At 41.3% G+C, this 144,179-nt stretch overlaps 1 protein-coding gene across 1 annotated transcript; it reads right to left on the reverse strand.

Moving 5' to 3' along the window:
• Positions 1-61,501: 61,501 nt before the first annotated feature.
• Positions 61,502-111,528, reverse strand: PLPPR4 (phospholipid phosphatase related 4). The gene is made up of 7 exons (XM_050960945.1): positions 110,902-111,528; positions 92,977-93,162; positions 80,858-80,987; positions 77,153-77,348; positions 71,676-71,733; positions 69,805-69,978; positions 61,502-66,237 (listed from the first exon to the last, which is right to left on the reverse strand). The coding sequence occupies exons 1-7, from the start codon at positions 110,977-110,979 to the stop codon at positions 64,900-64,902; spliced, it is 2,160 nt and encodes a 719-aa protein (XP_050816902.1). The 5' UTR covers positions 110,980-111,528; the 3' UTR covers positions 61,502-64,899.
• Positions 111,529-144,179: the final 32,651 nt, after the last annotated feature.

Here is a 144,179-nt window from a genome sequence, read left to right on the forward strand (position 1 = left end):
AGAGTAATTGTGCTCTCAATTAGACATACAGTATTTAATTTTCCTTGTTTCATTCTCTAAGTGGATTAGAATTTTATGATTATTTTAGTGTTCTAACCAACCGCAGCACATGTCTAGTTTAAAAGGTGATTTATAGTTTATTATCTATTTAGAAAGTGTGGCTGCTGCTGAAAATAAATAATAATAGTTAGTGTTTGGAAGGACAATCTCTTCCATGCTGTGGACACTTGTCATGACTGGGATTTAAGGTATGATGTAGCACAGGTGAGCTATCATGTGCTTCTAACACATTTAAGTCCAGTCTAGAAAAGGCACACTACCTTTTAACAAGACCAGGCCTTGCCTAGACTAGACTAGACTTCTAAAATCTATTAGCAAGTGATAGATAACCTGTGCTACACCACCCATTAAATCCTCATTTAGTCTAGGCTTTTGGCCTGAATCCACTTCCAGCTATATGTTTCACACAAATATCTAACTCCCTTGGGCTTGAGGCTGATCTCATTTGAATAGGTTTATACTGGTGTAACTTTGATTTCAGAGCATTTACTCTTGACTTAAACGGGGGCCAATGAAAGCAGAATAAGGCCATTCGTGTCAGTGAAAGGCAAGAACCTAGCTATTGACCTGCTCCTGTTCCTCTTGTGGGCAATAGTGAAATTCTCATTGACTTCAGTGGGAGCAGAATCAGGCCCTGTCTTTGGATTACCCTGACTATACACTGAATTAAAATAGGAGGGAAAACTGGTTCTTCACTTTCCCCAAGGCATTTTTCTAAAAGGAAGGACTGCCTTGATGAGGCATTTCAACCAGCTCTACCAAAGTCATGTCCCTCTTAGCAAATTCTAGGCTCAGGTGCTGCAATGCCTGATGAACATCCATCACCCCAGGAGGAGGAGTGCTTTAATGGCTCTTAAAGTCATAGTGGGGAATTTTCACACTAGTCAGCAACAAAAGGTAAATGGATGAAAACAAGACTGGATCTAATGTTCATGCTGCTTTAGGCAAACAGGGAAAATTCATGCTTGCACACATGTGCCTCAGTATGATTCTTCTCTAGATTTTATAATCCTGCCAGCCTTCACAGATGATTGTTTAAAACAATTTTACGTTACTCTGATACCTCACTTTGGGCTTCCTCAGCAGTCAACAGTGACAAAAGCTTCCAAGAAAAATAAACAAAAAGCACATTTTAAAACAGCGTTTTTCACAATGTAAAAATAATTTATATTTTCATGTTAAAAGCTGAAATGTCTCAAGGTGTGTTCTCCTTTGTGACTGTCTATTATTTATATCATAGTAGTGCCTATCACATCCAATCAGGCTCTCCGCTCCATTGTGCTAGGCAAACACAGAAGATGACCTTGGCTTAGGAGATCTTGATCACCCGAAGAATTTCCAACAGTAGATCCTGATATACAGGTCACATTAAATAACTTAACTTTTTTCGGTATAGTTCTATCTGAAACATCATAATATATTCTGTAGCAATGTTGTCTTTTCCCATAAAAATTCATTGCCCCGAGAGGCTTACTAACACAGAACTTTGGCTTTTCAGGAAATTTGCCCAGAAATATCAACTGAAAGCTGGTGATGATTCTGTATATAGAAATCTAAGCTGTCTCTTCCACATATGTACATAGAAAAAGAGGGAGCTAAGTGAGGTAGAACTGTTGCACCCAGCTCCAGGATCTCTGGCTTTTACACTGCAGATCTTTTATAGCCAAGTCACTGAAGGGATATTCTAGGACAGCACTTAGCTGAGTAGGCCCTCTTATCCTAATTTTAGCATGTACATTCCCTGATCTAGCACTCCCATCTCTTGCTCAGATTAATTGGACCCTTTATGGCAATAATCTGCATAAGGCTCTGCCTGGATCAGAATACAAGCCCACATCAGCACCACTTTAGTAACATTAAACTGTGACTATCTTTATTAAACAGCATGGGGAATTTTACTGCTGAAATCTGTGAGGCCTAAGTCTTGTATATAGCTGCTGTGGACCCTAACTTTTCCTTTACAGGCAATGGAGCTATTGTAGAACTGATAAATGAAATTGTTTTCAATTGTTCACTTTATTAATGTAACTTCTGTTCACCATTCACTACACTTGCCTATACTGTAACTTCTGTTCCATATTGTAATTCAAACCCCATTTTAAAACACTCACTCCATTTTGTAAAAGCTTCCTCCAACCTTCATTTTTGCAAATCCTGCTGTAATCTTATTAGTTTAGTTTAGATGTGTGAATGAGGTATGTATGAATGATGGAATCAACCTCCAGCCCCAGCCTGTCCTGATGAGATAAAGTTCAAATACCAACGGCTGAAGACCTAGACAACAGCCCTAAACAAAGTAAGAAGCATCCACCCTAAAAAGAAAAGGACAACAGAAGGAAGATCAAAGCCAGGTCCAAGGCTGAAAGTCACACCTGCAATTGATGGGTGATCAATCTAAACCCAGAGGCAGCGTGACACAGCAAGACCTATAGACTTTGAATCCAAACTAAAAGCGTATAAAAAAGAAGGGTGAGATGAGAGACTCTGGGTAACATTCTGCTGCCAACATGGAAGAACATCGGTGCCTGCCCAACAGAGATCCAGCTCAGCCTTGTGCCCAGCTTTCCTGGCCAGTTAGCTGCCACAAGCTACGAACCCAAGCTGCAAAATCAAGCCATGAACTTAAGCTATCTTCAGGACTGGTAACTATGCAGCAGCTGCAGAACACCTGATGAATGCAGGGGTGTGTGTGTGTGAATGTGTGTGTGTGTGTGTATAGGTATTAGGTATAATGTGAATGTGTGTGTGTGTGTGTGTATAGGTAATAGGTACAAAGTGTGTATAAGAATTAAGATATTAGTTATTAGTCGTAAATTGTTATCATAATAAATGTGGCATCTTTGCCTTGTCCCCTTTTAATAAGATCCTGCTGGTTTTTACTGGTCTAATATAATTGGTACAACACTATTTGACTGAGCAAGGATTACTCTCAGGCACTTGCAGATGCATAGTGAATTCAAATGACATAGTCATGAAGTCAGCATGATCTGTCACATGGCTGGCCCTATGAATGTCACTTATTTGATATGTCCCAGTGCACTGACAGCAAAGACTGATATTATTGCTAAAAGCATTGATATTTTTATTTTTTATTTCCGTTTATGTGGAGGATATGATCGCTTTCCCTCTAAAATCATATAGCAATAGGGACTTTAAAATGTTTCCCATGTTAGCCCCTTTCTTATCTGCCTGGCTGCAATATTATATTAACTGGTGCGTGTGTGTGTGTGTGTGTGTGTGTGTTTATTCCTGTCAGCTTAGTGGTAGCACTTCAAGCAGGGGATAAGGGCTCATGAAAAGTGCAGGATTTATAGATTCATCTCCTGAAATACTCAAAACAATTAATTACACATTAGTTCTGGGACAACAAGGCCTCTACCACTTCTCTTCTCTCTTCCCCCTGAGTGTACCACCACCTCCATCTCTCTTCCTTTGTAATAGGCTCTTCCAGTTACCACTATATGTCCATTGTTCTGCAGAATGTTACACTGGAGCAGTGTGGAGGCATAAGAACATAATAAGAACATAAGAACGGCCGTACTGGGTCAGACCAAAGGTCCATCTAGCCCAGTATCTGTCTACTGACAGTGGCCAATGCCAGGTGCCCCAGAGGGAGTGAAGCTACCAGGCAATGATCAAGTGATCTCTCTCCTGCCATCCATCTCCATCCTCTGAACAGAGGCTAGGGACACCATTCTTTACCCTTCCTGGCTAATAGCCATTTATTGACTTAGCCACCATGAATTTATCCAGTTCCCTTTTAAACATTGTTATAGTCCCAGCCTTCACAACCTCCTCAGGTAAGGAGTTCCACAAGTTGACTGTGCGCTGTGTGAAGAAGAACTTCCTTTTATTTGTTTTAAACCTGCTATCTATTAATTTCATTTGGTGACCCCTAGTTCTTGTATTATGGGAATAAGTAAATAACTTTTCCTTATCCACTTTCTCCACATCACTCATGATTTTATATACCTCTATCATATCCCTCCCTTAGTCTCCTCTTTTCCAAGCTGAAGAGGCCTAGCCTCTTTAATCTTTCCTCATATGGGACCCTCTCCAAATCCCTAATCATTTTAGTTGCCCTTTTCTGAACCTTTTCCAGTGCTAGAATATCTTTTTTGAGGTGAGGAGACCACATCTGTACACAGTATTCGAGATGTGGGCGTACCATGGATTTATATAAGGGCAATAATGTATTCTCAGTCTTATTCTCTATCCCCTTTTTAATGATTCCTAACATCCTGTTTGCTTTTTTGACTGCCTCTGCACACTGCGTGGACATCTTCAGAGAACTAGCCAAGATGACTCCAAGACCTTTTTCCTGACTCGTTGTAGCTAAATTAGGCCCAATCATATTGTATGTATAGTTGGGGTTATTTTTTCCAATGTGCATTACTTTACATTTATCCACATTAAATTTCATTTGCCATTTTGTTGCCCAATCACTTAGATTTGTGAGATCTTTTTGAAGTTCTTCACAATCTGCTTTGGTCTTAACTATCTTGAGCAGTTTAGTATCATTTGCAAACATTGCCACCTCACTGTTTACCCGTTTCTCCAGATCATTTATGAATAAATTGAATAGAATTGGTCCTAGGACTGACCCCTGGGGAACACCGCTAGTTAGCCCTCTCCATTCTGAGAATTTACCATTAATTCCTACCCTTTGTTCCCTGTCTTTTAACCAGTTCTCAATCCATGAAAGGACCTTCCCTTTTATCCCATGACAGCTTAATTTACGTAAGAGCCTTTGGTGAGGGACCTTGTCAAAGGCTTTCTGGAAATCTAAGTACACTATGTCCACTGGATCCCCCTTGTCCACATGTTTGTTGACCCCTTCAAAGAACTCTAATAGATTAGTAAAACATGATTTCCCTTTACAGAAACCATGTTGACTATTGCTCAACAGTTTGTTTTTCTATGTGTCTGACAATTTTATTCTTAACTATTGTTTCGACTAATTTGCCCGGTACCGACGTTAGACTTACCGGTCTGTAATTGCTGGTATCACCTCTGGAGCCCTTTTTAAATATTGGCGTTACATTAGCTAACTTCCAGTCATTGGGTACCGAAGCCAATTTAAAGGACAGGTTACAAACCTTAGTTAATAGTTCTGCAACTTCACATTTGAGTTCTTTCAGAACTCTTGGGTGAATGCCATCTGGTCCCAGTGACTTGTTAATGTTGAGTTTATCAATTAATTCCAAAACCTCCTCTAATGACACTTCAATCTGTGACAGATCCTCAGATTTGTCACCTACAAAAGCCCAGCTGAGGTTTGGGAATCTCCCTAACATCCTCAGCCGTGAAGACTGAAGCAAAGAATCCATTAAGTTTCTCCGCAATGACTTTATCATCTTTAAGCGCTCCTTTTGTATTTTGATCGTCAAGGGGCCCCACTGGTTGTTTAGCAGGCTTCCTGCTTCTGATGTACTTAAAAAACATTTTGTTATTACCTTTGGAGTTTTTGGCTAGCCTTTCTTCAAATTCCTCTTTGGCTTTTCTTATTACACTCTTGCACTTAAGCTGGCAGTGTTTGTGCTCCTTTCTATTTGCCTCACTAGGATTTGACTTCCACTTTTTAAAGGAAGTCTTTTTATCTCTCACTGCTTCTTTTATATGGTTGTTAAGCCACGGTGGCTCTTTTTTAGTTCTTTTACTGTGTTTCTTAATTTGGGGTATACATTAAAGTTGGGCCTCTATTATGGTGCCTTTAAAAAGGGCCCATGCAACTTGCAGGGATTTCACTTTAGTCGCTGTATCTTTTAACTTTTGTTTAACTAACCCCCTCATGTTTGTATGGTTCCCTCTTTTGAAATTAAATGCCACAGTGTTGGGCTGTTGAGGTGTTCTTCCTCCCACAGGAATGTTGAATGCTATTGTATTATGGTCACTATTTCCAAGCGGTCCTGCTATAGTTACCTCTTGGACCAGCTCCTGCGCTCCACTCAGGATTAAATCTAGAGTTGCCTCTCCCCTTGTGGGTTCCCGTACCAGCTGCTCCATGAAGCAGTCATTTAAAGTATCGAGAAATTTTATCTCTGCATTTTGTCCTGAAGTGAAATGTTCCCAGTCAATATGGGGATAATTGAAATCCCCCACTATTATTGGGTTCTTAATTTTGATAGCCTCTCTGATTTCCCTTAGTATTTCATCATCACTATTACTGTCCTGGTCAGGGGCAGGGGCGGCTCCAGGCACCAACGCACCACGCGCGTGCCTGGGGTGGCAAGCCTTGGGGGGCAGTCTGCCGGTCACCATGAGCATGCCGCTGAATCCATGTTACCAGAGGACCTCCCACAGGTGCGCCGCCGAAAGCCACCTGACTGCCACACTTGGGGCGGCAAAATACATAGAGCTGCCTCTGTGTGGAGGCCCAATCTTAGACATGTCTGTAGACTGGATGTGAAATGTTAATCACAGCCTAGAAATGCAGCACAGTCCTCACTAATCTATTTGAAACCATCTGTCATAAGACTTCAATATGCCATATCACATTTTTTTCCTCCCTGAGGCATCTGCCAACTTGTTTTTAATCTACAAAAATAATGGTGATCATGCTTCTGTCATTTGTGTTCTGTTGGTTCTTATTTAGTAAGATCAGTTCCATTTTAAAAGCCCCAATTTGGAGTCTTTTTATAGGGGAGTGGTGGTAAAATGTTCTTCCGCCGCTGAGAACTTTTCTGGTAACACCTTGGCACAGAATGTTCTGAATAGCAATATATTTATACATTATACTAAGCCATTCTCCTCAGGAGACACTCTTTTAAAAAAAATAGTGGCCCATATGCTCCCTTGTTATGAAAAAACACATGGATAAGAGCAAAAATTCAGTCTAGGAGGCTGCAGGGATACAGGGTGGGTATAAGAGTCGAGTGAAGGGGTAGGAATGCACAGAGATCTGGGCCATCCATCCTTCAGTGGATCCCAGAGACAGAAAGAGACTTAGAGGTTGAGACACTGAGCATTGTGGCACTGAACTTTTAGGTCCATGTAAAATCACAGAAACAACACTGCAATCCACAAAGCCTGAGTTAGGAGCCTCAGCTCCTACATAATGAAGGTGGTGGAGAAGGGGGGGATAGGCACCTTAAAATGTGATCCACAAAGCCAGCATGCTAGTGGGACTCATCTAAACTAGCCAATGGGGGATGGTGGTAAGAGGCATGTGTCTTAAGCCCTACTCCTTTCACAGGAATAGATGCTGAAGTCCAGGCTTCACGGAGGAGCCTGTCTCTGCTAGTGTTTTATGAAGTGGTGGAGATCAGGTGCTCTTCTGCCTAACTCTCAGGTAGTGCCGAATCCAGTAGTCCTGTACAGAGGCCACCTAGATCTATACAAAAGGAGGAAGTGGCCTTTCCTTATCTTTAGCCCTGTGGTTAGAGCATTCAGCCAGGATGTAGGACATTACTTGTTCAAGTCCCCGCTCTGCCTGATAAGGAGAAGGGATTTGAACACAGATCAGCTACCTCTCTGCTAAATGCTTGAGCCGTTACACTGTGGAGTCACTCAACCTTTTTCTCTGGCTCAATTAATAGTTAATTATTTAACTGAGGTGAAACAATTGCAGTAGGAGAGATTGGGAAGGCCCACATCAGAATATTCCATAGCCTGGTGCTTAGGGCACTCACCTGAGAGGTGGCAGATCCCTGTTCAACTTGTCCTCAGGCAGAGGAGGGACTTGAACAAGTGGTTTCTCACATCCTGGGTGAATTTGAGTGTAAGGTCCCATTTCTGCCTGGTTTATGTGGAGTTAGGTGACCTCTGAGTAGGCCTACCAGTTCAGGCCCCGTATGTGAAAGTGGCAGAAGAGAGTCTATCTTCCCTCTGCTTCATGGATTGCTCTGGCAGAGATAAAAGCCCCGGTGCCTAGCAGGCAATAGTGCACATGTTCAGAGGTGGAAACTTAGGCACTTCTGGAGCTTTAACTGCAAAAAATTAGTTAGGTGCCTGGTGGGAGTTTGGTGGGAGTTTTGTGAATTGCAATTATCAAACCAAAGTTCAACTTTGTCACCTGAATCTGGGGAGTTAGGTGGCAAAGTACCTTTGTAGATCCAGGCTCAAGAAATGAGGCCTGAGCCACTCACAGGTGTGCAGTGGCTCTCAGGATTGGGCCCAGTGGAGTTGAGGTCATTCATCATCTTTCACAATTGTTTACCTACTTATTTTCTATTGTATTGAGGAATAAACCTGGAATCATTCTCTGTAGCATCTCCACTAAATTGCAGGGCAGCCTGTGGTGGGGTGGGATAGCAAGTGGGGCCATTTGCCCCAGGCCCCCATGAGAATATAGTATTGCAACTTTTTTTTCATGGAAGGGACCCCCAAAATTGTTTTGCCCCAGGCCCCCTGAATCCTCTGGATGGCCCTGAAAAAGTATACCAATACAGACTAAACACCAGACCCACAGATGGCATGCTTTGGTGTGTCTTCTCTTTTGTAATTTGATGTAATGAATAAGCAACTCAATATGATGATAACATATGTAGTAATAGAGTAATAGAAAAAACTACCAAGATGGTGGTTTAAGTTCTTTATTGTTGGTAGTGATTAAATTCAGTAGAAAATCATTACATCTGCCTGAATGAGGCAAATTTAAGTATTTTGAAATTCTTTTCATATTCTGCTGAATATTCAGATTCCACATAAATCTCTCTGTACAATTACTGAAAGGAAACTCTACTACCATCCCTCCCACATACTAAAGTAAAAGGAATTAGTTAAGTTATCCAGAAGGGGTAGCTTATTAAAGTGTGGTGTGTGTGTGAGGTGTTTTTTTGGTGCTTTGAAGACACTCCATGGTAAGAGAACGATCCCTTCAGGTAGAGTCTTAATGCCCCACTGAAAAATATTCTCATGAACAGGCAGCTTTGTTTTTGCTGTATGTCTTCAGCACAATAGGTCTGTCTCATACTGTAGAAAAATCTCTTCTGGAGACAGAAGGAAAAATATAGCATTACCACCAATGTTTTCCCCAAATTTCAATTCATGTGAGTTCAGCAATAATTTTTTCTTCCTTGCTTGCTTTTTTGATTACAAACATCTTGAGTCAGAGCTGGTCAGAACCTGATCTCCCATTCCACTAGATATTCTGAAATGTCATAGTTTTTATTCTATATCAGAAGGAAAAATTGAAATTTTTCATGGAATTCTGAAATTTCATTTTGGAAAAATTGAATAACTTTATTGAATAGTTTCATTTCTAGGAAGTTGAAACTGTTCCTTTTCAGCTTTATCAACTTGACTTTTATATTATAAAATAATAGTAGTTCTTTCTTTTATATTCTATTTTTATACACTAATAACTTGGTTTTGAAATCAGCTTTCTAATTGTTAAATTATATTCTAATTTATAATTTTTAGTTTGATAATTGGTGTTCTAATTGGTTTTGTAATTGGTATTGTAGTTTAAATAGTATTCTAGTTTGTCACTTGTAATAGTTCTACCTGATAATTGGTTTGATAATTGATTAGGAAAATTGTTAATTTCCTATTGCAATATCATTTATTTTTATATTTTCCCATTATGCCAAATACATGTCATATTATGAATTGGACACTTTAACTTTTGTATTATATTATAAATTTTGATAAAGATGAAACAAAACAATTTGACTTTATTAAAGTAAAACCTCTTGATAATTTTTCATCAAAAATTGATGAAATTATACATGTCCATGGAACATTTATTTTTGTCAAATCAGCACTTTCTAAAGGAAAAACATTCTGTTGGAAAAATTTTGACCTGCCCTAACAGGGATTTATTTCCTAATTGCCTCGTGTGAGGCTATGCATGCGCATACACACGTTATTTACCACATTTGAGTCATTTGGTACAAAGGGCCTATAATCAGATCTGTAGCTTGGTATGACCCATCAGATCAGCAGCACCCTGCTAGGTGTGAGAAAAGCAAATGATTTGCAATTGCTGATGCACTGGCTGAGACTGAACAGTGAAGTCTTGGGAGGTTGTCTGACAGAGATTACTGAAGGCTTTTACCCCCAGAAAGACCCCACAAAAGATTTTACCCTGTGGGAATCTATTCCAAAGATCGCAATCAAGACTTTTGCTTTCCATTGCACTATATTGTCTCTCCCACTATTTTATTTCACTTAAATAAAACAATTTACAAAAAATGTAGGGCAGATAGTTGCTATGCAGCTGGTAAGTGGCTTCATCTTCTGTCTTTATTACCCAAACAAAAGTGGAATGACTATCTGACTATACACCGTTAATGTGACTAAGAATTCAGGGGTCAGTTTTGTATAGTGCATCTCCATTTTTATTTTGGTAACTTAGGCAGAAATACATTTTCTGAAATTTAATGGGCATGTTATGCTTAATATATGAATGTAATGTGTACATTCCAAATTTGGTAAAAGCTCTGAAACAGGCATCCTCACTGAAATATTCAGGAGAGGCTTGACAGATGTGCACTTTCGTTGTCTAGCCTTTACCATGAAGTAATTCTACAGAGAGAGACAACATATAAAATAACAGACACTTCATTATAACACCTCTTTTCAGCTATTGCATTACTCCTGTTTCACTAGAGCTTGTTTCACAGCAGCTTATGCAGAACAGTTATATGTAAACTCTTACTCTTGTCTTTGCCCAGCAAACCCTTACACACATGAACCAGAAACAATGTATTTTTTCTGCAGCTTATTGTGGTGATGATGATGAGAGGTCATTTTATTTGTTTTTATATTAGTTGTTTTATTGCCTCTTTATCGTTATCTGGTATTTTTAACTACTAGTTTGTTCCTTGACCATCTTGGTGGACTGTGAAGATGCTGTGTAAATCATAATATTGTTCTTTATGTATTGTAAACTAACGCATCTTACACAACCTATAGCAAAAAAGTCTTTAAAGACAAGAGCACCCAGGAGCTAAGGTTAGAGTGGGCTGACCTATATTCCAACACCTTATTTGCATTGTTGGAACTTAAGTCACACTTTATAATATAGGACCTTTAGTTGTGTCACAATCCCACTGTGTTTATTCAACTTCCTCTGATTTCAGTGGGCTTTAGATCTGTCTCTAAATGACAGATATTTACAGTGGACATAGAGTGTATTTAGTATACTTATAAGATTCTACTAATATTTGTATTTAGTAGGACACCAAAGCAGTGTGAAGGAAATAGTGTATATGTTACATGACATGTAAATTCAGGTTATATGAATTAATGGTAATTACATATGGAAAAGAAAAATGTCTGATTTTACTGTATCTGTAATGTAACTAAACTGTAAGTATAGTATCTTATAATGAAGTGTGACCTACTGTATAATATAATAGGGCTAGCAGATTTGTCCAAAGCAATTTAGTTGCGACCATTGATATATTTCCCTCATGTTCCTGCATTCCCCATGAATGTGGCATATCAGCACGTAAAGTAGCATTTAAATCAAATAAAATGTAGAGGATTTATCTTCAGGAGCTCTGACTATAAACGCTTTTATGTCCTAAGTTTTATAACAAGTTCACATTTTATGGATGGAATCCAAACACTATTGGATCCCAACACAATTACATTGCCTTGGAGAATTAGAAAGATGAGTGTTGAAAACGTGGTATGGGCAAGGTTACATTTATCTGTGTGCTCTGGTAATGTTCTATCACAGCTCCCTTTGAGTTGCAGTTCTGAAAAGAACTTAGTTGCCATTAACTACTGAACTGGATAAAAATACAGCAGTGCTGCTCTTCATAGCTTTGTCAAATGGAGTGAGTGGGGAGGAAATGGATTCTGGGAACTGAACTTGCAGCAAATAAAATATTAATGAACTGGAAAAGCAAAACCAGGGATTCTACCCTGTAAGAAATGGCTAATCCTGTTTGCTCAAAATAGCTTATAACATTATAGATGCATAATTTAATTTGACAAATCTCTTTTTAAAATTAAATTCCAAATACCTGATTCTTGGTTTGGCTATCTTCTGACTCCTGGCATTCTCTGATTATGTGGTGGCTAGTTGTATTGGAAATCTGTGATGAATAACTATCTTTTTTCTCTCCCTTATATTTTTCACAAATTCAAATAATGTCTAGTACATGTTCCCACAGTTGGATGAATTGCTACTTATTGCCCTCATCATTATGCACATGCTCCAACTCCCATTGATTCAGGCCTTCCAAATGATAACATTATATATCCATCAAATGTTGGTCTTATTCTTTATTTGTATATCAGATGCTACTTTTTCAGCATAACTTTTACTCTGTGAACCTCTGTTCTTTTTATCACTCAAAAACTTCAGTAACATTCTAATGAAAAATTAAACACCAAATAATGGCATCACTGAGTTTAGTAAATTAGCAGTAGGAATGAATTTTTCCTAGTGGTTTTCACTATGAACATATATCACCTAGATTTTTTCCTACATTTCCCCCCTCAAGGCTCATTTTTAAACTGTTATTGTTCTTAGATGAAACTGTTCATCCCTGTTACTATTTCTTTGTGGGAAATTTAAATAAAGCAATGGCTTAATGCACTAGACTTTTATCTTTGAGGACAAGGGGCTAAATTTATCCCTGACTGTAAATGCTACTGAAGTCAATGGGATTACACTGGGGACTAATTTGAAGCAGACATCCTATTAAAAACATTTTTGGTCATTCCTGTCTAATTTTTAATGGACATAGTTATTCTAACAGGTATCTTAGCCATATTGAGAAATAACAGAAGTCTTAGACCTGCAGAGTTCTGGACTGAAAGGGAACAATTTTGCAGGAGGCGTATTGATAAAATGTATATGGAAATAGATAATGACTTTAACTGTATTATGCCTGACTAATACAAACAATGTCAATGTGTCTCCATGACATACCATCAGCACTAAAGTGCATCCAATACATTTCATGATCTTCTAAAACATCCAGAATGAATGGTGAAAATAACACCAAAATAAAGGATGAACAAGTAGTGATCAGGAGGAACATATGTGACCATATTTTCAAATATGGATACAGACAGACACCCACTAAGGGCATGGCTACACATGCAGATGTAGAGAGCTTTGAGTTAAACTAGCCTTTGTAGAGCGAAGTAGGGAGAGCACTGCCATCTGTCCACACTGACAGCTGCAAGAGCATTGGCATGGCCACATTAGCAGCTCTTGCAACGGCCACAGTGAGCAGTGCATTGTGGTAGTTATCCCAGCATGCAAGTGGCTGCAACTTGCTTTTCAAATGCCGGGGGGAGCTGGAGTGTGACAGGGAGTGTGTTGTGTGTATGTGGGGGGAGAGAGAGTGGTGTTTTGGGGAGCTGAGAGCATGTCAGTATACTGTCTTGTAAGTTCAGAACCCCCTCGCCCCTGCCTCTCTGTCTCTCACACACAGCATTCCACAGTAATGGCTTTCTTTGTCTCGTAGCAGATAAGCATGCTGGCTATCAGAAACAGAGCTTTGACAGGGCGTATCTGCATTCCTGCAGCAATTCCAAAACAATGACAAGAATGGCCACTTGACTTAAGGGAATTATGGGACGTTTCTGGAGGCTGATCAGAATGCAGTCACGCAACATCTCATTCACACTGATGCCAGGGCATTTCAGCCGAGGTGCACCAAGCATTAATCTTCTCATGGTGGTGGACTACCAGGAGCGCTCCAGCTGCAGAGTCCAGGTGCTCTAAGTGCCTTGCCATTGTGGACAGGTTGTGAGTTAGGGCACCCGGGGCTGCTTTAATTTTTTTTTCAGGTTCTTTTGTTCACATATTTGACAATTTGGCCCACAATAGACAAGGACAGTTCAGCATTCCTTGTCTATAGTGGACCCCAAAGCCCCCACCATTGCATTCACTTCTGAGGTGGGAAGCAGAGGTAGGAGATGCCCCAAGTCCCAAAACTCAGGCCTACTGCTGGGCATATGTTCCTTCCAATGTATTTTTATTTTTAACTGAAGCTTTCCTGCTAATCTTCAGCTGCCTGCAATTATATCGCTATCATCTTTTCCTTTTTAACATGTGTCTGACGAAATGGGTGTTCACCCATGCAAGCTCATGCTCCAATATGTCTTAGTTTATAAGGTGCCACAGGACTCTTTGCTGCTTTTACAGATCCAGTCTCATTTTAAACTGTGTCTTCTTTATTTTTTAAAAGATACATGCTAAACCTGAAAGCAGGAGGAAAGGAAAACATCTGCTGCAGAAAAATATATTCTGAATGGCAGCTTTTGCACAGTTTACAAATACTGTGGGGTTTCCACTTGTATAACACCTTCTGCGTGGCACATTGACAAGTGCAGCAGCACCCAGTATGGGAATCTATTTTGATGGGGTGAGAGGGAAAGGAAATAACTATGGATAGGGAAAAACTGCTCTTCAATTAAATGGCCTAGATCCTAAGAGACATGGAAGCTCCTTACACCTGAACAGGCCAAGGACATCAAGCCAGTGCAGAAGAGGGCAGCTCTGAGAGGTTGGGCCCTGTGGACCAGTTCAACAGTGCTTGGAATTCAGGCAAATGACCTTCTTCACCCTCCATTTCAGTTCTGGCCCCTCTGTGTCACCTATGGTGGTTTACTACAGTCCCAAGAATTCAGTCAACTCTATGCAACAGCTGCAGGGGGAAAGGCATTGTAGGATTATGGGGCAAATTATGATATAATCTAGATTTAAAGGGATCTAGTCAGATTAAAAATCCATAGGCTTAATCCTGAAAAACTTTGTTCAGTTTTCACTCAGGAAAACTCTCCTGAACAATTCAAGCTGAGTGAAAACTAGATTAAGGTTCTTAGTAACTGGCCTCATATTTCTATAAACTAAATTTCCCTGCCTATTTTTTACAAATCAAATTTAGTATTTTGAAATGGAAGGGCTTTAAAACTCAAATATGTTTTTTGCTATTTAAACTGTTTTATTCTCTGATTTATCTTTCTTTTTGTGTGTTTTTCCCACCTGTTCACAAAACCCCGAAGACCAAACATAGTCCCACCACCTAGCTTTAATCTAACTATATCTATCTGCTAGGTTTTTCCAAATAGCTCCAGGGAGTGGTATGTAAAGAGAAACAACACAGGGAAATGTTAACATAAAAGTTTTTAGAAATGGATGATGGGGCTGGGAAAAGAATGCTATGGGGTCGATCTGACCTAAAAGAATCCTACTTGCCACTAGAACATTTCCTAGGTTTCCCATCTAATTGCTAGCTAATATTTGTGTTCCAAAAAGCTGCCTGCCAAATGCATTGGATATGGAATAGAAATTTCCTTCCTATCTGCCATACACGTAGCCTGTTTGTTGTTATCTCTGTCAGCTTTTCTCTAATGCTTGTGCATTTTACACACCAACGAAAGGGAAGCCCTTTAGATTGTGTGTTGTGGATAAAATATTCCATAGCCAAATGACCTGTTGGAAACTAAACAATTCTTTTTTCATGGTAATTTTTCCCTCTACACAGATTATGCTATTTATGGATATTGTATTAACTCAGTGGTGCGCTAGCAGGATACAATGATTTTGTACACTACTGAAGCAAGGTTGAGCAATTTTGAGTAAAAGTCATGCTATTTAGAGCTGGGTTGTCCCTTTCAATGAAAATTTTAGAGATTTCAAGAAAATTTCCTGTCCCAAAGTGGGATGAAATGTCAATATTCAAACTTTGGCATATAAAAAATCTGAAAAAATTGAAATGTTTCTCTTATCAAAATTTTGACTTTTTTTTTATTTTGACGTTTTAAAATTTTTTTTACTATACATTACCTTAAATTTAGAAATGAAATGTTGTTTTGACCCCCCCAATAGAAACATCCCATTTTTATATTGTCTACAATTTCTGAAACTTTTTTCAAAATGGGAAATTAAATTAAACTGCCTCTTTCTTTAAAAAAATTATTCAGTTTTGACTAATCTGCATTTTTTTTAATGGAAAAATATTCCATTGAAGAATTTCTGACCAGTTCTAATGCTGTTAATTCCTACATTCACTTTGGCATCCATTTCTGACTTTCTCAAACATATTTATATTTCCTTAATGCAATTATTGTAAAAAGACTATTTAGTACATGTGGTATATTTTAAATTATTTTGGTGTATCCAGAAGACTTTATTGCACTCTACAAATGCAGCCAGTGGCCATATTCAGGGATATGCTTCCATGAGAGAACTTTTATACGGGGGCTAACCTGAGTTATTTTGTGACAAACTATGCCCAGCCTGTTGAATGGGACCTACACCTACTATAAAAATACTAGTGGGTGAGATTTACAAAGCAATCAGGCCAGATTGTGAATCACTTATTAACAATGGAGAGCAGCTACTCACATGAGAAATCCCATTAGTGCTACTGATGCTACTCATGTGAGTAACTGCTTTTCAAAGCAGTGGGTAATGAGACTTCCTACAAATCGTAATCAGTACACTCCTTCAATTTTTTTTGTCATGCTTCTGTGGCTTGATGCCTGTTCAACCAATTCAGTCCCCAGTTCAGATAACAGCATTGTGTTCTGACAACAGCTTCAAGTCAACTGGTTCAGGCTTTCTACTGTGATCATTCCAACTCTCCTGGTTCCTCTATTTGCTGCCTACTAACAAGCATAAATGCTTGGCCTCTAGTGATGGCAACAGAATGACCTCATTCAGCATGGGCAAAGAGTCTTTTGATATCTATGTGAGAGAGAGGATCTTCTCACTGCTGGCTGGCAGGAAGCCAAGTGTCATGAAGGTACAGTCTTAAGAGACTCTAAGTTTGAAAATATCAAATTAATACTGACCACAGACTAAAAGATCCCAGACTGGCCAAGGTAAGATTTTCCTCTAAATTGAATTATTTGAGTATATTGCTGGCTCAAAGCATGAGCTTGACTAAGATTTATAGGCATGGGGGGTGGGGGGGAAGCCAGCCTCTGAATGGATTAGATACCAAATTGTTCTGTGACCACCAACTGTGGGTCAGAATCAGTTCCTCAGGATTAAAAATTTACATGAGAGAGGGTTTTATAATCCTTACAGAAAGATATTTAAAGATTAAAAGTGAGTTTTGATTAGCATAAATCCTCCAATGTCTGCTCCTGGCCTCCAGAACTGCCCCATAGGAGTCCTCCTGGTACATACAGAGTAAAAGGATTCTGTTGGCTCAGCTGAGCTTGATGGGTCAGCCCACCATATAAAGGAAGTCTGGTGACCTGGGGCTACCCGGGCCGCTGAACATTCTCATTATCAGCATAACTATGTCAAAGTGAAGTGGCAAAGCCTGTGATGACTGGGTCTTACACAACATTCTATTTTGGCAAATGCTTTTTCTGTCTGATAAGTTCAAGTAGTTTCCTTTCCAGAGAGTTGGCTAGTTTTTAGTAGTATGGGCTAAGGTCCAACATTTTCAAAACTGGATGCTTAAACTTAGGCATCTAACTCCAAATTTAGCCACCTAAATAAATGGCCTAATTCTTACCCACTACTCCCCTTAATATCAATGAGAGTTGCAAGTATGCAGTGCCTCTAAAAATCAGGCCACTTTTTTAGGTATGATATACTGGCTCCATTAAGTCAGTGGTAAAAATCCCATTGATTGTATGGGACCAAGATTTCATTAGGCATTTAAATATGAAATAGGAAGGGGAAACATTGAAAGTCAGTGGTAGTTGCCTAATTTCCACTGGTATCTTTGAAAATCTCCCCCTCAGAGGCTAACTTTAGACATCTAAATTTGAAAATTTTAGGTTGGTATTTTTTATTATTTGAAAAGAAATATGATAATTAAAAACATAAAACTGTATTTAGTACTAGCTAGTGTTTCTCTACAGATTTCTGATGTTAGGCACAATGCTACATTTGTTTATAAAATAATATTCATGAAACCTGTATACTGAGAAGGGCCCTCTCCATGTCAGATACTATATACTGGACTCAGATAGGTGCTCTAAATTCACAGCCATGGGGAATTACAGAAAATGAAGAATCTCAGAGTAATGTATCACACTGGAATTTGAACCCATCAAAATCCTCAGTAGTTATTATTAAAATCATGCTTTCCTTTAAAGTGGATATTAAATGCTGACATATGACACAAGCACAAAAAAGGAAGCATTTGATAACCATTGCAAAGAGCCTCTGAGTTTATAACTTTAAAATGTATAACAAAAATCCTTCACCCTTCTTTTCCTGTTACTCACCTCTGTTGCAAAAGTATATTGACATTTGTGCCTTTTTGGTACTTGTAACTATATTTGAGAACAAAGCATAAGAATTCTAACACTTGTTGCTGGCATGAATAACAATGCTGGGGCTAGATTTTTTTGATCTGTTCAGTCTATTCAAGGTTCCATCCCCTTACTATCACCTTTCATTTATACTATTTATGATCTTATGTTCCGATAGGAAAGAGTATGTTATTGCTTCTGTTCATACTGGAGCTGTGACAGAATACCGCTGCACGCTTCTGTGTCCTTGGTAGAATCTGGAATTAGCCATCCAGTGTTTTGTAAGGAGCTAGGAATAGTAGGATAAAGTCAAAGAGATGGAGAATTCTTCCAGGTATGGTCCCTCCTCTATTCTGAAAAATGCCTCGCCCTGCCCAAGGGCCTGGGCTTACATACTGTGTTTGCTCAGCCCCTTGCTGAAGGAGCTGAGCCTGAACTGCTATTGCCCCGCCCTGCTCCAGGGCCGGGCCTAGAGACTCTGTGTTTGCTCAGCCCCTTTGCTGAAGGAGCTGAGCCCGGCCTGCTTATTGCCCTGCCCTGCCCAAGGGCCGGAGCTTAGATACTGTGTTTGCTCAGCCCCTTGCGGAAGGGGTTGATCCCAACGGCATATCACCCCGCCCTGACTCAGGGCCCGGGCTCCTAGAGACCATTTGTTCGCCCAGCCCCTGCTGAAGGGCCTGAGCACCGACTGCTTACTGCCCGCCCTGCCTCAGGGCCGGGCCTATAGACGCCGTGCTTAGCTGGCCCCTGCTGATGGGCCGGGACGCTGCCTTGTTTAAAGACCATTTGTTTCCTCAGCTCCCGCTGAGGGGTCTAGGCCCTGGTCAGATTGCTGCCTGTAGGGAGGCGCCCTGGCTCCCCGCAGCGCCTGAGAGGGACGAACCGCAGCCCTGGACTCTTACACTAATGAAGAATAAAACAGGATATTGTACATGGACCATTACAGTTCGGACTCACTCTAGCTTGGTGCAACCACCCAGATCTGTCTGCATAGATCTCACTGCAAAATCAGGGCCCAAATATGTGATATTTTGTAAGGTCTTTGTATGTGTACAGGGCTCTGACTGGGATTTTGGGCACTACTGTAATACAAATATAAGCAATTGCCACTTGTTTGTGTTCCCTACAACATAATGTCCTGAACAGTTAAGAAAAATGAAGAATATGAGTATCTTAGATTTGTAATCTATGATGAATTTTTCTTAGATTACCTATTAAATTAAGATTTCCCATATTATACACTATGTATTGTGTATATATGCCACACATGGGAAAATAGCATATGTAGAAAAGTGTAATCCATGTCTATACAGACTGACCCATAAGTCTTCTGGAGAAGATCACAAATGCACATTATGTCCATAAGTGTTTGTGTTTTGCATTTGGATCTTTGAATTAGCTGAAAGATGTGCGATAACTAATGTCCTCAGACAGCTCCACATTGGCTATATGAAGTCAATAGAGCTATGCCAGTGCACACCAGCTGAGACTCTGGCACTGTCTATGTCTGCACTGCAATGAGACGCCTGCAGCTGGCCCATGCCAACCAAATCAGGCTCGGGGGGTTTGGGCTGCAGGGCTCTTTCACTGTTGTGTAAATTTCCAGGTTTAGGCTGCAGCCTGATCTCTGGGACTCTCCCACCTTGCCATGTCCTAGAGCCCAGGCTCCAGCTCTAGCTCAGAAGCCTACACTGCGTTGAAACAGCCCCGCAGACCGAGGCCTGTGAGCCTAAGTCAGCTAACACTGGCCAGCCATGGGTTTTTCATGGAAGTTTAGAAGCACCCTTGGAAGATGGCAGCATCCTGGTGCAGCTATAGTTTAGCAAAAATGTTACTGTTTAACACTCGGGCAAAGAGATTGTAAGACACCTGTGTGCTCCCTCAATCCTGGGGTCCATCCAGTTCATAGCATAATTTGGAGCAGTGTTCAGGCTGCTCTAATCTGCACTAGCGGTGGAAAGTGGAAGGACATGGTATAAGAGCCACTGCAATGGCTTTATAGCACCAAGGGACTTCCATATGCAGAGAAAATCTCCATTATCTGCCTCCGCAGCCTCCATTATCTTCCCAGCAGCTTTGTGCCACCCAAACCCACTAAAGAATTGGGGCCCAAGGACTTTAATAGGCAATCATTTAGATTGAAAAGGATGTTCTTTTTTATATAGGATATGCTTCTCAGATTATCAGGATGACTTTATACAGTTTCTGCAGCCATAAAAGATTCACAATTCATACTTTTATTGGAACATAATGTGGAAAATATTTTATACTTTAAATCTGACAACTTGATTCATGTGTATTGGAACAAACAGTCAAGGCTGCTACAACAAACCAGCCTAATGCAACATTACATGAGCCCTGTTAACTACCATGGTTACAGAGGAAGGGAAGAAAAAACCTTTGCAGGCTCCTAAAAGCAGAAGCAAATGTGCCTTTTCATTGGCTTGCAGACCTTCCAAATGAATTCCAGGGCATATGCACATTGCAAGAATACTGTTGTTAACCAGTTTTCTCTTTAAAAAAAGAATTTCTTAGATAATTATGATTCCTTATATATGTAGAAGAAATGCTAACAGCACCAAAGGCTTTTTAAATTTATTTTAGGCTGTGTCACTTTGCAGGAGATGGATGGATGAATAACTGACTGCCACATTGCAGTTGATAGGCACCTGCTCTCACAAAGCTGTCAGGCTTGTGTTTTTAGTATTATGATAACAGCAGGCTTTCCTGGAAACAATGGGTGTACTTTCAGCAGAAGTCAGAAGATCAGATATTTAGAAGCCCCTAGCTGAACAAAGCTCAAGGTTCAAATGGCACATTAAAAACACCACCAACAGAAACAACCCAGTGGATGTAAAATACTACCAGCTCTGAACAACAACCTGTTACACTCACTTAGCCCTGGTGTAAGTGATTACCCACAGTGCAGGGCCACAAGGTGTGTGGGGACCTCAAGTTCTTCAACGTTAAAATATTTCCTGCTGAATGTAATAAAATATGTTCTCCAGTATCTTCGACATGTAGCTACCCAGTGCAAAGGAAAGTTTGTGATTTTTTTTTTGCTTTATTTATTGCGGGGGAGGGGGCGATAACCTTGTGTATCAGACAGCTTACAAAACATTTTATATGCAGAAAAACATTTGTTGTGGCGCAGCTGGGCCATGGAGTTTTTATTCGAGGGGGGAGGGGAGCCTCAGAAAGAAAAAGGTTGAGAATCCCTGTCTTAGGGTATATCTTCAATGCATAGTTAACCCTGGCTCTTACCTGTGTGTTAGCTTAACTCCCCCATCCCTCTACTCACATAACTCTCTGACTTGGGTTTGGAGATGTTTCAGGCCCAAGCTAGCTGACCCAGCGGGAAGTGTGGCTTAGAGCTGGAACCTACCCACTTTGCAGTGAGGATGCAAACTTAAGCTGGATAAAGTCTGGATAAGTATCACAAGTTCTAAGTGTCAGTTTAAACTGAATTGAACCTCCAGACCTTGACCTTCCCTGCATTTATTTTATTCAGAATATTACCAAGCTTTGACGGGAATCACATTTTGTTTGAGGTTAATATTTACTTGATTGCCCACAGTGCTCATCTCATGGTCTCTAGTTAGCAATTTTGGGTTATAAAGAAAAGAATAGGGGTTTTGTGCAGCAGCACACAGTGAAGATGCACTAGCTACATCATTATATTTAATGGAGGGTGAGTACTTGAATTATAAACCCATTTTTTCAAGGGTTTACAATTGGACTGCAAACCTTTACAGGAAGAATACTAGCAGCCTTGTACACTAACGTTCTAGCACAAATCTGTATGCCCTCACCTCTCAGAAAAGAAGTCAAATTGTGGCTTCCCTTGAAGGGATGGATTAGAGAGAGGAAATGGTGCAGGGGGGTTATTCCTCCCCAGTTAGCCAGTGTAGCCATGCAGGAGGTAAATATGATATGGCAAACATTCCCGAGAGTGAGGAAAATGGACTGTTAGTACTGCTGATTCCACAGTGGGTGTGACCTGACATGCTATGGGCATGTGTACAGGGCCGGCTCTACCATTTTTGCTGCCCCAAGCACACACCAAAAAACAAACAAAAAAAAATGCTGCACAGACTGTGCCGCCCCAAGAATGGACGGAATGCCTCATGCACGTAGTTCCTCTGCTGGTGCCTGGAGCCGGCCCTGTATGTGTAGGATCCATTCTCTCCTACATTCTAGGGCAGAGTGCGCACTGCATCTGAGCATACGCCATTCAGCACCCCTCAAAGTCCTGGCGCTGATCATCTCCTTAATTATTTACACAAGTACAACTTCATTGACTTTGGATTATTTACACTGGTTTGAGTGGAAAATCAGGCCCATTATGCCTACCTCTGCCCTAAACCGACCTAATGGGCCTTCTCAGTCTCTCACATCTGTATAGACCCCCAGATCAGCAAATGATTTAAGCCCATGCTTTTGTTACTCCCTATCCCACATGCCTAAATTCTATTGAAATGTTGAGTAAGGAAGAATTGCTGGATTGGGCCTAAATCAAGAGTAAACCAATTGGCATCAATGGTGTAATGGGCATAAAACTGATGCTCGTGAGAGCAGAATCAGGCCCAGCTCATCAGCCGGCTACCAACTGGTTATTTTACCTCCTTCTTCCAGCCCTTTGTATTCTCTGGCTTCACTAGCATTGTGCTTCTACTGTACCATTCATAAATGGCTTCAATGAAAAGGTCATTTTTTCTCCATCACATGGGATTTTTGTTTTTGACAATCTGAAAAATGAAAAATTTAAAAATTCAATCAAAACAAGAAGTGAGTTGAAACCCAAATCTGCCATGAAGAGTAAAGTCTTTCCATGAATGTATTTTTATAAGGATGTTTATTACAGATAACAGATGCCAGAATACATGATGGAGTGGAATGGCTTCCATTCCATTCTGTCAGCTATATCTATATTTTCAAATTACCTAAACGGATATTTAAAGAATCCAATCTGGTCTATTGGATGAAGTCCTCTCTAATCATTATGGTGACACATCACATGTATTTTTTAAAAAATGCTGTCTAGTTTCTTTGAATCTCAATAGAGGTTTAGTTTTGTTCTGATAGGAAGTAGCATGTGTGATTTTTTTTTTAAAAAAAATGCCTAATTTATATTTTAATCTCCTCAATTTTCCAAATAAATGACTGCCCGTATTTTTTTTCAACTCTGTAATTCATTGTACGGTGTCACATTTTTCTGGTACAAATATGTTTGTAATATGATGATGCAGCTTCATGGGAGACATGAAGTAGGGCTTTTTAATGACTAGTGTTTCCCATGGTGCACTTTGGAATCTTCCTTCAGTAACATCTGAAAGTAGAAGTCTCATCTGACACTAGAAAATGGAATATGGCATGAATATTTTGGCGGAATCATAAATCTGTCAGCTAGTGGAAACAGAAGTGATAATGCATTTTTGAACCACTAAGAGCAGTGCACAATCAGTGTCAGCTTTGATCATTTTTATTCCTAGTGCCTATCTTTTTAGCTCTTTGCAAAGGCTTTAATTGAAGAGGAACATGCTGCCGGTAACATGGTTCATCAAAGACATTTAGCACAAAATATCTAGTTGGTTTGATTGTTTTTAAATTTGCATAAGGGAAAATATGAAAACAAACAAAAAAAACCCCATACTTTGTCAGCTTTGTCTGTGGGGAGGTGTTTAAAGACAGACAGATGTTTCATGCAGCCTTAATGAGGTAGTGGCAGCCACAATTTTCACAGAACAAACAAGCAGGGACATAAGAGTAGCACTGCTGTACTTTTCAAAGAGGAAAGTTTTCAGTATCCAGATGTGGATTAGGTAGGAACTCCTAAGAAATTCCATGGCAGTTATGCTTACATGGCTTCTGGTCAGAGATGCATGCACATATCCTGACTTAGCCAGGTACTTAAGCGCATGCCTTACCTTAAGCATGTGATGAACCTCACTGATTTCAAGAGGGACTACTCGTGTTTAAATGCCTTACTGCAAGGGTTCTCAACTTTTTCTTTCTGAGCCCCACACCCCTCCACACACATGCAATAAAACCCTATGGCCCAGCTGTGCCACAACAAATATTTTTCTACATTTAAAGCCTGGCCTGGCATTAAGGGGTAGCAAGCAGAGCAATTGCTCAGGGCCCCCTACCACAGGTGGCATCATGGAGCTAAGTTGCTCAGGCTACAGCTTCAGCCCTGGGTTGTGTGGCTCAGGGCGCCAGGCTGCAGTCCCTTGCAGAGGGGCTTTGGCTTTCTGCCCTGGGCCCTAGAGACTCTAATGCCAGCTATGCTTGGCATCCCCCCTGAAACCTGCTCACAGCCTCCCTGGAGGCCCCAAACCCCTGGTTGAGAATTGCTGCCCTACTGAATTGGGGTCTGACTGAAGCATGAAAACTCTACTTCAGAGCCCTCAGAAGTATATAGAGCCTAATCCAAAGTGCATTGAAGTCAAATGAAAGACTCCCATTGACTTCAACAGGTTTTGGATCAGACCTATACTGTATAGATCAGTCTCCTGAGAAGAGAGTGCTTGCTGTTGCATGGCACATGATTTTCATTAAAATTCTAAATACAGCTATGCATCCCATCACCTATTTATGCATTAGTGCTCGGTCCAATAGTCCTCACTCATGTAAATCATTTCATTGGCTTCAATGAGGCCACTCATGCGAGTAAGGTAGCAGGATCGGGCCTTGAATCAATACAAAGAAGAAAAGATGAGGGAAAAAACAGTTAAAACCTTATAATTAAATCAAGACAAATATCTTGGTAATTGCAGGTTTGGACTCTTCTAAAACAGATGCTTCTGGCTGTGTGCAGGTTTTGGGATGTGCACCTATGTTTACAGGTATGAGGCCAAATATCTCTCTTCATTTGTGACCTATAATGTCAGATGCAAAGTACCTTAAAAGAAATAAACTACTGTGTTACAAAATTTGTCTCCCCAGTGTTGTTTACCTATAGCCTGATCCAAAGCAAAGATTTCCATTGACTTCAATGGGCTTCGGCACAACCCCATATAATGCATTTCAGTCTTTCTGCAAGTAAATCACGTAAAACTTGGCTCTCGATACATGCACTTAAAAGCCCAAATGCGATGGTTCTGCAATGCAGGCTGAGGAGAGCCTATGCAGGGTCCTCTGGCCTCCCCTCTATGTTCCCCAGGAGCTGGATTGTGGACAGGACTGGAGTCATGGTGAGAATGTGTTCATCTAGCTCATGCATTCCATAGTCCTCTGCTCTTAGACCCCGTGCACAGGGAGTGCTCTGGTTGCTCCTTCTCTTCATTCCCTGGTATGGTGCGTAAAGCCTAGCTGTACAGGCAGCCTGGCTATCTGGGTCTGAGGATTCCATTCCTCACCTCTAAAACTTCTTGCATGAAGCAAATTTCACTTACACAGTTTTGCTCCATGTAACACGATTTGGCCCTTTATGAACAGAATCCACAGGAATCACTTAATCTTTGACCAGGGCAAAGCAGATGATTAATGCAATTAAAATCTAAGGAGTATAAAACTAGCCGTAACTAGAAATTTTTTATACAGGCACGCTCACATTTTTTTGTTATTTTGTGTATAGACTTTTCTTTACCACCACACGACATTCTACAGTAGAACAGCAGTAGAATTTTTTATTTCTTCTCTACTTCTTCCCTTGAACCTGCATTGTGCCCTATTACAGTTCACACAAACACAAACATTGTTAGTCTCAGAGAATTAATGATGTATGGAGAGAAAGAACGGCACTTGTTTGTGGTGCATCCAAAACCCGGTGCCATGCAACCGTGCTGTAGATGGCATAAAGGACTGAATACTAACATTTTTACTGGAATAAGGTCTGCATAAATAGACTAGGTAGGGATGATGATGAATAAAAGGAAGAGATGGTACATGAATTTAAAGTAATGGTAATTATGAAATGCCCATTTAAAGGCAGGTTGATACAATCGTATATGAATGCAGCAAAGCCTACATTACATCATACTCGGATTTCTTCAAAGTACTGATAAAGAAACATATCTATGTACCTTTGTAGGAGGATTAAAAAAAAAAGCTAATATACTATCCTTTTTAACTCATATAATCTTCTTGATGGCATAATTCCTTCAAACACCAGGTGGATGAGCAGCTGTCTATTCATCCATAGCACTGCTGCTGATGCTGTGCCTTCTTTCAAGGGGCATTTTTCTAAAGACCATGGGTGGCTCTAGGCACCATCAAAGCAAGCACGTGCTTAGGGCAGTCCATTTGCAGGGGCGGCAGCCGCAGGGTTCCAGCCTGGGAGCTAAGAACCAACAGGGTGCCCTGGGAGCTGTAGTTCCTTGGTTAGCTCCCTGCTATAGAGCCAGCCCTGGAGCAGGAAAAGAACTACATTTCCCAGCATTCCCTTGGCTGCTATCAACAGGAAAAGGAGGGGGAGGGAGTATGGTAGCTGAAACCTCATGCTGCAGCTTGCTGTGAATGGAGAGCTCACAGCTAGAGCGAGGTGGCACTGTGAATGGGGAACAAGTGTGCCCAAGGAGTAGAAGGCTTTGGTCCAGATATCCCCTTCAGAAGACATCCCCAGACTGGATTAGGGATACTGGTATGACCTCACCTTGCAGCCCCCAAAGAAGGAATTGGGTGGACTAAATGGACAGTGCCCCTCTCTATCTGAATCCTAGCAAGGGAGGTATGTGGATCCCACTAGAATTTAAAATGAAAAGTAAGGGATGGGAGACTCTACTAAAGGACTTTGGCAGCTTCAGATACAGTACCAGGCATGTAGGAGGATTTTCACATCTGAGCCATGGAAGCAGAAATTGACTTTTCTTTTCCAGATTTAGCTAATATTCAGAAAAGGAATCTAGCACCTGCCTTCCAGATTTGAACACCTCAAAATTCACCTCAAAATTCAGGAGTGCTCAAGCTCAGTCTGGGCAGCTGTTACTTCATTTCTCCCAAATCAAATATACTGATCCACTGTAACTTGCTGTAGAAAAAGTAGGATAACATTGAGCAAGAAATGCTTCCCAGTGGTTATTAGGACTGGAATTGTTATTTTCAACTGCCATTGCCTTTTTTTAAAAAAAGTTGTATTTGTTTAAAAGGAAGACAGTGATATTGCATTGACAAATTCCCCATAGAAACAAAGAGTGGAACAAAAGAATAATAAAGGCACCTCAACTTCTCCTCATTTATGGAGGACAGTCTTATGATATGCATCCAGATATCCTCCAGTCACACAAGCTGAAAATTGTTCCACTTTACTGCAGTTCTGTAACCATATGGGAACCAATCCTGTCTGTGTTTTGTGCACATCCAAAATTCCTGCTGAATGACCCACCTTGGGAGCAAGTTACTAATGACCAGGGCTGCGGCGGAAGGAGGGTGCAGGTGTGTAGGGGGGAGAGCCCAGGACTGGGGTGGGGGCAGCCAAATTTTTTTGCCTGGGGCAGCAAAAAACCTAGAGCTGGTCCTGCTAAAGACAGTTACTACCTTTTTTTTTTTTTTTTTTTTTTTGCAGAAGATTGACTCGTTTAGAAGCCGGTTCTTTTAGTTTGTCCATTTTGCTAACATTCTGTAAGTATTTCCCATAATCAAGCTAACTTGCCAGCAAGAACAGGACTGATCAGTTACATATTATATGTTGACTTTGATCCCAAATGGAAGTTTGTGTCTCCCAAGTTCAATAGGTGTTCTCTTTCCATTACACTGCACTTGGATATAAAGAAAGCAGAGAATAAAAGTTATGCCTTCTGGGAATTTCTTTCCTTTCCCTTCCCTGCTCTTCCTTAGAAATGTGCTAATTACACGATAGCAGAAAAAAAAAACATTTTCCAAAATGATTAAAACCCGGACAGTTGCTGACACTTGAATAAATTAACTTAGTCAGCAACTGGCCTTACCTTGCCTTCCATAGAAGTTGAAACTTTTAGTAGAGTTGAAAGTCACTCAGGTTGGGTCCATGCTGAACGAGTTACAGCATTTTTCATGACACCACTTGCTCCACAAGAGGTTTTAATTAAGTAATAAGACTCCGATAATCATTTAGGAGTGTTGGCTCGTGCACATCTTGGCCATATAGTGAAGTTTTGATGTGAAGTTGAGCGTACCTCAAACACTTCTAAGATGTGTATATTAATCATTACGGGGTAAACCTGAGGTCTTTTATTCTGTTTTTATTTTTAGTATCTGAGTACTCATCAGGGTGACAGTAGAATGAATCCCTGAGCAGATGTTTGTTGTTTGGAATTGGCATGGCCTCCTATTTGTGAGAAATTGCAAGAGGTTTCAAGCTATGTGGTGAATCTGTTGTACCCTTCACATTTTTGCTGTGCCCAATTGCATGGTATCAGAGTGCCTAAGTAATTATATTGCCAGCTAACTGGTTCAGACTCTTACACTCCAGGATTATTTATACTAATTGAATATCTCATACATAACAGAAGAATGCACATCAATTAAACATATGTAATCAAATATCCACAAAATATCAAAAATGTGCATTTTTCTTCAATATTCCCTTAGATATTTGTAGAATCATAGAATATCAGGGTTGGAAGGGACCTCAGGAGATCATCTAGTCCAACCCACTGCTCAGTGCAGGACCAATCACCAACTAAATAATAATAATTTATTCTTGTCCCCATTACCATCTGTACTATGGGATTTATCAAGACTATTATCTCCTTTGCCTAGAATACAAGAAGTCATCTTTAAGCAATCATCTGCCAATGTTAATATCTTACCCGACCACTATGGCCACTATGGCTATCTCTAGGACCTTCATTATCTGTCTCTGCATCCCTTAAGCATTCCATTACAACTACTGTCACAACAAGCATCCCAAGATGACATTCACAACCAATGCTCTATTACCACTATCTGCATTTCCCAGGCCCATCCTCAAAACAAATCCTCAACATCCGCTCAGTACCTCACCCTTCCCCAAGGCTATCACCATTCTCAAAGATGTCACACCTTGCCTGACCTTCCCACCAAGGAAGATGCAAATATGTTTCCTAGATGAGCAGGAAGGTATGATTCTCCATTGTCTTGCATTTTATAGAGTCATTCACACCTGTGCAAAATGGGTGTAAAATGCTACCATTCTGATCTGATACTGGTTTACATCCATTCTGGTTAAACCTTCCAACATAGGAGAAAAGTACGTCCACCATAAGTGGACCTGTGCTGTTCCTTCAAAGCCCCAGGCACAGGGAATGTGCTGGGGGACATGTGGGAGCAGAAGGAGGAGACTCTATAACCCTGAGTCATACAAAAATATAGGCTACTCCAATCTGGCAAGCCTGTAATAGGTAGCTCATGTAAAGCAACTGTAAACTAGAGCAGCTTTCAGGGTTGCTCTAATTTGCTCCATCCCCAAATCAAGATAATACAAAGGTGATTTAAAGCCACCTTTGCCTCCTTACCCTTGGGCTGCATATTCTATGATATTAAATAAAAATGCAACAGGCATGCTATGTAAATATTAAAGATAACATCTGATTATTTAGGTCAAATTGTGATGTACCTTGTTATTCTGGCATCCATGCCAACTCCCGATGCAGTTTTAATTAAGCTGCTTGAAAAAGCTAACATATGTCCTTTTTTTACAGCTCTCACTTGCTATAAATGCTCCTCATATTTGAGAGAGCTAAGATTATCTTTTTATGCTAAAGGTTCAATCTGTTCTTCATTTTTATAAGTTTGTAACTTAGATGATGATGATTTTCTATTCCAGGAAATAACACCATCTGAATTATATATATATATATATGTATGTATGTACTGTGCTACAAAGTATCATAGTGCATTCAGATGCCTTTAGATCAAATCTTGTTACTATATTCTTTGTATCTCAGCAATGTCTGTATGCTTTTTGTTAATGTAAAGTATTAGCAATAGTGTATGTGGTGGGGGTGGGTTACAGTTTGCTTATTAAGTAAACAGATGAGAATAGGATTAGGAGAAGTGGCGGACGTGACTACTAAAATATATGTGCCCTCATTATTTTGGCTATTTTTTGTATTGTATTAAATCTTCAGTATATTAGTTGCACATATTTATTACAGTATTGTATAGGAAATATAAACTCCAGCACTTCAGCTGTTCTTTCACCTTCGTGCAAATGCTTACTGTCTCGGCAGAACTTCAGAAAATAATTATCAACAATCCAAGAGAAAATAAACAAAATATCAGTGGATGGAAATAATTGACTCAATTCAGCAGTTAAATTTGAATTTTATGAATTGGTACAAGATACACAAAGTGTGCCCACAAGTGTGAATACTACATTTTGTATTGTTGCTACATTATTTATCTGTGTGAGATGGGAATCAAGGTCTATTGGTTAGAAATCTGGACTGGCAATTAGGATGAAGTTTAAGGCTTGGTCTATGCTACATTCTTACTTGGGTATAACTACATTGCTCACGGGTATGACAAATCCATATCCCTGAGTGATGTAGTTATCCCAGTCTTAATGCCCTGTCAGGAGTGTGCAGAGAAATAATAATGTGGCCACTTTTTGAGGGCCACTTTCTGTGCCTCCTGTGGCCTGAGGAGCTGGTCCCCTCGTCCATGTGGCCAGAGTTGCTGACTCTACCCCTGTGGCTGTACGAGTTCTCTCTCCCCTCCTCCTCCTACTCCAGAGGAGTTCTGTGCCTCAGCCCTGCTGATTGGGGGGGAGAGAGGTAGTCTGTGCCCTTGCTTGCTCCCTGTGCATGCCCCTGCCCTCTGTGTAGACAGTGCTATGTTGGCGGGAGCGCTGCTTCTGTTGACATAGCTACCGCCACTTGAGGAGGTGGAGTTAAGTAGACAGGAGCGCTCTCTCTCATTGCCTTAGAGCACCTTCACCAAATGTGCTACTGCAGCGTAGCTGCATCAGTACAGCTGTGCCAAAGTAAATCTGTAGTATAGACCTGCCCCTAGCCTCTGCTCTGCCAGGGACTTTCTTTGTGACTTTGGGAACTTCATCATCTGTGTACGTCAGGTGTCTGTAATGTATATATTATGCTACTGTATATATCTCAAGGGGGGTAGTGAGAATTAATGTTCATAATGTGCCTTTGATCCTTGGATAAAGTGTTCTTTAGAAGTGCAATTATTGCAATAAGTTTAAAATAAATGGAGAGATTGGTGAATGCATACTAAAGACAACTGAAAAGCAAGACCCCTTCATTATCATTGGGTGAAAGAATACACATACATGCTTATCCATACGTGCAGCCCAGAACTCATGACTTTGAACAACTCTGAACTAAAGGAGATGCTCTTTTAGGGCATTAAATAGAATGAATTTATGGAAACTAGGGATGTAAATAGAGTTTAAAAATAGTAACTATGTAACATATTAAAATTTTATCGGTTAAACGGTTAACTGTTGAGTTCACATAGAGGGGGAACTAGGGTGCGCGAGGTATTGTAGCACCCCCACATTTTATGTGGGGCTCCGCTGCTGGCCCCACGCCCCCCAGCAGTCCAAGAATGCCTCTGGCACCAAGCGATAAGTCATTCTGTGTGTGTCTGTTTTTAAATAGTTCTGACAAAAACATTATTACAGTGTGGATGTACAGCTAAGCCATGGTAAGACAACCAACTATTCCATGCAATCAGCTGTCTTTAAAATAATTTCTATAGTTAGAACCTCATTTAGTAAAACTCTTAAGCACATGCCTAAATGTAAGCATGTGGTTAAGTCTCAGTACAGACTCACCAATCCATCATAACCAACATGAGGAAAACGTTGCACAGTTCATTGCCTGTGTAAAGTTTTAAAATGAGTATTTAATCAATAGCCTATTGATTATATATAAATCATATACTGAATATCTAAAGGGTTTTTTTTAAACTGCTTTCATTTATATATTTGGCTTTCAACAGACCACCAGCCTAGAAAACCCTGCTTCTCTGCACCACTACTGTGAGAATCTGAAAGTAACAAAATCTTATTGGCTAATAAATCTGATCTAGAAGATAATGATGAAGAGGGAGATTAGAATGATATGAACAAACAGTAATTGTCCAGGAACTGTGAAATGAAAGAAAAGAATCAGTGCAATGAGGAGATAAGGATGATATTAATGATGAAAGTGGCTTGCTGGATAATAAAAAGGAATTATCTGGACATAAAGTGACAGATGGGAAGAATATATTCATGGAATAAAATGACAATGTTATAGTAATAAAGCCTTCAGAAGAGTTGAAGCCACTAAACTGCACAATAGTGAACCTACGTAACTGTATGATCATTTCATTACAGTTGTCCTCCTTCCCCTCCACTTCCTTGCTGTCATTCATTGCTCTCACTTTTTTTTACCTCTTGTTCCAAATTCTGATCTCATTTTAGCTCTGTTTTAAGACCACTGTAACTCTATTAACTTCAATGGCTGGAATCTTGATTTATATCCAAAGTAAGGCCCAATTCAGCAAGCGACTTAACCACATGCCAGACTTTGTGACTGTGTTTCAGGGAAGTCAATGGGACTATTCATGTGCATAAAGTTAAGCAACAGGTTTAAGCACTTTGCCTTGATTCAGCAGTATGAGAGGAGAATTGTCAGGGCCTGATCCTGTGTCCACTGAAGCTGGTGGAAAGGCTTTCATTGACATCAGTTGCCATTGAATTAGACTCTAAGGGCTCGTCTACCTAAGTTGGAAATTATACCTCCAGCTCCAGTCTAGACTTATCCCTGCTAGCTCTTCTCCAGCCAGTGCACTAAAATTTAGAAGTATAGCTGTAGAGCACTTGAGTATGTGCCTATGTTCTCAGATGGGATTATACATGGGGCAGCAGCTCCTCCCAATTCTTGCACTATTGCAGCTACACTTCTATTTTTAGTGTGCTAGCTCAGTCAAAGCGACTGCATATACATCTACACAAGCTGAAGATCCTTCCTCCAGCTCCTGAAGAGACATATCCTTAATGAACAAAAATAATATAGAGGTATAAGGTGAGATCTTACAAGAAACGGACTGCCCTCAACACCTAGTGATCCTTCTCTTTCAGTAGCACACTACATAAAATAACTCTGGTTCATCTTTAGACTAAGATGAAGGATATCTGTGTAATTTGACTAATGAACAGGACACGAAGTATGTGTATATAACAAATGAAATAATAAAGTTCGTTTGCCAATCCCCCCTATTTTCAATTTATTTCAGATGACCACACGGCACAACATTTCCTTGGAATTGGCAACCCCTAATTGCACATCAGAACATGCACATCAGCACCTTCCAGCCTGTCCTAAGTGCCAGAAAATGCACTGTCCTGTATTATTCATTTCAATATGTTGCACACGACTATACATTTAGCTTAGCACTGTTCATGGATGCAAAACCTATGATCCCTCAAGGTGCCTTGAAACCTACTATAGAGCAGTCTTCCTTTTGCATTAGCTTATTGTTTTTAGTTATATTATGAGATTTTTATTTTTTAGTTGGCTTGTTTGTTTTGTTTTTAGACAACACTCTTACTTCTCAGTAACTAAGACAACAGCCTGACTGATCAAACTTTGAAGACCTGACCTACATCCAGCCTTTATTTTCCTCTGTAAGAGTGGGTCACAGAAGTAGGGCACATTAGGCAGCAGTTTCAGGGGGGAGCAATGTTTTTGAGTTGCTCACAGTGCCACGTCACTTGGAGTTCATTTATAGAAGGAATCGAGGACAGCAGCAAGAGACCTGCCTCAAAGCTGGATATTCAGCCTTAATTAATTCACAAGAACAGATAAGGAGCTGCATTTTAAACTAATGATCTGATTCTGAGCCTCCTGACACCACTACAACAATCTGTATTGTGTAACAAATCTCAGAGGAAGCCTAGTTTATTAGTATTCAGTGTTAACCTTTGCTTTAAGTACATATCTGAATCATCACAAATTGTCATTTCAGGCTCTTGTAAGTGGAACCACAGTCACTTTGACAAATATATTTCCCTCCAAACTGAGGAATAAAAGAGTGCAATGTTCAAACTTTCATCCAGTTCAGAATGTCTCTTCTCTGAAGCTGAATAGACATTCACAATGACCGTTTCTTTTAGGTACCAGTAAAGTCGGACAAAACTGGATCCTGTCAGGGGCTGAGCACCTTCTATCCATTTTGGCTTCAGAGGGTGTTGAAAGTGCTCAGCACTGTTCAGAGCAAAGCCCCTATGGGTCACTGCGAATAGATCAGTCACCTGATGAATTTTGCTCTTTTCCTGCTCACAGAATCCCTAACAGCTGATTGCTTGGATGTATTTGGTCCTCAACAATAGCCAACTATTACTTTTTTGCTACTTGTGTCTTGTTTTAACACTGTGGATTGATGGCAGACATTTCTTTGAGTGTTTGCCGTTCCAGCTGTCTCTTACTTTTGATTGACAAAATAAATGTCTTGTTTCTCTTCCATGGTTGGATAAATGGGCAAACAATTCCAAAGTGAATATTTGCATATGCAGATTGAAATATGGGTATCTGTAAAAACTATTGCAGTTAAATTAATAAAAATACTCTACTAACAGTCAATAAAAATGTTTTAAAAGGTGGTAAAATATAATGCTGGACTGTGTAGATTATGACAGTTTTTACTGATTAATTTTGTATGAACTAGAGTAACTAAACAGCAGATGCAGAAAGACTGTTGCCAATGCATTATGCAAATCTATCCACAAGTTTATAAATGCTGGGGCCTTTGGGGCATCAACTTGAGAAGGTCTAAGCCACAATGACAGTGTTCAACACATGATTAATAATAATTAATTAATAAAAGTCTCACAAGATTTTGAAGTTGAAATGGAAGTTTGGGCCCTGTGTCTAAAATGTGTGTGAAAGGAATAATATTTAAAAATCCCTGATTACACCTAGATTGTGAACCTTTGGAACAGATCCAAGAAAATGTAATCCAATATGATTCCAGGGAAAACAAAGCTCACAAAGCTGCTGACATCATTTTACTTTTATGACTGAGTCTATTAACCTCATACAAGTATTATGGAGTCATTGGACGTATTGCACCAATTGTAACAGAACTCTAGTGGAGCTACTTTTGATTACATTGATAAGTGAAATTAAATTTGACCAGTGTCATATGATTTTTTTCTGCACACACAGCATTTATTTGCAAGGTGACAGACTGATCATGCCCAGGTTAAAGCAATGGAGATACATGTTACTTATTTTTCATATTTATTATAGTGGTACCTTAGGAACAACCAAAAGTGGGGACCCATTGTGCTAAGCGCTGTACAAACACCAAGTACTAGATAGTCCCTACCTCAAGGAGCTTGCAGTATACGTAGACAAGACAGACACAGGTTGCAGGGAAAGGGTAGAACACACAAGCAGAGTGAACAGTTTGATAGTAGCAAACATCACTTTAGTTCCATGACTTTTTTGGGGGAGGAGGTGAGTGGGTTATTAGTTAAGAGGAGATAAACTAAATGGAAAGGAAAGGGAAAGGAGATGCTGAAGGGAAGAAGGGTCAGACTGTGAGGGAGGAGGAGGGAGAGCGGTGGAACCAACTGCCACTCTGCATGTAGTATATTATATGCAAATATATTATATGTAAGATCATTTGAACTAAGATTTCTTATGTATTTCTTCCTACTGAGACCTACTGTAAGCTTACTCTTGATTACCTAAAAGTGATGTCAAGTGCAGTATTCCATCAGAAATGAGAACTTTTTGGTGTAGTATCTTGGACAGATAAATGACTAAAGTTCAAAAGCTATCTGTTAAGGTTTTTCATTAGTAGTTGGAAGTGTAGTCTGGTTAAAGCTATGGAATTGGAAAGGCAAAAATCTCTTTCATTGGGGGCCCTTCTGTTTGCAGGCTCTGCATAAAGCCAGGAAGAAGTTAAATCATGGGTCTCAAAAAGCAAGTGGCTTCCAGAGAGAAAGACTTGTGGGAATATGAGGGGAGGGGGGTCACACATTCTCTTCTTTGGCAATTATAACTGAATAAAGTGTACATTCCCCTAGGCCACCCATAGGAAACTTGGGAGAAACTGTGAATTAACAAATAATGGTGACCTTCAAGCAGCTGATGAAACAGTAGACTATGAGAGTGTGTGGGAAAACTTTTAATGTCTGTGGATGTGGTGTTTTGTTAATAACGATTGGAAGATAAGTGAGATTTTCAAATGTGCCTAAGTACTTTGAATTTCAAGGCGTCTAAGTCACTTATTTGCTTTTGAAAATCTTACCACACTTCTTGGGGGTCATATAGTTTCCTTTGGTTTGAAGTATGTGGAGTGAATGGAAAAAGCAAGAAATCTGCTACAAGGACTCCAGATCTGGGCTCAGGGTAAGGATTTGAGCTGCATTGGCATCATCCAGCTTGTCTGTCAGCCGTATGGTATTTATTAAGAAAGGATTCTATGTGCTTAGGCTTCTGCAAATTTAGGATGGTGGGGGGACAGAGGAGTTGTCATTTGGGGAGAGCTGTGGAAAGGACATTCTGCATGGCCACAAGTTGTGAAAATTTCTGCAGGAGTTAGTCATAACATAATGATCATTAACTCCAGTGTTGTCCACCCCACGCTGGCACAGACATGCTGCCATGGGTATGGGTAGGGTACAACAAAGGATCGACAAATGATCATCTGTGAATTATGAATCAAGTCTGAATTTCCAAGAGTAAGCATTTTCTTTTGAAACACCTTTCTTTGGTATAAGTGAAATGACTCAGCCAAGAAGGAAAACAGTTCCTATTTTAATATTATAATTTGATTTTAGGATCCCATTATGGTAATCGATAAACCTAGACCAATTAAGGATGATATGTTTTTGTTTTGTAACTATGATGAGACCAAGTTTTTTTGTTATCTAAATTATATAAAAATGAGGATCTATCCATGGAAAAAGAATCCGCAGAAGAATTAGAGGAGCGAAACCCACATGAATAAGATTCATGGTGCCATTTTAGTTTTAGCAGTAGTTGTTTATTATTAACAGTCTTTGGATACTTAGAGCTCAGATGCTAAGTTGTTAGGATAATGATTATCATTTTTCCTGTACAAGTCAGGGTCAAAGGAAAAGATTTAGTAATTGTTATTCTTTGTAAGGATCTATTTATCTATATATATCTGATATCAAGAATTTTTTTTAAAACAGCCTGTGCGGTCTAATGGCATATTTTGTAAATTCTGCAAAATTAAAAATAAAATGGAAAAAATGAAGCTCCCTTCCATTATTATTGTCCTTTCCAGGAGGGGGTGTAAAGATGTTTAATAATATTTATTTAATAGATATTTATATCACTGTCACCTCAGAGGCCCCCAGCAGGATCAGGGACCCATTGTGCAAACAGAAGTAGACATACCCTTGGCCCCATACAGTTTACAATCTAATCTGATCCTGCCACTGGATCCTCATGCACAGACCACCACATCTATGTGGAGCTCCACTGAAACGTAATGATACTCTGAATAGGCACAAAGGTTCACCTGTGGAGATTCAACTGCAGGATCACAGCCCCAGGGTCCAACTCTCCAAACCAGGGGAGGGCAAACTACGGCCCACGGGCTGGATCCAGTCAGGGCTTTCAATCTGGCCTGTGGGATTGCCAGCCCCATGGCGCAGGCTCCCTGGCCCCGTGCTGCTCCTGGAAGTGGCCAGCACCATGTCCCTGTGGCCCCTGGGGCTGGGGGGAGCAGAGGGGAACCATGGCCAATGGGAGCTTCAGGGGTGATACTCGCAGGCGAAGGCAGTATGCGGCGGAGTCATCTGCCCCACCCTATACTCACCCCTGCCAGGAGCCACTGTCAGACATGCTAGCCACTTCTGGGAGCAGCACAGGGCCAGAGCAGGCAGGAAGCCAGCCTTAGCCCCTGCTGCATGCCGCTGCCACCCCAGAGCTGCTTGAGGTAAGTTGTGCCGGACCGGAGCCTGCACCCCAAACCCCTGCTTTGAGCCCTCTGCCATACCCTCCTGCACCTCAATCCTCTGCCTTGAGCCCCCTGCTGCACCCTTCCTGCACCCTAACCCCTTGCCCTGAGCCCCTTTCTGCACACCACTCCCCCCCACACAAAATCCCTCCCACACCCCAAACTCCTGCCCCAGCCCCACATTCATGAGAGGGCCAAAGTGTGCCCCTATATACCTGTGAAAAACCCCTGGACTTTTTTGGGGTTGTTTAGGTGTAATTAAGGATGCATTCAGTGGTTTAGCAGAAAGTACTGGGTTACTCAAATGGCATTTTCTTTCCAAAATGCAGTAGGAAGCAAATTTAAGGAGCTTGTACTTCAGACAAGCTCAGTAAAGAGCGTCAGTTTATTTTCTACTAGCATTTATAATTTTGATATTGACTATAGCTTTATATGTCTCTTGTTAGAGTGATTAGGGGCCAATCTCTGTAGACATTTTAGTTTTTTATATCTGTAGTAGCCTGTTGAAGTAAAATAGCAATTTTAGAACAAATGCTACATTGGTTGCTAGTCTAGATTAATGTTTGTGTTAAGGTTACAGAGAAGGAATGAAAGACAATTATGTTTTCAAAAGCTTTGACTGGATCTCTGCCATTGTAGATAATGACCCTGTATGTATGTTAAGAAGTTTTCTAAATTAAATTATCTTTTGTCAATGAGTAATTCTGATTTTCAGTAAAATACAAAAGCTAATCTTAACCTGAAACTGTAGAAGATGTAAAATGTGTATGTGCAGGCAGTTTAGTGGGCTATGCTTGAGCTTCATTTTTAAGTTTGTTTTATCGTGCTGAATGTATATATGTGCAGTCAGTACGAAATAAGAATCTTAGAACCTTTCTCTGAAAATTTCCTAAATTTTGCATGTTTAAATTTTTACCTATAACATTCTTTGGCCCAGTCCACATTAGTTTTTCACCATGACTTTGTACCTGGTTAGAGACATGGTCCCTGTAGCTAGTTACAAATAGTGTGGTTCAATTTTTGTCCATGTCTCACCTTATCTGCCATTACAACTATTTGTGCCTCAAAACCTATCCTGCCTTCTGGGAAAATGTTAGCAGCTAGCCTATAGTGCCTCAGATACTTTCACCAGCAGCTGAGAAAGTAATGCAATATGAGGTGTCCTGCTCCACAGAGAACTTTGAGGAAGGAGTATTGGCCAAATCAGTTATACAAATACGGTCAAGATATTTGTCTGCACTGCAAATTATAGAAAACCAAAAAATGGTTACAGGAAGAAGACAGCAAAATACTGATCTTACATGGCCTCTGACTGGAACAAAATGTGATTACCTAACCACAGTTCCTAACCAAATTTTAATCCCATTGTGTGTGGACACTTACACATAACTCGTCTTGTGGACTTCAATAAAATTAAGCTTGTTCATTAATATTTGGAGCATCAGCCCCTTGGTTAAAATTTTAATATAGATAGGACCTTTTGCAGTTGTACATGAAAAGGAAAATGATGCAGGAACCTTAACTAAAAGCTACATCCTGTTTAGTTTGTGGATGTACCACTGAGCACTAGTGTTCTACTGCCCTTGTTCAGTTCTGATGGACAAGATAGATGGCCTTGGAAATTCATTCAATGTGACTGTTCCCATTTTTCACATCCTGCCTCTCCACTGGCACTATGGAGCAATAATTTAGCTATTGGACAGATACAAACCCTGTTGAGTATTTCCACAGCTGCTTCACAGTCTGTTGGAGAGGATTACTTCCTCTATTTCTCATGAGCATGAGATCACTGCCCAGTGCAGTTACTGAGGCTAGGTGCTGATCTGAAGATTTGGTCCTAGTATCCCATTAATGAACGAGTGAAAAATGGAAGCAGACTTGCAATTTTCTTTACTTACATATTCGCAGATCACTTGCCAAGATATTTGGACCCAGAACTTAAAGATTTCCAACCAGTAGTCCAATTTTACAGCAACTAAATTCTCACACATTGAAGGGCAAGAATCTATTCTCAATAACGACCAGAATAAATCAGTTGTAACTCCATTGACTTGATGTGTAAGTGCTGAATTTGGCACTAAAATACTTTCCTCACACTTTCTCCATTTTGTACATTTAAAAGCTCTAAGTCCTATCTTGGAAATGACATCTTGTTAAATTTGCTTCTCCATCTGCTAGTATTTGCATGGCAATCTACATAATACAAAAATACCATTGATGTTAGCTTTTCGCAAAAAGCTGTGGTGTCTTATTAGTAAGGCTGGCCAGAACACAGGAATTCTGTTCTACAAAAGAGTCAAGCTTTTGACGTTCCACATCAAACGAAAACTTAGACCTTCCAAAATTGTTGGTATTCATTGCACTGGAGAGAGAGACACTGATTCTATAACTAGGTGCTTAGGGCACTCCCCTGCGAGTAGAAGACAGTTTCAAGCCCTGACAGAATGTGGTTATTCTAGGCTGGAGTGCTCTTGCATCAAAACCAATATATTTCTGTAAAAGGCTTTGATTTTGATGAATTAGTATTTTCTGACAAAAATATTTGTCGAAAATTTTCCAACCACTTCTACTGGTCTATTATTCATACCGCCCATATAGCATTAATGTAAACAGCTACAGCTGGAGATTCAATAGCAATGTCAAAATATTATTGCTGAAAGCTACAGTAACGAATAACAAAATCTATCTTAAGTCACAATACCAAATGCGCTACATCTCTGAAGCACTTTTGCTGTTAACAAATAATACATTATTTTAGTCCAGACCTAGTAGCTTGATAATATAGAACACTGGCTATAATATGAATCAGAGTCTCTGGAACATCTTTCTTCATTTAGACTTGAGTCTTCTTTCATAGACTCCAGTTGGCTTTGGATCAGTCCCTATGTCCTGTTGCTAGTTTTTTGTTCAATTTCTTGGTAATAATTATTTTTGGTAGCATTTCTCTCTTCAGAGATCTGGCATGAAGGGCTCTTTGTGGATATTTTAATGATCATAATTTTTTTTAAAGTGTGATTTACGGGGCAAAGGAAAGTATGGCTAAATGATTTCACAGATGTGTGAATACTTCAAGAATATGAATTTTTGATATGTTAAAATCTTTACTATTATTTTTAAAAATTAAATTTCATGGCCAGCCCAGAAGATTTTTCCAGGTGCAGATTGTGCATCCATGTATTTTACATTAGAATTTAATCCCAGGTTCTTAAACTTCTTAACAAATAATTACCCTTTCTCACACTATATATTTGCCATTCAAATTTCTCAGGGCCCTGGTAGTGTAGTAATAGATATCTAGCAGACCCCAATTTGTCTGCAGCACAGGGATTCTAAAGATAAATGCTCTCAGAGAGAAAGAAAAATGTTTCTCTTTTCATCTTCTCCACTATTCCCGCCTCACCTCCAGAAGCATCTTCAGGGGAGCTGAAGTAAAGCTGCTGTGAAAATGATCTGCTCCCATTTCTAGTCTTCATTTAATGACATAATTTGTATGGCTATCTGAGTACCTCACTTGTGAATGTCTGCAGTACCTACAAGGAGCGAGACTAGTTGAAACTCAGAGCTATGAGTCTCCAGCAGTCGTTACATAATAGGATTATAATAAGAGGCTGCAGCAGCCCTCTCTTCCCTTTCTCATAGTTGTTATCTACTTGAGTACAAGCCTATTTGAAGCTGGCACAAAGGCTCTGGCTAAAGAAGCGGTTTAGTAACTGATAAGAGAAGTTTAATTTTTCATCTATGGATTACAAAATTAATTGTGGTATATTAAACTCTGCCTTTCAGCTGAAAGACTGGCCAGACTCATTGATAAAAGCAATACTGGAGAAACTGCATTAAATGTAGTGGAAATGAAATGGGGGAAGGAAAAAAGACAATAGTCTGTTGGCATGAGCACAGTTCAATGCAATGATGCCACTGAGGATTAGAAAGATGTAAACCTCTGTTGTTACAGCCTTCAGTATTTATTCAGGGTGGTTTGGATTTAGGTCAGCATTTGTCCTTTAATGGATCAAAGGTATGATAACATCTTTCCACCAAACTGCATAGAAAAGATGATTTGCCAGATTTTAGAGGCAGATGAATAATTATTTATCCTCTTATGAAGGCTTCTGTATATAGTATTTGCCAAGTATTTCATTCTCCTTGTGCTCTGTCACATTATATGTGTGTGTGGTATCCTTGAATGTGGGTAGGGTGGTTGTTATATCTTTTTATATGCAATAATTGTCACAGTTAGGGATGCGGAATTAAAAAGCTCTTAGAGCCTGAACTAAAGATCTAGTGTTGGCTAAAATGTTCCTTGCTTACAAGCAGATGATTCTATTTTCAGGCAATTCTGAAAGCAAGAGTTTATGTAAATGGGAGAAAGGAGCCCTCATTTTCCTTGCTTCCAGGGAAATGCTAGGAGAATTGCTAGCTTTTCCTTCGTACTGGAGGGATCACTCACTTATGTTGTGAGGTGCCCCATTTTCAGGATTTCTAAAAATCTTTGCTAAAGAACTCATCTGATTTGCTCCTTTTATTTTGTATCTGGGAATGAAGATGGTCTGGGCCTAGTGTGATCAACGTTAGAGAGACCCAGGAGGATATGATGGTTGTGTCTGCAGGACATTGATATGGATTGGTCAGTACAATGCTATCAGTATCTGCTGAGATCCTGAGAGGAATCCAGAAGTGGTGGGTAGCCACAGCCAGTTTCAGAGTTGCCATATCTTGGGAGCAGAGCAAATTGGAGCTCTGTCAGCACAGCAACTCAGACCTAGCTGAGTGTCTTCAACCAGAACTAACCTGCTATCCTAAGCCTGGTGTAAGAGAGTTTTTCCATTGGAGTTGGTGGGAATGAATGACCTAGTTCCTTTTTAAAATGCTTGGCTATATATTAGCCTCTATGATAAGTTGTAGACGCATGAATCTAAGTCATATTATTATTTATCTACTGAGCAATCACTAGCTTCTTCCTTCTGCAAATCACAAACACACAAGAAGACTGGCCCCTGCCCTGAGTATTTTACAATCTAAAGTAGATAAAAACAAAATAAAAGGGAAGGCATGCAAATATAAGCAGGGCCTACTGAGGGGTTTTGTGGGAAATGAGGGGAGAGGACAAAAGGACTTGCTTTAGGGTTCTGCCATGTTTGATACAGTATAAGCTTCAGAAAAACAGCTACACTCTGGCTGTTGATCTACAGAACTCAAGTATACTAGGTTTCAGCTTTGCTAAATGGGTTTAGAGGAAAGCGAGCAGAAGAGAGGGAAGTTTATGTAGTGGCTGGCTCAGGAAGCCATGAGGCATACTCCGTTATGGTCTGCCAATCACCTTGGTGTATAAGAACCGAACATCAATTACAAAGACAGCATAAAAACTCCCCAAAGTTATGATTTTTTCCTTCTTTCAGTTTCCAAGGTGAGTGATTGTTACTGGATTTATTTTAGTAATGGGGGTCTATCACCCACAAATATTTAGATAAAAAAGATATGAAAAATGAGCACAGATTGAATCATTCTAACTGAGAAGGAGAAGAGAGTGAGAGAAAAAGGACAAGCATTGAAGTGAGAAGAGTAGTAGAAAAAGCAGGAAGAAGATTTACGGCAGCATCTGCAGGAAAGAGATTGTTAAAGAAAATTAGATTAGCGAGAAAAGAATATAGGTACTAATAAGGTTATAAAAAGAGAAACAATAGGTAATAGGATAAAGTGGTATGTGTCATGCTTTAGCCACCAAGCAGGTGAGAGTGAGACGAATACTCAAGAGTATGGGAGAAATCATCACTGTCGCTCTCAAACTAACACTTCAACCTCCAAAGTTCAGGAAGTTGGTTTCACAGTTGACAACTCAGTTGTGAAATGGGTACAACTTATTATTGGCAAGATTGTCACTCATACTCTGTCTATGCAGGGGATTAAGAGGACATGAGTTGCTACCATAATATTCTACATGAGCTAATCACATTGTTGATCAGTATGAACATGAGTGCGAGAGCAGCTGCAGATCCCCAGCTCCTGGGGATGGGGAAGCATGGGCAAAGAATGGGTGGAGTCTTGACTTCACCTATTTACCAGCTGAGCTGGTGTGGAGTGGGAAATAATCTGTGCTAGGTATAGGGCTGGGCAGGTTACTTTTCCCCAGAGCAAAGAGTAAATTGTGATTCCCGGCTGAGTCCAAATATTCCAAAGGTTAATGTAAGTGATTATGCATCTGCTTTCCAGCTCCAAACAGTATCAGCCATTCATTGCTGAGTCTCTGTTTGTAGAAAACAAACACAGGCAATCTGAATTAAGACAATAATGGCACAAATCAATATCTATTAATTGCTGTCTTGGAAATTTCTAAGAAAAAACAACTTTGGCTAGGGCAAAGGGATTGTATAACTGTATTGTTTCCTTGCATCTGTGTAGTAAGGCATAAGAAATAATAGTGTGGATAGAATGGAAGAATCCAACAACTTTGAAGGAGGACACTGATAGGCCTTGGATACAGAAAACAGGGTTTGTTTCGGTGAACTCCATGCAAGGAACATACCTCTTGGGGGTGTTCAGGTAGAGAAGGTGAAGCACAGTGAATCAGAAAACAGGCAGGAACTGCAAACGTTTTCATTTCAGTTTTTAATCCATTTTTGGGCCAGCAGGAATGCATGGTATATTGTACAACTATTATTATTTATTTGTATTGTATCATGCCTACAAGCCCCAATCAGACCAGAGCTCCATTGTGCTAGGCACTTTACAAACATCGTTTAAAGGGAGATCCTGTCCTAAAAAGCTTGTAATCAAAGTTCTGGAAAGTTATTTGCAGGCATAAAGGTTTGCAGAATCAATGCCTAAATTAAGACAAGATGTACCAAACAGGTGCAACAAACAACAGTGGAAATGAGACAGGCAAGGAGAGGGTAACAGTGATAGATTTAGATGGTTACTCAGCATTGCAGTACACAGCAGAATTTTTCTTCTTCAAATATAAATAAAAAACAAACTGATGATATCAAATAATTCCTGCTGTCTACCTGAATGTAGCCTACTAAATTGGGCCTTTCTTAGCATGAAACAAAGATGTTTTGATTCCTGCAGTAGTTTAGCATAAATTTAATTATGCCAGTTCCAGCAAGATGACTGTTCTGTACCCATTGGCCCACCATAAAAATCTCTGATCCAGTTCACTGATTTATGCTCACAACAGAGGAGAAAATAGAAAAACAGTAGGAGATTTATCTGCTTCACTCTGATCACTGAATAGCAAGCAGCCTCTTCCGCTGGAACTGTCAAAATTGTTTGGAAGTTTTTTTAAAAAACTTTTAGAAATATTTCTATGCATTTTATGCATGTGTATGTTGTACTATTTTGATATATCATGTTTTGATTGCTTGCATGGACATATATTGTTGGCAGAAGGAGCAACAAGACACAATTGCTTATCCAGTCAGTGAAGCAGAACGTATATTATCTGCAACAGCACTATCCAGTGACTTCCAATAATTTTACATATATCAGTCTTTTTAAAATATACCAAATGAACACCGGAGAACTGATGTTTAGTTAAGTTAGGTTAGTTTAGTTCAAATCTGGAATTAGAGCCTTAAACACCCGCTTCATGACACTAGTTGTTAGAGAGTTTGAGAGCGAGGAACAACTGGATACCTTCTCAATGTCCAGTGTTGTCAATAAAGAATTCTGTTCATTACAACTGAGTCCTGCATCTTTATGCCACAAGAGGCCTTACGTACCTTTTCAAATTGATACAGATGCTGATGTTAAAAGAAGTACTGTATGTTGCAGACTTTCTATCTTAGATTCTTATATTGGTACCCATCACTTTAGTTTGTTCCACACACTTCTCAAAAGCTCAAAAACAACTGTTGTGATCTGTCTCTCATTTAACATTTTCTACCCTCATCTCCCCCAGATCTTATTGGTAGCTAGGACCAATTCCATGAAGACATTGAAAAATCAAGACAGTGACCTTGAACTGGATTGTGTATTCAATGGAACGCCAGTGCAGAGAACAGTGGTTTGTGTTGATGTGTTCTGTGACGGACTCAGCCAGAAGGCTATAAGAGGATAGTGGAAAGCAGGTATATCAGCCTCAGAATGAGCAGGTCCCTGTTCCCTGGATAGCCAACAAGGGCTCCTCCAGGCCAGTCAAGACACCTGATGCCAATGTAACCAGTTAAGGTCGTTAGGCTAATGCCGGCACCTGACCTCAGTTAACTGACAAAGGGTCAGCTAAGGCTGCTATGCCAATGGAGACAGCTGGAACCAATTAAGGCCTCACTTATACTGCTTTAAAAGCTCTCTTTTCCAGTCCTCTCTCTCGAGAGGAGCCCAGGTGAAAGGAGCTGAAGGAGAGGAAGCTTTACTGAACCCCCAGGTAAGGGTGAAGCTTGGAAAAGGGGGCCATGGGGAAGTGGCCCAGGGAATCAAAGCAGCATCAGTGGAGGAGGGAAGCCGCCAACAGCTGCTACCATTAGGGTCCCTGGGCTGGAACCCAGAGTAGAGTGTGGGCCAGGTTCCCCCCTTTCCCCCACTATGATCTACAGAGATCCCTTGGAGAGGGGAAACAGCCTTTGGTCCAGGCAGGAGACCAAACTGTGCCTACGGAGCTCTAAAGAGCAACAGAAACTGTAGCTATTCCACCTTCCCATCTCCCATACCGGCCTGTGATGAAAGTAGCTCAATAAGCTGTAACCTTTGCTGCCATACTGGGAAAGGGAGGTCATACTAAGGGCCCTAGTGAGCTTCTGAGGCCACTGTATCCACCAGGAAGCACAGGACCCACCAATACAGGCTCAGAGCTTTGTCACAGTTCCCAGTGACCTGTCTTGCTGAGCATGTGGGCTGTCATGTTCTAAACAAGCTGGAGGTTTTATAGGGTATTTAACTTCGTAATAGATATTGAGAATTGCAATAGTCAATCTGAGACCCTAGGCACCCCTGTGTTCATACCCTCACACTACTACAAATGATATTTGTACAAAAGATGCCTTGTGAGGTATCATTTGAAAAAACTAATAGCTCACTGATCAGTAATATCATTGTGGAATGTATGTGACAATGCTGTGCGTGGAATTATGAATACTCACTGTTATTAAGCCTTAAAGTCTGTGACTAGAAGATGTTTAAACCAATTATGTCGGGGGAGTTGATAAATAGGTTTTCTCTGGACAAAGGAAAGAGTGCAACACCTCAAACCAGGTGCAGACAAATGTAATAGGCTCTTGATTTGTATCAAAGATTGCAGGAATAAAACATTTATTTTCTAAAATTGCAGCAGGAAGTATCACATAGGAGCACATCAGGGGACACATTAATTAAAATAGAGTCAACAACCAGGAGGCGACAGCAAACTGAACCTCAGGGAATCAATTTGGCTCTGGAAAAAGAGGCAGACTTTGAGATCTAATGACACACAGAAAGACTAAGTAATCTTTTACCCGAGAAGACTCAGAAAAGTGCCTTGGATTCTATGGGGATCCTGGCTAAGAGATAGCCAGCTATTACTGGAAAAGGAAGATTGGTGAGGAAACTACCTTGAAAAAAGACTGTGGCTGTTAAGTTAGGTCTTAGCCCTCAAAAGTGTATTTACACTTTTGTTTGTAAACCTTTCTATCTTTATTCCTTCCACTTGGTATCACTTAACCCATGTCCTTTTGTTAATAAATGTGTTTTTATTTTTACTATAAACCAACTCAGTGCTGTTAGGTGCATTTATCCCAATTAATAAGCTGTAACAGTGACTTTAAAACAGAAGCAAACTTAATATCTGCTGTAAATGTACAGTGATAAGTGCTGTGCATTGTAGAGACACATCTCAGAGGCGGTTGGGGTCTGGAGTTTACTCACTGTTGCTGGCTAGGCAAGGGTGAGACTTGTGGACTCTCAATGAATTTGCTGGTAAGGAAGACAGACTGGTGTAGCAGGGACCTGACACCATCTAATCTCCATCAACTCTCACTCTTGCTGAGGCAGAGAGGTAACACCATGGTTCACAGCTCTGGGTATCCCCAGAAGTGCATTATACAAGCTTAGATGTTAAAAAGAATGGAGCGCAGTGGCTAAATTTGAGCATACCTATGACAGTTTTATATGGTAGCAGAAGGGTTAATTCACTCTCTGGCAAATTAATTTCGTATAAAGCAAAGATAACCACTGGTAATTGGATGCTGCTGATTGAATGCTCAAGGAGAAATTGTGTTTAAAATATATAATATATATATAGGCTTTTTCTTTAATAGACAGTTACATATACAGTGATTTTTGAATTAGTTGCATATTTTAAAAGCATATATGTAGGTCAGTTTATTTTACCTCTTGGATAAAAAAGCATGGGTTGAAGGTTGTTGATTTATTCTAAATATGATGGATCTGAGAGATTCGTATCCAAAGATTTCTACTTGCAGAAAATGCACTGTATTTTGGCACAAGAAATATGTAAACACTAAATACCTGAACTTCTGAATTATTAGCTTAATGTAATTGTACCTTCTAAAGTGGAAAGATGGAAGGTCCTTTCAATAATGCAGTAGACAGTTACTGCAGTTTATATAAGGTGATATGGTCAGCTCATGCTTCTAAATATAAAACAGCATTAATGCGTAACCTGCTGGCATTCTATACTATTAAGCAACGTCAAGTGAAATCTATGCAGAGTGAATTTAAATTAAACCTCTCATTTTGGTTTCACTGAAAAGAACAAAACTGAATAATTTTCTAACACACTGTCCCCTCTGCATTTAAAATTCCTCCAGAAACTGGTAAAACTCAGTGAAGCTTAATCCTTGATTAGATGGCTGGTAACATTTTTACATGTTTTCCTATTTAGGAAGTATAGTGAATGTCATGTACATAACCTAAATACTTTCATTAGAAATTATTCATATAACAGACATATTCCTACTTGTAAATGATTATATCACTAATTATATTTGAAGTCATAAAATCCTTTCAGGAAGCAAGAATCTGGTAAATTCACAATTCAGTATGTCTACCCCAAGCTTTCTTTTCAATGTACATACTCCAAACTTTCTTTAGAATTTAGGACTATATTGTGCCATCAATTTTTAAGCTGAATTTCTCGTCGACTTTATTGTGGAATTCTGCCTAAAGGGACACTTTCAACCTGAAAATAACATTTCCATCTGAAAATTTTGCTATTTGTGTTTCAAGAAGCCTTTAAGGCACTGACTCTTCAATGACTTATGGGTTTGCTTAAACTTTATTTGTGTGACTAGTTTTTTTATTTCAGTGGCAGTAATCATATGCGGAAAGTGAAGCAAGTTCATAAGTAAGTTTGTTAAAACTGAAAAGGCTTAGAAACCCCGTCCTCCCAATTTTTCAGGTTGTTTACTGTGTTCAATTTACAGCATTTTGAATATAATTAGTTCCACTGTTTGTTGACAGTCAATTGCAATTCTTGCCTCATACACTATCATAATGACATCACTCTCATGCACTCTTCTGGGGGGAACTTGTAGGCACATTTTGCTCCAGGACCTACAAGAGGGCATTTACCAGTAGCAGCAGCAAAAAAGCAGAAGACTGTAGTGATAACAGGCAAATATAAGTAAAGGGAGGTCTGAGAAGGTGGAGTGGGCATAAACATACTCGTAGATCTGCCTCTCCTGAATCTTAGCATGGGAGGAGATAATCATTATAAAATGTTTTAAAAGAATATTTTAAAAAATCAGGGAATGCTACAGAAAGGATATGCTCAAATAGGCATTCTTTATTAATTAGTTAATTTGAAAAAGAATCAAGTTGTCTATGTCCCTTTAAAAACTGATTGTTTTCTTTTTGATGTTGTAATTCTTAATTTTCTTGTTTCCCTATGAACTTTGACCATTTTCAGGGTTTGTTGTTGTCTTTGCAAGAACGAGAAGAAGGATCCCAACTTATAACAACTCCAGCATTAAGCAAACAGGCATATCTTTATATGACTGTATAATATTCATGTGCTTCAAAAAATTGTAGACAGCAGTCACCAAAACCAAAAAATATGCAACAAATAATACTTCTCTAGGCTACATTAAATGTAATAATGCTACAACTTTGAATATATTTATACTTTTCACTCAATAAAAGTAAAAGGGTAGACGTAGGGCTTGTCTTCACTATTGGGTAAGTTGATCTAAGTTACACTACTCTAGCTACATGAATAACATAGCTGGAGTCAATGTAGCTTAGGTCGACTTACCCTGGTGGTTTCACTGCATGTACTGCATTGATGGGAGATGCTCTCTGGTTGACTCCCCTTATTCTTCTCGGAGAAGTGGAATATTGGGGTTGACCGGAGAGCACTCTGCCATCGATTTAGAGCGTCTTCACTAGACCCGCTACATTGATCCCTGCTGCATCAATTGCAGCAGTGTTGATCTCCCCATAGTGAAGACTAGACCTTAGTGTAGCTATATCCACTAGTAATTTATGGTAGCTGTAAAATAATATGGTTAAAAAATTACAGTACATTGAATTGTACTGTAATTGAATGGGGGAGAGGGATAGCTCAGTGGTTTGAGCATTGGCCTGCTACACCCAGGGTTGTGAGTTCAATCTTTGAGGGGGCCATTTAGAGATCTGGGGAAAAACAACAATAAAATAAAATTGGGGATTGATCCTGCTTTGAGCAGGGGATTGGACTAGATGACCTCCTGAGGACCAGCCCTGAGATTCTATGAAATATTTCCCCAAATTTGTTTACTTTGATGCAAACACTGGGCTGTACATACAATGGGCCATTGAGTACCCCAGGAATACATCAATTTGTTTAGTCTTTCATGTAAAGTAGTAGGGAATGATCCACCTTCCACTGAAGTCAATGTGACTATTTCCATTGTTTGTTTGTTTTAATGGAAGGCAGATTGGTTTAATAAAGTGTCTTAGGTAAGTCACAAGAGATGAGTGATTATGTGAGGCAAAGATGAAATTTGTGAGTCAAATTTTGTGTGTATGTGCGAGAGAGAGAGAATGGAACAACTCTTTTCCACCTCACTCTTGTTCCTGACTACTGCAAAGTAATGCTTATATATTCTTTATTAAATAAGACCCCATGTATATTTTACTGGTGATCAAAAAGATAAGTGCTTTCCCATATCCATTTTAGCATGCAAGTTCATTCTTGCTTTACAATAGGTTCATGCCAGTAAGAGTCTCCAAAGAAAATCATTCTATCCTCCTCTATTTGTCTACAAATGCACCAAGACTTGCAAATAAAATACCTATCTCCTTGAATTCATATGTGACTTTCAGGCATTCCCTCCCTGTTAGTGCAGAAGAATGATTAAAAATGGAAAAGATGCTTTATAAATGGCTAAGCAGACAACTGGCATAGTTACCATAGAAACAAAGTACAGTGGTGGGAATCAACTGGTAACCAGAGAACTTTGGCTCAGGAGACAAAAGCATAAAAAATTAAAACAAGAAATTTTTTCTATTTCACGGTGGTGGTGGGACCCCAGAAATAGACCACTCAGCACCCTTCTGTATATACCTGAAGAATGAGACCAGTATTTGCCTATATAGGCTTAGAGGGTCATGTTGTCTCTGCTGAAATTTTCCCCTTCTTTCCCCTGCTATTCTCCTCCTCCACTCCGAGTTGTGCTGATCCCTGGCAATACATAAGTTTAGGGTGTGCAGGAATCCCAGACTCTTCTGTGGAGGATAAAACAAGTCCCACTTAGTTTTTTGAGGGGAAAAATCAAAAAAAGCAATCCTGTAAACACAGTTTTCCAGATCCCACTGCTTTTGTGTGAGGCATTTCCTGACTGGGGAAGCATCCCTCCATTTTTAATCCTTTCCTCCTCTGATAAGAAAGTGACACCATGTATTTCCCAATCCATTTGTAATGCTGCAAAGGAACAAGAGTTCTTGGTTCTCTATGTGAGTTTGGCTATGTTTTTGTATCTTTGCATTTTGTAAAATCCAATAAAGGTTTTTAAACAGAGAAAAGAACAATATTTACTTTTTTTTAAAAGTGTACAATTAGATGTTAATGAGAATAGAACGAGCTCACCCACTGACTTCACACTGTTATGGTTTTCTTAAAGTTTGACATTATTATACTAATGACTAAATTTGTTCATCTGTCTTGAATCAAGGCATACTCCTCAACTCAAGATGAAAAAATGGAATCTCCAGTGTTTGGGTGCCAGACTGTTTGCCGTTCTCTAATCTGTCAGAGGGGTCAAACCAGGGTCCTAACAGCCCTGAGGTTGAGGAGGAATGTTGTATTCTAGGGCCCTGCACAGGGCTCAGCACTGGTGCAGAGATGAATCACGACTATAGGGGCTTCAGCTGCCTGTTTTTTACATGAGAAAAAATATTGTTGACGTCAATGGAAGATTTTCTTGCATTAAGACTATGGAATAAGGGCATTATTCTGTGTTTCACATAGTCCCCACATAAGCAAAACTCTATTACCTTCAGTATAAGTTTTGTCTGTGTAAGAACTGCAGGATTAACCCTATAGTCGTATTTTTATTTCATTGGAAACTTAAAGAATTTACACACAAGATTTAATTGTCTTAATGTTTATTTAAAGCTTTGTTATTTCATTTCATATTGAGTTTTCAATAGATTACATTTTGTTATCCCTAGTATGAAGTAGGTACAACTTCCTTAAATTATAAGTAACTGTTACATGTCAGTTTAAGATTTTAAAATCAAAATTCTCATTGAATGAGAGGTGCTAGGTATAAGAGGCTGCTGAGCTGTATTTGTCTAAAATGAAGTAATGGTTCTGTACATCTATCAGGTTTCTCCATTAGGCTCCATTTGTTTCCATGGCAACAGATCTCTTTTCCATCACTCTAGCAACAGGTTACTGTTTGTACCAGCAAACCATTGAGATATTCATAACTTGCATACTAATTTTCTGCTATTACGGTTTAACACTCACCATCTTTGCTAACAAATCCACTTTTTAATATCTGATCATGCAATGGGATCTGCTAACATGGTCAATGGGATTCTGAAAGGATCAGTCTTAATAGATTTCTTTGTAAGATCAGGGCATCAGTCATTGCCTGACTGTTATCAAAGAAAAATTGTTTGTATTTAAACAGAGAGACAGAACAAGCCATACAGTAATTCTGAGTTAAGCACTCCTCCGGGTGTGGGCAAGATGTAAATAGAAGACACGGACTATCCAAGAACCAGAATTGCATTTATCAGCACCATCACACAGTCTGAAGTGTTATAATACTATAATTAGAGTGATTTTTAAAAAATATATATATACATTTTAAAATAATTGTTTTAAAAATGATTTCAAAGAACCAACATATAAAATAGCCCTTTTAACATAGGTTTTAAAATATTATTTTACTTGTGCATCCCTTCTGTATCCTCAGTCAGTACAGCATGTTCTGCTGCATTTGCTTATATAATGATTTTTTACATTTTCTATTAATATCAATGCAGTTCAATCTTTCAGGTTATTTATATGGTGCAGGGCTTTGTTTAACAAATCAGCTTGGTGTGGACATTTCTGCAATGGATTTCAAAACAAGACACTAGATTCGAATGTGTAAAAGAATGTATGTGTATAACACCCATCCAGTTTACGAGAGAGACCATTTTTGGGTGCCAAGCCTGGAAAGAACTCCATCCAGGTGGCTCCTTGTTCCCATGTATCACGCCTTGCACAGTTGGGGCATTAAATTTTAAGGTCTTCAAGGCAGGAACTGTGTCTTTTCTGTGCCTCCCACAAAGGGGCTTGATCCTCATTGAGGTCTAAAGATTTAATACTGCTAACAGAAAACCAAATAAGATTCCAGGGGGAATTTAGAAAGACAGGATATAATTACTGCAAGATAATTTTGGCCATGTCACCAAAATTAGTTCCTTTATGAAAATGGTCATGAATTTTCTATTTACCACCATTTATCAGAACCTTTTTTTTCTATACCTCACCTGAAAGGCAGTACCACCATATTTTGTTCTTTTCAGGGGAACACTAATTCAGTACTAACTATGGCCCAATCTATGCCTGTTGAAGCCAATGGCAAACCTCCCTCAAGTGGGACTAAAATCAGGCCTTGTGGGAAAAGCACCACATATTGAATCACCCAGACCATTTTCCACAGCATTTAGTGCTGTCCCCATCCAAATTGCAAACTGGCTTGATTCTGCTTACCTTATTAGTGTGTAGAGCTCACAATCCAAGCTGGGATGTCTGCATTAATTAAACACAGTATTTGTTTCACTGTTGTTTAAAGGCAAATTTAGCAGTTATCCTGAGTTATAGGGAAGTACAATGCAAATGTACATATAAAAACTCCAGTAGCTTTTCACTGTAAGCATCCATCTCATTTTGTCAGTCTCCTGTTAATCTCAAGTCAAATTAATTAACACTCTTTCATAATTGGCACTTACATGTTTTAAATCTTCTACTGACTTATTTGTTCTTGTTTTTATTTCACTTGTTAGATTAAAAGCAATTTCTCATCTGTGTCCAAGCCTTCCACTGTCAAAGCTCTGAGGTTATGTAAACGAGGCATATTGTTTATCTTAGTCTTGGATTCATGTGATTCCCTTTTTTCCTTTGCTTATTTTTCAATGAGTGTTATGAGCATTGTCAGAGGAATTAAGAAAAATCTGAACATATTAATTATCTGTTCACGAGGCTTGTTAAATCTCGCTATAAATTTACTAAAAATTATCATTTTGGTTTTTGCTACAGGTGCTTAATCTTTTCTCTAGGAAAGCACTTAACTTTTCTCATAGGTTCCTTTGAAAATCCTAGCTTTACATGTTTCTTTTCTTATTTATGTCATGAACTGTCTGTTTATTAAATCTTTTACTATCTGTGCATCAAAAAGACCAATAGAAACAAAGGGAATTATAAGTTCCCATACACAGTGATAATGTTACAGTAGAAATGAGGGGCCATTTAAAAGTACCTGTTCCCTTAGTATCTGCACATATTATCCCTTTCAGCCAAGTGTTGTATTAAACTCAGTGTATCAGCTGTAAAATTAGGCTCACCAAACAGATTGTGGTGTTTTTACCTCTTAGTTCCTGTAACAAAGTGGCTTGTCCAGGGACTAGAAAGCATGGTGCTAAGCCAACCCTAATTATTTTAGGGAAATCAGGTGAGCTCCTGTTATGCTACACTATATATCAGGAGTAGGCAACCTATAACAGGTGTGCCAAAGGCGGCACACCAGCTGATTTTCAGTGGCACTCACACTACCTGGGTCCTGGCCACTGGTCTAGGGGGCTCTGCATTTTAATTTTAAATGAAGCTTCTTAAACATTTTAAAAACCTCATTTACTTTACATACAACAACAGTTTAGTTATATATTACAGACTTATAAAAACAGACCTTCTAAAAACGTTAAAATGTATTACTGGCACGCAAAACCTTAAATTAGAGTGAATAAATGAAGACTTGGCACGCCAATTCTGCAAGGTTGCCGACCCCTGCTATATATAAAGGCAGGAAGCTGTAGGTAAGGGAGGAAGCTGAGGAGAATGAGCTATGCTTGGAGATACCACAGGAAGTAAGAAGGCTGCTGCAGGGCCTTGATTCAATAGGGGTAAAGCTGAAGCAAAGAGTAGGAGAAAGCTTTCCAGCTAGGGAGGCCTGGGAGAGATCTCTGCCAAGCAGGATGAGACTATAAAGGCCAACTGGGCTGAAAAATGTGTGAGTATGCATATTGTTTTTGGGGGGCGTTAATCAGAAGAAAAACATTGAACTGGGCTTGAGGCCAAGAGGGTTGAAGTGTAACAGAGGACTGAATAAAGTGGCCCCCTAAGATGGGATATTTTTTGAACTACCTGTGGAAAATGAGTTCTTAAAGGGTCCTGAAGAGGGGGAAAACAGAGGCAACATGCTGTAGGGCATCCTCAAGCCATGAGAGGCATTTGATTGTACAAAAGTCTCATTGATCATTGGAGCACCTTGTTGACAGATGTGGGATTATCCCCTTCTCTTTTATTTACTTTCTGAATTATACAGATCTGATCATTGAAGTACTACAGGCAGTAGATCCAATTATCACTGCTGATAAAGCAGGACAATTAAACCTGGCATCTGAACCATGGCAGCTTACAGGAACTGAGCCTATTGAATGATCAATGCATGTAACAGTCCCATTATTGGCTTTCAACAACATGAGCATTCAGATACTACTTCCTACCAGAAACGCAGCCAGAAGCTATGCAAATAGGGAGAAAACCTAGGGATGTTTGTAGCAGTAGACGGAAACCTACATGTTGGAATGATCTAATTATTTGAAAACTCTCCTCTCTGTTGGGACAAAGAGGATGATCCATTAGATAACATTGGTGAGTAAAAATACAAGCGAGGATAGCCACTGATGCCTTCAGTAGGTCCTAGCTACTCTTATTGATGTGCTAGGGAATAGAACTTTCAGCCACTGATAACATCTCTGCATATTTAAAGCACAGCTGGCATGTTGCAGAGCAAAACATAGCTGAGAGTGATCGCATGGTCCAGGCTGGAATTCCATGCAGGCTTGAGATGCAAAAACTCATGAGTTCTAGTCCCAGTACTGCAAATGCAGTATGTGATTGTGGGCAAGTCACATAACTCAGCCTGATGGAATACCAGAAATATATATATGTTGAATAATTTGTTTGACAAATATAGCTGATATTCATTGAAAAAGGATAATAATATTACTAGCAATAGAGCTGGTTGGATATCCCCAAAATATTACCTCGCTACATTATTAGATGGAAAAATGGCTCTACTTGCTTAATTAAATATTTGTCTATTATGACTCGGTGATCTCTACACAAGTTTTCTTTGCGTGTCAGCATCCCCATGTGCAATATGCAGATAAATATTTTTTCCTACCTCACGGGGCATAGTGACTTCTAACAATTAATTAATGTTGTCACAGTGCTTTGCAAATATATAAGAGCTAGAGGGTGACATGCCAATGTAGGAAATAGGCTGTCTGTGTTGCATTAGAGGAGATTGTGCCAGGTTTTCAAACAACTTATAAAACCCTGCCATTTTAAGTAGAGGAATTTTCCATTTTATTCATGCCACTGCAATCTTGATAACCCTAATGTATTGTAAACTTGTATGTACCTGAATTTATTGCCATTCTAGGATACTTCACATCTTTACGAAAACATCATCTACCCATACTGGTATGTGGTCCACTATTTTACAAATGAAAGCACCAACAACCAATTATTGGCAGATAAAGCACATGCTAACAGTGGATGTTGTCAAGAAGTCTTTTCAGCTGTGCTCTGTATATGCTTGTGCTGCTAGAGAAGGAAGTGTTTAACATGAATGTGTGGTATGAGCTATTGTTGAGCTGTTATTTATTGCAGTAAAATTATATCTTTAAGGCCAAAAGACTGCTGCTGTCTTCTGCAGCCAAGCAGAAAGCCAAAGGGGAGGGGGAGAAGAGAAAAAAATACAAAAAAATCCTACAGGATAAAAGAAAACTATTTGTTTTTAGTACTCATTGTGCTGTCATTTTCTCCCTAGAGAAACAGTAAACTAATCTATTGCCCTCGAATGTGTAACATTATCTTCTTTGCAATGATCATTGATTTAGATTTCTAAATACCTGAAGAGTGGTGAAGCAAAACAGATTTTATAACTACCAAGCTGAATGCTCTTCACATCCCTGTCAGTTCTTTCTCTACCTCCACACCAGTTACAAGAACAGGGAAAAAAAACCCAACACCTATTGGATCCAATACACACACGCTAATTTCAGCTCTGAATGCTTTGATGTGATGAGAATGGTGCTTTCAATTATGTTGTATTTAGAAAGGGCAGATATTTGACAGGTTTCAGATTCTTCTTAATGTTCATGCCACTTGAAGCTGTAATGTGGTTTGGAAACAGCTGGATGACAGTAGCACTAGTTGACAGTGGATAATCCTTGGTTTCTCTTGGAAATCAGAAATACAGAAAACTATTACCTCAATCCTAAACTGGCCCGAAGCCACCTTTTGTGCCCACCCCTCTCCCACTTAGAGAAATGTTAAACTTTTTCCTTTCTATCACAGGCCTAATCAGAAGCATTATTTCTATACAAGTTAGGATACTGTAGGATTAATTGGCTGTATGAAAACTTTAAATGCAATTTTTTCTTGTCAGATACAAAGTAATTGCATTTATGTGCACAGCCATGATTCCAAAGGTTATTTATTGTTGGATAATTTGCAGGGATTAGGTATGGGTCCCAGATATTTTGTCCCTCTGCTATGTCAATCAGTGTTTCATCCCATATAAAACTTCCAATGTGAATACTCATGCATGAGTTTAAGGTTCACTCTCTGCAGTACTCAAGTGCCATGAGCTTAATTTCTTTGGGGTCTCAAATGCCCTCAGAAAATGAACACAAAAGAGGTTTGAACATGGGTGGAGTGAGTTGATTATTCAATTCAAGGAAATAATTGCAGAAAAAACTGTTTTATTTGTCGAGCTCTAGTAAGTGGGTACAAGTAAACCAATTGGGGGCAAAGTAAGAATGACTTTGAATAATTTTGGATCCATGTGTATAAGCATTTCCTTCCCCATTACTTCCACTTGTTCTTTCTGTCCCATTTCCTCTTTATCTCCCACTGTAGACTGTCACCTACTGCTCAAATACTTGGGTATCATTCCTACTTCAGACTCCACCACATTCAGGCCCAGAGAAGTCCGTGGGAGCTTCTCCATTGACTTTGATGGGTTCAAATCAGGTCCTCAATCTTTCACTTCCCATTAACTCCATACATTCAGTGCTACAACTGCCTGACATCCCCACCTCAGGTCCAATCTGAGTTTTTCCAAAGCTGCTCCTTTTATCTTACTGTTTTAGATTCATAAGGCCCAGCTGATCTGGTTGAGTTCTAAACTACTTCTCTCTCCCCAATTCCTGGCATCTGAGGGCCTCCTTTTTCCTATAGCATACTGGAGATCAATGCTTTATTAAAGCCACAAAGTATGCAAGGTTCCTATTCTCTCATGCTTTCACAACGTGGCTCACAGATGGAGGAATGGATTTCTTTTATGAGAGGCATAACTGAATGTGTTAATGAGCATCTGACAAAGTGAGTATTCATCTATTATACTCCAATACTTCTGTTAGTCTATAAAGTGCCAAAGGACTCTGTTGCTGAGCAGCTAAAGTGCTTGAAGAATTTACCATAGGACAGGTGAAAGTCTACTGGACTAAGGATGTTTATATAGAACAGCTGAAGGTTAGACACAATACTTCCCTAAATGTAAACTAGTTATTTTGACTCCACTCTTTAAAGCATGAGCTGAAGGCAATAGTGGGTAATGTACCTGTGTGTATGCACATATGGGTTGGGGTGGAAAGCTGTCATATTTTCCTTGTCTATGTATGGTTTTAAGCCACTTGTTAATGCTTGAGTTTTGATGCCTGATTCATGCTGAGCTATAGGATTTGTTAGATATCTTATCTATACTTTTGTCAACCTTGAATTTACTCAGAACCTCAAGCTATTTATGAATCCTTGGTTGTAAAGGCTTTTAAAATATTCCTGCCAAATCAGATGTGCAGTTATGTCACATAAAAGGTCTTTAGATTTATAGTTAAGTGATAACAGTACAATCTGGCCTCATCTGACTTCTCAATTCCAGGACCTCTGTGGCTTGCTTTAAATCCAGAACAAAATATGTTTAATAGATTCACTTTATTCACTCATGCCTGCAGATGCCTTGAACAGACCTCTTGGCATATTTAATTTGAGGCAATCAATGGTTTCTGTATTAAAAACCAGACACAGGAATAATTTATGAAAGATTGACTTCTGAGCCAAGTATGTAGACTCAGTAAAACTGGAAATGTAGAGAAAGACATACTGGACCCAATTCTCCATGGCCCTGCACCTCATGTAGTTATTTTCACCAGTGCAAAGTGGACATAACTATTCTGATTCACCAGTGTTTTATGAATTACACCCACTTTGCGTTGGTGTTAAGGACTACAAGAGATGCAGGGCAATGGAGAGTCTCGTTCTCTGGCTACATATTAGCTACATATTAACAGACCCTTAGTACTCAGAGGTCTAGTCACCTTAAGATGCAGCACCTGCAAATACCACCTCCATAGCCTTTTGCTTTTGTTTAATTCCCTGGCCTTTGGCATCCACACATACACACTTGCATAGAGCTGTAATGTCTCAGCTTGGCCTGGTGGTAACATACATGAGATAGGCACAGTGAATGATAATGTAAACTCAACTGAATTCACTTAGGGTCAGCACTTAAAAACCTTATCTGATACCCAATAACCACAGCGTAGGAGACCTGGGCCACTATTCCTTCCAAGACTACAAAACCTAAAGGCACGTCCATGCAGTTTAAAACACTAACATACTTTTGCATAGTCTATGCTATGTACTTTATTTAATGGTAACATTGTCCCTCATCTTTGTTTAGTGTGTGTGTGAAATATAAAAATGACTCCATCTCATGCATTAATTTTCCTTTCTTTTCCTTCCTGGTTTCATTAAACTTTTTCTTACCTAGAATAGGACATGGGCTATCTTCTCCTGGGTTTTCTTCAGCCATCACAGTTTTTCTTAAGCTCGCTCTCTCTGTGTTTCCTGTCTTTGCCTTCTTCTTTCCCATCCCAATAATCTCTTTCTACACCACACTTCTCTTTTCTAATTTACCTGATGAATCTATCTCTGCCTCTCTCAATCATCCACACACTTTCTAACTGCTGATTTTGTCTCTGCCCTGCCTTTGTTACATGTTTCTCTAGGAAAATGCTTAACTTCGCTGGTACTGGTAGAAGAGGAATTCTCATCTGCTGCTTTGCTTCTACCCTCCCCGTTTTTCTTTTCCTTCCATTGTACATACATTGTAAGTCCTGTCTTTCTGATTAGCTCTTCACAAGAAGTTAATTTTCTTATGTTCCACAACAATTAATTTTTGACATTTCTCAGTTTCCTTCTATGCCAACTTGACCCCCTCTCCTCGCCATTTCTGCATTCTGAGCATGATTGTGTGGGTAAAATTCAGCCTCTAAAATTGCATGACAAGAAGCGGATAAACCCCTTTGCTTTTTACTGGTGAGAACAAATGAAAAACTGCACTGTCCCCTTTTGTGGAAATGGTATGTCCAATCGAAAGCACAATGATATCAAAGGCTATTTTTCCATTGACTTTAACAGGCTTAGGACCAGGCCCTTCATGTCTAGTTTCACTGGCTTCACATTTTCATGTGGATTTTTTCACATAGATCTAAGACTTTCTGTCCTTAAGAAGTCTCTTATGCCTTCCTGTATATCTTAGATGGCATGGCTCATGGCTGGGATTAGCTGCCAGTGCTGCCAGATTTTACATTTCTTAAGCTACACATTAATGATTAAAAAAAAAGAAGGGGCCAGGAGCGGGGAAGGAGAGGGGAAATGGGAACTCGACTTCTATTGTGGTACAGATGAAATGACTGAACTTCAATGAGGAATTTAATCTTTATTTTTATGATAGCACAATAAACTCACACAGTAGCATTGATCTGTACTTATTTAACAAAATACATTCTAGCAATTTACAAATTTTTCCATTTGAAAACACTGCATAACAGTTTATTAAACACAATATTTTATATATAGAATTTTCATTGAAAAACATATTTAATTTTATATTTCCAGTATTTTTTTCTCAGTAAAGCACGGCCTAATAAAGAAATTGGTTCCCCCTTTTGCAAGTAAGAAAAATTAGAACACTAAGAAGATGCCACTTGTCAATTTATTTCATCCATTTTAAATTAAGGTATTAGTGGAATGTAAACACAGGCTAATTTTACAAAAGGCTCCTTATCAGATATACATGCAGATGTCTGAGTTCCAATGTATATCTTATTACATTTGTTTTCTAATGTAATATAATTTGATAAGCCATTATTAAAAAGAGTCGCCTTTGGCACTTTGAGTAAAAAAAGAATACCGTTTATCAATATTATGTAAAGAACAGAATTTCAGTGATTACACAAGTGCTTTAAAATCTTTTGTTAAGAAATAGGAAACCTTGATAGGAAAAATATCACACTGCACTTGAAATAATGCAGCAAATTTTAGAGTAGTAAAAGCAACATATGCTAGATGCCCATAAATGGCCCAACTAAAACCAAGGAATAAAGAGCAACCACTCCCACCAGAAACCCTATCATTTCCAAAACAGTTATATTGCCGGACAGCATATTGTATAATTCTTGGTTTATTGCCAGTATTTCCAGTTGCAGTTTTCCATTTCTTTTTTCAGGTTCATCTACTTATGTCCGCCCTCTTGAATTTATAGGCCAGCAATGACTGTCATTAAAGCTAATCCAACCTGCTCAATTGTGTACCCAAACTAAGCTAAAGCCAACAATTTTTTATTCAAGACAATCCATGTGTTTGCAATCACTAGGAAATGTGTAATAAAGGTTTGATATTAAATACCAAGGACTGAATACTCAATTTTATATATATATATAGAGAGAAACAAAAACGAAACAAAACAAACCTTGTGAATATTATAATCTGAAAATGCATATTCTAAAAATTACTTTTCTTTTCTCACCTTTCCCTAGTTTCTGTGGTTACGTTCACCAGCTACAGTGCCCAATAGTAACACTCACCATTAGTAGCAGGACATTTCCTTAAACATGATCTGCAGAATTCAGCCTTGGAATCTCAGAGGTGGGGCAGTGGCATCTTTGTTCAGACTGGCAGGGAAAACAGATACTGGCTCCATTAAGGGTCTCCCTGCCCCCTTCCTTCAGGGAGTTAGGGAAGGGAGAAGTATCACCTGAGATGGTGGGATGGCCAGCAGGGCTCAGGTCAATCATTGGTCCCTGTGCACTGGAATGGGCAGGGCTGTGGGAAGAGGGTATCTAAGCCTGGGCCTTTGGCTGGAATCGCCTTTCATGCCTCCAACCCCTGGGATTAGAGTAGGTCCTGGGATTGTTTGGTCAGCTGTGAGCATTGCACTAGACACCTTATTTGGGACTAGGATCTTTTCCCTTACTGCCAGACTGGGTTTTTTTGCCTCCTCCACAGCAGCTCAGTGACCTGGTGGAGTAGGTTCAAGCTGTTGCAATTTAGCAGGTGGCAAGTGTCCAGTACAGGTACTCGTTCCATAGGGACACAGCTCCCTCATGAACCAGAACTGGAAGTTGACTTAGGGGGTGCCTTCCCCTAAAGCTGCTCAGGAGGAATGGGGCTAAGGCTCCTAATGTCTGGTTCAGCAGGAAGACAACCCCATATCATCAGCCCTTTAGCCCTCTTATGGGGGCTCCCATTGGGGTCCTGAGAGTTGGGGGACTGATCCACTAGGCGGAAATAATTAAGGAAGGAATAAGGACCTGAACTGTACAAGGTATTGTCTGGTAGTTCCCAGATGAACTAAATTAATAAAGTTGCAGCCTAATTACACCAAATCCCTTGCATCTTGTCTGTCCTCTGTATGTCCAGGACAAAGCCATTTTAGTTCCCTTTAGAGTCTAGTTTAGCAATTCCTGGCAACACAGATTCCAAGAAGGCAAATTATTTCCTCATATTATAAAAGCATTATAAGAAGGATCACACCATTAGGAGTTCATCCATATTCTCTCCAGTGCCAGGACACAGCCCTCTTGATTCCTAACTAGAAAAAATGCCATGTTTAAGGAGGCTCTTATTGAGTCTGTCCCAGGGCCCCTGAGGCACTCTGCAACACTCATGATTTGATTCTGCATACTAAGACATTCCACATTTAAAGCAAAGCATTATAAATAAGGATCCACTATGATAAGAGTGAAGCTTATGGTCGTTTTGTGCTAAGCTAAGCAAGTGAAGTGAGTACATCCAAGTGTGAGCTAAAAGGCTTATTAATCAATAGCTAGGGACTGATCAGGCAGTAGCAATTTCAGTTTTCATGGCTCACCTTCTTTTACAGCAAATTTCTTTGCAGTTATCAGTGTCAAGCATTATCTAGTTAAAAATTAATAGAAAAAGATAAGGTCTGCAGAGAGACAAAATGAGCACTTGTAAAAATGCTAAATCTGTATTATTTTATGTACTTTAAAAGATCCCTTTTAAAACAATACTTAAAACAGTTCTACAAGTTGGCCCACTAAGAAGAAGCCTCTTCATTAGTAGCACCTGTACTTAAAACAAAAGTTGAGCAGCAGCAGCAGCAAAACTATTCAAACTAGATAATTATTCCACTCTAATGGAACGTCATCCACATATTTTTTGTTGCTGTAAACATTATTTCAAAGTACTACACAAAATCTTTGCAATCTTTTCGTGTGGCAAATCCACTATAACAAAGCTGTAAATATTTCCTACTCTACATGAATGCAGCCAGCATCGTCATAATATTAGCAATATTACGTTTAAGTAACTGCACATCAATATGTCATGTGTCGGAGTTTAACGGGTATGTAAATTTTCAAAATATGTAAAGTTATAATCAGCACCATCCTGTATTAAAGTTTTGGTGCAAAATCTGCAAAGGTGAATATACAACACTGATACAGCCTTTACTGTGAAAAATTCCTTTGTCCTCAGACATAAATATAAATAAAATAAAAAAGTTGGCACATTCAGGAAATAAAGTGTCTGTGTTCAAGACCATCATTTTCATTGATATCATCACCCTCAGAGAAATGTTTTTAGTCTGGTGAAACAAGTTGTAAGAAAACTCTTCACATTAGGTTCTTGCATTGTGCTTCCCCCCTCCCTTAATCGCATGAAACCCACAAGCTCATGCACATCATACATCAGCAATGTTCAACAATAGTCAGGCCGATGGTCAGTAAATTTGGCACATCAAGAATATTTCTGAATCCACTCAAAAAGAAATAGAGCCCAAGCTTTATCAAAATGTGTTAATTCTTGGTAATATGGATCAGGTGACATGTCTCCGTTCATTCTTTGTAAGCTCTTGTGGGGGATGTTCCTTTATAGAAGATGTTTCTGGTGTTCTCTGGGCTGCTCCCTCTTTCAGGGATTAAAATAATGTTACCTTTTCTTCGAAGTGTGGAGTCACGGCTTGAAGAGATGGACAGAGTTTCTGAGCCAATCTCACTTCCCTCCACTGGTGTGACTCTTATAGTGGTAATCCCATGATGGTGATGCTCACTGTTATCTATGTTACTTCTTTTCCTGTCACCAGACCCATAACTGTCTTTCAAGGATTCACAGCTCTCAGAGTCTCTATTGAGATCATTTAGCTCATAAATTTGACGAAGGCTACCTTTCTCAGGAGCTTTCCATTTCCAAGATCCACTCCCTTCACCTTCTGATGGCACCTGAATTATGGGTCTGTTATTTTCTGGATGGGCCTCAACTCTTACAATACCGCTGGGTTCATGATCTGTCAAGGTTTTATATCGGATGGCTCCAGTACAGGTGACTGTGCTGCCCTCTGAATTCTTAGGACTGCTCTGAAGCACTCCTTGCTGCTTTGACATGGCTATTACTTGCATGATTCTTGGCTGACTGTTGCTTCTACATGCAACGCTTTTCTCTGCAGCTTTCAGCCATTTGGCCCTAGCTGAACTACTTTTGGGAGATGTGTTTATATTTTCCTGGGTCTCTTCAGGAATATGGACTAGCTGTGAAGAACCAGGACGTGACTGAATAGAAACTCTTGGCCCGCCAGAAAGACTAGCATTATTACAACCTGGAATGCTGCCAGGCTGAATTTTCAGGTACTGATTGCTTGGGCCATGATGATCACCATTAACACCCACTCTGGATGGCTCAGAGCTTGATCTCATTTCAATAGCCCTTGGTGGTGAATGGCCGGTTTCAGTCTCTATTACTTGCAAAGACAATTTTCGACTTTCATTCTTATTCTTCCATTGAGAAAGAAGTTGCTTGGAACGGGCAGAATCCATTGATGCATGAATTGTTGCGTTTCGTCTAGCTGGATCTTCCAGTGATGGCGTGTTGACTCTTGGCAAAGTGTTGCTGAAAGTAACCATATTTTCCTTTCCCATGGGGCTTCGTGGAGTTATAATCTCTACATCAGCATTTGCTCTCTTGAGGTTAGTCAGGGATCCAGAATCTCTATGGTTTCGATTCAGAATACTCTCAGAATGGTGAGAGGAACGCCCGTCACTATGGCCACCATTTTTACCTGGTAAAATTCTGTTGGCATCTTGACTAAGGTCTGTCAAAGATCTTAATGGTTCTCTTTGCAGATTCTGGTGAAATACATTCTCTTCACTTGGTAGGAAGTTCCCCACAGCATACAGACCCTGACATTTGGATAGAAGCATTAGACAATTATGGAAAAACAAATATTTTCAGACACTTTAATTATACTTTCATGGCTTTAAATAAACAGAAAACGCATAATATTAATACAGCTAAATGGACAAGATTTGTTCAGTTTGCTTTCTTTCCATTACTACTTAGCACCAATACAAATCTTATTCATTGTTCCAATTTTTGCCCTCAGTCCTGTACATGCAGGTATATATAAAGTGGTAAGATTGTGATCCTTGGTTACACCCAGGTAGTCTAAGAGAATATCTGTGAAAAGTGAAGGATTATTTCCCCCCTCCTACAAAGCAGCAGATATAGTACAAGGGAGAGTGTTTGTTTTGTTTTTAAAATAATGTTTTCACAATTCCTGGCCTTTGCTTAAGTAATGTTTACAGCTCCACAACTGTCTGCTCTGATTTACTGAACCTTGTTCCAGCCTGATTAGTTCTCTGCTCAATGGTTCTGCCCTTTCTACTGCATAATGACCATGTAATACAATATCTACATGATAGAACAATTTATCAGCTTTGAAACAATTGGCTTCCAAGGTATCCAGAACTTCAGCAAGGTTTAGCTTCATGACGTTTAATCCATTCAGTGGGCCAGTTTGTAAAACAATATTATTAAATATTCTCTCACTAGAATTTCTTTAAAACAGTCCAAATACTTGAGCTAATCACTCAGGTTAATTCTTTGCGCTACTTCCAGATCTGTTTGTAATTACTCAGTATTAACTTCCCCTCCTACCCCTCCCCATTGATTTTTACTTTTCTGGGCAGATTTGCTGGCTGCAGGGTATTTAGAACCACGAGTCTCTGAACAGTCTATCTGCACGCTGAGTCAAGAACATGCTTGAGTGTGTGTTTCAAACATAGGAACAATTCAATTTTTTTGTGAATGTTGTAAATCTTTACATGCACTTGTCATTTTAGGTGGCATTCAGTAGTAAATAAAACAGTTCCGGATCAGGTTGCAATACACAGGAACTGACCATTTTCATATACAGTGTGATTTCAATAGTCTATTCATGTTGGTGTTCCTTCTACCACTCTAAAAGCTACTGCCTCTCTAATATCATCCTCTGGTGAGGGCATTGCATACAGCAGAGGTTCTCAAACTTTTGTACTGGTGATCCCTTTCATACAGCAAGCCTCGGAGTGTGACCCTCCTTATAAATTAAAAACACTTTAAAAATATTTAATGCTATTATAAATGTTGGAGGTGAAGCAGGGTTTGGGGTGGAGGCTGACAGCTCGCAACCCCCCATGTAATAACCTCGCAACCCCCTGAGGAGTCACAACCCCCAGTTTGAGAACCCCTGGCATACAGCCTGTACAGTCATGTGATTATCACAGGGGTCGGCAACCTTTCAGAAGTGGTGTGCCAAGTCTTCATTTATTCACTCTAATTTAAGGTTTTGCGTGCCAGTAATACATTAACGTCTTTAGAAGGTCTCTTTCTGTAAGTCTATAATATATAACTAAACACTTGTATGTAAAGTAAATAAGGTTTTTAAAATGTTTAAGAAGCTTCATTTAAAATTAAATTAAAATGCAGAGCCCCCTGGAGTGGTGACCAGTTCCTGGACAGTGTGAGTGCCACTGAAAATCAGCTCACGTGCCGCATTTGGCACACATGCCATAGGTTGCCTACCCCTGGATTATCATGTGACTGAACATCATCTATTTTAATATTATATTGAAAAGAATTTCTGACTCATTTTGGTTCATAACTGGATGCAGGGAAACATCTTCTCCTCACCCACACAGAACCCAGGCAAATTGCTGTCACTAGAATTCCTTGAGCACTGGGGAGGCTAGGGGGTAGCTAGCCTGGCAGCGTTCTCCAGACAGGGGTGGTCTAGTTTTTCTGCTGCCCCAAGCATGACAGTCAGGCAACCTTTAGTGGCTTGCCTGCGGGAGGTCCCTGGTCCCGTGGATTTGGCAGCTTGCCTGCGGGAGGTCCCCGGTCCCGCGGATTTGGCGGCTTGCCTGAGTGAGGTCTGCTCGTCCCGCGGCTTCGGCATACCCAGGGCCGAATTGCTACCAAATCTGCAGGACCAGCTGACCTCCCGCAGGTGCGCCGCTGAAGGCAGCCTGACTGCCGCCCTCGCAGGGACTGGTAGGGCGCCACCCACGGCTTGCCGCCCCAGGCACGCACTTGGAGCGCTGGTGCCAGGAGCCGCTGCTGTCTGCAGACTTAAGAAGACATAAACCAGTCAGACTAGGGATGTGTCCAGAGCCTCACTTCCTAGCACACACAACACCAAGCACTGGAGGTTATGTTTGTTATGCTTTTCACCAATGGGATGTAAGGAGAGCTAAGCCCTTCTTGAATCCTTCCAGCTGCTTCTACCCTGTACATGTGGAGGGCCTCAGAGGATCCCTGCTCAGGCAGCACAGTTCTGCACAACCTCCCCCACATGTTCCAATGATGTACAAGGGTACTACATTGCCCTTAGTTTGTTACCAACTTGGCAATTTATTGTACCTTGTGACGGACTCAGGCCAGAAGGCTATAAGAGGGTAGTGGAAGGCAGGTATATCAGCCTCAGAATGAGCAGGTCCCTGTTCCCTGGATAGTCAAACAGGGCTACTCCAGGCCAATCAAGACACCTGATGCTAATTTAGTCAGTTAAGGCTGGTAGGCTAATGGAGACAGCTGGAACCAATTAAGGTCCCACTTATACTGCTTTAAAAGCTCTCCTTGCCAGTTCTTTCTCTCGAGAGGAGCCCAGGTGAAAAGAGCTGGAGGAGAGGAAGCTTTCTGAACCCTGAGGTAAGGGTGAAGCTTGGAAAAGGGAAGCACGGGGAAGTAGCTCAGGAAATCAAAGCAATGTCAGTGGAGGAGGGAAGTCAGGGAAGGAGGGAGGACCCCCAGCTGCTATCATTAGGGTCCCTGGGCTGGAACCCGGACTAGAAGGCGGGCCCAAGTTCCCCGCTTCCTCCCTCTGCATGATCTACAGAGATCCCTTTGAAAGGAGAAACAGACTGTGGAGCAGGCAGGAGACCAAACAGTGCCTATGGAGCTCTAAGGAGCAACAGAGACGGTGGCTATTCCACCCTCCCACCTCCCATACTGGCCTGTGATTAAAATAGCTCAATAGCTGTAACCTTTGCTGCCATACTGGGAAAGGGAGGTCATATTGAGGGCCTTAGCGAGCTTCTTAGGCCACTGTATCCACCAGGAAGTGTGGGACCCACCAATACAGGCATGGAGCTTTGTCATACTTCTTATGGGGAAACTGCTGCTTGTGAATAAATTATGCCTAGAAATGGGGATTGGTGTTGGACACTGAGAAATTATGTTTCTTTCATGGGTGGAGAAAAGAGAAAGTGATGTTGGCACATCTGTTGTGCTGCAGCCTGCTGCATGAGGGCAGCCTAGGTGGGGTGTCATCCCTATGACAGGCATCCATTTCAAATGGAGAGACCTGCTTCCTGTTCCCCCTTTATCAGTTTATCTCCAGAAATGACACTTATGTAGAATTTGTTAGACCACTGCAATCTGAATGACTTTTTTTTCCAAAACTTAGAACACATTCATGCTGTATTTACCAAATAGAGAGCAATTCCTCCTCCTATTAGAAAACCACAATAGACATCAACTGGATGGCTCTTGTACTGGGTGATTCGAGTCAGGCCACATATAATTCCACAGATGATAAATGCAAAGACGAGAAGAGGCTTCAGGAGTTTGGAGGAGTCAGTTAAAGTGGAATTGAAGTACATCTTGAAAAGAGAAGAAAAAGTGATTTATGAAATTTCAGATTGACCTAAGAGGACATGACTTTATTTCATGTACCGTTTCTTCAACTGAATACAAAGGAATGCCTGGTATATTCTTATTGCATCAGTTTTGTTGATTTTATTTTTAATTCTTGGTAAAACCCATTCAACTGCTATAGAAAAATCTTTAGTCACAATGGGACCACTTCTGAAGTCCTTATTCCTTTCCTAAGCCAAACTCTCACTGAAGACAGTGCAACTCAGACCTGAGTAAGGATTTGGTGTGTTGCAAATATAACTAGCTGAGAAGCTAGTGCTTCTGTAACATAGGAATTGTCCTACCAGATGAGACCCATCGTCCAGCTAATACAGTGTTTCTGAGAGCAGTTAGTACCAGATACTTTAGAGCAGTGTTTCTCAGCCACTGGGTCATGATCCCTGGGTGTATGTCACAAAAAGCAATCACGATGTGCTGAAAATGTTGTTATAATCAAAGCAAAGAAAATCTTGCTCCTCCACTTCCCTTAACTTTCATGGTCAAGTATTGTCTGTTGAATATGTAACCATGCACACAATTAAATTACGTAGACTTATCATGGTTAGCCTTAATTTATTTTTTACTCTTATTAGGATAGTAAGTGTACAGGGATGGTGAAATGTTTTGACTTTGAATAAGGAATCACTAACCTAAAAAGGTTGAGAAACACTGGTTTAGAGGAAGGTGCAAGAGATCCCACAGTAGGCAGATGTGGGGTAATCATTCCCTACCCCCACCCCCAGGAAGGTTTAAATTTAATCAGTAATGGTGGTGGTCGCTTATTTATTTGCATTGCAAAAGTGCTTAGAAGCCCCAGTTATGAATCAGGACCCCATTGTGCTAGGCACTGTACAAACACAGAACAAAAAGATAGTCTGCAGTAGTTGGTTTAAGCCCAGAAACATAAGGTTTCACATTGCTTCCAATCCTCTGTGAGCATTAACTTTAGATAGTTTTCTTGTTCACATAAACAGACACTTGCTCTTTGAATCTTGCTAAGTTCCTAGCCTCTGACCTGTGCTCCTCCTAGATTTTAAAAAGTAAACATTCGACAAAGGCACAATTAACTATAAATTAGCCAGTCAATCCTATTGGTAAATATCAGTGGAGCTATTCACATCGAACAAACACATTCCTGACGTAAACTCACTGAAGTCAATGCAGCAATATCTAGGGAGAATTTGTCCCTTAGAGTCTAGAGTTTGGATGCAGTGTTTGAAGTAAGATGGGAGGAAGAAAGGAGGCAGGATATGTTGAGCATTATTCATGGCAAACTAAAATATCACTTTATAAAACAAGTATCATATTTTGTATGTGAGTAGTATGAAGCATTAAATATGTTTTAATGTTACACTCCACTATAGAGGATATTGTTGCTAGATAACAAACTGTGCGGCACTACTGTGTCCCTACTGTACCTTTTATAGTAATATTTGTAATTTCATTTTGCTGTCTGGCTCGGAGGATAAGAGCTTATTTATTTCCTTACTACGTTACAATCTAAGTCACCCATGAAAGCTCATGCTCCAAAATGTCTGTTAGTCTATAAGGTGCCACAGGATTCTTTGCTGCAGTCTAAATCAAGTCACTTTACACTAGACTATAAATGATATTCTGACTTTTCTCTAGTACAAATGAATAATGAACAGAGTTGATTACTTACCGAAATATATACAGCTGCAAAGGCTGCCAGAGTAGCATGTTGAGAAGGGAATGATTTTCTGCCAAAGAAGGACACTCAAATTATGCTTCTCAGTTCAAATATACTCTGCTACTGCTCATTTAAAAAACACATGGGGTGGTACAATTTTTTTTACTTTACAAATCACAAGCAAATAATTTCTCTTTTATATTTTTTTCTAAGTCCCTATTCAGTATTCTGGGGAAAGGATCAGCTAAGAACTGAGTTAATAAAATAATCACATTTTGTTTTAAATATTCAACATAAGTCATTTTCTGATATTAAAAAAAACTAATTAGATGCACGGAACTCTAATATATTTGATTTTTTTAAAATGGGCAAATATATATAATTACATTTCTGGATATTTTTTCATGATGGGTTCAATCCTGCAAAAGTCTGTTCATATGAGTCATGTAATTAATTATTCCATTGACTTCAGAGGGCCTTCCTTTTTGACTAAGACCTAATAGTAGGTGTTTGGATGATTGGGCCCAAAGAACTTAGTCCTGAGAGGTGCTGAGCACCAGCAATGACCATGTTGCGGATACGAGGCACCTCTCAGGATCAGAGCCCGAATAGATAAGCTCAAAAATCTCATTTAAAAAAAAAATCTCACAGTAAACAGATTGGGATTTCTTTAATACTTTCTTTAAGTGACTAGTGACTGGAATGATTATTAAGGGAGGACTGCTACACATTATCTACCTTATTTTTTTCTTTTCTGTCAATATAGTTACTTCTGATAGAGGGGAAAAAGTGAATAATTTGTTTGAGGAACATTGTTTAGCCATCTATAGAGCTAGTCAAATAATGGAGTTTTATTATTTGTGAATAATTTATTCATCAGCAATATTACTCTACATCTAGTCAAATAATATTTGTAAATAATTAATTACATTATATATATCTCCATAATCTTAATCAATGAAGTTTTTGGCTCAGATGCACAGCACAGGTCAGGAAGCACTCTGCTTCTCCAAATGTTGGGCCATCTGAATGCCATTCCTGGGGGCTGCTCTAATTTGTGACTGCTGCCAACGTGCTGTTATAGTAACTGGGGGTTGCTGGGGCATGAGAGAGTTGTGGTCACACCCTGTTTTCCCTAGCTGTGCCCCCCATACAGGCAGTCAGGACGGTGATTAGAATAGAAGTTGCTACAGTGTCTCTACACCAACCAAGGATCACCCTAAGCAGAAGAGCTCCTCTGATGCCAGGATCCACGGGCTGAATAGTACAAAGTTGCCTTGCTGTATATGAGAAATGGGGGCCCATAAGTAAGACTGATACTATGGAAACCAGAAAGTTTCCTGAAATGTTGTAGGTGGTCTGGAGGAACAGGGTGAAGGCTTGATTTCTGCAGTGCTCTGACATCCCCCTAAATGTCTTCCTCTGACTGCATGGAGATCCGGCATCCTCTCTGTGCTTTCTTTCTCCTCCTTCCTCCCCATGTTACTGTTGTGAAAAGGAGGGAATAACAATGGAGCTTTCTTGTCTTAGAGAGGCAGGCTTATTGAACCTTCATTTGCTCTGTCTCCTGGTTCCTCAGATTCAGTTCCCAGTAGTTCCTGACATGACAGGGTCATGTATGGCAAAGGAACCTGGAGAAGGCATTTCAGGATAAAGTAATCCAGCCCCTCCACCCAACAGCTAAAGGAGCAGACCAGCAGGACAAAAAAATATTAGAAGATTCCTTGAAGATGTCAAGATTGTGGGGGGACTCCTGATTTTTGGCCTGATTCTGCAACTTGCTGGGGGTCCTCAGCTCCAAGTGATGACAGAGTTGAGTGCTCTCAGCACATTGCAGGATTAGGTCCCAAATAAGGAGCTATAATGAGGATGAAAGTTACAATGTGCAGCTTAGCTTCTATTATTTTGGAGCATTCGCAGCCAGGACCATAACAGCCATAGCTAAATAAAATTGTCACATCAGATATTCTGGCTCTTGACATTTGCCCTTTATGGTGGCATTTCAATCCCTTATTTTCTCTGAAAAGAAGAATAAAAAAGTCACAAGGGCATGAAAGGAAAAAAAAATACAGGGCTAGATTAATTTAAAAAAAAAAAAGTCTGTTGGACAGCTAGAGTTCTCAACCAGAATCCTAGTTAAAGGTCTGTGGAAGATGAACAGAATGACTTTGGACAGCTAGAGTTCTCAACCAGAATCCTAGTTAAGGGTCTGTGGAAGATGAACAGAATGACTTTGAACCTTTACAAAGCACTATAAATAGAAAATATATGTCAATTTGCTGTCATAAATATGCACCCCTTAGAATGTTATAGCAATGCTAAGAAGCCTTTGTCTACAGTATGTCCTGGTGAATTAAAGAATTGGTCCTCCTTTGAGAGGAATTCTGCATTTTACTTTGTCGTCTCTAAATAATTCTATGTACATGAACTCTGTGGGCCAAATTCAGAACTAGTGTGAATGCAACTCCACTGATCTGAACTTTGTGTCTAACAATTCCTCAGTTTTGCCTCTGGCTAAATAGAAATGTATGAATTACTCATTAGTAAGGTCAGAGATCTAGATCTTTGACTCCTTTGTAAATTCTCAGAGCTTTTCACAAGGAATATATGTGAATATTAAGAGTGGCATGGGGAAGAGAGACAAAAATCTTCCCTCCCCAGGACATGGAGCCTCTATAGGCTATGGTAGAAGCCACTCAGCTTCTCCTCCAATTTGGGTGAATGAAACCATATATTTGTGGTCTCCACATCTTTGACAAAGAGTCAGCTGTGCCAATGAACAGAAACAGCGGCCTGAGCACAGCACTGGATCCAGCTCTATGAACTTTGACAATGTTCAGATCTGGATTTTAATTTTATGACTTTGATGTGTAACTGTCATTGTGTTATGATTTATTTTCTGTTTACTGAAACTTTTAGTTTCTTTGCATTCTGTGAAAGTGCAGGCTGTTACAGTGACATACGTACAAAGCTCCTCCAGGGAGACTTTACTTTTGTTCTTTCTTGTTTTATCTTTTAATTTTAAAATGAAAAAAAATTGGCTGAAAATGTATGGCTCTTCTTTGTGTATGGAAAGCATGACATCTAGTATTAATGTGGTAGATACATTCAGGGTTCTGAAAGAAAACTTACTCTGAGAACAAGAAATAAGCTACCACTCAAAGGTATGAAATATAAACATGGGGTATAAAACTAAGGAAGCTATAAGAGGAAAAATAGTTCATATAACATGCAGAGTGTAAGAACACACAATGCAAAGGGGATAAAGAGGATTATGAAACAAAACTGTGAGGGTATAAAACTGATTAAGAAAACTAGAACTAACAAAAGGAGACAGAACTCGCCTATCATATGAATAAAATCATGGAAAGACACTTTGACTATAAACAGGGGAAGAGATTGATGAGGAAAGCCACTGGACCACTAATTGATAAGAGAAAATTTATTTTCTCTATCAGCTGAATAATTACACAAATTCTTCTCTTTACTGTTCACAGGGGAGTCTGGAGGCTAGTTACCACAAATGGAAACAAAGTTTCTGGTGTATTATAAATTGAAAATGAAGGCCATTAGCAATCACCCAAAACAAGACTTGTATAAGTTAAAATCACTAAAGTCAGATTAATCTCCAAGGTTGGAGAGATTACACCATAAAACCTCAAAAGGGATGACTGAAGAGTCTGTTGGACCAATAATAGATATCTGATCACTCACGCATGAGTGGAGAAGGACTTGAAGGAAGCAAAAATAATAATTAAGGAGAAGCCAGAAAATTGTAGGTCATCAAATGCAATCTCAGTGTCAGGAATAACATAGAGATATTAATATGAGATGAGATAACATTTCTGAAGAAATATGAGTTGATTAAAATTGGCCACTGGCTTCATAAACTATTCATCTGATGTGACAAATGTGATTGATGTTTTAGAGGTGATGACATGCAAAGTGAGGGGTGAAGTACTCTTCTGAAATTTCTAAAAGGCATTTGACACGGTGGACTAATAAGTGCAGCAAACACAGAACAGTAGATGCCCTACTTGAAAGGATAAAGAAATTACTTGGAGCTTGATCCTGCAAGGGTGGACCCATATGGAGCCCCACTGAACTCAGTGGGATTTCATGCAGATGCATGGTATTACCTGCTCCAGTCACCTTGCAGAATCAGAGCCTAGGTGAGAGTAAAGGCTCATGGGGAGGAAATAACAGAGTGACGAATTTGTTGGAGCCAGTGCCCAGACCAAGCAGCTCCTCCAGCGTGGCTGTATTACCCCCAGCCCTGCTCACTGGGGTGGGCACCAGGCTCACCGGCAGTTGTCCCTGGTCACACTAGTGTGTGCAAGCAGCTCACACGCTGCTATATTCCTATTCTATAATTTTGTGGGATCTCTTTTAGATAGCTATGTGTAAATTAGGAAACCATAATATAGAACATGCAAAGGAGTGCAACATGAATGATAAATAAGAAAGGAGAGTTAACCTAGTGTGGGAGAGCTAGGAAAAACTGGTGGTGTGTTCAATGGAGGTAAAGAGTTTTAAGAGATGTGACTGCATTTTTCAAGAGCCTAACAAGTATAATTAGGGTAGTATAGATAATTCAAGATAGTTTCTTGAATTAAATGTCAAATAATAAGACTCATGGTGAGGACCAGGTGCATCAGAGCAATAGGATATAGAGCCCCCGATCTCTAGCAGTGACTGTTTTACCATCTGATGACTGCTGGCCTGTCTAAAATACGTTTGCGGTCTCTAAGTTCCCAGTGGTGTCCAGCATACATAAACTACTACAAATAGCGTTAACTTCCATGGTTGTAGGCCATCTCAAAGGAAGTGATCTCCCTGAGTGACCTGGGAGAATGAACTATCCTCTTGTCCCTAGACAGGTCAGGATTGAGGCTCATATTGGTTAGGGAGTGTGGAGAAGTTTGCAATGCTGCAATCTTTTCTTAAATAAGGGACTTCAGTCTCAATGTCTGTCAATGTCCTGACTTTAAACAAGCAGAAAATGCACAAAAAAGTAATAATGAACAAAAATGTAGTGGACTTCATGAACTAAGGTATAAGGAGACCTAAGGTAATGTGGGTATTTAGGCACGATCTTTCCCTACTCAGCATGTAGAACTTATGAAGACCCTATCAAGAGTAACAGTAGAAGCAACCCGTGTTGAAAAATGAATTAGACACTGTGCCTACTTGAAAGAGAAGAAAATTGTTAGTTAATAGTGGATACCACCACACTGTTAGGCACCCGAGTCTGAATACTCTTCAAAGTCTCCCTTAGGCCTTAGATATGTCGACAGTAAACTTAACTAAAGATCAACTTATTCCCTGAGTTTTGTTATAAAAACTGTCAAACCTCACGCAGACTTGATGATAGTTACTGATTAAGTCCGGTGGGTGGGACTGATAATTAAAAATAAGACTGAATACCTACATCCTTTAAAACCAAGTATGTGAGGAAAGATTATTACACAATGAAAGATGGAACTAACCTTCCACCATTGATGATTATGGGATCAGACCCTGAACAAATGTCTTCCACAATATAAGAATTTTCTGAGCAGGATACATTTAGGGATGTGTAGTTAGGTTTGCATACAGTCAGGAAATATGGTGTCTGATACCCTGTTGACAGCTGTATGATGTCAGTAATGAGGGCAGTAGAACAAAGGCCAAAGACATGAACACCTAGAAAGTAAAACAAACCAGCTGGTTAAACTTAGTTAAGATCATTGAATCAAATTCACAGCAACATAAGTAACCACAGCGCCATTGCATTCAGTGGTATTAAGCTTGCTTATGCCAGGGTTTAGGTAGGATTTAAGTGCAGTATTATTTAGTCTGTAAGCTTTTGGGGGCAAGGTCTGTCTTTTTTGTTCCGTGTTTGTACTATGCCTAATAACATCCTAGCCCATTATTGGGGTTCTTAGGCATCTGATAATAATAATGATAATAATTAATAATAAGCCTTTTGTCGGCCCTCTGTGCAGGGGTAAATTTGGCTTATCAGCTGTAATAAATTGTACAATGTTCCAGTATCAGATTGGAAAATATATATGATGTTATGAATATAAGAAATGGAGATTCTGTACTTTGGAAAATGTACTCTACACAGATTTCTTTTTTTCTCTCCCAATTTTTTGTCTTTAACTTTAATAACCAACCATCTTGTTACAAGGATTTTTAATAAATCTATCAAACTGAGGTACCGCATAACTGGAAAATATCAAACCTAGTACCTATATTTAAGAAAGAGGGGAAAAGTGATCTAGGTAACTACAGTCCCATTAGTCTGACCTCAATAGTATGCAAGGTTTTAGAACAAATATTAAAGTAAAGAATAATGAAAGACATTGACATAAACTGAAAATGGGATAAAATGCAACACAGGTTTATCCAAAGTTGGTTGTGTCACACAGACCCGATCTTTCTTTAAGCGAACTGATCTTTCATACTAGGAAAATGTGGTAGATCTAATCTATCTGAACTTCAGTAAAGCATTTGATACAGTTCAATTTGGGAAATTATTATCTTACCTGGATAAAATGGGGATTATTACAAGAATTATGAGGTGTGTAAGGAACTGGCTAAAGGAGACACAACAACTGGTTGTGCTAAAAGAAAAACTATTGGGCTAGAGGAAGGATACCAATGAAATTCCTCAAGGATCTGTCTCTGGACCAATCTTATTTAATATTTTCAATAATTCATTAATCTGTTTATACACTGAACTGGCAGTAGAGGAAATGGAAGTGATGACAGTGCAAGCTTTCTCACACTGCCCCAAGGATGGGCTACTCTCTAGAAATGAGAATATGCATGTTCATTCAATACTTGTTCATTCTCATGAGACGACAGTCTGTGGTGCCAAATAAAGCCAACTGGGATGTGTGGAGTTCTTTTGTTTTTCAGTATGGACATCTGTCTATTAGTAAGGGATCTGAGAGCACCATCCCACAGACCAACAAACACCAGTCCGATGATAATGACTTTTGGGCATTGCAGACCTTGTCTGTGTCCATGCAGTGATTTAACCCTTGAATCACAGTGTCACTCTTTTTCATTACATTACAACAAACTAACATGTTTAAACTGCTCTTCCTGTTAAGAGTTTATCTATTGAAAAATGAAGTCTTCCTCCAAATGTTCTCTTTTTGTTACTGACTAATAACACTAGTATCTTGAATGCCAAATTCCTGAGACTGAATATACATAGTTCAAGTAAATGTGGTTGCTTTACGATGCATTTTTTCCTGCTTTGGATGAGTTTTAGATTTTTTTCCCTGATCAACTTGTACTGTTGAAAGTAGGTTTTTTTTGCATTGGAGAACTGGAAGAAGGCTGAAGATATTGCTTTATCTTGAGATGATTAAATAAGACACATAAAAGAAAGATCAGATTCAGGGAATAAATTAAGGGTGAAATCCACACACCTCCAAAGCTTGGTTTGTATGGAGTTGCAGAGGGACCCCCTTAGGTGGGATAGAGCAGGATATGGAGCAATTTTGCAGCCCTCCTTGGTGGTTATTCTAGCCTTGCCAGAGCCTCCATCCCTGCTGCTCTTATGTGAGGGTTTCTGGCCACTGAATCTGTGCTGTATATGGGTCCAGTAACCTCTTCCTTTTCCCACTCTACGCTTTCCTCCATTCCAGCATATCTGGAGCTGTGGTGAAGCCCTCCTCTGCTCACAAAACATTGCCCTCCTGCGCATCTGCTCTGCCCATGCAGGTTTATGCAGCACAGAAGACTGTGTTTTGAGCCTTTCACCCATAGGTGCACTTCATTCTACATGAAGGGCAAAGAATAACTTGTCAGTTCAAATCTAGTAATTAAAAACAAAAGAAAACACCTAATTGCCATCTCATGAATAGCTTACGTGAAATGAATGTGTCAGCCTTCATCCATTTTCCAGGAGATAAGGGGTAGATTCATAGAGATATTTAGGCATTGAACCTGCAGATATAGGCAACTAAGTTCCATTTGTAAGTGCCATTGCAATTCACAAAACTCCCGCTCAGCTGCCACCTAACACTGTAGGTGCCCAAACTCAGTACCTAAGTGTTTGCAGTTAAAATTTCCTAGGCACCTATGTTTCTGTTTCTGAGTATGCGCACCACTGTCTCACTCTGTATCTAGATGCCTATCTCCACCGCAGAGTGATTCACAAACCAGTGGAAGATAGGTGCTCTTCCACATAACTTGTGTGGAGACACAATCTGGTAAGCATATACAAGGCCACCTACCTCCACACAAAGCAGCCAAGGAAGAGGCTCTCCTTTATAACCTTTAGCCCAGTGGTTGGCGTACTTACCTGAGATATGGAAGCCCACTGGTTCAAGCCTTCCCTCTTCCTGATTAGGAGATGGGATTTGAACAGGCACCTACCACCTCTCAGGAGAGTGCTTTAACCACTGGGCTACAGGTTATTGTGCTGGGACAGTAGGGGAGGTCTCTCATCTCTGCTATTGAAGTTGCTCCACTTTAATAAAATAACTGAATAATTAAATATTATTTGGGCCAGAGAGTTAGAATGATGCTATGGCCTAGTGGTTAGGCCCCTCACCTGAGAGGTAGCATATTTCTGTTTAGATCCATTCTTCTCATCAGGCAGAAGGGGGACTTGAACTGTTGATCCCCTACATTCCACATGAGTACTCTAACCATTGGGCATAAGGGAGGTCTCCTATATCACCTATGTCCTTTTGTGAATCCAGCCTGAGAGACCCACCCCATCCACACATGGAATATCAATTCCACTGATGTTTTCTGATTGGGCTATCAGCTCATCAGCTTTCTATTGTGTTGCTCATGATAGTGATTCTTGTTATACGGGAAAAAGCATTCAAAATAAAACAAAACCCATACATCTTAACAATTAAATGGACTTTGAAAGGAGATAGGGGGTTGGTGGGATAACGATAAGCCAAATTATTGATTTAGCAACACTGATGATAATTCAATGGATGAAAGTGAAAAATGGACAACAGATGTGTTACATTATTGAATGTGCGTTTTTACTTTGCAATACCATTCGACAGCTTCTCTTGCACTTTTTTTTTTGGGCAGGATGAGAGCTGTGCCAATAACTGCCCTTTACTGTCCTAAAAGGCTAATTTAAAGAATAAAAAAACCTGTGTAATTAAAATAAAAAATATGTCACAAAAGGCATTTTTTGGTAACTAACACCCAAAACCCACCAACAAATCTGACAGCTCTTCTAAGGAAAGAGTTGAAGTTGCAGCCTCCCGCATTAATATTGGCCTCGGCTCCAATCCCATTTCTTCTTTTAGACAGGCAACAGTAGAGAATTCCTTCTCCTACCATTATCTGCAATGACAAAGGAGGTATTCATGGCATCGGTAGCAGTTATGCAGCAGTTAGTGACTGGATTTTAAGGGTTGAAATATACTTATAATAGAACAAATAGCATTCACAGAAGTGGACTCACTTTTAAAGAATTTCATCAATATGCAATTTCCCCTAAGTGAGGGCAGGCAAGAGGATGGCATTGACATTAAATATAAATGACATAAGCTCTTTAGGGCAAGGACCATCTTTTCATTGTGTGTGTGCGTACAGTGTCTAGTGCCTGGAACACTGGCCCTGCTTGGGGCCTCTAAGTGGCACGATAATATAAAAACTAATAATTAGAAAATGCTGCATTGTAAATGGTGAAAAACCATAGAACTCCCATAGCATTTCTGGGGTGGATTTAGCACTCAGCCTTTGGCTGCCTGCCTGGCAATCCCTGGCAGCCTAAAATTCCATGACAGCTTGTTCTTCGCTATTGTGTAATGGGCTTGGTTTTTAACCAGATCCACTGCAGAGACTGGGGTTCTGTCCAGATAGCCATGTAAATTAAGAAAGTGAGAGAAATGGCAAGGCTACTGAGGAGTTAGAGTTGCGCTAGGAAGGAGAGAGTAGCAGTGCAGATGAGTGGCTGCTTCACTCCACCCTGGTGGCCTCAGGGCAACCCTGCCTGTATGCAACCCCTCATCTCAGTTTCCCAAATAAAATCCACACTGGGTTTCCAGTCCAATCACAACAGCCTTCCTTAGGGACTGATTTATTAATTAAAGTTCAAAACTAAATACAAAAGTCTTCTTTCCAGCCAGGTACAGCCCAACTCCCCTGGTCTGGGCAGAGTCCTTCCTGTGTTGGCAGGCTACTCCCAGTCCTTCCTAGCTGTACCAATTCCTCTAGTCTCAGGGTCTTCCATGCAGGAGCCTCTCTCACTCACTGCAATCTCACTAGGGCTTGCAGAGTTTATAGGAAAATCCCTGATTCCCCTCATGTGGGGTCATTCTGTAATCAGGGTTGGCTTGCCCAGGGCAAGTCACCCTGTCACAAGGAGGAAAGTGTGATGTTGCTCTATGGAAGCCATGGCCATGATCCTAAATTCCAGACACTCAGATTTATTTGATGTTTCTACTAAAATTCTCAACAGTGAAATAGTTATGTCAGCAATGCTGACTAGAGCTGGGTGAATAAGTGATTTTTTTGATTTGCTGACAATTTTGAAAAATCTTTAAAAAAATCATTTTGGGTCAAAACTTTTGGAGAATTGAAAAGAAAAAAATGTGTTGGGGAATGTCAAATGAAACATTTTGTTCAACCTGAAACTAAATATTTTGTTTCACTTTCAAGGGTATTTTAAACATTTTTATATATTTTTTAATGAAATGGAAAAAAAATTCAAAACAAAAATAATTTCAAATTGAAAACTGAAATATTTCCTTCAGAAAATGTTGAAACAAAATGCTTAGACTCTTTCTTTGTTTTTTTACATAAACAATTTGGCAGAACAGACACATTTCTGCTAAATGTTTTAGTGTCAATGAATCTGCATTTTTCACCAAAAACTTTTGGTGGAAAAATTTTGTCCGGCTCTTATGTTGGTATGTATATTGTTGTTAGACTTCAGAGTTAAGACTGCACTGATGTGAATGGGCAGCTGAGACCTCAGAACAGATTGATTGTTTATCTGCAGATTCGATAAAACAGCACTGTGTAAGGTGTGATTCAAAAGATTTGCAATTCAGCTGAATGCTAGAAACTTAAAACATAAAATAAAATTAAGACTTAAACTATGCAGGACCTGATGGAACCATCAAACAAGTGCTGACGCATTGCACTATCTCAGCAAAAACCCCTGTGTATGCGGGAGAGGAATTAAATAGGACAGCAGTTTCTGGACAATCAACCCCCTGCTGACCACACATTTGGTCTTAATTGAGTTTCTTTTTTTCCCCTAGAGCAAAATAAATGCGGTGATAATTGCGTCAGTATATGGGAAAGTCAATGGTAGAGGAGATGTAGAGAATTTTATTAGCTAAGAGTTAATTTCACAGGGTCTATAACATTATTATCCATCTCAGTATCGCCATTATAATGCTAAGTCTTTGTCCAGGAGCAAGCAATGGGATTTTAAATTAAAAATTTTACAGAATCTTAAATAGCTTTTGGCAAGCATCAGGGGATATTTGGCATGGGGAAAAAATCTGGAAAGATAGACCATCTTATGTTATAGAAGGGAAACCAGGGAAACAAAGCGGACAACATGGGGTAGTAGATTCAGCTGATCATGCTGCTGTCTTTCTTGAGAACTGGATTAATCATGTTAGAGATTAGGGCTGGCAAATTCAGCAGATTGTGAATTTGCTCTCCTTCTTAGGCAATCTACAGGACAAAAGCTTGGCCCCAGGCAAAGCCAAAAGTTGTGCCATTTTACTAAATATTTCTAGGACTTTTTATTTTATTTTATTTTACCTAACTGGACTGAGAAGGGAACAATATAAGGCTGCTCTCTATTCTTTCTGCTTTGGTACTGTCAATCAAACTTGCAAACTATCTGATAAACTATATGATCTAACATTCTGTTACTCTGTGACAAAGCAGATTGCTCACTTTGTGCAACCTAACAGTCTTTAGCTGTCTAACATACATTGACAAGCTAAATCAACCACACCATATGAATTTTGTATGCTTTATAGTGCTTTTATTTTCCTTATAAGAGGAACAAATATTAGAGGTCAGATTCAAAGCCCATTGAAGTGAATGGGGGTCAGGTTGTCACTCCAGCAAATGCTGGAGATGCAGGACCCATTCTGAGAGTTTAATAGATATGTTTCAGAGTGGTCTTGTCATTGGGAGTTACTGGAAAAAAATCGTGTGTGTGTGTGTGTGTGTGTGTGTGTGTGTGTGTATGTGTGTGTGTGTGTGTGTGTACACACAGCTGCAGTCTGTGGCGGTGACTCCACGCAGGGCAACAAGCCCAGTCCAGGATTCAACATGACTCCTGGGAGCAGGCAGGGTGCCCTACACCTGTGAGCCCCATTGACACCGGAAACATTGCAGGCAGCAAGGGATCTAAGGTCCCCTCTGGTGCTGCCCATGCCCTGAGATCCACCAAGTACAGTCATTTTAGGAGGAACCTCAGGGCTGCAAATAAGTCCAGTTAAAAACTGCTACTGTTTTATGGAACTGACAGTGAGCAAAAACGAATGTAGTTTAAATGGAATGACACAGATTCTCCTAAAATAATAGTTTGGGAAAATAAGTTACCGGATGATACTGTGGTAAAGGGTATGGCTACACTTACAGTTGTACAGCGCTGGGAGTTACAGCTGTCTTCATACAGCTGTGTAGGGAAAGCGCTGCAGTGTGGCGACATTTGCAGCATTTGCAGCGCTGTTGGGAGTGGTGCATTGTGGGCAGCTATCCCAGTGTTCAAGTGGCTGCAACGTGCTTTTCAAAACAGGGGGGTGGGGTGGAGTGTGACAGGGAGCGTGGGGGAGACAGAGAGAGTGGATTTTTGGAGCTGAGGCCATGTCTACATCTAAAATTTTGCAGCGCTGGTTGTTAAAGCTGTATTAGTACAGCTGTATAGGGCCAGCGCTGCAGAGTGGCCACACTTACAGCAACCAGCGCTGCAAGTGGTGTTAGATGTGGCCACACTGCAGCGCTGTTGGGCGGCTTCAAGGGAGGTTCGGGGAACGCGAGAGCAAACCGCGGCGAAGCTGGTCTCCTTTCCCGGTTTGCTCTCTCGTTCCCCGAACCCCCGAACAAGCAGGTCTCCTTCCCTGCGGTTTGCTGGGTGGTTCGGGGAACGCGAGAGCAAACCCGGGAAAGGAGACCAGCTTCGCCGCGGTTTGCTCTCGCGTTCCCCGAACCCCGAGCAAGCAGGTCTCCTTCCCTGCGGTTTGCAGGGTGGTTCCGGGAAACGCGAGAGCAAACCGCGGCGAAGCTGGTCTCCTTTCCCGGTTTGCTCTCGCGTTCCCGGAACCACCCAGCAAACCTCAGGGAAGGAGACCTGCTTGCTCGGGGTTCGGGGAACGCGAGAGCAAACCGCGGCGAAGCTGGTCTCCTTTCCCGGTTTGCTCTCGCGTTCCTGGAACCACCCAGCAAACCGCAGGGAAGGAGACCTGCTTGCTCGGGGTTCGGGGAACGCGAGAGCAAACCGCGGCGAAGCTGGTCTCCTTTCCCGGTTTGCTCTCGCGTTCCCGGAACCACCCAGCAAACCTCAGGGAAGGAGACCTGCTTGCTCGGGGTTCGGGGAACGCGAGAGCAAACCGGGGAAGGAGACCAGCTTGATTACCAGAGGCTTCCTCAGGTATGCTGGGATACCTGCTTATTCCACGGAGGTCAAGAAAAGCGCTGGTAAGTGTCTATATTTTATTACCAGCGCTGGATCACCAGCGCTGGATCCTCTACACCCGAGACAAAACGGGAGTACGGCCAGCGCTGCAAACAGGGAGTTGCAGCGCTGGTGGTGCCCTGCAGATGTGTACACCTCCTAAGTTGCAGCGCTGTAACTCCCTCACCAGCGCTGCAACTTTCTGATGTAGACAAGCCCTGACACTGTTCTCAGCTCCCTGCCTTGCAAGTTCTAAGGACTGGAAGACACACAGCACCTACCTTGAATCATTTTAAAAGTTTTGACCCCTTCCCCCACCCCTCTCTTATTCACTAAATGCAAATTATGCACTCCTAAATAGCCTGCAGACCACATAAGCAGCTGCTCAACACGGACTTCCCCCTCCCCCTCTGCCGTGTGAGCGTGCCTTTTCTCTCTTCAAGCAAACAGCTGTGAACATTCCAAAGCAATTCCCCTGCCTGCCTCCGCTCGCTCAGCAAACAGGAGCTGTGTTTGTTTTTTAAATAAGCAGTTCAGGGGAGCTCGGAGTTCAGCCATTCTTCCGGTTTGTTGTGAGCAGGCATTCTGAGATACCTCCTAATACCCTGGAGGCCAATAACAGCGCTTTTGGTGGCCACACTTGATGAGCAGCGCTGCATCACCAGCGCTGCAATTGTTACACCCCAAGCAGACCAGGTGTACAGCCAGCGCTGCAGCCAGGGAGTTGCAGTGCTGGATGTGCCTTGCAGGTGTGGACAGTCACTAAGTTGCAGCACTGTAAACCCACCACCAGCGCTGCAACTCTCCAGTGTAGCCAAGCCCAAAGACTATTTACTCTAAAGCAGTGGTTCTCAAACTAGGGACACCACTTGTTCAGGGAAAGCCAATGGGGGCTGGAGGAAGCTGCGGGGGCCGAGGGACGTGCCTGCCGCCCTTCCTGTAGCCAGGGCTGGCTCCAGGCATCAGCAGACGAAGCACGTGCCTGGGGTGGCATGTGCTAAGGGGCAGCATTCCATCTATTCTTGGGGCAGCACAGTCCAAGTGGCTTTTATATATTTAATTTATTTATTGCTTCAGCAGGCTGAGCGGCTTTTTTTCTTTGCTTTGGCAGTTTGGGCAGTTTTTTTTTTTTTTTGCTTGGTGCAGCAAAAATGGTAGAGCTGGCCCTGTGTGCAGCCCCCATTGGCTAGTGGGAGATGCGATTGGCTGAACCTGCGGATGCAGCAAGTAAACAAACCAGCCCGGCCCGCCAGGGGCTTTCCCTGAACAAGCGGCGGCCCTAGTTTGAGAACCACTGCGCTAAAGGAAATAGAGTAAAACATACTCTAAACATGGGATAAAGCAAGTGAATATCTCACCAGATAACATAGACAAACTGATTCCTGTTCTTACTGTTTTTACCTTCCTAGGCCTCTGGGTAGGGATTGAGGTTGGGGTTTCAGAAGGGATTTGTTTTCCTCTCCCTTTTCCTTTTTGTTAGCCATGATCTTTAAAAATTATTAAATATTGTATCATCATGATTTTGTATATGAGGGGTTTTTTACATGATATTGAGTTCCTGTTGCTCCCATAATATAGTAAATTATGTACAGACATCTTAGGCTTCTGGAAATTGTATGTTACTTTATTGGAATTCCTGGTATGGTTCTCGGTGCTTCGCTTTATATATTGCATCTTTTGTATGAATTATGATTCCTCAGAAAATTAATGAAAATGTAAATACAAAATACTTAACTGTGCAACCTGAATTTTGCATAAGTATATTCTTTGTGCATCTGACTTCCTAGGATCTTTATTTAAAGGAAAGAATCAAAAAATGAAGAAACGTAAGTCCCTAGTTCCATAATTCACAGGCACCAATGAGTAACAGCCAACTGGTGAGTACCATTGCCATTAGTTTCTGTTATTAATGCAAGCTAAGTACGCATTTTGGTACAAGGAAATGTACTGGTGTATGTCCTTATCAGTATGCATGAATTAAGGCATTCTGAGAGCTTGCTGATAATTAATTAAACTTTGAAGCTTCTGGACTTATTTTCTTCAAATTTGGCTCAGTATTTAAGTCTCAAAAAGATTTTAAAAAATACTCAGACAATTATAGACAAGCCAAGTTTGGAGAAAATGGCTTCAGGAGTTTCAACATTATGAACGTTTAAAGTCAGCAAGATAGTTTTAAAAAACGCACAATGAACTAGCTGTGATGCATGTACAATGCACCTTTCTTTTATTCCGTAATCCTACTTGATTTACACATCTATTTGACTTGAGGCATGAGTAGTATCACTGACTCACTGGGACTACTCACGTGCATAAAATAATCTCACGTGTAAATCTTTGCAAGACCAGGGCTTAAGTATGCACTTGTTGATGACAACATTTTCTACTGCAAAGTATCATGCAATTTTAAAATAATCATAACTGGCAAATCAAAACCATCTTTTTTTAAAGCAAGAAAATGCACTAGTCATCAGTGAGGATTATTTTCAAAGTAGATTTTAATTTTCAGCCTTTTTTGCATTTCGCCCTGTCTAAAACAGCATTGTGATTAGAATTGTTTAAAATGGGAACGTGTTTTTTTTTGTTTTTGTTTTTTGCATTCTCACTGAACTGAAGCCTAGTCCAAGGGATTTTGCTCAGACTTAGGTTTTGTCTACAAAAACACATAGTTCGCAGCAAGCTCTGGTGTAAATCTAAGTGTCCATGTGGACCCAGCTGCTATGCAGCAAAAATTTTCTAGTGCAGTGTAGATTTCACCCCAGGTTCTTGTGATCTAAGTGTTGTACAAATGAGCTCTTAGAAAACATATTTTTCAGGCATATATAAAGTATTGAAAAATTCCATCCAACGGGTGGCTGAGTAAATTATGAGCATATAAAATCAAGGGTTTAAAATAGGAACTGTTTTGCAATCGTAGAGCATTCCAGTTGACTGGTACATAGAATCACAGAAATGTGGGACTGGAAGGGATGTCACTAGATCATCTAGCTCAATCCATAGCCCCAGGGCCGGCTCTAGGTTTTTTGCTGCCTCAAGCAAAAACATTTTTGGCTGCCCTCCACAGCCCCACCCCAGCGCTCAGCTCTCCCCCCACCGACACCCCCTGCTACCCTAACCCTGGGCTCTCCCCCCCACCCCACCTGCACCCCCTGCCGCCTCAGCTCTGGGCTCCCCTCCACCAGTGCTGACTGCGCCCGCACCCCCCTCACCTCCAGCTGGTCCGGCACTGGCAGGGTCAGGGTAAGCAGTGAGGCTCCTGGGCCGTGCCTCAGCCCAGGGTCCCTGCAGCCGGGGCTCCTGCCTCCAGGAGTGGCTGGGACCCGGGAGGGCAGAGCGGGGGGACTGCCCGGCAAAGAGCTGAAGAGCCGGGGCAGAGAAGCCCCAGAAGGAGTGAAGCCCCAGAGAGTGGGATACAGGCCCTGCATGGCAGCACCCCGGGCACCAGTCCCCTCTATGGCCCTGCTGCTGCTCCTGGCTGCTCTGCTGCAGTCCCTGGGTGGTTCAAGCCACTTCTGTCATAAACAGATAGTTAAGGGTTAATGTCTCTTTTACCTGTAAAGGGTTAACAAACAGGGAACCAAAAACACCTGACCAGAGGACCAATCAGGAAACAAGATACTTTCAAATCTCTGTGGAGGGAAGCCTTTGTGTGTGTTTTTTGGGTTTTGCTTTGTTCTCTCTGAGTCCTGAAAGGGACTAGACGTGCAACCAGGTTTCTTGCCAATCTCCCTGCTACAGTCTCTTATATATTCAGAATAGTGAGTATTAAGTAGAAAGGCAGTAATAGTCTTTTGATTGTTTTCTGTATTTGCAAATGTGTAGTTTGCTGGCAGTATTTTAAATTGTATTTTGCTGGGGGGCGGGGCTTCTTTCTACTGTTTATAAGCTGAAAGACCCTGTAACTTTTACCATCTAAATTACAGAGACAACTTTTTACTTTTTTCTTTCTTTTTATTAAAAGTTTTGCTTTTTAAGACCTGTTTGATTTTTTCCCTTTGTTGAGGCTCAAGGGAATTGAGTCTGTACTCACCAGGGAATTGGTAAGAGAAGGGAGGGAGGAAAGGGGGAATCCCTTTGTTTAGATTCACGGAGCTTAAATCTGTCTGTCTCTCCAGGATAACCCAGGGAGGGAACGCCTGGAGGGGAAGAGAAGGGGGGGAAACAAACCTGATTTCTCTGTGTTGTGATTCAAGAAGTTTGAATCACAGTAATCTTCCAGGGTAACCCAGGGAGGGGAAGTCTGGGAGAGGCAACGGTGAGGGAAAGGGTTTACTTTCCTTGTGTTAAGATCCAGAGGGTCTGGGTCTTGGGGGTCCCCGGGCAAGGTTTTGGGGGGGACCTGAGTGTACCAGGCACTGGAATTCCTAGTTGGTGGCAGCGTATCAGATCTAAGCAAGTAATTAAGCTTAGAGGAATTCATGCTGGTACCCAAATTTTTTGGACTCTAAGGTTCAGACTGGGGAAATATACCATGACAACTTCGCCCAGCCCCAGCTGTGGCACTGGGGGGCAGCTGCTCTGCGGCACCTACAGGCGTCTCTGTGCGCCCTGTGGGGCAGCCCCCAGCCCAAGTGTCCCCACTCAGAGCCCACCCAGCCATAAGGTGCAGGCACTGCTCCCCAACGCGAACTGCAGTGGCCCCAGGGCACTCCCCGTGCAGGATGTGCTGCTGCTGCCAGGGCTGGCTCTAGGCTTTTGCTGCCCCAACCAAAAAAAAAAAAGAGATGGCCGGAATGCTGCCCCTGAAAATGTGCCGCCCCAAGCACATGCTTGGCTTGCTGGTGCCTGGAGCCGGCCCTGCCTGGTCCAGAGCCATTACTCAATAAGTCCTATGGATCTAGTATCAAAAAAGACATTGAAAACTCCTAATCTAGCATGGTTCTTCCATTCAGGCTAGAAATGCTCCCAGAATAGAGATTACCTCCATTGAAAGTGTCTGTTAATAGTCAGCTTTGGTGTAAATCCACTGAAATCATTAAAGTTCAGTGCACTTATGCCAAGACTGCATCCATCTCATAGTCCTTGAGCCTGTATGACTTCAGTATGACTCCTGCAGTTGTTCCCTGTAGATGCCAGTGTGAAAATCCATTCTGACAGAATTAAAATGAAAAAACAATGTAGTTACTCAGCCAATCTGTTTTCCAGGGGCAAACTTTCTGGATCCAGTTTAGGCAGCAGTGAATAAGCCCAAGATGGCCACATAAACAGCAACATTGCCAATCTCTTGTTTTTATCACAAGTGCCATGATATTTCATATTTTCTTAAAGCCCCTGCTGCTGAAACCATATTATTTACATGAGACCTATAAAAAGAAACCATTTAAAAAAAAGCCCTCATGATTTTTAAGTCAATCACAAGACTTTTGGGGTTCCACTCATGATTTTGAAATGCTTGGGCTGGCAATACTGAAATTAGGTATGCACTGACGTGAATGATCCTGAGGAGGAATTCTTCGGTGAGATGGAAGAGACTATGGGCAAGAGAGGAGCAGCTGTTTAAGTATGATAAAGAATGTTGGTGAGCTTCCAACCAGTTTATGAACATGGTTGTACTTAGCAAAGTTCTCCCAGTGCATATACAGGGCCCAAAGGCCACTTTCAAGGAAATGTGCCATTCATTGAGTTGCACATTCAAAAAGGCAGGATATCTGAACAGAAGTAGTGACACAGATGTTAACCAGAGTGCCATATCTCTGTTTAAAAACTCATAGGGTGAAATCCTGCCTTCACTGAACTCCATGGGAGATTGGGCATTGACTTCAATGGGGGCAGGATTTCACCCCTTCTCTGCATTTCTATATATGTAGGGTCGCATTTTAGAGTTTTCACAATTTTAGATTCTCTGATAAAGCACAAAGGAATGAATTAATCCCTGGTTAAACTCAATGCAGTTAGGAATAGGGATGAATTTGTCAGTTGGCCTGCCTGTCCTTGTGTACCAGAGGTAGCTATAGCGTTGTGGTATCTAAGTGCATAGTTAAATGAGCAAATGAGTGCCCCAGTAAAGCAGTATAGATAGCACTCTAAGTGTACATAAAAATAAAGTCTTTACATTTCATTTTAGCTTCACATCGTAATTCCAGCAGGGTTATTATACTAGTAAAGATCAGACATTTTATTTCATTTACTATACAAAAGGGGTTGAATTGCTCATACACTGATATTTAAGTGCTGTATTTGGAAGATTCTGTTCTGTTAACAATTTGTTCTCCCTTTGGATGAGCCATTGAACTAATTTCTTTCTTGCCCGTCCTATAGCTTACAAGTTAGATACTCCAGAGCAGTTTTGGAAAGAATAATAAATAACCACAGAGTCATGATCAATATTAGATCACTGAAGAAACCTGGCTGTTATATCTAAAACTGCATGTGAGCCACTGCTGAGTGTAACCTGGCATCTCCATTTGCCAAAAAAATCCTGCTCTAGTGATCTCGCTCATTAACAAGACTATGAAAGGTCCTGTGCAAACACTATTTCATTCAGTATAATATATAGAACAGTGATTTATATAGGGTGATGTTCACAAAGGGACAGAAGATCCATGCACGCCCTCTAACGTTCATGCCCATAGCAAGGAGGGCCTGGGTGGAACTCCACAGTCTCTCCTGTGGGCTACAGATGGAATTATCTTTATGCTAGTTTTAATTAGGCCAGTGTTAAGGAGTTGTTTGATTGGCCAGTGGGTAGTCAGCAGGATCTCAGTTTGTGCAAATGAATGGTCAAAAACCACTGTGGAGGAGGCTGGGAAATGCACTGAATGAACAACCTTACACAGCCTACTTTTCATCCCAGGTGGTAAAAGGTGAATTCTATCCCTCCCACCCATCTTTGTTCTCTGCACAAAATCAAGTTGCTCAATAAGGGGTGAATCTCAACCATAATTGACTGGTGTGCTACTAGGAGTCATTTTAAGACAGTGTTAAGGTTGTTTGTTTTTTTTCCCCAAACTTTCTGCTGTTCCCAGCCTACACACAAATGTACTGGGCTCCATTTTGTTGTCTTTATACCCAGACAACTACAGTGAGTATTCACTTGGAATTGCAGATTGCTTGACAGTAACTCAGAGCAAAATTTGGCTCTGGCTCTGTAACCACAGAAATATTTACTTGACAAAAATGCTAGCACAAGTGAAAAGGTATTTGAACTCTGAGTAAAAGAGAACAAAATTAATTTGCATTTAAGAGTGTCCTCCATGATAGCCTTTGCCTGACTATGCATTCCGATCGGCATCTCAATATAAACAGTTAAGAAGGAAACTTTATTTACTCTCAGCCTTTTAAGATACTTTAACATTTCGTGTGTGTGTGTGTGTGTGAGAGAGAGAGAGAGAGAGATTCCATTGTTAATTTCAATACAGTGAATGTTTTATTCTTATTTCATAACTGTACTACTACGGATTAATGGGTAGAATTTTCAAAATTGCCCAAGTGACTTGGGGACCCTAAACCCTATTAAAAGTCAATAAGAGATTTTAAAAAAAAACCACTTTTTCTGTTGTAAAGTTTGGGGGCCCTATTAACACTTGTTATAGAAAGATAAAAATTGCATATTAAAACCTAACAATCAGATCATCAGCTCATGTAATTCAGTGAGGTCAATGGAGCCATGTTGCTTTACAACAACTGAAGATCTGCTCCTAAATCTTTTTTAAGGGGAGGCAGGTGAACATTCCCATAACTTACCGTGATTGCAGGTCCAGCAAAAGTCAAACTAAGCAACATCAGGAAGGGAACAGCCTCTTGTGTAGGTTCAATGTATGGCATACTCAGACTCCTGTCATAACAGCTGAATCCAGAGTGAACTGGCTTGAAGACATCAGTAAGTTCAAGAAAATAGAGACTAACAACAGAAGATGCCAGTATGGGCAACTGGGAAGGAAGGAAGGAAAAACAATTCATTGTTATTTCTTTGTAATAATAAAGCTAAACATTCAAATGACCCTATAATATTTTTGCAAAAGCAATAACCTGCAGCCCACGCCACTTCTCGCAGTGCCCATTGGCCGGGAACGGCGAACCGTGGTCACCGGGAGCTGTGGTGGCCATGCCTGTGAACAGTCAATGTAAACAAACTGTCTTGTGGCTCACTAGCGGGTCACAGGTTTCCCACCACTGCCTTAGTCAATTGAGCTGGTCAAACTATTTGTTGGAATCTTATTTCCCAAACAATTTAGCCTTTTCATCTGCGAGACATTCCTGAACAGACTCTGATTTTTCAAAAGTAGGCTCCAACCCTGCAACATAGGGAATTCAGGATGATCTCTTCACATGTGTGGACCCCCAAGGATTACTACATACAGGTGCAGTGGTCAACTCGTTACAGGATTGGGGCCTCATTTCCTATTTATAATTGTTTGTCAAAAAGATTATACTAATATATGCCAACATATGGGTTGTTAATGAAGTCTGACTGTCTGCTATTTATAGTGAATGATTGTGCAGCTAAATCACATGGTATTGTTTCTGTTTCTTGCCTGAATGATGTAGTCATCAAAAGTTTAAAACACCCTTGTTCTTTTACATACGTTTTATAAGCTGTTCAATCAGACCAGACTTTACATTTGCTCCAGAAGTACACCAACATCCACTTTTTATCCTACTCAATGATTTGCTGTTTATCATTGCCTTTTGTTTAGGGTACTTCAAAGAGTTTTCAATTCACATGACAGTGTATATACCCCAGTCAATTTGAGTTCAATTTCTAAGGAAGATTTAGTGAGAAATTGTATCCAATGCTTTTCTTTTATATATACACAGAGAGAGAGAGAATTGCCTTCACCTATTCATTATGGGTGAAGGCTTTTTTCTATTAAAAAAAAACAATTAACTTTGCCTGGCAGGATTTACTCCTGTAGAAAACACAGATGATTATGGGTCATGGTTCCTTTATCTAGATGTTTAGTGATTTTATTCTTTAGAGATTAGTTCCATTAATTCATTAATGACAAAAGTTAGACTTAAGGGGGAAACTTCACCCAGGCTCTCCATGAGCTTCTGAAAGCACCGGTTATATCAGAGGGCCCTCTTTGGCAGACAGTGTACCAGGGAAGCTGTGGGAATGACAAGCAGGCAAAAGCACCTTTCCACGAGGGTGCATGAAAGGGCCAGTACAGTCCACAAAGTGTCCAGTGGTGGGTGAGGGACACAGCTTGGCTGGGGCACAGCAGCTTATGATGACTTACTGCAGTGCATCCCCTTGTTTGTCAGTTTCCATTGATGAGGTCCTCACTGAGTGCTGAATAGAACTTAAATCTGCATTTACCCAGCATCACCCAGTGAGAAGGGCCACAGCAGAAGCACGCTGCCTGCCCTCCCTTAGGCTGAAACCCCTTGGGATGTAATGAACCTGGCTGACACAGGGAGCTGATATATCCTGAGACAGTGAAGGTAAATATGACTGATGGAACAGTAATTGCTAGCATTACTCTTCCTTCTTATTTTGAAGATGGCTGTTGCGTTTGCTTTTTCTCCACTTCTTAATATAGCTAAAAATACAAACTTACAAGGTCCACATAGACTTGCATATACCTACAGCATCATAAAGTGAAGATATTTCATAACACCAAACATGAATTATTCTATTTCCCTTGCAGGAAATAGTCTTCTATGCCAACACATCACACTGAGAAAATGTACAGTTTTCCTTCAGAACTTAATGTTCCACTGGATTATGCTGCTTTTGAAATCTTCCTTGCACATTTCATAAAAACAGATAAAATCAAAATGATACATTCTACTTATTTCCATTCTATAGTAATATGGAGTGAAGACTGGGAGTACAAGGTATGTCAGGTGACAAGATAATGAATGATAATGTTTGTAAAGGGCAGTGGGAAACTGGCTGGATCCATTAATTGGCCATTTCCAAACTTTAAAATGTGTTTTTTAGTCCAGGTTTTTAAAAAAGAAAATGTAATTTTAGGTGTAGGGTGGTTGTTAGCTGGACTCCACTGAAACAGGGTTTATAATGCGGCTTGATTTTTGAAAATAGCAGCTTTGCTTTGAAGTGCTACACAGTACAAAGAGCTGCAGAGTTTAGCTTGTCTTCAAAAATATTGCTATGAAAAATGCGCTGAAGGTAGTCTAAGGAATATCTTGTTCTCAGTGGTCGCGCTGATTGTGTTGTAATTTCATTTTTTAGGCTGATTGTGATTGCATAGGAAAGGAATGTGAATTGACATCCTGAGGAAGAGTGGGATTCCCAAGAGTGTCTTGAAAATAACACAAGAAATCCATTAGATTTACTTAAATAAAGAATAAATGCATCCAGATTGAATTTTGTTATTTATCCCATCATTGGAAGTAGCAGTTTTTTAGTTAGATGAATTGTTTAATTCTCATCTCACACTGGGCACTCCAGAGAGCTCCCTTTGTTTTCAGTGGCAGCCTGCATTTGTAGTAACTCAGTATGATTGCATGGATATTCAGGAACAAGGAGCTTTCACTCTGTTTTCTCCCCTAGCAGCTGTAAGGAACAGTCACAGTCCCTGTGCTCAGGGGATTATTCAGACTGCTTCTGGGTGCACAAATATCTCCAGATGCGGTGGGAGGAGGAAGGCTTATGTATCCCCTTATCCTCCTCAACGCACTCACCAAGAGCTGTGCAGGTAGGATCCACTCCTGTGTGACCTGGAGCAAATCACATAGTCTTTTTGTGCCTCAGCTTGGGGGAGGTTGGGAGAGGTCCATTCAATGGAATGGTACAGCGTACATGTTGTCCCCAACCACTGGAAAACTCAGAGAGGGAGAGTGGCACAATCCTACCTTAGCTCCACCGGGCCACTGCAGCTCTGCACCAATCCATTGGGGCTAAATACCAACACCTATGCCCACACACACTGTGATTTCACTGACACCACACATCATTGTTTAGGCAATTGTAAAATCTGACACCAAAATCATTATTTAATTTGCATTACAGTGGTATCTAGGGGCATCAACCAAGATCAGGGCTGCATTGTGCTAGGTGCTGTACAAATCACATAATTAGAGACAGTGGCCTCCAAGAGCTAAATCAACAAGGTAGGCAAAGGAATAATTATCCTACCTCTTGCAGATGGGGAGCTGAGGCACAAAGAGATTATGTGATTTGCTCCAGGTCACACTGGAGTAGACTCAGATTTCTTGAGTTTTAGGGCAGTATGTTACCCACAAGTCCTTATTTCCTATCTGACTGTTTCCTACTTATATAATTGCATTTATATAGTGAGATTCAGCTATTATTAAATATGTAATATTTTATATAGTGATGTAGTATAATGAGTTAATGTACATACAGAACATTTTCCAAGGGATCGGCATTCTGCATATGCTAACTGCAGTTTTATTATTGCTAATTACAAAATCCAGGAAACACCCACATTTAACGGTGATGCTTAGGAATCCCAACAAAAGATAGGACTCCATTGTGTTTTCACTTTTAGGATTACCATATTCTTTTGGAACAAAACCACCCCCACCCAGGGCCGGCTTTAGGCCGATTCAGCCGATTCCCCGGAATCAGGCCCTGCGCCTAAGAGGGCCCCGCGCCTTAAGCGCTTTTTAAATATTTTTTACTTACCCCGGCTGCGGTCTGCTCCAGGGTCTTCCATGGCCCTGCTCCCCTGATCAAAGCGCCGGTGGGAGCGCGGCTGCCCCGCAACCCTGCTCTCCCGGCAGGAGCCCCGGCCGGAGCGTGGCAAGCCACCCCGCAACCCCGCTCTCCCAGCCGGAGCCGGAGCATGGCAAGCCGCTCCGCGGCCACGGCTGGAACCCCAGCCGGAGTGCAAGCCCTACCCTGCAGCCCTGCTCTCCTGGCTGGAGCTCTGGGCCCTTTAAATAGCCCCCAAAGCCCTGGGATAGCAGGGGGCTCCGGAGGCTATTTAAAGGGCCGGGGCTCCATCTGCCTCTGCCACCCCGTCCTTTAAATAGCCACCGGAGCCCCCCCGCCCCCATGTATTCTCCAGGGCTACCGCGGCTATTTAAAAGGTCCGGGGGGGGGGTAGAAGCAGGGGAGCCCCAGGCCCTTTAAATAACCCCCAGAGCCCTGGGATAGCGGGAGCCTTGGAGGCTACTTAAAGGGCGGGGGCACCAGCTGCCTCTGCTGCACCCCCTGCCCTGCCTGCACCAGCCCTGCCCCCCCTGCCTGCAGCCAGCTCTGCATCCCGTGTCCTGCCTGCAGCTAGACCCTACCTCCAGTCAGCCCCTGCCCTGCCTCCAACCAGCCTCATGTCCACTGCTGCCCTGTAGCTCCCAGGTCAGTAACCCTGCACACCTGCTTCAATGAGGGGGGCAGGGAGCAGCTGGGACCCACACATGTGCACACCCGCAGGGAGTGGCAGGGACCCACACATGTGCACACCCGCAGGGAGTGGCAGGGACCCACACATGTGAAATGGTGGTCATTAATAAGCAATCAACAGCATATATGATGCAATGTACATAATATATAATTGTATTATTTATATAGTTATGGAAAGTAAATAATACATGGAAGAAATAAAAGGCTTTTTCTTTACACTTTTTTTTTTTTAGTCATCCCTGCCAGGGCCCCGCCGAGAATGTTTGAATTGGGCCCCGCACTTCCTAAAGCTGCCCCCACCCCCCAAAAGAAAACAATAACTTTAAAGGCCTAATAACCCCTATGATACTTCCTCAGCAATACTAACAAATACAGTATATTGCAAACTGTCTATAAAAGTATGTCAGGTCCCATAGGATGTCTTGTTCTCATATCTTTTTTATCAACCTAAATATAAAATGCATCTTCAAAAAGGCAAAGACAATATAAGTATTTGTTCAGTATTCTAAATAATTCTAACTGGCTGTTCAAAAATATGAATATTTATTGAGTATTCTGCTTAGGGTAGCATTAGCAGTGTAATTAGAGACATTAGCTTTTCACACCCTGAACAAGTCAGACATAATTAGATGGTAATAATGTGCATTGTTTTAATTACAAAATAGAAATTATTTTTCTTATTTCTAATTGAAATCAAAAAAGTAAACCCAAAGACCTAGGCTAAAGAGTCTTCATATTCTGACATGCTCAGTCGATTAAGAAATTTCTGACTTTTAACCTCCGCTCTGGATTATAATTTATCCCTGAAAATAGAATATCTGATCCAAACCTAGTGAAATCAATGGAAAGTTCCAATTGGTTTCAAAGGACATTGTATCAGGATCATAATCAGCCCAGTTAGGAAAAGAGCTGGTTACAAAACTTAAAATGTTGCCCATTTTTTGTCAGATTTTCATGAAAAAGAAACAACATCCTCTCCCCACTCTAGTTTAGAGGCTTTCTTAAGCCAAAGAGTTGTATTATTCATTACTATGATGATTATTATTTATATTGCAGGGGACCTAGCCCTATAATGCCATTCCCCAAAAAGCTTAACAAGAGATTAACATATATACAAATATTTTCAGGAGAAGAATAAAGACCAAATGCACCTTTGTGTTGCATGGTGTAGTCAAAGAAAAGGAGCTCTAATTAGCAAGACCCAAACCTTGCAGAAGGGGTCCCAGATCTGGTGGAAGCCCCTCCAAGAGATTTTTGAACTCATACATTGTTTTGAGTGCATGGGACGGGGGAAAGCCAGGCACCAGCAACTCTGTACTGTGGCCATACTCAAAGAGTAGTTATCAATGGTTTGCGTCAAACTGGGGTGGGGAATGTCTAGTCCCACAGGGATCGGTCCTGGATCTGGTACTAATCAACATGTTCATTAATGATTTAGAGCAGGGGTCTCAAAGTCCCAGCCTGTGGGCCATGTGTGGCCTCAGAACCAGGACCGGCGCTAGGAGTTTGAGCTCCCTAGGCGCACGGCAATTTCGCCGCCCTGCGCGCTGGTCCCGCGGCTCCGGTGGAGCTGCCGCAGTGGTGCCTGCGGAAGGTCTGGTGCTCCGCGGCTCCGGTGGAGCTGCCGCAGTCGTGCCTGCAGGCGGTCCACCGGAGCTGCGCGAGCAGCCGACCGTCCGCAGGCACAACTGCGGCAGCTCCACCGGAGCCACCTGCTACCCCCTCCGGCAAAACAGTGCCCACCAATTATTCTGGCGCCCTAGGCGATTGCCTAGGCTGCCTAAATGGTAGCGCCAGCCCTGCTCAGAACCTCCCCACTGCAGCCGATGGAGGAGAGACACATGCTGACAGCAATGTTGGCTGCAGGCACCGCCCCCCCACAGCTCCCATTGGCTGGGGGAGAGGGACAGCGATACCATCACTAGTTGCTGGGCAGAGTCAACCATGGAGGGAGCATCATTAGTTGCCAGGCAGTCAGCCATGGAGGCAGTATCACTTTTTTCCACAATGAATATAAACAAGTCAAAATACCAAACACAACTATCTGATGCACACCTTGCTGCAATCCTGAAAGTTACAACTTCTCAGTCACTGAGGCCAAACATCAACAAAGTGACAGAACTGAAGCATTGCCAGATGATAACCCATGCTGTCCAGCCCTCAGAAAAAAAAAAGCAAGGTTAACCTTCCCCTTGGAGAATTTTCCAAATCAAAGCCTCATTTTCTCTGCAAGTGATGTTTGCTCTGAGTCACTAGCAAGCAAATATTGACCATTTCATAAAATGACACTGTCAAGACCTTTAGGACCAAAATATGTTTTCTTAAACAAAAGGAACAACACAAATAAAAAACTTATTCCCAGTTGGAAAAGCCTTTTATTCTGCCAAAGAAAATGCAGTCTGGTTCCCCCAGTATGGCAGTATTTTGCTGATTCTCAGGGAACACAAAAATCATAAATTCCCTGACTAAAAAACTAAACACCCTGATGGTCAACTCTGGTTCATGTCTTTACAACAACTCACCTAGCAAAGACTTCACACTGATCTTCACCTGCATGAAATAGTAAACCCTGTGGGCTCAGCTGGTGTAAAGGGGCACAGCTCCATTGGCTTCAGTGCAGTAGCTGCACAGACCCCAGCAGAAAGTTGATCCTCTATGTATCGATAATACTTTGTATGATGCATCTAAGCAATCTTTGTGCTTCTTCATAACATGCTGTACTCTACACCTGTTATTTATAACCTATGACTCTCTTCATGATTGTAAAGTATTTGATATTATCTTATTTATTATATTGTTGTTGTGCTGGAGCGTGTGTGTGGCTGCCGGCAGGCATGTCTTAGATCTATAGGCTATGAAGTTGGTGGATGTGTTAGCTGCCTTCTGTCGAGGCTAAATGAGGGAGCAGTTAGCCTCTTCATTTCACAGAAGAAACCATCAAAGACAATGCCTGAGTAAAAGCTGAGCCATGTGGCCGGAGGGGTTTGCCTGTAGCCTGACTGCAAATGCAGGGGCTGGGGCACTGATTTGATTGCAGCTATCTGAGGCCAGGTTTACATATAAACTTACATCGGTATAAATTTCTTAGGGATGTAAAAAATCCACATCCCTGAGCCATGCAGTTATACTGACCTAACCCCTGGTGCAGAGAACGCTATGTTGATAGGAGAGCTTCTCCCATTGACATGGCTACCACTTTTCATGGACACGGATTAACTACACTGATGGGAGAAGCTCTGCCATCAGCATAGTAATAGCTTCACTGAAGTGCTACAGCTGTGCTACTGCAGAGTTTTAAGTGTAAACCTGCCCTGAGTGTGTGAAAAGAATGGGAAAGTGAGCAGATAGCAAGAGGAACCATGTGAGCATTGCCCTAGGAGGAAGCCAGCAGAGAGCTTTCCTTTGTGCAGAGTACAGGCTGGAAAAGACAGGCTTTGAAATTATGAGCAAAGAAACTGCCTCCTCTGCCTCCTGTTTTTCCTTCCTACTGTGATCAGGGAAACAGGACTGTGGGTACATTCTACACAAAGAAACAAGTTTGCACCAAAGAAATATCTGACTAGTAGGACCAATCCAGCAAGGCCCTGAATGCTGGCTAACTGATTAGGCCAAAGGACAATGCTGTTTATTAATTTATTTAATACCATATATTGCAGCATCACGAGAGGCCACAACAATGTGCTAGGCTCTGAAAATATTTAGTTATTTGTATTTATCACAGGTCTAGGAGCCCCAGTCATGAACCAGAACCCCATTGTGCTAGGTGCTGTACAAACACAGAACAGACAGATGGCCACAGCGCTGGTGAGTTTATAATCTAAATGACAAGACATAACAGATGGGTGAGACAGACAAATAAGCAAACCAGGGGGGATTTGGGTAGACTGGGTAACAAACAAACTAGTCAGTAGTAGTGATCACAGTGTTCCACATGCCTAGCTGTAATGAGGTTGCAGTTTGTGCTTTATGGAATACAGGAGGACGGAGTTGGAGGAGGGCAATCCTCTTTTATCCTATCAAGTTCCAATAGGGAGACATCACCCTGGTGTCCAAGTGCCTTCCAGTGATGCAATAAGCAAAGTGAGTAGCATCTTTCATGTCTGATTCCTTTTTCATTCTTCTCCCTAGGATGAAAATGAAATACAATATTCTCCCCTCCACCCCAATCATTTATGAATGATGTGCCGTGTGATTTTATTGTGAAGACTAGAGCTGAAATCTTGGCTCCATTGAACTCAATGGCAAAACTCCCACTGGCCTCAGTGGGGCCATGATTTCACCCTAGGTTTCTACTATACTTCTAAATATACCTGAATATGTATGTTAAAAACATTACACAACCTGAGATGAAAAAAAGGATGTCTATGAAAACATTGCAGACTGTATGTGTGTTGATTCTAGTACAGTATTTACATTTGGTGTCTCAAGATTTGTGGGGTTTTATTTGTTAGTTATTGTTTTATGCCCATTGTGAATGACACACAGTGAAGGCAGATATGTTGTATACTTTTTAAAATACCCTGTGAATACAATGTAACAACCGTCTTTAATACTTGTATGCATGAGTGCTTGCTTGCAGATATGGGGCCTGATTCTGAACTCACACAGTGAGAGCAGTATCCATTCCTCAGAATACATTAACAATGACAGCTTTGATTATAAGCTGTCATTTTAAATCATACATAGGGATGTCTCCTCCCAAACTGAGAATGCCTCGTTGGGGCGGAGGGTGGATGGGAGAAGACACATGACCTCTGACTGATATAAGAGCTGCAGCTGTCACAAATTACTGGTGATTCTACTCCCATTTAAAACCAGCGGAAGTTTTATTACTGAGTTAGGCCCTGACCATGCAACATTATTTCATGTGAGCTCAGGGATCCACCCACATGGATTTTATTGCAAGATTGGCTCTTAATGGGAGCAGGATCATACTTTTTAAAATATAGTCAATTAAAGATGAAAACAAGTGTTCCTTTACTATTTTTCCATGTGGGTTTATTGCCAGCTATTCTAAACACATGGTATGTAGAAGAAGAACAGAAGTATTATCAGCTTTTGGTCTCCTCCTCACTTGTTCCTGCTGTAGCAGTGAAGTGAGGCAACTTCAGTACTGCACTGTGCCTCTTTCTCCATCGCTTACAGCTTCCTGTGAAGGTATTTCAGAATTTTTTTTTTCAGACCCAAATACTGTGCTTTTGTGCTGCACTTCAGATCTTTGGGCTCTGCTGCAGACTCTTTACTAAGGCCCTGATTTAGCAATATATGTGCTTAAATACCATTGACTTCAGTGAGACTTCTATGCTGAAGAGGGATTAAGGCTAAGCACATGCTTAAATGCTTTGCTGAACGAGGACCTCGAGAGGCATAGGGACTGGTGCTGAGCACAGGAAGGGAGTGAGTCATGGAATCTGCCACGATGCTGCTTAGCCTCAGGATTTCAATGTGGAAATCTGGGCTAGAGTTAAAAGAACATGGTCCCCTTTTCTGGAATTGAGTAATATTTTAAATCATGTGTTTCTGAGGGGGAACTTTCTTAAAAGAGACTGCACACAATTATATATATTTTTTGTTGTCTGCTCCACAGCTTAGGAGGGTCTTTGGGGTGGGCCCCAAGAGCAACACTGCAAATGTGCTTAGGGCACAATATTCCCACCTTCTCTCCTTCTGATGAGCTGCTGGAGAGGCTGGCAGGATGGTGATGTGGAACGCAGACATACAAGTGCATCCACCATGCACTTCTAGTGGTGCAGGGGGTGATGCACAAGGAGTGATAAATAGGTAGCAATTGCCAGAGCAGGCTCAACTCTTGGGGGCAGCTGCCTGACTGAGCAGCAGACACCTCTGTCCTGGCCTCTGAACAGGGAGATCAGACAGCAAGTGAAAAATCAGGAATGGGGGTAGAGGGTAATAGGAGCCTATATAAGGAAAAGACCCCAAAATCAAGACTGTCCCTGTAAAATCAAGACATCTGGTCACCCTACCTCTGAATGTGATAAAAGTATTAATAAGCAGAGCTCTCCTTAGCATGCTTTGGCAAGGTCTTGAACATAATTCCCCCAAACAAAACTGACTCCTGTGCACCATGACCACACTTCAGGGCCAGCCAAAAGATTTCAGAGGTGCTTAGAGCTTCTTTCAGATACACACCAGATTGAGCTGACACCTTTCACATAAAAAGGTATGTGTGTGAGGAGAGTGAGTCATTAGGATGCCCTTCCCCAGCTTCCTGCTACTGCATGGCCCAGGTGCTTGTCCATTTCACCCCTCACAGTTGCTCACATGATTGGCTTAGGAATAGTAAACTGATGCTGCTATCTTCACAAGGTAAAGGGCTAGACATATGATCTTTATTGTAATGAAAGTGGAAATTCCCTTCATGGGATCAAATCATCAAAATGATTGTGTGCAGCTCATCAATGTTTCAGGTTGCTTTTTAATTGTTAATTTTATTTTATTTTATTTTTCATTTTTAAAATTAAAGATGCTTTTTCACTGCATTTAAGTTTTTAGGGATGCTCAGACTCCCTCTCTGTCCCAGCAGCAGCGGCTAATCAACCATTTAAAAAAAATTGGGGGGGGCGCTTTTTGGCGCCCTCAAATCTTGGCGCCCTAGGCAACCGCCTAGTCCGCCTAAATGGTTGCACTGGCCCTGCCAATATTTCAATTCTTAATATTTTCCTGATGCTGGTAGATCTTTCACTATAGACATATACTTCTATTTAAACAGATGCAAATTGAGCTTCCATGAGTAGTCCTCTCTTCCTTAGTTTTTAAAAAAGAGGCTCAGATTATTCACGTATTCTATACAACTGTGAAATGTACAAACATAATTCAAAAATAACACAGTGCAGTTTGTGTGGAAGTGCACTGATTAATATGCACGTCAGGTGAGTAGTGATCCACATCTCCAGATCAGATCATGTGATATGTGCTTCTGCAAAGCATAAGACTCTTACTGTCATTATAATAGGGTCATTTTAAAATAATGTTTAAATATGTTTTAAACATTTTTATGAGATACATACTAATCCATCAAGGTTCTATTTCACAAATAGTGAAAACTGCAAAAAGTCATGAAATGTTTTATGCTGTGTTTAATAAAGTTTCATTAATTTTTCTGTAGGTTTTCTGCTTCCCTAGTTTTTTAGTCTAGGCCACATCCATCATGCCTGCTGCTCTAATTCTTTTCTGTATGTCTGTAGATTTCCTTCTCCTCACTTCTACAGCTTCTAACCCATGGGCCTGCTTCTCTATTTATCTACATCTCTGTAAATCAGAAATAACTCCACTGAAGCCACTAATGTAAAATTGGTGTAAGTGAGAGGACAATGTGGCCCTGTAGCTCTAATAAATTAAGCTAGATAGAGCCTGATCTGATCTCACATTGTTTTTATGTTGAATGTAACTTCACTGTGTTTTCTTGAGTTGCTACTGATTGACACTGCTGTATATGAGATCAGAATCAGGCCCGCAATTTTTTTTTTAGATTGGAACTATCAGTAGAAATGCAGCCTAGCTTGCTATGTTACTATATAATCATATTTGGTCCAAGGTTACGAATCCTTCTAATCAGGAGTATCGGTTACTAACATGAGTAGTCTTGTTGGCATCATGGTAGTAAATACTATGCCTCGCAGTAAGCGTCTGCAGGATTGGATTCATTGTCCTCTTCTTCTCTCTACCACTTCCTCATCCCCTCCCTTAATTGTAGTCTCTGCTTGTTTTTGTCTCATTTTAGGGCTCAATTCTGCAAACAGATACTACTGGCCATAATAGTGCTCGTTCCGCTGCGTAGTACTTGACTTCAGGATAGTAAGTACTGCTCCTCATAGTGAGAGTTTGCAGGTTAAATCCTTTGGAAGGCAGAAAATCTGTTTGTTTGTTTGTTTGAATTTGCTCTGTAAAGTGCCATGCATGTTTAGGTTACATCAGTGACCACAAGGCCTCTTTTCCTTCCCGGCTTATGTATTATGGATAGTTCTATATTGTATGATTTTGGTTTTCCATTTTCTCCTGTTCCCTGGATACTTTTCTAGGTCCCTCCCTTTCCTCCAGTGTTTGGAGAAATAATGCCTGTCTACAGTTTCCCATTATGTTGCTGATATTGTCAGTGATAGATCTGCCTTCTCCCTGCGGCCCTGATCCTCCAGTATTTTCTGATTGACATTTCGTTATTTAATTGCACAGGTGAGAAAGCAGCTCCTCATGTCTCTTTCTCAAAGTACAAAATGAAACTAATTGTTGTTAGCCACAAGGAGCAGTGACTTGGGACTAGCAACTAAGAACGGGCTGGGGGGAGGGTAAGCCTGACCTGAGGGTAGGGCAGAATGGAATGGGAAGGAAATATACAAAAAGGCCAGATGTATAGAGGGGAGAGATTGAAAAAGCCCATTTTTCATCATTCACCTACTGAATTAAAACCTTTTTGCTACATTTGGAAAAGCCCAAATTGTGTACATTTCAGAGGTGGCTAGTTAAATCTGGTCTCCTATATTCATGTTTACACTTATTTGGATGATGATGTTGCCTATGGTATGCAAAACACATCCACATTGTGTACTAATGCCAGTTAACTTCACAGGGCAGGCCTCTCTTGTTCCTTACACTGGTAACTCTATTGACTTCAATAGAGCTATTCCTGATTTAAACACAGCTATATGAGAGGTGAGCCAGTCTCATGTTCTTTAACCAATCACAATTCAAAAATGTTTAAGCCATTTTCCTCCTCCTGCTAATGCCACCGCAGGGACTGTCAGGTGGTTGTTTCATTAATATCAATGTTATCCTGTATTATAAAGTTCCAGGACCACAGTCTCAGGGGTCAGATTAGAGCTGGGTATATGTGGATAAATCATAGTTATATGTCTTACCACTAGAAACTGAACAGAAGAAGAGTTGGAAGGGGGAGGGCCGACTATAACAATTTTATAATTTGAATACTGTATACTCTGGACTCAGTCCACTTTTTCACAGTTGTAAATTAAGTCTACTGGATTTACTCTTGATTTACACAAGTGTAACTGAAAGCAGAATTTGGCCTACTGTCTCATCAAATATACCTGTCATGGCTGCAGGAGAAAAGGAGAGAAATAGAAGAGGAGGACAATAGCTTCATCCCTAAACCTTTAGGGGAACTGGAGTTGGGCCCCAGCTGCAAAGTTTGAATCTCTGGATTTGGATCCAAATTTCCCTAAATATTGTATCTGTTCAGACTTGGAGCTTTGGTTTTGAACAATATACGGACTGGGGCCAACCATAAAATTCAAATCTAAATGTCAATATCCTCAGTGCTCCCAGGTGCTAGACATGGGCAAGGTGGAAGGATCATTTTTAGTTCTCCTGTCTACTTGTAAGGGTCTGTATCCTGACAACTTTCCTTACAACAGATGAGGGCTGAAGCCCACTTCATCTGGTACACAGAAAGCCAATTTCTGCATAACAACATGGATATGCTAAAAACCTCTACACTCTGCCTCTACAACAGCAATAACATAGCATGCAAGATTCCCTTGCTTTTCTACAGTGACTATTAAACTCAATCCCCAAGCTGGGCGTATTCCTGCGGCCCACCACTAATGAGGCTGGTGCACAGAAATACATACAAAATCTGTTTGCCTTGTCCTTTGCTACAAACAAGCAAAGTAGTGTGGGGTCTCCTCTCTTCTCTATAAACATATGCAACTCCCACTGACACTAATGGAATGTGCATAAGAAGGGGAGAGAGAGTCCTGCTTTGGCCCAATGGAGGTGGATCAATAGAAAATGGAATTTAATAATGAGTTTAAAAACAACTACAACAAAGAAATCCTAACTATTAAGGACATGTGACATTCTGCAGTAATGCAGTTTGTCACCTGACAGCATTTCCCAAAGTGTCTGTGCACAATGGGTGAAATTTTCTAATCCTACATAAAACCCAAGCACAATGGTCATACTTAAAAACGTATCTGTTGTCTTGGATAACCATCAGCAGTAGCTGTTTTCTCTAGGTCAGTGGATAGATTATTATTTGTATTATAGTAGTGCCTACACTAGAGGCCTCAACTGAGGTCAGAGCCCCATTGTGCTAGGTGTTGTATAGACATATAATGAAAAACATGTCTTGCCCCAGAGAATTGCAGCCTAAATAGAAAAGACAGACAAAGACTGGAAGAAGGGGTATCCCCACTTTGCAGCTGGGGAACTGAGATTCAAGGAGATTAAGTGATTTACCCAAAGTCTTACAAAGAGTGTGCAGTAGAACTGGGAACTGGACCGTTATCTCCAGACTTAGTCATAAGATCTGCAGCCTCTTTAGTGTGGTTTGCAATAATCACTATACAAAGTACAGGGAGTTTCTAAGGAATACTGTAAATAGATTCCAAGGCCAGAAGAGACCATTGTGAATATCTACTCTGATGTCTTGTATAGCACAGGGCAAGGAACTTCTACAAAATAATTCCTAGAACAGATCTTTTAGAAAAACATCCAGTCCTGATTTTAAAATTGCCAGTGATGACTAATTGCTAAATTGTTCTAATGGTTAATTACTCTCACCATTAAAAATGTACAGCTTATTTCCAGTCTGAATTTGTCTCTAGCTTCAACTTCCAGCCATTGGATTGTGTTATACCTTCATCTGCTAGTTTGAAGAGCCCACTGTCAAATGAGTATTCCCCATGTTGGCATTTATAGACTGTGATCAAGTCGCCTTCTCTTTGTTAAGCTAAATAGACTGAGCTCCTTGAGTCTATACTAAATCCTGAGGTAATGTTATCCCAGGCAAAACTGATTTTAAGTGTGACCACTGTTCCTGGGCTATGTGCTACTTTCAAAAAAATCATCCCACCACAATGTGGGGGCAAACCATAGAGCGGCTGCTACTCTCTATGTGTGCATGTGCAATGGGGGGCACTGGTTACTAGATATGCATCAATATAGAAGTGGCTTCTTCCCTTGTCTGCCCCCTAAGCCCTTCTCAGTGATAGGATGGCCTCAGATAGCATAGATCCCTCTGCTCCAGTGTGAGGATGGTAGAGAGGCCCCCATCTGTGTGGCTTTTCTACCCATGACCTCTTTCCTCGGACAAGAATACCAGAGGAATTGTGGCCCAGAAGGAGCCTTCCATCAATGGGTTCGTTTCTACAATAATAAGACGTCTGTTACTTTAGTATCTAACATTCTCTGAAAAGTATCCCATTGTAGTGGGGTAGTCACCCGCTCCTGCCCTGAGGGGCTTAGAACAGTCCAGCAGAGAGCTGTGGCTTTGGCAAGCAGCTCCCATGCTGACTGGGGAAGTAGGCACAGCTGGGAGCCACACTCAAACAGACCACAGCCGGCCCCTATAAAAAGGCTTTGAGCCAGGGGCACAGATACTTTCTCTCTGTACGTAGAGGGAGAAGGGCCTTGCTGCTAGGGAGTTGAGAAGGTACCTGGGAGGGGAGCAGTGCTAGGGGAAGGTCAAGGGAGCTGGGGAGCTCTGGCCTGGAAAACCCTAGGCTGTGGCCTAGTCTAAGGCTAATTGGGTACTGGGGGTGCAGAGGGCAGCCCACAGGTGCCAAGGCAGCTGGTCCAACCCCACCCTTACCTATTATGAATGGCTGAGATGCTGCAGTCTGCCCCAGTGAGGGGAAGCTTGATGGTGACTGGCAGTAGCCAAATACTGAGGTGGGTATAGTGGGTGGAGGTTCCCCTGAGTGGGGAGACCCACAGGAACTGTGGGAGTACTGCCTGGGGGCAGCTCCCAGAGAAAGGAAGGGTCATCTGGTGTCCAGGAGGCACATGGGAGCCAAGCAGCAGTGGGACATTGGAGGCTGGAAAGCTAATTCCTGAGATGATCAGCAGGAGGTGCCCCACCATTGCACCTGTCCAATATTATTTTTAATATGCTTCATCTCCCTTGTCCTAGGCAACTAATAGGGAACTTAGGTGGAAGAGAGACAGCCTGCTACCACTTACAAGCCCCTCTCACACTGTATCCTCCTATCTCCCTGTATATTTAAGCAAGATTTTTAATGTCACCATTCAGGCTAAAAATTATATTTAGCTCTTACATAGACCTCCTGTTTTTAACATTCAAAGTTCTTTCAGTGCATTATCATCAGCACACCTCCATGAGGCAAGTACCACCATCCTTGTGTTACAGATGGGGAAACTAAGGCACAGAGGTGGAGTGACTCAGTAACTGCCCTACTGTTAGGGCAGCTGCAAGCTGTGTTCGCTTACTATTCGGTTAACAAACACAGAAATGACAAACTCATTTCCTGAAGCTGAAACCATGTTTACTCTTGTACTTACTAGTGAATGGAGTGCTGTGAAAAGAGGCTAAAATCCTCTAAGCAATACACCAGTTCTGGAGCAGTGAGTGCCTGTGGAAGTGTAACTTCACCTGACATCAACAGAGGAGCCACGATATGTTTCAATCTTTCATTACAAAATCTACTGAGAAACTTTCACTGTTTCAAAATACAAAGCGCGTGTCATTACCTAGCTGACTCTTACTGTCCAGGCATGTTACTGGGCCTGATAAAAACACAATACTGATTATTAAAAACTTTAAACTATATTCATTTTTTAAACATTCCTTCTACGGCATGACTTTTCTTTCCTGGACATAATACATGCAATGCCTGTTTGCATATAACCTCCTCTCTGAAACATGTCTTCCTGTTAAGAGGACCCTATGTCTGTGACATAGTTTCATTTAGCTGCCAGTCCATTTGCAAAATGACACTCTCAGAAATAATTCCCATAAAAGCACCACTCTGTATTTTGAAAGGAAGAGTTTAATCTCAAACCGGCTCTTCAGAATACTGATGGATATCTGGTACTGATTTTATTATGCAAAGCATCACCTACATATTTTACATGAAATGGTTCTGAAAGATTATCAAAATGAACTCCCTCTTTCTCGAGATGTAAAGAACATCCCTCCCCCCCCCGCCCCACCGTGGATTACAGCTCAGCTGATGTAGACCCATTTTCAGAACCAGACGTGAACTCCATGCAAATATATTACAGGCAAAGCTTAATTTTACCCCTGCTGAAATCCACAGCCACATACGAATCAGACCCAGAACACAGACACAGGCTGACACAACACACACTCATAGGGGAATGAGACACACTGCCATACTCTCACATGCACAATACACAAATAGACCAGCGTGTACAGCTCTCTGTAGTGCTAGTCTCTACATATTCGCCTAGGCAATGAGGAAGGCACTAACCGGAGCAGACGCCAGTGAAAGAAGCATGCTTTCAGAGAACAAAGTTGTCCTAAAATGCCTCTAACGATCTGCCTTATGCTAAAGCTGAAAGGACACAAGCTCAGGTTCTTCACTCACCTCCACAAAATAAAAGCAGGGCAATAGAGTGACGCTGTCCTTGGTCACTTTGCCTTTTTGCCTCTCCTTTGCAGACATGCTGGCTAAGGGGCTGGGCTCTTCTTTTAGGGATGGGGATGAGTGCTTCGAAGCAGGCTTCCTCTCCTCCCGCTCCGGTGCCTTGTGTGGCTGTCACATGCCCCAGAGGCACCTCTGGAGAGCACAGCGTGAAGCTTCCCCCTTTGCAGCAATCCCCTGTGCCACACGCAGGCAGCCTAAAGCCTCTTCTCTGCGAGAGATCTCCCTCCTTCCTTCCTTCCTTCCTTCCCCAAAGCTGCTGCAATGGCTTCCACCCCCACCCCTGGCTTTCTCTGCCCGAGGAGGATTCGCTGCACTTACAGTCCTGAAGCTTCGTACAATATTCATGGGCTTGACGTCAAGAAACCTACTCCAGGGAAAAGGAAGGGGCCCCATTATCCTACAGGAGGAGGGGAGCGTGCTCCAGCCACCTTAACCCTTTCCCTCCTGGATCTATTGGTTTTGAGTATTCAGAATGGGTGGGGAAAACAGGTGGGCAGCAAAGCTGGGATCACGGGGAAGATGGGCAGGAAGGATGTAAAGTGGTAGGAGTTAGATGCAGCAGCTGGGAGGCAAGTGAGCCCTAAGATTCCTGAGGAGCACAAGGGGAAGGTATGTAGGAAGCTCCGAAAAGGGAATGGCCAAGTGAAGAAGGTGACTGTTGCTCCACGCCCGCCCACGCCCCCCAAGTGGGACATCGGGTAGCAATGATTCCCCACCTCCTCCATTGCTGGGACAAAAGTAGCTGCAGCAGGCACCTCCTCACATGCAGGGTGTGGTGGCCTGGTGGGGAAGGCAGGAGTAATGTGAAGGTGAGTCCAGTGGTTCCTCCTCCACCTGCCCCCTCAGCACAGGGGAAAGAGGAGGCTGCAGTGGTGGGTAACCAGCAGGTGGCAGATATGCACATCATTGGCTAGGGAGATCTGTGTGCTTCTTGTACAGGTGTGCCTAAGGGTGAAGGAGAGAGCTGAGAAGGACCTGCAGAGCTAGCTAGCTTTTCAAGAATAAGATCCAAAATTGCAGTGCTCCAGAAGCATTACAATGGGGGGATTTTCAAGTGTCTGGGGCTACTTTGACAAGGTAACTGCTTTGGTGGATAGAGGGAATGTGATGGACATAATATACCTGGACTTTAGCAAGGCTTTTGACACAGTCGCACATGACATTCTGTAAGTAAGCTGCAGAAATGCAGGCTTAGTAGATTGCCATTAAGTGGATGCATACTAATATGGAAGCATATGATATAATACTTGGTTGGCTGCCTAAGTGATCTTGCCTTTTTGGATGGACAATGAGCACTGTTGAGTCTGAGTGTCCCTGCTGGATGGAGGAAAAGGCACTGCACATAACAGCTTGTGTCTGTTTCCCACCTTGAAAATATGAAGAGAGCCTCAAGGGATGTAGTGCACTATGACAAGAGACTAGTATTTTAGGCTATTTTTGGAGGTGAAGATGGTAGCAGTAGTGGGCCAAATATCATGGAGCATCCCACATGTCAGCGAGTCTTTTAGAGAAGATGACTGGCTATCTTGGTGGATACATGCTGTAGGACTTGGGGAACACCAGAAGCACTCAGGCAATGGTTACAAGATGGATGTGATAGGAGGAATCACTTTTAAATATAAAAAGAAGCTAGCTCACAAAACTTCCTTGGTGAGACCAGGGTACGTCATCACATAGAAGAGAAGATGACCTCTGGCATGGCCATGTTTATTTTGATCAATTTGGGATGGTTACACACAGCAAAATATTTCAAGAGTGGCAACGTACTGCACATGAGGTCACCCTAGCTAGTAAGAGCAGCAGTTTTTAATATACAGAGCTAGAATTAAAGTTTGTGAATTAAAAAGATAGAAATCAACATCAGTATTTAGCAGCAAAACTTTGGACTCCAGACAGCAAATGTGCACATACATGCACTGAGAAATCTGAAATCTGAAGGCCTGGTGAGAGACAATGGAGAGAATAGACACAAATTCCTCAGGTTTGGGGGAATCTTTCTATAAAGCATAACGGTATCCTGGCACTGAGTATGTTAGTCACATAATATATTCCCGAGAGCCCACTTTTTTCAGTTCAACTTGCCATTAAGGGCTCAATCCTGCCTTCAGTTACAACCAAGTGGAGTTACACCACTGTAACTGAGCACATAATTGAGCCGTTAAACTCTGCATGCAACAATGACACACACTCACTGAAGGATCTTGTGCAATTTCTACCAATATCTTGAAAGGAGCTGAGTTACCATGAGCAATTGTTTCCATGGTGAAGCGTGTTATTTTGGGATAATGTTTATTGGTCAAACCTTGCAGCCTTTCTCAGGCTAACTCCCATTGATATTAATGAGAGCTTTACCTGAGTAAGGACTGCAGAAAAAACGTAGTATAGAACAAGTTCTTATTTTGTAATGCCCCTGAGCTGGAACCCAGAATAGAGGTAGGCCTGGGTTCCTCTATTGGCTGGGCAGTGAATGGGAAGACTGCCTGAGCCTGTGTGTCAGGCTACATTTTGGTACCCTGGAGAGGGGAAACATAGATAGTGACCTGGCCAGAGGGCCAAGTTATGAAGAGAAGGCTGCAGTGCCTGGACAGGGGGAGAATGTGGCCACAGGCTGTGAGCAAGCAGATTATTCTGAAAAAGCCTCAGATCTGGAAGGAGCTAATCCCCAGAGTGGCCAGGAAGAGGACCACCTAGTGGTGAGTGGGCCCCTGTGATGGGGTGGCATATAGCTGCACCATCCCAGGAGCAGAAAGGGAGTGTGACTCAGGTAGTCAGTTTCTTCCCTACTCCTCCCTTATTTCTGGGGGAAATAATCTGCTCCTGGCCCTTACTCCTAACTAGTAGCAGTTTACTGCTTCTTCATGTGAGTTTAGCTATAATAGCAGTGCATTATGGGATGTGGTGCTAAGGCTCAATCCAGCTCTTTCTGACCACTCTCTTCTCACCTGCATGGAGGGGGCACAGAGGGTATACATGTGTGGCATTCCCCAGCACACCTGAAGTGGATGTGCAGAGAGGCTACATGATAGAGTGTGTTGCTTTTCCTTTATGCTACTGTGCAGCCATGGAGGACCAGTCTACAATCTGACTCGAAATAAAACTTTTTCAGAGCTGGGACAGGGTTGAGTGAGTCCTGCTGACACACTGAAGCAGGTGACTCTTGATCTCAAGTGGGAGGCAGGTGTGGCCCTCTGGGATGAGGGCTGGGCAGTTTTTGAGGGGGAACGCTAGAAGTGGTAAAGCTGCTTCGAGAAGCTGTGAGCTGATCTCTGGTGTCTTATTCTTTATTCAGCTAAATGCTGGGAAAGGGAGTGGAGTGTGGCTTGTACAAAGAGTGAATACTGTTTGTGGAGAGACACCAACTCACAAGCAGTCAGGCATTTTAATTAAATCCACATGTTTGAGAAACTCTAGCTAAAAGTTGAGATCACGAACCAGTTAGTAGTTAATGGAGAAACTCCCCGATAGGGAAGTCCACTCACAGTAAGTGCTGCTCCATCAGTACTGCCAACCCCAAGTGTGGAAAAATCATGAGTAAGGCTCCAAAAACGTGAAATGGGCTTAAAAATCACAAGACTTCTTAAAAAGTAACAAATGTGGGCTTCATTTTGGTTTCTGGCCCATTAGGGCTCATGCAGGTCAAGTTTCCAAGCGTTTCTCCCCAACTGTGAGGGTTGGAAATATTGTATATTTTTTGGAAATAAACTGAACATCTCACATAGCCGAGTGATTCCAGGAGTTGCAGCTTTAGGAAGTATGTCAAATATTGAGTCAAATGATAAAATCCTGTGAGCTGGCAAAAGTATAGCAACCAATCTCCAGGAATACCCCTCCTGGCTCTTGACAGTACACAATGACATCTTATGATGGCACACAAAGAACACTGTGGGGAGCGCAGCATGTGGCAGCCAAATTATAATTGCTTCCTACGCAGGTGCACTTGGAGCTCCATGCCCCTACTCTGGAACACCAATAAAAAGCAGCAGTAATTCAGCCCTGTGATGGGATGTACAGACCCTCAATGGGTAATGAAGAGAGCAATTACCCCACCCACAGATGGGACTCACTGGCTGGTTAACAGCTGTGATATAGAGCAGGAGCCACCCTAGAGAAAAGCTTTACAGCATCTGATATGGGGGGAAGGGAGAAGCCACTGTAACCTTTGGGGTGCAATCCAGATCAGTGAGTGGCTGTATTGCTCCTGCCCTGCAAGCTTGGGTGCCTTACAATGCCTTGCTGCAGTAGCTCCACCTAGGCCACTTACAAATAGTCTGCCAGCCTTCAAGTTGCACCGCTGAGTATCTGTGTGTAATTGTAGCCTGCCCCTCACACATGGGTTACTTTGGCTTTGACAACCCTTGATTGCTTCTGCAGGGTGATTGCAACACAATCCCAGTCTCAGCTCCCCTGGCCCCAAACATAAGTTCTGTACTGCCCAGTCCTCTTCTGCACAGTCCAAAGATACTAGCGCCATTGTCCCTTTAAGGGGATAATACACAAGTTGCCACCTTAAATGGAGCTACCCAGACAATAATTTAAAACACTGCATTGGATCAAACAATAAAACAAGTTTATTAATAAAAGATGAGATTTTAAGTACATACAAATAATGAGGGATAAAAGTCAGAAATGGTTACAAGAAATAACACTTCCTAGTGCCTAACTTAACAAACTATACTTGAATCAAGGTAATGTCCTTACCACATCCTTCAACAAAATGTTCAGGCCGCCCCCAAAGGTCAATGGCTGTTCCTTTTGTCATCTTAGGTGCAAAGAAATGGACAAGGAGAGAGAACTTGGGGTGTTTGCCCCTCACTTTTATAGTTAGGCTCCCACTCATAAAGTTCTATTCAGTTGAGCAGAAAGTCTGGTAGGAAAGCTGGATCATGCTGTTTTCTTTCACCTGTGTGTGTGGATATGAAGATTTTCTTTCTCTTCTTTTCATCTTGCTGTTTGACTGCTTACAGCAGTGGTCACCAACCGGTAGATCACGATCCTGAAAATGTAAACAAACTGTCTGGTGGCCCGCCAGCGGATTACCCTGACAGGCCGCAGGTTGCCCACCACTGGCATAGACTATCATCAGCAAACAGCATACATGTGTTTCCTTCTGTATGTTCCTTATAAATGCTTATATACATACATCAGAGGGGTAGCTAGGTTAGTCTGTATCCCCAAAAACAACGCGGAGTCTGGTGATATATATATACATAAGCTTTTGTGCATCTGAAAAAGTGAGGTTTTTTTACCCATGAAATATTGTGCCCAAATAAATCTGTTAGTCTTTAAGGTGCCACTGGACTCCCTATTGTTTTTGTTTGTGCATACACACACAGTATAGCTGCATGCAGAAGATCTGCATTAATGCTAACAGCTTTTGTGCCATGTTTCAAAGAGCTTTTGACTACAAAGCATCAGAGAAATATGCTCGACTCTAACAAAAACACTTAATTAAGTTGATGAAAAAACTAAGTGCCATGAAACAGATTAGGGAAACAAAAGTCTTTAAGCTGGAGAATATGGCATCTCTCTGACTAGTCTATAGCAAGTAATAAAGAAAGGTGACTCCCATTGACTTCATTTGAAAAAAAAATTGAAAAAAATTTAAAACTCCCATACTGAGTCTTTAAAACTCATCCAGTGCCAAATCCTGGCCCCAGGCTATTTAGTCAAAGTAAACCAGCTTTGTGAAAGGAGCCTATGCAGATGCTGGAGGGAAAGTACCCTGAGGTTTAGTACCAGCTATAGAGTGGTGGCTGCTGTTTCATAGCCTGGGGAAGGATTCTTCCTATAACGGGTTGGATCACAGAGACCCCCCGGAGCTGCCAGCTGATGTGCCAAGACTACTTCTGCCCCTGCTTTCCCTGCCAGCTTAGGACTCCAGCACCCTCTCTTGTTGAGCCAGATATGCCAGTCTGCTCCAACACAGACCCCGGGTCTGAACCACATGCCTCAAAGCTGCAGACTTAACTGAAAGCAACTTAGGAAGTGTTCCTGTCTTTAACACTCAGATGCCCAACTCTTAATGAGGTCCAAACCCCAAATAAATCCATTTTACTGTGTATAAAACTTATGCAGAATAAACTTATAAATTGTTCACCCTCTATAACACTGATAGAGATATATGCACAGCTTTTCTCCTGCCCCCTAGTATTAATACATACTCTGGGTAAATTAATAAGTAAAAAGTGATTTTATTAAATACAGAAAGTAGGATTTAAGTGGTTCCAAGTAGTAATAAACAGAACAAAGTGAATTACCAAGCAAAATAAAATAAAGCACATGAGTCTAAGCCTAGTACAATAATAAAACTGAATACAGATAAAATCTCACCCTCAGATGTTTCAATAAGTTTCTTTCACAGACTGGATGCTTACCTAGTCTGGGCACAATCCTTTCTCCTGGTACAGCCCTTGTTCCAGTTCAGATGGTAGCTGGAGGATTTCTCATGATGGCCACCACCTTTGTTCTGTTCCACTCACTTATATATCTTCTGCGTAAGACAAGAATCCTTTGTCCCTCTGGGTTCCCACCCCTCCTTGTCAATGGAAAAACACCAGGTTAATGATGGATTCCAGTTCAGGTGACATGATCACATGTCACTGTAAGACCCCAAGGCTTCATTCCTCCCAGCCTGACTCACAGGAAGGCCTGCTTGCAAACAGAGCCATCCATAGTCAATTGTCCTGATTGATGGAAGCCATCAAGATTCCAAACCACCATTAATGGCCCACACTTTACATAATTACAATAGGCCCTCAGTTATATTTCATGTTTCTGGTTTCAGATACAAAAGTGATACATTTATACTAATAGGATGACCACACTCAGTAGATTATAAGCTTTGTAATGATACTTTACAAGAGACCTTTTGCATGAATTATATTTTAGTTACATTATATTCACACTCATCAGCAAACTTTCATAAAATCATATAGAGTGCAATGTCACACTTCCCTCTGGCCACCCCAGAACTCCCCTGCGCAAAAGCCACTTGCTTGGGCTGCATGCAGGGTCCATGATTAGCCCTTTAGCATCAATATGTAGTTTTGTTTGGTGTGGGTTTTTTTCTTTTTGTACTAAGCATAGAAAAGATGATCTGATTAAAACAATAATCCTCACATGAAGACAGAGCGACATATAGGAATTAGGGTTCCCTGTGAATTGACAGCTGTTTTTTTGCTCTGTTTTGCTTATCATGTCAGAACTATTGTGTGTGTGTGTGTGTGAGAGAGAGAGAGAGAGAGAGAGAGAGTGCAAGGACTGAAGAACTGTACCCTTGCAATCACTACAATTTTCTGGAAAAAATTAGACCATTAACAATTTAATTTGAGAAACTTAATTCTACACTCACTGCCATGAGAATAATTAAGTTATGAATTAGCATAATAGAAATACCCTCACAGGGCTAAATATCTAGTTATCCCCTTTCCTTCTAATAACAAACGTAAGATGTCTTAAAATTAATTTTGCCAAATATGGTGCTGTTGAAATGGTTGCAGTATCAGAAGTCTACAGTGTGTATAATGTGTATTATATATGAAATATAATATATAAAATAATTGCAAATCCGTGTATATATGCATAGGTGCATAGACACTGATTTGCAGTTGATGAAGGTTACTTAGGATAAAATGCTGTATTTTTATTTCTGCCTGTAATACAAATAAATATGTAGGATTTGCCTATTTTGTGCTGAGGAAAATCTCTCTGAAAGCCGAAATGGGATAGAAGACCAGCTCTACAGATATAAAATTAGACAAATTTCCAGGCAAATTCAAGCATCTCAACAGCACTCAAGTAATTCAGCTTTAATAATTTTAATAATTTTGTAAAGTTATAAATGTTTTAATTTAGTAATATAAACTGACAATGTACTCCCCCCCCTTTTTTTTTGGAAGGTCAAAATAGGTGTCTGAATGGATTATAGTCCTTTTGATTAGTGTTTTATCCACAAATTCCTCAATGATTTACTAGTTCAGACTGGCATGAAATCTATGTATCATTTGTTCCATAACTAAAGTTTAGCGGCTTAGGTATTTTAATGCCCCAGGAACTCCAAGTAAATCAATTTTCCCAAAGTCACTGTGGTCTTATGATTTAAAGAAAATGGGGAGCCACATTAATTTAATCTGACTCACCATTTCTCAACCTGCTAGTGAGGGTCAAAATTATTTTGACTTCTTAGAGCAAAATTAATCTTTGACTTGTGTGCAGGAAAGATGGGTCATGGAGCACTTTCTGCTGCCCCTTACATGTGGTAGATCCAGACAAGGCAGGATAAGAATCTAGGGCCTGATCCAGTTTCCATTAGAGAGTAAAAACTCACTGGAAATTAGATTGAACACCAAAGATGCTCAGTTGTGTGCTAATGCACCCAGTAGTGGTCCATGGCCCCTCATGAAACTGACTGTAGACAAAGTGCTGCCAAATGTACAAAGTAAACAAACTGGAAATAAAAGAGAGATACTGGTTTGCTAAATATTTTTTTCCTTGCTCAGTTACAGGAATCTTACTAGCCATCTTTATATGTACAATTGTCACAAGAAGAATTGTGATTTTTTCAAATTGCTGGTGTGCCTTTAATTTAATAGTTTTCCATTGTTTTCACTGGAACTGGGTCAGGCCTGGTATGTTAAATATTTTTATTTCATTTACTGATGACAGAGGGTACCACTGAAAACCTGTTCAGAAGTCAGCTCACCTTGGCAATCTGATGAGTGCCAAGATCAGCTGCAAAGAAACTGACTCAATCTTGTGAGGTGCTGAGCTCTTTTATCTCAATGGAATTTGAGGGTAATAATCAACTTGGGGTCATATAAAAGAGATCAGACAAAATATATAAAAGTTGGTGGGAGGTCATGGGTTCTTTGCTCATCAATGATGGTGCCCCAACAACCAATGCAGTTATGGGAGTGGTGGTGGTGATGATGGTGAACAATCAGTTAATTGTCTCCACCTCGACAATTGTGTCAGTGCTTGAGTCTCCGCAAAGTCCATTCCTGTCCACTCTTTTATGTTGTCAATCCAGATCTTCTTCTGTCTACCTCTTCTTCTCTTCCCCCATACTGTCTCTTGGAGGATAATCTTGGATAGGCCAGATCTTGTTACATGGCTGTACCACTTCAGCTTGCGCTTCTTCATGGTCATCAGTAGGTCTTCATATGACCCAGCGCATTGGGTGACATTGTGGACCTCTTCATTAGTGACGTGGTTGAAATAAGAGATGCCCAAGATTTTACAGCAGCATCTCTTCTCAACTACCAGCATTTTCCATTCAAGTTCTGCCATAAGGGTCCATGTCTCGCACGCATACAGAAAAATGGAGATGACCAATGTATGCAGCAGTTTCAGTTTGGATTCCAGGAAGATGTTCTTATTCCTCCAAATTGGCTTTAGCTTTGCCACTGCTGCTGTTGTTTGTGCAGTTCTTGCCCAAATTTCTGCCTTGGATCCTTCATCAGTGATCCCCCCTAAATACTTGCACCATTTCACTGTCTCCAGCTCTTGTCCACTGACAGTGATATGTGAGCTGGTACCATCACGTTTGTTTGTCATCAGCTTGGTTTTCTCTGCACTGATTTCCATGCCATATTTTGTGGAGGTTTCATCCAATCATTTAACAAGGTTGGCAAGTTTATCTTCGCTGCCTGCCAGGCCATCAATGTCATCAGCGAACCAAAGATTCAAGATTGTTCACCCCCCAATGCTGACTGTGCACATATGATCTTCTAGGACATCAGTCACTATGCACTCCAAGTAGATGTTGAACAGTGTGAGTGAAAGGATGCAGCCTTGCCAGACTCCACCAGTGGTGCGAAACTACTCTCCTATTCAGCCATTGATGAGAACTGCACTGCTGGCCTTGGCATACAGTGGTTTAATGGTAAGAATAAGTTTATGATCACCATTGTACTTCTTCATGGTTGCCCAGAGAAGCACCTGATTGAAGTCAACAAAGACATGGTAGATGTCCTGCTGGTGTTGCAAGTACTTCTCACATAGAACACGAAGGTTGAAAATCTGTTCTGTGGTACTTCTTCCAGCACAAAAGCCAGCCTGTTCTTCAGTGACAATATCCTTCGATTATGGCTTCAATCTGTTCAATATGACTTTCAACCTCACTTTGCTGGGATGGCTGTTCATATGTGTATCGCACGCATACAGCACCAGCAAAGGAGGAAGTTGGGCATTAATAAAGAAACACTTGAATTGATTTGGAAGCCAAGCTGTGTAGCCCAAAAACATTTGGCAACCACACAGGGAGTTCCTCCACTCTCAGGTGGGGCTTTATGAATTAGATGCTAATATCCGCAAAGGAAGGAGAGCTTATTGCTATGCCTGGATAAAAGTAAAAGAAGAAAATGGCTTCCACAGGCAGGCAGATCTTTTTACTGAATAAGTCAGCAGTTGACTTACTACAGAGCAAGGAGCCCTGACCCTGTGCATTGCTCAAGGCTATGGATCATTACAGCTGAATAGAGCCCTTATTGACTTGCTTTGTGAAAACTGGCACTGAGATAAATATTAAACCAATTTCAGATAGGATAATTTTTTTTCCAAAAACAAAGAATTAAGTGCTATTAAAATCCACAGCAATCAACTGGTTCTTTATATGAAAGATCATTTTTAGCAAAACCCAGTGCTTTATGTATTTTAAATTCCAAATCCATGTGCAGGCTATTTGATCCTAGATAATGTTGTCTAAAATCTTTTTCTTTTCTGTGGGCAAATAGATTTCAACCTTCCTTGATTTTCAGAGGTATCCTTGTACTTCACTGAAAAGGCATTTTCTCGTGTTTTTTCTCACTCTATTTTCACTCGGGACTCACGGCGGTGGTCCGGGTCTTCAGCGGCATTTCAGTGGGCAGGGCCCTTCAGTCACCCCCTGTCTTTGGCAGCACTGAAAGGCCCCCTACCGCTGAAATGCCGCCGAAGACTCGGACCACCGCTCGGTGAGTACAAGCGCTGCATCTCCCCTGCTTTCCCTCAGGCCCCCTGAATCCTCTGGGCCGCCCTGTTTAAGAGCAGGGAATGTCAAATTTTGAAAAGTAAAAAACAAAACAAACTTAATTCCAAACCCATTCAGTCCAAACTATACAGCAGTCTGGCTTTCCTGAGTGATTTTTTTTCCAGATGTCAATTCTTGTTCATTGAGGGATTTATTTGTTGGGATTTAGAGAGCATTGATGATAAAACATCAGTATCAGCATTTACTTAGCATAATGTAATTCTCAAATTTCCTTTTTATTTGCCTTGCTATATTAAGTGCTTTCAAGCTACAAATCCTAATGATAAATGAACAGGAAATTGTGAACCATGACAAATTATATTATCTAAAATGAAAAAAGAAAACATCTTTCAGTAGACAGGATATGTTTGACACTGCTTTCGATAGAAGTAAAATATTTTGAAATATAATGTGTTCATTTAACTCTCTGGATAGTGTTGGGTTTTATCTAATAACTTTCTGTTTCCAATCTGTAAAGAGAACCTCCCCCACCCCTTTTAAAAAAAATTAAGGGACATACTTATTAGTGCAACTCTAACAGGGCCTGATCCAAAGCCCTCTGAAGTCCTATCCATTCATTTTCATTGAGATCAGGTTTAAACAGACTGGCTTTTGGAGGTTCCAGTGCAGAACACAGTTTCCTGCTTAGGAGACAAGCAGGGCACATTGTGAACTAATAGGTGAACACTTTGTTTACTTCTAGGACATCTGATGAATATGTATAAGGATGAACATATTATCTTGGGGCCCAGATGGAAACTGTTTGACTCTTACCTATTATCAACCAGTTTATTGATGGCACAAAACCTACTTGCACTTTAAAAAAAAAAGTCTCAGCATAATGACCAAATTAGAGGGAATAATAAAAGATTAAAAAATAATCCTCAAGTAGGGTACTGCATTAGGATGATGGGAGGAAACATTGTTTTTCCACAGATCACAATGTGAAAATGCTCTAAAACTGATGAAAGTCAAAGTTACTAACTGTTAGGAAGGCCATTATTCTTGGAACATCGCTAGAGTGGGGAACACAGCTTAATAATAATAATAATGTAAACAAAATCTAGCTCCTATATAGTGCTTTTCATCAGTAGATCTGTGTCATACAAAGGGGGTTAGCATCATTGTCCCTACTTAAAGGAAAGCAACTTGAGTGTCCCAGGAATATGTGTAAAGAGTTCAAATGTATCTGTATAATCTAACAAGAAAATACCCTCTTCTTATTACTTGTTTCCATTCCTTCTCCTTTCCCTCCCTCCTCCTCAAGCCTCTACATCATTCTCCTTCTCCCACTGCCACCAAATGGGCTTGATGGCTCTTGTTCTTCATCTCCAAGCATTCTTGTCAAGTGAGTCTTCCACACTGATACCAACCTTCTTCGTGCCTGTCTTCAGGGTCTCAAATCTCCTTTTTCCAGGCCTTCCTTGTCGTCTTTATCCTATGACTACTAGCTCTTATACTCTGTGGCCAACATATCCCACAGATCATCATCTCACTTTACCAGCCATTTGTCACATCAGTTTTTCTGTGATGGGGGCTACTTTGCATCATGATTCATATTGTTTCATTACATAGTCTATCAGCTCTCATCTTACTTAGCATCCACCTGAGCATTCTCATTTTGGTACTGTGAAGTAGTTGTATTTCTCTCTTCCTTATTGGCCAGAACTCCAACCCATACATTGTGACTGGCCTAATCATGATCTTGTATGCTTTGCTCTTTAGTTTATTTGTCATATTCTTATCACAAAGAACCACAGTTCAACACTTAAACCAAGGTATATAAATTGTTATATAGACTTTAACTCTACACAATCTAGTTTTACTGGCTTCTCATTGTCCCTCTTTATGAAGCATCACAAATATTGTGTTTTTTATTGGCTGATTCTTAAGCCCTGTTCTTCTAATGCAGACCACCATAGTTCTAGGTTTCTTTCTGGTTCATATTTATCTTTAAGGCACAACATAATAATCTGTGATAAGCATGCTCCATGGAGCCTCTTCCTTAATATCTGTGTCAAGATATCCATTTAAAATCACAAATAGGAATGGGTGTAAAGCTGATCCTTGATGTAGACCTACCCTCACAGTGAATGACTCACTGTAGCTGCTGCTACTTCACTCTATTGTTGTTATCCTCCATACATGTTCATGATAAACTGAACATATGCCTGTCATAACATTTTTCCCAGATTTGGACCTTAGCGTCCAAAATATGGGTGTTAGCATGAAAACCTCCAAGCTTAGTTACCAGCTTGGACCTGGTAAAGCTGCCACCACCCAAAAAATTAGAGTGTTTTGGGGCACTCTGGTCCCCCCAAAAACCTTCCCTGGGGACCCCAAAGACCCAAATTCCTTGAGTCTTACAACAAAGGGGAATAAACCATTTCCCCCCCCTTCTCCCTTCCAGGTGTTCCCTCCCTGGGTTCCTGGAGAGATACACAGAAGCAAGCTCCGTGAATCTAAACAGAGGGACTCCACCCTCCCCATTTCCAGTCCTGGAAACACAAGTACTTCCCTCTTCACCCAGAGGGTATGCAAAGTCAGGCTTAGTAAATCTCACACAAAGAGATTTTCCCCCTGACTTCTTCCTCCCACCAATTCCCTGGTGAGTTGCAGACTTAATTCCCTGGAATTCCCACTAAAGAAAAACTCCAACAGGTCTAAAAAAGAAAGCTTTATAAGAAGAAAGAAAAATACATAAAAATGGTCTCTTTGTATTAAGGTGACAAATACAGGGTCAATTGCTTAAAAGAAATATGAATAAACAGCCTTATCCACAAAGAATACAATTTAACACATTCCAGCAACTATACACATGTAAATACAAAAGAAAACAATATAAACCTATGGTCTTCCTATCTTTGTACTTGCAACTTGGAAACAGAAGATTAGAAAGCCAGGAGATAGAAAAATCACTCTCAGAGCCGAGAGGGTCAGACACAAGACGAAGAACAAAGAACTCACACCCAAAACTTCCCTCCACCCAGATTTGAAAAAGTCTTGTTTCCTGATTGGTCCTCTGGTCAGGTGTTTCAGGTTACTCCTTTCCAGGTGAAAGAGACATTAACCCTTAGCTACCTTTTTATGACAATGCCTCCAGCAGATTGTACAACCACAGGGCCCACATACTGATTCTCTAGGAACTTTATCATAAGCCTATTCTAAATCCACGAACATCAAGTGCAATTCCTTGCATTTCTCCCAGGACTTCTGCTTCTGCAATGTTCAGGCTGCAAACACTGCATCCATTGGTGACTTTGGCATAAACCTGAATCAGTTGTCATTTCATTGGTGCTCCAGCTCATCCCAAAGTCTTTTCTCAATAACTCTTTCCAGACACCTTGTTATGTAACTTGATGAGTCAGTAATTACTACATTCTTGCCTATCTTCTTTATGCTTGAAGATAGGGACTAGCATGCTCTTCCTTTGCTTGTTGGGCATTTTCCAGTATGGCAAATGAAGCTGAAAAACTTTGTCATTATCACTACTTCCTCATGCCTCAGTTGGTACATTGTCTGGTAGCACTGTCTGAGTCTCTACCATGGTGATCAGTCTTGAGATTGTTGCTTGCACGTAATTTCCTCAACAACTGCTCTGGATTTTCTACACTGACCAGTTTCTTGTAAAATTGCTGCCACCTCCTAAAGATTTCACCATCTTCCACCGGTACTCTTGTGTTTTCATCTTTGACATACCTTACAGCTGCCCAGTTCTCTGTGCTTCTTTGCCTAATCATGGCTAATCTATATATTCCTTTTTCCACTTCTTCCTTTAGTAGTCCTGTGTATAAGGCTTTAAATGCCTTTTTGCCATTTTTTTTCCATCTTGTGTTCCTCATAAATTTCCACTGCTGTTACTTTCTGCCATTGCTTTAAATCTTTCCTTCTTCTTTCCTTCCTCCTGAACATCACTGGACAACCACTACATCTCCTTGCTATCAAATTTCCCACCTTTCATTTGGCCACAGGCACCATGTGCACTTTCTGTAATGTGTATGTCTGGATATTTGGTATCCCACCACTCATTGGTATTGTGGTTGGTTTGGTCATTGTCCAACCTTCATAGAACCTCACCCTTAAATCTCACAGCTTCCATCACCTTATCCTTTGTTGAGAACTTGTCTTTTGTACTCCACTAGTGTTTTCACCAAATGTCCCCACTCTCATGCCTTTTCTTTCTCTCACTTTCCTTCATCCCTCTTTTCCATCTCATTTCCCATTCCCCTCCTCTCCACTCCCCTGTCCTGCCCCTGTTATACCACCCTTTCCTCTTTCTCTTATCTTCCCCTGCACTTTCTTACCCACTCACTCTCTCACCTCCGTCTCACTTTCCTTTCTCCCTCCCCATCACTCACTCTTGCTCCTCCTTACCTTTCTCCCTTTTCCTGATTTTCCCACCCCTTTTTGTTTCTTCTCTCTACTCTATTCCCCATTTCCCCCCCCCCACCCCATCCTCTACTTCTCTGTTATTCCCTTATCCCATGTCTCCAAACTCCCATTCTCCTCTTTGCTCCATACTGGAACTGGATCCTGGCTTGGTCACTCCTGGTTACAGATAGTCAACCCTGCTTAGAGCAATTAGTTAATTGAGACACTAAAGAGAAACCAGGTGACCCAGTTCTGAAAGGTGAGGAATAATATAACAACTCCACCCCCACCTGAGACCAAGACTATACTTGTCTTACTCCTTTAAATATTAACCATGTCATAGTTTTCACCTGCTAATGTAATATTGTTTTGCACTTTGCAAAGAGAAGTGAAGCTGGAGGAGCTGTCCACGGTAGGGATTTTTGTTGTTGTTGCACCATTCTCTTTTTCTCTCTCTCTCTTTTTCTCTACAGGATCTGCAGTCTGAGTTCTCTAGGAAACCAACTTTACATACAGCCTGCCCCCTGCTAGTTTTTCTGGCCTAGTAACCTCATTACAGGCTGGAGGGGGGTCAGAAGCTGAGTTGTAACCAGCTGGTAGAATCGATAATAACAAAACAAGGACACTGGAGGCACTAGGCAGCACTAGATTGGTAGGTCAGCCACCTTTTTAGTGCAACAAGATAAGGAACAAGGCACAGGAGCGCTCTGTAGACTGCAGTATCTCTGTTCTTCATGTTAGAGTTTCTAAGGAGGAATATGCAGTTTCTAAAAGGGGATAGAATTACAGGTAGATTGCCAAGTATCCTGCTTCTTTAGCTATCTTGCCTACCTGGAGAGTTATTAGATATGCAAATTTAACTGGGTTTGTGTCTGCATACAATCTATTTTAATCCAATTTTAATATTTCCAAGTGTTTGGGAAAATACCTTAACAGCAATTTCAGGTCATTGCTTTTGGGAATTACTAGTGTTTATTAAATAACTCATATGTAAGTATTTACCATTTTACTGACCCAGCCATTAATTAAAAAAATATACATAAGATTATGCTGGATATCATCGAGTACAAAATGAAAGAGACATTGTCAAGCATAAAAGATAAAAATTACTTGTTTCCTTTTCCCCAACTGACTTTCTGTTTTTAAGGGACCTCATCAACCTTATAATCCTACTTCTGTCTAGAATATTTAGATTCTATTCTTACAAATATGCCTGAAAGAGATTAGGAGAAAAAAATTCAGTTCAGGCTTTGTGTGTAGTCAGCTTAATCGTTTTCCAGTGAGTCAGTTTTTCCTGCTGTTTCTGTGGGTAACAGTGGAGAGAACATTTCTAAAAATAAGAAAATGTGATGGTAAAACTTCAAAAATGACAAGGTGATCAGAGGAAGGTGTTTTACCTTAAAGTATTTGGGAAGTTGATTAGACTTCAAATTAATGGTGTCTCCAAAATAAGGGCTATACAGTATGAAATTCCCTCATTCTCACATCCAACCAAATATTAACTATACCCTTAGGACAGGAGGTATAGATGCAGATGCTTCTGCTGAGTACATTCTTGAGGTCAAGAAAGTATAAAAATTTTGTATTGAAAGTAAAAACACAGGCATCTTCTCTGTCAAAAAGGACGTGACACAAGTGTGGAGGAGGGAAGGCGGGGCAGGGGAGGAAGAGAATATGACATGACACACACAAAGCCAATCTGAACAGTTCGGTGTTTATGATTATTTGAGCATCTATCTGAGAAGCTTGGCTTGTCAAACTTCTCAAAATGAAGAGCATGGGGCTGGGAGGTAGATTCTTGACTTTTCCTCTTTCTGCCCCTGACTTGATGTCTGTTTTGGGGCATTACGTAATCTCTCTGTATTGTGGATTACTCATTTGTAAAATGGCGGATAAAAATACTTTCTTACCTCAAAGGTGTTTAGAGGCTTAGCTAATTACACTTGGGGCTTGTCTACATCAGAAAGTTGCAGCGCTGGTGAGGGAGTTACAGCGCTGCAACTTAGGAGGTGTACACATCTGCAGGGCACCACCAGCGCTGCAACTCCCTGTTTGCAGCGCTGGCCGTACTCCCGTTTTGTCTCGGGTGTAGAGGATCCAGCGCTGGTGATCCAGCGCTGGTAATCAAATATAGACACTTACCAGCGCTTTTCTTGACCTCCGTGGAATAAGCAGGTATCCCAGCATACCTGAGGAAGCCTCTGGTAATCAAGCTGGTCTCCTTCCCCGGTTTGCTCTCGCGTTCCCCGAACCCCGAGCAAGCAGGTCTCCTTCCCTGAGGTTTGCTGGGTGGTTCCGGGAATGCGAGAGCAAACCGGGAAAGGAGACCAGCTTCGCCGCGGTTTGCTCTCGCGTTCCCCGAACCCCGAGCAAGCAGGTCTCCTTCCCTGAGGTTTGCTGGGTGGTTCCGGGAACGCGAGAGCAAACCGGGAAAGGAGACCAGCTTCGCCGCGGTTTGCTCCCGCGTTCCCCGAACCCCGAGCAAGCAGGTTTCCTTCCCTGAGGTTTGCTGGGTGTTTCCGGGAACGCGAGAGCAAACCGGGAAAGGAGACCAGCTTCGCCGCGGTTTGCTCTCGCGTTCCCGGAACCACCCTGCAAACCGCAGGGAAGGAGACCTGCTTGTTCGGGGAACGCGAGAGCAAACCGCGGCGAAGCTGGTCTCCTTTCCCGGGTTTGCTCTCGCGTTCCCCGAACCACCCAGCAAACCGCAGGGAAGGAGACCTGCTTGCTCGGGGTTCGGGGAACGAGAGAGCAAACCGGGGAAGGAGACCAGCTTCGCCGCGGTTTGCTCTCGCGTTCCCCGAACCTCCCTTGAAGCCGCCCAACAGCGCTGCAGTGTGGCCACATCTAACACCACTTGCAGCGCTGGTTGCTGTAAGTGTGGCCACTCTGCAGCGCTGGCCCTATACAGCTGTACTAATACAGCTGTAACAACCAGCGCTGCAAAATTTTAGATGTAGACATGGCCTCGGTGATGCACTTTGAGACCCTCAGAGGGGACATGCTTATGTTTGCCTGTTATTAGTGACCCAAATCCTTAAAGGTGCTAAACACCTGCAGCTCCTCTTGAAGTCAATGGAAGTGAAGGGTGCTCTGCAATGCTTGTAGGATGGTCTCACAAAAGTTAGGCCCATAAATAGAATAGTCTAAATTTCTCCTCTCTCTAAAGAACTTGATTACAGCCACAATCCTACTCCCACTGAAGCCAATGGGAGCTTTGCTGGCACAGGACTGATAGGACAGTTCACTCTTGTGCTGCATTTGCTTTGTGATGATTATGGTGCAAGCTGGCTGCAAAGTGGTCATAAGCCCATTCTGACTTCTCCAGAAAAAATCCTTAGCATAGAAGGGTTCCCCAGCAGGTTCATAACCAGCATAGTCAGCTCTGTATCACCTCAGGTGGGAGTCAACAGTGCATGCAGTTTTGCATGGGTACTGCAGGATTGGGCCCTATAATAGATATTTTTCTACAGCCAGTGGCTAGTTAAACAAAGTGGAGTCATTTTAATTGCACAAGGGGAATGCTTGTCATATAGATACGTCATGAAAAGTTGCAGATATGGGCTCTTACCCCTAACAATTCCATGAATTATGTGTTGCAGGCTGCCGTTTAAATGTAGTGCCTTTCTTAAGGAAAAGGAGATGGGAATACAATATCAATTTAATAAGAGTATTTAGTTTTACCCCTTACTCTTTTTCTCAGTTTTCTTAAAGAGGTTTTCTTTCTAAATATAAAACAGATGATGGAGGAGATAAGTATTTATCATGCATCACTGGTATTTTCAAATGCGGCAGCTCTTTTTTCCTACCTTCAATTTGTTCCTGTTATGGGAATGTGGCAAAATGACTGACCTTAGCAAAGTAATGACCAGATATTGTGGAAATGCCATTTTTGAATAAGATCTGCTCTTTTAGGAAGATATCCTCTTTCATGAGCCATGTGCCATTGGAACACAAATCTGTACATGGATGTACAGTGCAGAGTGGTGGTGGTTTGTGTGGTGTTTTTTTTTTTTTTTTTTGCTACTCAACTAAATATCATTTTATATCTTCCCTGGAATGCAGGGATGCTGAATTGTGGAATATCACTGTACATCACAAAGGTTCAATGAACCAAGAGGGATTTACATGTAGTATCACATATTGGACTTAGTGAGTGACCTTTCTTGCATTAAGGCTCAAATCCTGAGTCCAGCACCTGGCCTGAGTAGATTGGCTGTGCCAATAAATAAGTGGTGCAGAAGGAGAGTGTATTCCCCTCTTAGGCTGCAGAGAGGTGGTGGAGTTACTCCATGAAGATTTTCAGTCCATCGGCAGGAATAGCTCTTCCACACCTTAATGTATCCCATTCTTCCCCTGTGATAAAAGGATTCATGCAGATCTCACACCCCCTGGCCCACCCCTACACGGCTTCCGCCCACCCCACTGTGGACTGCTACTCAGTGGTGCTGTAGAATGCTGTTCAGCTGCTGTAGAGGGTGGCTTTGTGCTGCACAGTGAGGTGTAACCCTCCTCCCCATATCCTGTGTGCGCGCTCTCTCTCTCTCTCAAATACTAGCACGGCCTGGGAACCCTGTCCATTTCCACAGGAAGGGGGTAGGAAGGCCTAGTCTATCCCTATCTGCTCTTAAAAGGTTGGCTGCATTGTCTAGCTGTTAGCTAGTATTTATTTTCCAGATTCTTGAATTAAAATTCTTACTCCTATGCTCAGGGTCAAACTGAGAGAGGCTGGGAAGGAATTTCCCCCCATGTCTGATTGGCACGAACTTGTTTTTTTTGTTTTTGTTTTTTTTTGGAGGGGTGGGGAGGAGAGTTCTCCTTCCACTGCAGCATGAAGCATGGCTAACTTGCTAGGATCAAATGGTATATCTCACTAAATCAACTCCCTGCCATTGCAGGGTATTTGGGCACTTGTTGACACCTTACTCCATCTTGTTCTGTGCCTGTGACATACAACAGTTCAGGCTCCTAAAATGTGAAATGCTTAAGCCCTGGTCTACACTGGGGGGAGGAAGGAGATCGATCTAAGTTACGCAACTTCAGCTACGTGAATAATGTAGCTGAAGTCGACATACTTAGATTGATTTATCATGGTGTCTTCACCGCAGTGAGTCGACTGCTGCCGCTCTCCTGTCGACTCTGCTTGCACCTCTCGGGGCGCTGGAGTAGGGAATTCAATGGGAGAGGGCTCGGGGGTCAATTTATCGTGTCTAGACTAGACACAATAAATCAATCCCCATTGGATCAATCGCTGCCTACCAATCCGGCGGGTAGTGTAGACATACCCTAAGTTTAACCCAAATTATTTGGCTCAATATAAGGACAACAGGGTGAATTTTAGTGGCCTGTGAGATACAGGTCAGACTAAATGACCTAATGTTTCCTTCTGGCCTGAAATTCTGGCTTAAGTGATGAATGAAAATAAGCTTGGTCTCCTTGTGGCTGCTAACATGAGTAAGACTACTGGTGAGACATATTTGACTATATCACAAAACCCCTACACAGTTTGGCATTGTTAGCAATCTCTGCTTAAATAGGCCTAGCAAGGCGCAGATTTAAAACAGCCCGTATGTTGTACATGAGAACTGAGTTTCACTGGCAGACTTGTGTAGGGAAGTATATACTGTAGCTGTTCACAACAGGTATAGCTTTATGTGCTACTAGTACATGGTTAGTCAGCCATTTAAGAAGTCTTCGTGCAAAGAAGGCAGGTTGCAACTGGACCATGGAATATTTTGTATAGAGACCAGGCTGACTAAATTATGTTTATGATGCATGGGGTAATACTATGTGGAATGGAGCAGTTAAGCTTACATAATGGGAAATAAATGCGTAAGTGGAAGGTGTATGTTTGGAAAATGAGGATCATGTTTTGGTTTAGTACAGGGCCTATATGGCCTAGTCTGAGCCTCCAGACACATAGAATAGTCTTCATTAGACAAAACCTTTAGATCTTTACCAATCAAGAGGGAAAAAAAATAAAATGCAAACAACTTCTCTCTCAACAGCCCTACTGATATTTAGATGTGGACAGTATGAGCACAATAGAATGCACTACTGATGCTGTTGTCAGAAGAGTAGGACTCAGACACCAAATGATTTCCCCTACTGGAAAATTGTCCTATTTAGATTAGAAATATTAGGAAATTCAGCAAAATCCCCACTTCTTTTTTCCCTGATGCTGTGTCTACTCAAGAAAATTTAGGATTGGTGTTGCTCCAATAGCGTTGCCAACTTTCTAATCACACAAAACCAAACACCCTTGCCGCACTCCTGTCCTGCCCCTTCTCTGAGGCTCCACCCCTGCTCACTCCATCCTCCCTTACTCTGTTGCTCACTCTCTCCATCCTCACTGACTTTCACTGGTTGGGGCAGTGGGTTGGGATGTGGGAGGGGGTGAGGTCTCGAGCTGGGGGTGCAGGCTCTTGGATGAGGCTGGGGATGAGAGTTTTGGGGTGCAGGAGGGAGCTCTGGGATGGGGCTGAGGGGTTTGGAGTGTGGGACAGGGCTCAGCGCTGGGGCAGGGGGCTGGAGTGCAGAAGGGGGTTAGGGTTGCCAATTTTGGTTGGCGGTATTCTTGGAGGTTTCATCACATGACATAATCTCTAATTAAAGATTAATGTGTAATTCCTGGAGACTTCAGGGCAATCCTGGAGGGTTGGCAACCCTACGCTCCAATAAACATAGGAAATATGTAGACCGTAGTATACATAAGGTTCAGGCATTCTATACCCCCTATCCCTGAGGTGGGCAAACTACAGCCTGCAGGCCACATCTGGCCTGCAGGACTGTCCTTCCAGGTCTGTGAGCTCCTGGCCGGGGAGGCTAACCCCCAGCCCCTCCCTTGCAGCCACGCCACCACGTGGGCAGCACTTTGGTGGGGTGGGGCTGCGAGCTCCTGCCGAGCAGAGCGGCAGCGTGTCTAGCTCCAGCCTGGTGGTGCGGCTGCCAGATATGCTGCTCTGAGCAACATGGTAAGGGGGCCAGGGCCAGGCCTGGGGAGGGGGGGAGTTGCATAAGGGGCGGGGGGTCCTGGGAGGCAGTCAGGGGACAGGGAGCAGGGGGTGGTTGGATGGGGTGGAGGTTCTGTCGGGGGGGGGTGGTGGTCAGGGAATGGGGAACAGGGGGGCTGGATAGGTGTGGGGTCCTGGGGGGCCTGTCAGGGGGCAGAGGTGTGGATAGGGGCTGGGTGACTGGGCTCAGGGGGTTGGATAGGGAGTGGGGTTAGGGGGAGGGGCCCCAGGAGGTGATGGTTAGGGGACAAGGAGCAACAGGGGGGTCAGAGGTTCTGAGGGGGGCAGTCAGGGGGTGGGAAGTGGGAGAGGGCTGTTGGAGGAGACCCAGCCTTCCCTACCTGGCCCTCCATACAGTTTTGCAACCCCAATGTGTCCCTTAGGCTAAAAAGTTTGCCCTGCCCTGCCCTGCCCTCTCCTTACCTTAGAGGATAGATAGGGAACATTGTGGTAAAAGCATCTATGCCCCATTTACAATACAGGTTTAACTATTACTAACACAGGTAGAAATTCACAGTGGTGAATTAAGGATCCTATTTTTTTTCTAGTGCAGACCAGGTCACACTAATAAACAGACTCCAGGAATTGATGCTGGAAGAAAGGCTACAAGACAATCAGAGAGCTCTTCTACAAAGCAAAACACAAATCCAGCATCCTGCTATGTAGGTTTCTCAACTGTACCTGTCTCTGTGGTATCTTGGGACATAGACCATCCCTAAAAATGACTTTCTTTCATTTTCTCTTGCTGCCAATACAATGAAAGCTGTCAGTGATGGTATGAAATCTAAGTAAGTCATCTCTGCTTACAGGAACGTGACTGAACTGGACTTGAACTTTAAACAAAGCCTCAGTAGCAGTTATAAGAAATGTCTGTAAAGAGAAAGTATTCTAATGAGAACTTTTGCTGTGTACTCCTGGTATGCATTTTGCAGTGACAATGACAGGTGGTATTAAAAACGTTTGTGCAGCAGAGGCTTGAGTCATCTGCTGCTACCAGTTCTGGTTAATTCGTGCTGATGTCTCTACTGTTGACTGACTAACTTGTGATTTTGCTACCACAAACATCAGTCCAAATTCATTCATATGTCATGGTCAAATGGAAAATTACCTCCTCCACATCTTGTAGGTCTGGAAACTTTACAACTGATAGAGTAGACAAAGGACTCTTGCACTTCCACTTTTCTGCATTGGAAACTGTTGACTAATGGACTGTAAAGTCTAAAACCTTAATCTAACCTTCTGTCTTGGTTTGTTTACCCTAGTATATTATCTGAGCCAGTGTAGTTCTTGTAGGACTTTCTCCAACACCTATTCTAGTCAAGGGAGCTTCAAGTGGGATATGGTGGCAGAGATGATCATGCGATATAAAAAGTCCCCCTTGGACAGACATCTCAAACCAATAAGTAATAGTTATAATAACAAAAGATATGCAAAAATATATATAACAGACTTTAAGTGGCATCTGGCACTATAGGTATTGGGAGTAATTATCTAGGTTCTCACATCTCCACAGTATCTGGGCACTTGAATTAATTTGCAAATAGAAAGACAGTGAAATTTGAGTAAATTATGTGTTGCCAATTATTCTCTCATCTCTAGAAGGAAGAATGGCAAGAAGATACAAAACACAGATTTTTGCTATACTGGATTGAACTAGCAATGCATCAAATCCAGTATTCTGCCTTTAGCAGTACCTGATCCTGATTCTTCAGGATAAGGGAAAAGGCAAACAAGTAAACAAACAAAAGAAAACCCCATAATGCACTCGACTTCCTGTCTGAAACAATTCTATTGATTAGATCAAAATTACTCAGTGTTTATGTAGTCTGAAAATTGAGTCTGTAAAACTAGTATCAAAGGACACTATCTTTATTGTGCCTCAATGACTTCCATGTAAAATATGTTCAGTTTACATAGGAAAATAATATTTTTTTACAACAGCCATCCCTGCAAACTCAGCCTTGGTTGGGAGAGTCAAGCAGAGTCTTTTCCTCTCCTGAATCATCACTAGCAATTAAGCTTGTGCACACTAAATTAATTCCCCATTTACACCTGTGCAAAATCAGTATCTTTAAATTATGCCGACACCTGTGGAGCACTGTTTTCCTTCTGTCACTTTGTACAAGAGTAATTGATTTGAATTTAGGGCCTCATGCTTGCTCTGGATAGAGTGACAACAGGGGTGTATGTGGAAAAGTTGCTTACAGCTCAGTTTTACACTCCCCTGATCCTGGGGCATTTCTGTGCTGGGCGAATTGTCCTGTGCTGTGTTGGAGCATCTTGGCAGCTACTTTAACTTACACAGGGGTGCAGTGGCTCAAAGGAGCTGAATACAAAACTGATGATCAATGTGACATCATGACTGTGTCTTCTTCCACCAGTTATGTTCTCTTTCCTTTATTGAGCTGGTAACTGAGTGGGAAATGGCACATATGCTTTTACTCTGGCTCTGCACCATCTGAGGATGACCCTTACCCTAGAGTATTCTTCTATGAGCTGATTATGCTGGCTTTAGGACCTAATTACCCCAGTGGTACAGTGCAAAGCAGCCACACCTACCTGGAAAATCTGCTGCTTAGTGAACCACTTTTCGATGTTGCATGATAAATAGGAAGAGAAGCCAGCTCATTCTCTTAGCTCTTTTGGCTCCTGAGGGTCTTCTTCATAGGATTTTTTAAAAGTTAAATATTTTTGTTACTGTCATGAGCAATTACCCTCAATACCGCCAAGGGCTGATCTATTGAGTAAGAAGCTGCCATTTTTATATAGCGTAGTAGTATGCTGTGAGGGTGAAATCCCAGCCCCATTGAAGTTCATAGCATATCTCCCATTGATGTCAATGGGGCAAGGAGTTTAAGTGTTGTATGGTGCCACTTTGCCTCAAAAATGAACATTAAATAAAATAAAACATTGTTAAAAAGAATTCTGAGGAAAAAATGGCATGAAAGAAAAAAGTGTGAAGGCAAAGTGAAATTCTATAAGGCCTTGTATTCTCCAGATACAAATACAACCCATTTCTGTCTAGTTAACTAATGAATGTTTTTACAGATTTTTGTTAATCTTCTAAAATAATAATTCATCTTTGGGAACCTCAGATTTTGACATATAAATGAGACTGATTTTAAAAAAAACCACATAGATTAATTATACACCAATCACTGTTGCATTGTATCTTCATGAATGGAGAGAGAAAGGAAGAACTCAAGACTAGCGTAGCTATGAGTGAATATTCTGTGTCTCTGCTCAAGTGAAGAGAACTGTAATAAAGGATCAGACATCACACATGCATAATATATTTTTTTCCTCCCACTGTTTTTCTGAATTAAAACTGATTATCATGGGGAAACTGAAAAAGAGAAAATTGAAAAATTCTAAAATATGTAGATATTGAAAGTTCTGAATGTTATTAAATGCATGAGTTTTATGTTATAAAGTGAGAACAGCTGTATGATGTACTCGCATTAACAATGTATACAGCCTGGATCTCTTATCTTAGTTTAAACCATTGAGGGTCACAGAAGAATCAAGTCAACTGAGCTAGTAAATATTTCAAAATTTCCTCATGATGTAAATTAATCAAAATCAGAGTCCATTCATTCTCAAGAATACAAACCTCTACAACCAGATTCTGTTCCAGTTGGTTACTGTAAGCTCCCTTTGATTTCCCTTCCACCCTGTGTACTCTTGAATACAAAATGTTAACCCATAGTTGTTGCATCTTTCAGCATTGATATAACAAAGAAAGAAGAGAGCAGATCTTCAGCCGGTGTAAATTGATACAGTTCCATTGACATCAGAAGTAGTATATGACTTTAAACCTTTTAAGGATCTGGCGAAGTGTCTCTGTATCTTACAGGTATATCTTTCTCTATATGTGTACAGATGTGCCCCCTCCATACCTTATGTTTTAATACATATATGCTTTTATGATAGGTATCAATAAAGTATATAGTTTGGGTCAAGCCATGGTATATTAATTTAAAAATTCATGGCAAATCCAAGGCCATTTAAAACTCATACTCTACCCATAGTTTTTTGTTTGTTTTTTAAATCCCACATTATTGCTCTTTGAATCCTCTTACTCTGACTTTGTCAGCTACCCTCACTTTTTCAGAGCCAGTTAGTTGATCATAGTAGAGAAGATAATTTAATTTTTAGCCTTTTTTCCCCTGTGAAACTGAGATTTAACCACTTATGTACAGGCTAACACTTTTTTAAAACCTGGCATTATTTCTAGTGATGGAATAACCTCAAAAAGTTCAGTTCTGTGTGATGTAACCATGATTATCTGAGGCACCCAAACCATCTGAGTCTGAAAAATTAAATTAGAAGCAGCAAAAGACCAGACCACCTGCCCAACCCACCATTTTTAAGTGAAGTTAGTGCTAATGAAGAGCTCCAGAATGACATCCCTAGAGACTCATCTATTTTTATCCATAGATGAGGTACTGTACAGGTATCAGTACAAGCTCCCCAAAATGCTCCACCAGTCTACCCAAACCTTGAGATGTGGAGGTACAATACCAAATATCAAGAAATGGTATTTAGAAATACCAAGGGCTTCACCTCACCGAGTTTTTGTTCTTTTTCCAGCAGGGCTTTTCCCCAAGAATGACCAAGCAGGGGTTTTGGCCTCCAGAAGCCAAAGATCACTCAAATCCTTAGCAGGGATCTGCTGCCAGTCAAAGCTACCTCCATGGAAGCTCTATGCCTCCACCTAAGCTCTGGAACCTCTGCCTCCCCTTGCACAGAAGTTCAGGGAAAGGCTGTGGTAAGGGAAGAGAGGGAACAGCTTTAGGAAAGTAAAGCACTATACCTAGGATGACTTGACTAGGCTGAAGCCATTTAGATCCATTGCTACCCTGCTGTGGCCATGCATCAAAGGACATGGACTATAATTATACTGTTTAATGTATTTATATTTTATCAGGGATGGTCTAGGTAATACCTACCCCTGCCATGAGTGCAGGGGCCTCAACTAGATGACCTCTTGAGGTCCCTTCTGGTCCTATGATATCGTTGAATGGAAGATAGACTTACTTTAAGAAGTGCTTTGCAGTAAATCAATATACATCTCAGTTTTGTTTGGTTAGGGATCTTTGATGCAGCAGATTGTTAGTAGAGGACACATTTAGGGACAGAATGTGTAGTTAACAATTGGAGCCTGTAGTGGTGGAGCAGTGCAAAGCCACTCCACCCAAGAGGGAGCACTAAGAGGTAGTGGGATGAATTTCATTCCCAAACAGAGTCAGAGTGCAAGGCCAGAAGGGACACCAGCTCACACAGTGTTACCTGCTATATATCACAGGCCAACAGCACCACCCAGCACCCACTCACCCACCAACTCCCGAACTATTCTAATCCCTCATGGCACCAAAACCACACAATAGCCTTGTAAAAGGCTGGGGAACAGGTGCTTGAGTATCCCCTTATAGAAAAGGAATCCCCCGATAGCCTTTTTAGCCAGAGGCATGGCTACTTTGCACTGCCAGAATGGGATAACCGAGGGGAGAATCTTGCTCAAAGAATCTAGACTGAATGTTGGTCTATATTGACTTCAATGGAATTAACAGTCTGTATTAAATCCTAAGGGTTAAATCCTCCAGTTCTTATTCAGTCAGAACTAGTGATTTGTATTTGTGTCTAAGATTAGGATTTCAAGGCACTAATATCTTGCTGTCAATTATACACATTTTCTGAGGTGCCCAATAGACTATCACATTCCATTTCCTAAGGATGGAGCCTTAGGAAATGAGCATTTCAGTCCTAAAAGATATTTCTTAGTAAACATCCTTTATTATTATTATAAAAAAGGGAAATCTTCATGCTATGAAACTGAGTGTTCACAGTACATCTAGTCCTCAGCTGTAGAGATCTATCAAAAGTACATTTTGTGTTTCAAATTGCCTGTGGTGTAATTATATTTTTTTTTACACAGGATTACAGTCACTTCATTCATATGGTGCAATAGCACTTAGGAATTGAAGGTCTCAGGTTCTGGATGAACCTTTTAAAAAGCCATTATGACTATATTCACTCAAAGTCATTTGCGCATGCCTAACTTAATTTATACACTTTTTATGGCCTGCTCAACGTCTCACTTTTTCATAATAAAAATCAATCATAGAGTGGCAGGCAAGTAAGCTTTGAGAATAGCATGCATGTTTATGCCAAAATTTACTCTCTCGTCATTTAATTAGAACAGTTTGAGTAAATGGGCACCGTCAGGCAGAACAGGGAAAAATCCTTGTTTTTACTGGATTAGTAGAAAGAAAAAATGGTGGTGTTTCTGTGCCATGTTAGTCACTTCAGTAAAAGGCAATGATTGCCCATGAAATCGCCTTTTTCCTTCCAGTCCCCTCCTTTCTCCCATTCAAAATAAAATATGCAGCACTTTTGCCTACAGATCTAGACCAGATGAAAGTGGAAACAGTGCACCATATTGCATCCACCTCCACATAAAGGTGATGGATGGCACAAGAAACCTTGCTTCTCTTAAGACTCCCATGCAGTTGCTGGACACAATTTCAATCCCTTTTCTCCTCTGAGTGCAGGGGCTGCTATCTTTCCTAGTGGCTCTGTGGGTGGTGGAGGAGGAGTTGAGACCGTAGCTCTCCTACTCTTTGCACAGACCAATAGGCCAGGTTGGCACTCAGGAACATCATACTGTGCTTTCTTAAGGGGGATAGAAGTGGGCTCATTCAACCTACACATTGACGAGCTCTGGGAGGGATTGGGCCTTACGCAACATCCACTGGCAAGGAGTTCCACAGGTGTGAAGAAGTACTTCCTTTTGTTTGTTTAAAACCTGCTGCCTATTAATTTCGTTGGGTGACCCCTGATGCTTGTGTTATGTGAAGGAGTAAGTAACTCTTTCTTATTCACTTTCTCTATACCATTAATGATTTTATCAACCTCTATTTATCCCCCCCTTAGTCATCTCTTTTCCATGCTGTATAGTTCCAGTCTTTTTAATCTCTCCTCAAATGAAAGCTGTTCCATACCCCTAATAATTTTTGTTGCCCTTGTCTGTACCTTTTCCAATTCTAATATACCTTTTTTTGGGGATGAGGTGACTGGAACTGCACAGAGTATTCGAGGTTTGGATGTACCATGGATTAACATAATGGCATTATGATATTTTTTGTCTTAGTATCTATCCCTTTCCTAATGATTCCTATTATTCTGTTGGCTTTTTGGACTGCTGCTGAGACTGAGCAGATATTTTCAGAGAACTATCCATGATGACTCCAAGATCTTTGAGTGGTAACAGCTAACTTTATGGGATCATCATTTTATATGTTTATGTTTTCCAATATGCATAACTTTGCATTTATCAACACTGAATTTCATCAGTCAATTTACTGCTCAATCACGCAGTTTTGTGACACCCCTTTGTAACTCTTTGCAGTCTGTTTTGGACTTAACTATATTGAGTAATTTTGTATCATCTGCAAACTTTGTCATCTGTTTAATGGAGAACTTTGTTCTTCTGTGTATATCAATCTCTGCACATTTTTGCAGCCTTCAATGCTTTTCTTCATTTCTGTTGTTCTTTTCACTGATATTAGAACTGTGCTGGTAGTAGGTTTACCAACATTCTCCTCTAACAGTAAAATATATAGAACTAACAGAAATACACAGTAATTTGCACTGTGACAAGATCAAATAACTTTATGCCCATTATTTCAGCCTCCCTACTGTATATATTACTCCCATTATGTAAAATTGAGGCACAGAAGGTTAATGACTGAAATCTATAGGAGTTACTGGGGATTGTCCCCTCTGAAAATCAGTCCAAAAGTAACTTACCTGATGCCATATAATGGATGAGTATAGAATCAGGAACAGAACTCAGAGGTCCTTATTCCCAGTCTCCAGCCCTAACTCTTAGGCAATACTGTCTCCATAGGAAACATGTAAGAAATCCCTCACTGGGAAAATAGAGGAGGCTGTTAGTATGTGGCCTGTCAAAAGACTCAATGGAGTAATGTCTGTCACAGGTTACTAGATGGTACAAAAGCATCATTCTGTATAAAATATATTTAAATAAGCTACATGTTAGAAAGGGTGGTCAACCCATACTGTGCAAGGCAGATTTTTATTTTTGAATCAGATCCTGGCAAACTATTAAAATTGTAACGCAGTTATGTTTTGGGTTCTAAAAAAAATGGGCCCTACCCAGGCAAGTATATTTGATTTCTGGAAAAATACATGGCTCCTTTAATTCTGCTTCTGTGCAACTGGAGATGTTGTCATGGAGATGAGGATCTGCGATAGTGCTGCTCCACTTTTCTGGCCTTGTTCTGGGCCTCAGAGTGGAGGATTGTATTGTATTAAGGCTATAGGATTTCATCTCATGCCAGTAGAATGAATGTGATTAATTTTCCTTTCCATTTATTTCTTGGTCAACCCTTTTCGTCTATACAATGTGTGCATGCGTGCACATGCATGTGTGTGGGAGAAACAGAAGCCATACTGCTGAGTGCTTTTCTAAACGGCTCAATCTACTATGCAGTGTTTGCTTCACTGCACAGCAACGGCAGACTGAGCTGCAGGCAGAAAACCCTGGGAGATACTGCAGTGCTTGGTGATAGTTTAGAAATGCTTGCCACCTGGCGGTCGCTGTAGATAAATACGAGCAAGATGACTTTAATACATTGCTTTCTCTTTGTTTAAAATCATGGTGACCCCAATATTTAGATTCTTTGCATGGATTAAGACTAGATTATTTGGTTGTGGCTACACACGGGACCTAAGCAGTGATATGAAGTCTTCAAATCTGTTTTCAATGGTGTCATCATCACACTCATATCTGTAAACAATCTGTAACATAAAATGGAAATTTTATTGATAAATTATTGGATTTTTAAATTATCAATATTTTGGTTATCCAATTACTAAAGATTTTTCAGAGAGGAGTGTGTGTGTGTGTGTCTGTGTGTCTCTGTGTCTTTGTGTGTGTGTGTAAAATATTTCAGTTAAGAATGATAGTTGTCTGAATTTTCCATGGCTTTAGCAAAATGCATTTAGAAACCAGAAGAACCTATATGCCAAACCCATTGAGTCAAAAGGTGTTGTTTTCTACAGTAAATCCACATCTTGCAGAAAGGTTAACATGCTATTAAGGGCATAGGTGCTAGAACTAAGGGTGCAGGGGATGTGGCAGCATCCCCTAATTTGAAGTGGTTTCCATCAAGTATAGGGTTTCCTGTTTGGTTCAATGGCTCTCAGCATCCCCTCTACACAAATTGTTCTAGCACTTATAATTAATAGACGAGGCTCTTAGTATGTGGTTAGTTAGTAGCTGTTTATTTTAATCGCATGACTTCTCTTTCTCCATTCTTACCAACAGATGTAAGCAGATGGACAATTAATATTAGGTTACATTTTAGTCATGGGTATTTTTAGTATAAGTCACAGACAGTTAAAAATTCACAGCCAGTAACCTGTCCACGACTTTTACGAAAAATACCGGTGAATAAAACAGGACGACTGCCTGGGGGCCCCACGGGTGCTGTGGGAGGTGACTTGGCTGCTTGGGCAGGAGAGGCACAGGCTGTGGCATGTGGCCTGGGACCCCCTCTGGGGTTGGGGGTGGAGCTGGCAGGCTGCCTACCTGGCTCCGCACTCCTCCTCCTTCCCCCAGCAACAGCAGAGTTTGGGTGTGGGAGGGGATAGGGGTTGGGGCATGGGACAGGGTCAGGCGACTCTGGGTGGCAGTTGCCGGTCCTGGAGGGCTCCCTGGAAGTGGAGACATCCCCCTCACTCAGCTGCTAGGCATAGCTGTGGCCAGACAGCTCTGTGTGCTGCTTCTGCCTGCAAGCACCATCCCCACAGTTCCCATTGGCTGTGGATCCTGGCCAATGGGAGCTATGAAGCCAGCACTCTAGGCTGATGCAGCATCCAGAGTTGCCTGGCCACGCCTCTGCCTAGGAGCTGAGTGAGGGGGATGTCACTGGTTCCGGGGAGCCGTCAGGTAAGCGCCACCCCCAGAGCCTGCTTCATCCCATCCTGTGGCCCAACTCCCTCCCACACCCAACCTCTGCTGTTGGGGCAGGGAGCAGTGGTCCAAGATTGCTCCAGCAGCAGCCAGGCACTCTGGCCACTACAGAAGTCGCATGACTTCTGTGACCACCATGACAACCCACAGACTTAATGAATAACAATTTTATATTTCAAGAGCCCCCTTGTGGTCAGCTGTGCACTTCCACTTAAGGGCTTTCAGAATTATTACAAGTTAATGTGGCTACATGCTAGCTGTAATAGTCTTCACTTGAGATAGCACTATAATAAATAGCCTCTCTTGCTTTAATTCTGAAAGGACGTCATTTTTAAAAACATAAGCTGATGACCGATAAGAAATCAGTTTATCCTGAACTTGAAAGTTCAGCTGTTTAACATGGCTAGCTCCTAATCAAACAAAAGGAACAGAGTTCACCATCATTTGTCTTACATTTTCGGCACCACATTTTAGTTAAGCAAAGGCATATTCTTTCAGGGTCTTGAATTATTACAGTTTGTCACAGATCCACAGGTTTAGTGCTATGCTAATGGAACAGTCTCTGGAGGATCCCTTCAGTTTGCCAGATCCCCTAGAGATCTCATTCCTCCTCCAGGGTAAGCCAAGTGACTTCCCTGCTTCTTTAGGCTGGACCTCTGGTTCTTCAGCACCCCTGCTTCACACCGTGAGCTCTGTTCACCCAGTCCAAATGAGACAGCCCTCTGAGGGAGACTTGTACAATTTTAGGGAGGAATACACCTCCTCTGTCAGCATTTGCAGTGACACTCAGCCAGCACTGTAAAACAGAAGCATTTATTAGTTG

The sequence above is a fragment of the Gopherus flavomarginatus genome, chromosome 7 (genome assembly GCF_025201925.1).
Source record: "Gopherus flavomarginatus isolate rGopFla2 chromosome 7, rGopFla2.mat.asm, whole genome shotgun sequence".
Classification (NCBI taxonomy): Eukaryota; Metazoa; Chordata; order Testudines; family Testudinidae; genus Gopherus; species Gopherus flavomarginatus.

What these genes read in the sequence shown, in the direction of transcription:
- PLPPR4 (XM_050960945.1), bottom strand. Translation starts at nt 110,979, where the DNA reads ATGTCTGCAAAGGAGAGGCAAAAAGGCAAAGTGACCAAGGACAGCGTC. An exon ending in CCTGCTTTTATTTTGTGGAG is followed by an intron (nt 93,163 to 110,901) that starts GTGAGTGAAGAA and finishes CTTCCTTCCCAG; the next exon opens with TTGCCCATACTGGCATCTTC. An exon ending in GAGGAATTGCTCTCTATTTG is followed by an intron (nt 66,238 to 69,804) that starts GTAAATACAGCA and finishes TCCAAATGTCAG; the next exon opens with GGTCTGTATGCTGTGGGGAA.